We start from the raw sequence: 144,179 nt of genomic DNA, 5'->3' as shown, positions 1-144,179 counted from the left end.
TGGGAAAAAGGGAACACTTTTCCTGTAGGTCCAGCCTATAAGATGTTGTGTGGTTTTGTTCAGAAAAAGGCGGGAAATGGATATCATGCCTTCCAACAGGCAAGATCCCACTACCTCTTCCTGGAAGAGGACCCTGTGTGGATATGCACATGTTCCTTCAAGGAACAGGCAGAGCTTAAGGACAGTCCTCTCTGAAATTGCCAGGCCAGGCTACATGGCACAGAGCAGAGCCCTGGGGCCATAACAAAGTAAGGCCATACCAGTGTTCCAATACGGAAACAAAGGGGATGGAGAGCAAAAACTAAAACAACTCTGCAAGGAACATGTGTGGCTGGAAAGAACAAGTGGAAAAAGTTGAGCAGGGAGAAGTAGCAGGATTGGTAAGAGGGAGCCTTACCAGGTGGTGAAGAGCTGAGCCCTGTTGAGGACACAGTTGAGGAGGGAGAAGAAGCAGGAGATGGCAGCATGCTGGTTTTGGCTGTGGTGGGCACAGAGGACTCTGTGACAGGAGACTCCTTTGCAGCACTGGTTGTTGGGGAAGAGGGCTTGGGCCTCAGGGTTGTAGGTGTAGGCCTGGGGCTGGTGCTTGGAGCTGCTGTGGAGGAGACTGTGGAAGTGGTGGCAGTGGACGGCAGCCGGGTGCTGAGTGGGCTGCTGGGGGCAGGTGGAGAGCTGGGATGTGGAGAGGCTGTTTCCAGAGGGACTTCTGTGGAGACAGAGGTCTTGGAGGTGCTGCTGATGGAGGTGGTGGCCGTGGTCTTGGGTGTGGTCACATGTGGCACAATGTGTGGCACAGTTGAGTGTTCATGGGTAAAGGCTGCCAGGAGGGAAGCACAGGTCAGTTGAGGATGAAGACAAAAAGAGTAGGAAATGGAGGTAGGCAGAGGATTCAGATTGGAGACAGAATCTAAAATTGAATGCCTATGCTGCAGTGAGTATTTCCAGGAAAAAAGGAGCCCTGGTATTGTGTGTCTTCTCTACACGCCACTGTCTAATTCCTGTCCTAAAAAGGGAGGAAATGGATGCAGTAGCTTCCAACAGGCAAGATCCAGCTACCTCAACCCTGTGTGGATATGAAGGTCTCATAAGGACAGTATCCTTTAGTACAGGCAGGCTCCATGGGAAAGATCAGTGCCCCAGAGATATAAGAATGTAAGACCATACCAGTGTTCCAAACGAAAAAGAAGGGGGAATGGAGAGTAAATTTGAAGAAAATGTTCAAGTGGCCTGCATTGCTGGAAATGAAAAAGGAGAAAAGGGAGAGAAGGCAGAAGCAGCAGGACAGGTAAGAGGGAGCCTTACCAGGCGGTGAAGAGCTGAGCCCTGTTGAAGACACAGTTGAGGAGGGAGAAGAAGCAGGAGATGGCAGCATGCTGGTTTTGGCTGTGGTGGGCGCAGAGGACTCTGTGACAGGAGACTCCTTTGCAGCACTGGTTGTTGGGGAAGAGGGCTTGGGCCTCAGGGTTGTAGGTGTAGGCCTGGGGCTGGTGCTTGGAGCTGCTGTGGAGGAGACTGTGGAAGTGGTGGCAGTGGACGGCAGCCGGGTGCTGAGTGGGCTGCTGGGGGCAGGTGGAGAGCTGAGATGTGGAGAGGCTGTTTCCAGAGGGACTTCTGTGGAGACAGAGGTCTTGGAGGTGCTGCTGATGGAGGTGGTGGCTGTGGTCCTCTCTGTGGTCACAGGTGTCACAGCGTGTGGCATGGTCAACATTTTATGGGTGAAGGCTGTCAGGAAGAAAGCAGAGATCAGTTGAGTCGAGGACAAGAAAAAAAGAAATGTGTATGGTCAGAGGTTTAGATTGGGGATATAAACAAAAATGGCAATGCTGTGCTGCACTTAGTATTCCTGGGAAAAAGGGAACACTTTTCCTGTAGGTCCAGCCTATAAGATGTTGTGTGGTTTTGTTCAGAAAAAGGCGGGAAATGGATATCATGCCTTCCAACAGGCAAGATCCCACTACCTCTTCCTGGAAGAGGACCCTGTGTGGATATGCACATGTTCCTTCAAGGAACAGGCAGAGCTTAAGGACAGTCCTCTCTGAAATTGCCAGGCCAGGCTACATGGCACAGAGCAGAGCCCTGGGGCCATAACAAAGTAAGGCCATACCAGTGTTCCAATACGGAAACAAAGGGGATGGAGAGCAAAAACTAAAACAACTCTGCAAGGAACATGTGTGGCTGGAAAGAACAAGTGGAAAAAGTTGAGCAGGGAGAAGTAGCAGGATTGGTAAGAGGGAGCCTTACCAGGTGGTGAAGAGCTGAGCCCTGTTGAGGACACAGTTGAGGAGGGAGAAGAAGCAGGAGATGGCAGCATGCTGGTTTTGGCTGTGGTGGGCACAGAGGACTCTGTGACAGGAGACTCCTTTGCAGCACTGGTTGTTGGGGAAGAGGGCTTGGGCCTCAGGGTTGTAGGTGTAGGCCTGGGGCTGGTGCTTGGAGCTGCTGTGGAGGAGACTGTGGAAGTGGTGGCAGTGGACGGCAGCCGGGTGCTGAGTGGGCTGCTGGGGGCAGGTGGAGAGCTGGGATGTGGAGAGGCTGTTTCCAGAGGGACTTCTGTGGAGACAGAGGTCTTGGAGGTGCTGCTGATGGAGGTGGTGGCCGTGGTCTTGGGTGTGGTCACATGTGGCACAATGTGTGGCACAGTTGAGTGTTCATGGGTAAAGGCTGCCAGGAGGGAAGCACAGGTCAGTTGAGGATGAAGACAAAAAGAGTAGGAAATGGAGGTAGGCAGAGGATTCAGATTGGAGACAGAATCTAAAATTGAATGCCTATGCTGCAGTGAGTATTTCCAGGAAAAAAGGAGCCCTGGTATTGTGTGTCTTCTCTACACGCCACTGTCTAATTCCTGTCCTAAAAAGGGAGGAAATGGATGCAGTAGCTTCCAACAGGCAAGATCCAGCTACCTCAACCCTGTGTGGATATGAAGGTCTCATAAGGACAGTATCCTTTAGTACAGGCAGGCTCCATGGGAAAGATCAGTGCCCCAGAGATATAAGAATGTAAGACCATACCAGTGTTCCAAACGAAAAAGAAGGGGGAATGGAGAGTAAATTTGAAGAAAATGTTCAAGTGGCCTGCATTGCTGGAAATGAAAAAGGAGAAAAGGGAGAGAAGGCAGAAGCAGCAGGACAGGTAAGAGGGAGCCTTACCAGGCGGTGAAGAGCTGAGCCCTGTTGAAGACACAGTTGAGGAGGGAGAAGAAGCAGGAGATGGCAGCATGCTGGTTTTGGCTGTGGTGGGCGCAGAGGACTCTGTGACATGAGACTCCTTTGCAGCACTGGTTGTTGGGGAAGAGGGCTTGGGCCTCAGGGTTGTAGGTGTAGGCCTGGGGCTGGTGCTTGGAGCTGCTGTGGAGGAGACTGTGGAAGTGGTGGCAGTGGACGGCAGCCGGGTGCTGAGTGGGCTGCTGGGGGCAGGTGGAGAGCTGGGATGTGGAGAGGCTGTTTCCAGAGGGACTTCTGTGGAGACAGAGGTCTTGGAGGTGCTGCTGATGGAGGTGGTGGCTGTGGTCCTCTCTGTGGTCACAGGTGTCACAGCGTGTGGCATGGTCAACATTTTATGGGTGAAGGCTGTCAGGAAGAAAGCAGAGATCAGTTGAGTCGAGGACAAGAAAAAAAGAAATGTGTATGGTCAGAGGTTTAGATTGGGGATATAAACAAAAATGGCAATGCTGTGCTGCACTGAGTATTCCTGGGAAAAAGGGAACACTTTTCCTGTAGGTCCAGCCTATAAGATGTTGTGTGGTTTTGTTCAGAAAAAGGCGGGAAATGGGTATCATGCCTTCCAACAGGCAAGATCCCACTACATCTTCCTGGAAGAGGACCCTGTGTGGATATGCACATGTTCCTTCAAGGAACAGGCAGAGCTTAAGGACAGTCCTCTCTGAGATTGCCAGGCCAGGCTACATGGCACAGAGCAGAGCCCTGGGGCCATAACAAAGTAAGGCCATACCAGTGTTCCAATGCGGAAACAAAGGGGATGGAGAGCAAAAACTAAAACAACTCTGCAAGGAACATGTGTGGCTGGAAAGAACAAGTGGAAAAAGTTGAGCAGGGAGAAGTAGCAGGATTGGTAAGAGGGAGCCTTACCAGGTGGTGAAGAGCTGAGCCCTGTTGAGGACACAGTTGAGGAGGGAGAAGAAGCAGGAGATGGCAGCATGCTGGTTTTGGCTGTGGTGGGCACAGAGGACTCTGTGACAGGAGACTCCTTTGCAGCACTGGTTGTTGGGGAAGAGGGCTTGGGCCTCAGGGTTGTAGGTGTAGGCCTGGGGCTGGTGCTTGGAGCTGCTGTGGAGGAGACTGTGGAAGTGGTGGCAGTGGACGGCAGCCGGGTGCTGAGTGGGCTGCTGGGGGCAGGTGGAGAGCTGGGATGTGGAGAGGCTGTTTCCAGAGGGACTTCTGTGGAGACAGAGGTCTTGGAGGTGCTGCTGATGGAGGTGGTGGCCGTGGTCTTGGGTGTGGTCACATGTGGCACAATGTGTGGCACAGTTGAGTGTTCATGGGTGAAGGCTGCCAGGAGGGAAGCACAGGTCAGTTTCATGTTGCTGGCTTATGGGAAGTTGGGTGTTGGTGGCTCTTCTGTTTTTGAGGTCTTGTGCTCAGTTATAGGCTAGGATGGGAGACCTAGTTCCTACTACATCTGGTTGGTTTTGAGTTTTCTGTTTTTCATTTAATAAAGGTGTCCATTATCCTAAATATGTTCCATCCTTTCCTGCTTCTCTTTTGGAAGCGCTTGCTGTTGACCATTTTGAAGACAGACCTCTAGCAAATTATCTCATCTCCTTCTTCCCAGAACAGTTGAGTGGGGAAGAGGTAGCACTTGTTTACTGGTAGTTTAAACTTGGCTTAGTTCAGACTCCTGTGGGAGCGACCCAAGGGAGGCCCATGGCTCTTGAAAGGATATGGATGCATTGGCCACGGATGACTTATCTCTTTCATGACCAGAGCACTCACCTGTTACTACTTTAGTAGTTGGTGTCTTAGCTCTGGTTGGCTCCCTTGCTACAAAGAAAGGGATGAGAGAAAAGAATGATTGAGTCTTGGGAAGGATTCTAGGCAAAGCCTGTTTTGGCATCTCCCTAAAGGAGGATCACTAAGCCAACTGTGGCACATGAGTTGAAAGATCTTTAGCCTGGACTTGAGTGTACACTTTCTTGCCCACCCTCCACTGGTGACTTTTGTACTCAGGGTCAGCATTTGTCCATGAGGTCATATTTGTTGAAATGCACTTTTCATGGGTGTGCCAGGGCTTAGGCATCCTTTGGCTGGAGATAATGCCTTGGGTTATGCCTCTCACTCAAAACTGTCCTGAGCTGTAAACTGGAGATGTGTTTCCAGTTTCCCTGCTTGTTGTTCACCCCTGCCCCAGTGTGCATTCTCAGGGCAGCACAGTAAGAAGAGGGAGGTATTTCAGCCTGTGTCTGGTAGCTGTAGAGCAGGAGCTCATGGATGCCTGAACCCTCATAGAGGCCTATGCTCCAGAGCCAAAGCCCTGAAATCACAGGGAGGAGGATACAATCAGGGTCATGTGCGGGTCAAGCCTGCTGGACTTGCTGGTGTCCCATGGCAATAGCAGGGAGAACTGAGAATGAACCAAAACGGAGGCCTTTGTGGGACGTGCTGCTTAGGAGAGAAGGGTGGGAGCTGGAAGAAGCAGGTAGAACAGCAGGAAAGGCAGGAGGGAGCCTTACCAGGATATGATGTTTTGAGCTGGGTTGAGGAGAGGGAAGAAGCAGATGAAGTGGAGGTGACAGACAAAGAGCTGGAGCTTGGAAATGTCCTTGTCAGCGGGACTTCTGGGCTGGTGGCAGGGCCAGTCTCTCCTGGGACAGAGGTGCTCCTGGTGGATGGGGCAGGGGTGGTCTGTGTCTGTGTGACGAGGTGCTGCACAGGCTGTGTCAACGTTGGTCTTATGTGGGTGACAACTACAGAGAGAAAAGCACAAGTTGATTGAGGGTGGGTCTGAAGGGTGCCTCTGACAATTTGACACTCCCTGCCTTTTTCTGAAGCTCCTGAGGAAAGAAGAGCCTTGTTTCCCTTCCCAGGCATTCCAAACTGGGCAAGACCATCATCTGTAAAAGCTAGGGTAAGTGAAGCAGAGTCTTAGGCCGAGGGCATCTCTCTAGTCCCTTTTACTCACCTTCTGGGTAGTGCAGAGTGGTTGCTTCAGTTCCTTCACTCTCTGTGATGAAAGAATGAATATTAGTAATGGTTTGGATCTGGTGAGGTTCCTAGAGGAAGCTGTAATTGCTTGCACAAGAAGACATAGATGTATGCACCCCAAAAGTACTTTGTGAGAGACCTGGATTTGGGAAAGAGTGTACAGCTGCCCTCCCACTACAGTAGACTTTGCACCACACAATGTCCCAGCCTGTCAGTTGCTAATGTAGTAATTCATATTGCCATAGAGCCTCATAGGAGACCAACCTTGTTTGTATATTGAGTGTCAGACATTCAAAAAGGTTAGTATTTTTTGGGGGGGTATTTCTTACAATGGGTAGGGGGAATACATAGTCTGGTCTGTGAGGTTTCAAGAATTTGCTTTGAAGCATAGAGAGATTTTGTCTAAATTCGGGTGAAGTGTTGGAAGAGAAATGTTAGCTTTAACAACATCTTTGGATATCAGATGCTTGCTTTGCAATGTTAAGACCACTAGTACTAAGAATTGGGTTGTTTTTTTTCATAAGGGGTATATTGACATATGTCTTGTGAGTGATGGCTTCACCTGACAGATATAAGAAAGTGCTATTTACCTGCTGTTGTTAGTTTAGGCTGGCTGAAAGTTGTGCTGTGAGTTGTGGTTTGAGTAGACATTGAGGACATTGCTGTTTCCTTTTTGGTGGTGGTCTTGAAGGGAGGTGAGGTGACCCCTACTCGTTCTGTCTCTGTTGAAGCAGCAGTTGACGAGGCAGAAGGTGATGAGGGAACAGACTTTGGTGCAGTGGCTATGGTTCTTTTCATTGAGGTAGTTATGGAAGGGGTAGTGATGGTTGTAGTCATGTTTGGTGTGGTAAAAATTGATGTTGTATGTTCTTTTGGAGTAAAGGTAAAAATATAATGTAAGTAACCAATTAATAGAAAAACTAAAACCAGATAACTTATAAATAAGTTATTCATATTTTAGATATTTTTATTTTTTTTCAATATTTTCAGTATGACTGTTGTATTCATGTTCTCATAAGCTTACCAAATATTTATATACTTATATTTGTTTTCTATTGTCTCATGTCTGTCTTTGTTCTGATTTTGCGTATTTTCCTGTATTAGATTTAATGTAATTTTTATAAGTAGTTAGCTTTGTTGTCACTTTGGCTAAAGCCTGTATGGGCTTTGTCCTTTGGCTTTTGTTATGTTCTAAATCAGCCACACCTGCAGCTTTCTGCAATTTATACTGAAAAGCTAAATAACATCATACTACAGACTCTCTTTGCCTCAGTGCACAAATCATCTGTCACAATGTCAGTTTTCACGTGTTTGACTCCTTTGGGACCTATTTTTACCTCTGCTTTCCGTGACAATCATGGTCCAAGATGGTTTATTAGTTGAAGTGCACGTTGGTATGAGGCTAAACAAGGCTCCACAAGCCACAGAATCAGAGAGTAATTTATTCTGGCAGAGTCATTGTCCAGAGAACAGGACTTTAGAAGCCTAGACAAAGCTGCTGTACTGATACCTGTGTGATTCTGCTTTGGGGCTTGCTTAATTATTCAGTCAATAGATTGGGTGCTCCTTGAACTCCATAAATGAACCAGTGGAAAAGAGGCTGAAGCTGAGCTAATAAACCCAACTGGAGATGGGCTTGCTCAGTGCTTGTAGAACTTCTAATTGTGTTTCTCAGATGAGTCACTTTTTAGTTGCATTTTTAACTTAATGCCTACATCCTTTATATTTTCATGCACTTTCAATCTACACTTCTGAGCATGTCTTGTTTACAAACTCCCTTCTGGAAGCCTGCTTTGCCTGCTTCATGATTTGGAGTCTAATGCTTGGATGTTGTATGAATTTGAAATGCATTCCTAGGAATGGTATCTCAACAATGTACAGCAAGTTTAGCGTAATTTATTTTAGACAATAACACCAAAAAACCTACCAGTTGTTGACTTTATCGTGACAAGAGGTTGTGAGGGTGAAGTTCTTGGAACTGTAATTTTTGCAGTTATTGTTGGATTTGTAGTCTCAGGTGATACAGCTGTTGCAGAAGTACTAGGTACTGTTGGTAAGGTGCTTGTGGTAGAGCTCCTTGTTACTTTAGGCTGCACTGTTGTTACTAAGAGAAAAAAAATCAAAACAAAAAGATAAGAAATAGTCCTCAATAATCTATTGATAACGTATCTATAGAAATGGAATTTTTCTGAAGTGAAACCAGGGTTTTTATAGCTATTAGCAGTAGCTAATAAAACCCATTAAAACTATTAAAACCCATTACCTTTTAGATTAAACCTTGAAGAGCTGGTATCCATTGCTTCCTTTGCTATTATGTGCAGTGAATACATTAGACAGATATTCTTGGAGATATTTTATACCTTTTTCTTCACTTTAAAGTGAATTTGGCATAAATACTTGTTCAAATCAGCAGAGATAGAACAATATTCCAATCTTATATCAAATAATATTCATAATTTCATTATTCACACAACCCACAGTTCAAAGTTTTCTAATACCATCTGTCTTCAGGGAAATTAATGGAATTTCTAACAAATTTAAGATCATCATGTGTAGATTCCTTTCCTGTATCAGGCTACAGGGATTTTGAATAGTCAGTCACACACTTCCATCAAGACTTTTTTCAATTGTTGAAGTGTTATATGGCCAATCCGTAGTAAGAGAGGACATGAATTGTTGTGAGATCCTTTTCATCATAGAATGACTCAGGTTGGCACAAACCATTAAAGATAATCTAATCCACTCCCTCTGCAATGAGTGGGGATATCTTCAAGTAGATCAGGCTACTCAAAGGCCTCTCCAGCCTGAGCTGAATGCTTCCAGGTAAAGGGATTCAACAGTTTCTCCAGACAACATCTTCCAGTGCTTTGCCAGCCTCATCATAATCAATTTCTTCCTTGTATCTAGTCTGAATATATTCTCTTCTGATTTAAAACCATTACCCCTTGTTCCATCACAACAGGCCCTACTTAAAAAGTCTGTCCCCATCTTTCTTATAAGCCCCATCTGAGTATTGAAAAGCCACGAAGATGTCTCCATGGAGCCTTCTCCTCCCCAGGCTGAACAACCCCAGATCTCAGAATTTTCTCACAGGAGAGTTGTTCCATCCCTCTAGTCATTTTTGTGGCCCTCCTCTGTCTTTCTTGAATTAAAGACTGCAGAGCTGGATAAAGCATTCCAAGCAGGCTCTCATCAGAGCAGAGGAGCACAGTGCCCTCCCTTGACCTGCTGGCCACACAGCTTTTGATGCAGCCCAGGATATTATGGTACCAGGGTATTTTTCATCATTTCACCTCATGCATGTGCAACTGATAATGCTGCTATATCACACAGAAAAGGGCATTACTGATTTCATAAATATATCAGGACATAATATCAGTGTGTAAGTTACACAGTTGGTCAACTGTGTAAACTAACCTGGTGAAGGTGAAGATGGTTCCGGTGTGGTGGTAACATTTACTTGTCCTGTTACATAAAGGCAAAACAGGTTAAATTTGTGAACAGGAGCATATTAAAATATCCCAGATAAGGCAGATCTCATTGGATTGGATTCCAAGAATTGGGCTAATTAATGAGGTATTCCTGAAATTATTTAATGTTACATATTTCAAATATGTAATACTTGAAAAATATAATAAAAAATTCAGTAGTCAAATTCACATCAAAGGACTTAAGTACAAATAAATCAATACATCTCATTATTATAATGAACATCAATAAGTTTTTCCCATTTTTATTATGACTTTTATGGCTAAGGGCCCCTCAGTTTTCAGGGATAGTGGACCATGGTTTTGTATATAACAGAGATCACTAGCTGAGATCCTGGTTACACAAGACAGAATTTTGTAATAAGCACTTTGTTCTTAAGGATTTTTTTACATCTGCATGAAAATTCAACCTGTCAAGCTAGAGTCTATCCAAAACATTATTCAATAAGATAAGGTTTCATGGAAATAAGACATATGGTAATAAATCTCAAGTTAATTAAAAAAAAAATCTCTAAAAAGATATGTACTGAGTCCAGTAGCTAAATCTACTCTTCTGCTACATGTTCCCTTTTCCTGTGAAATGTGTTGAATACCTCTGAGACTCACAGCTCTGCTGAGCCTATGCCTGACACAGACTAGAACACCAATATTTTATTTTACAAGCAGTATAGTAATGGGTTTATTTTGAAAGGAAGTTATGTTTAGATGAATACTCATTTATGGAGAGATACTAGAAAAATATCTTCTGTGAGTCTGTGCAAATGTTATAGTATGGCGTTCAAGTTACTGTGGAAAAAGAAATACTGCTTACCACATGGCATGCACCTTTCCTCTTCATGGTCAAAGTATTCATCATGAGAGCAGTTGTAACAGCCTGAAGAAAGGGGAAGAGAAGTCTGTTTTACATTTCTCATTTACACTATTTATAATTGAATATATTACACTTATGTTATTAAAAATAGTATAAATTGCAACATCATCTATTCAGGTAAGTATTTACAATGTTATCCTCTAAAGGAGGTTTTTTCTATGTAGGAATTTGTTTGATTTCCTCAGGTATGTCCATTTGTTTAATAAAAGTATTAATTGCTCTCTCCACATGTTTTCTTTCCTAAGTACAGTTCACTCTTTTGATTTGGTGCAAGTCAGAATTTCTCTTCCAGACAGGCTGAGCTTGATATAAAGCTAAAAATATAGCACATCTACTGAGTTCATTACGTATTCTGCTAGTAAGAAAAAGATCATCAAAATGTCTTCAAAAATAACATCAATTAGATTACAATTATTTAACTGTGGTATGACTGATTTAAAAAAAAACAACAAAACAACACCAAAAACAATTATGTTACTGTTTCCTGGTTTACAGTAGTAGAGGTTATTACCTTCAATATTGACATATTTGTAGTTTTGATTTGGACAGTTACAAGGCCTGTAGTGCCAGGTGCATTTGTCATCGTTGTAGCCATAGGAAAAAGCATCATCAATGCCTGTTCTTTTATGAGAATTGTAATACTCACAATAGACAGCTGAAAAAAGGACAAGCAAGAGAAAAGTCAGTTTGGTGGTTTTTTTTTAATTAATGGCATATTTTCAAAGTACTAGGAGGAAGACAAAATTAATTAACAGTTGGAATAAAAAAAAAACTTCACTGAAGTGATTAGATTCTGATGTAAATATATATGTTAACCCACAGAAGTCAGTTTCTTTTTTGCAAGTACAGTATGCAGGCATTTCCCCAACTATTCATACACAATATATTGAAATGTGGAAAGAAAATGATCAAAAATGAACACTAACATTGATTTATAGCATGTTCTTCCTCTTTTTTCCTCTATATGTGTTTTGTAACAGCTTAATGTCATTTTCCTGTTTTACACTGTTCCAGCCAACACAGCTGTCTTCATTCCCTTGACATCCACACAGAAGGTGATTTCATCATAGCTCAAATGAAACATTTTTTTACAATTTTATGGTTTCTCTGCTGGCAAACTCACAGTACACTATACAGTGATAGCAGAAGAAACAATCTGCTTTCTGTGACCACATTATTTTCTCTCTCATTACTCCATGGTAAAAAGAGTTAAAATATTTTTGTTAATTTAGCAGAAAAGTATAGATTTCAAAACCTAGCTGACTGAGGTCAACTCTGCCCACAGAGAAATTGCTAACTTTGACGTGGTTATTAATAAGTTTCCTATGTTGCCAAATACTGACAATAAAAATCTCTTAAACCTCTTAATCTCTTAAACTCTTAAGGAGAGCTTAAGGAAACTCACGACAGAAGTCGGGGGTCCTCCAGTCAATGCAGATGCCTTTTTCCAAGCATGCCATGGCATAGACTGCGATGGCATCACACATGCACTGACAGTCCCCTCCAATGTCACACCCACAGGAGTCTCGGACACAGGCCTCATAGTAGGGCATCCGATTCACCTGTGTGGCAAAAGGACAGGATTCATTTTCCAAGGTTATTTTCTGCTTATTATACTCTATGTATGTGCATAGCCCCTTCAGCAATATCCACATTTCTCAATGGTTTTTGCCACCTGAAAATGCATTGATCAATATCAAGCATCATGAACAGACTGATAAATTCCTGATTCTTAAGTCTTCATTTTTTTCTCACTCATGTAGTTTTAATTAATCAGTTAATACCATACTTAGCTTTTATGTTCACAAAAGGGCTGGCAAAGTGCAAATTAAAAAAAAAAAAAGAAAATTAACATAAATGTGAGCCATAAAAAATTTTTAAATGTATTTTATTGAAACGTTTTGCCAAACAGAAAATCACCAGTTGGAGCGTGAGCATTTGGAAGAATACAGATTACTCCTATAAATAAAAAAACCCCAGCAAATACATTCTTACCTTATTGTGACAGGCAGAAAAAACGTGGCTGTTGATGATGGAACATGTCTTTTCTGCCCATGCTTTACGATAAGGGTTCTTGCTACAGGGGTCCACTACAAAGTACACATCCCCACAGAGAGGATTCTCTTTCCAAGAGTTGACAAATTCCAGCTCGTTTGATGCCACGTACTTGCTTCGAGTTTCAAAGTCATCCTTCATGTTGCCATTATAGTTTCCACACAAACCACAGATCGTTTCCTAGATTCAATGAAAGCACCAATATCAGTTCAGCAAGTTAAATTCTCACCTTCCCTTTTGATTACTGACAGCTTCCTGTGCTTTAGGAGTGAATGTCATCTACAAATACTCTCTCATACTTGTGCATGGGCTTCTCCTCTAAACTGTAAACTGTCATTATTTAGAGATCAAATTTAAAAGTGCAGTTGCATAAATCACAAGCACTTAGCTCAAAAATTTCCTGAATGCAGTACAGAAATCCCTTAAAGTTAGCCTCTTGTGAAGATCTCTGCTGTTCTGGAGATAATGATAAAAATGAATTGCTAGTAGCATTTCTGGAAAACCTTTGCCATCACAGAGAATCAAGGCAACTGTAATCAAATGTTCAGTTAATCTGAATGGAGGGACATTTTAAGGAAATTATTCTGCAATACCTGTGTTTCTCTGGAGATCTTGATGAAGAAGTTCATGTGCTTATTCCAAATAAGGGTCATGTTGTATTTTCCTGGGATAATGATATCAAACATCAGGTGAAGTGCATTCTTTTTCACTTTGTACTGCACACCAGGATTTTCCCCAGAAATAGCGAAGGTTTCATCTCTCAGTATGATTGTCAGATTCTGGAAGAAAAAGTTAGAACTTATCAAGTTTCAGTGTTTTCCATGCCGAAGTTCTAATACTACAGTGATACTGCAGCTGGAAAACAGTATTTTTTCATTGAGCAATTCACCATGGAGTAAACTTCAAAATTTCCTAGCTTCTACACAGACTAGATTCTCGGAGAATGAAACACAACATGAGAATTAAAACAAAGCAAAACAAAACAAAAAACTATGGCATTTCCTATTAAAACCAAGGTTTTTTTAAACTCTAGGTTTAGCACATAATTTCATTTACAAGACCTTTCTGCATAAAGGTTCCAAAAAAAACCTGGTCTTAAAATCTATTTAGCTGGATAATGGCAGAAAGAAGAGCTTACCCCAAGGTAAATGCTGATGGATCTGGAGCATGTAACTCCTGATTTCCCACAGATGACATTCTCAGTAACAATTTTGAAAGAGGAAATGGGTCTGTTAACACTGCAGCCATCCTAAAAAAACCCAAAACAAACCACAGGAAGCAGAAAGGCTCAACAGACTGTGCCTGAAGTCTTCCAACTTAAAACACAAAAGTATTAGAAAATACAGGATGCTTAAAACATCATGAGTAATTCTGTTTTTGGAGAGGATGACCTCTGCTCTTCTGGTCAAACTAATGTCTCTAAACGATTTATTTGTCTGGTACACAATACAGTGACTATCTAAATATATTATTTTAAAAAATCTAAAATTGGTTATAATTGCATGAAAATTATGGGGTTTTTTACTTGTAAAATATTTTCATTCTAAATATTAAAATAAACATAATCTATAAAAACTCAGTAAGTGGTTATAAAGATTCAAAGTGCTATATTGTTTATTGATGAATCCTAGCATATTTTTATTAGAATCTTAAATCCAGTTATTTCTTGATGCTGAAATGCTGTTGAAATAACCAGGAGGAAGCAGGTTACCATAGCTAATATGTATTCACAGTTGCCATCAAACACAAAACGCTGTCCATCAAAGGTGGTGATGTGGCCTTCTCCATACAGATTACAGGTGGAGGAACACCTTGTCTTCTGAACGCATTTCCATTTGCCTTTTGTGCAAGTGCTGGGAGTGAGAAGAGAAAGAAACCACATTCAGATTTCAAAGAAAGAACTACCATCTTCACCTGCTTATTTTTATATACATCCACTTTTATCGACAGCATGTTCAATTAATTGACTTATGTACACTGAGACCAAATTACATTTAATATAAAAAACATTATTAAAATTTATGGACTGCCTAGAAAATGAATCAATAATAAAGAAGAAAACTTAAATAATTTTTGTGCTTTTTTATGAAATAAACGGTATATAAAACCCATTTATTTTTGCTCTTAATGAGATTGGGAGTCACTGCTCTGTGTAGTTTAGGGGGTGTTTTTTGTTTTTAGTAAGAGATTATTAACTAGAAAGGGAATAAAATACTTTGAGAATACTGCTAAAGAGATCAAAATATTTTTGAGGGTGGTTACTTTTACCTGCATAAAAGAAGAAAGATTTTGCCATAATCTTTATTTAAGCAGAGTTGTTGATAATACCTGACTTTATATCATTTACAATCACATATCATTTACAGGCCCTACTGGATGCCTTTATTCCTGAACATACATAAGGCAGAAATTACTCCTGAAGCTGGTACAATGGCTCTTATCCATGCATATATTACCAAATGCTAAGCTTCTCTCTCTCTTAATCCCTGTACTCTGTCATGGTATTTTTTCCTTACAGCTGTTGCCATTTCCTACTCTCCAGTCAGCTAAACACTTATTTTTATGTGGCTGTACACTTCAGTGAAACAGAGGATCTGCAATAAAAACCCTGTGACTCTTACCAGATCTCACATTCAGTCTGGATTTGTTCACCTCTTTCATAAGCAAGGCCACCATATTCACATGGACATTCCTCAGCTGGCACACACTTGCCATCGAGATTTTCAAAGAGGCCATCAGCACAGACACAGCCTGATTCACACTTTGTGGGTATCTGGGAAAGACCAACAGATTACAAAAAAAAAAAAAGAAAATAATGTAAGATGCATTTAATCCTGGATGTGAACGGTGTTAGGATTGAACCTGTGCTAAGTTCTGTTTGGGTTTGATTTTAGTTTGTGATGTTCCTTGTATTAACATGCTGTCAGCTGAACTAGTTTCACTGAAGCTGTAACATGTACTTGAGGTCTGAGATACTAAACATACCTGAACGCTCTGGAAGATTTATCTTCCATCACTACCACTCTTTCAGAAACAGTACAACAGAAAATTCTTCATCTCAAGGAAGCTTATTACAATTCTTCCAATTAGTCTGTTTCCTTAATACAAGAAAACCCTTATCAGGACAGCCCAGATCTTCACCTAGCCCAGGTGTCCTGCATTCTGTGATCAACAGCAGCAGAGAGTTGATAAAAAATAGATCAGGAAGCATAAATCTCATTATTTCCATTGGCATGGAGTCACAGCTTATGGAGTACCTGAGCCAGAGATTATAGTCATGTAGATAAAAATCCTTAATGGATTTTTATTCTAATAGAATTTAATTAATTAATGCAATTAATTTCTTTAATCACTTCTTAAATATATGTACAATTTTTGTGTCCACAGCCTGATATTTAACTGCATCATGTCAGATAAAACAATTTTTTTTTATTTCATTAGAAGCAATGTAGTTTAGTTCTAAGTAACAACTAGAACATTCTACCTCTCTGGAAAGGATAAATATCACAGAGCTGTGAAACTCACACAGTCAATTCCAGTAGCCAGCATCTGACAGGTAGGGGCACATGCAGCTCCATACTTGTTTTCTAAATTGTCAGAACATGATATGTATTTCTTAGGAGCTTTGCAGTTTTCTAGGAAAAAGGAAGAAAAATGAACATTGAGGAGAAATTAACATAGAAGAGAACAGTGAAGTAGTAATTTTACAACATAAAGGACAAAAAATGTTTCTAAGTAAACAATATCAGACGCATACCTGCAGGATTTTGAGGTTTGCCTGTGCAACTTAGCTTCCCATTAACACAGTAGCTAGGGAGAAAAAGAAAAATCAATGAAAATCTCTTCTAAGAAAGAAATTTTGATTTTTTGCAAAATTGTTTTATTAAAAGTGTTTCACTCATGTTACTACCTCCTTCCCATCCTTTGAAGTGGAATATGAGTCTCTTCACTTTTTGTATTATACATTACCATCAGTTTGGAAAGTGAATAGTAGCTTATTATTATCACTATTATCACTAGTAGGCAACTGTCACTATGAGGATGGTCTATCAAGTCGTTCCAGAAGTTTGTATATAGCTAAGTGATATTGACAAGATCTCCTAATAAGAATAATCAGATCTCAGCTATTATTTTCTATTTTTTCTCAGTAATATTTTGAAGCTGAAGGTAAGTCAAATGCTTTCAGCTGAGTTAAGAATACTTTTAGTTTAGAAAAGGGCAAAAAAGATGTCTTGAAAAATAAATTTATGCTATTAAAAATAAAGGAGACTGTACTGGTTTGGGCTGGAATGGAGTTAATTTTCTTTGTAGCAGCTCAGTAGTGCTATGTTTTGGATTTGTGACCAAAACATTGTAGATAACACAGTGTTGTTTTAGCTGGTGCTGAGCAGTGTCCCAGCATTCTTGCTCCTCAGGTTGCCCTGCCAGGGAGGAGGCTGAGGAAAAAAATTATTTTAATTCTAAGTGAAAGCTGGGAGGAGACACAGCCAGGACAGCTGACCCATTGACCAGAGAAAGGTTCCATACTATACCAAACCAAGCTCAGCAATAAAAGCTCAGGTAAAGAAGGAAGAAGGAGGGATGTTCAGAGTTTCAGCACTCATTTTCCCAAGCAATCATTATGCATGGCAAATTCATGCTTTCCTGGAAATTTCTGAACGGCTGTCTGCTGACAGGAAGTTCTGAATAAATTCCTTACTTAGCTTTGATTGTTCATGCTGCTTTGCTTATTAAAGAAACTATTTGCTTATTATTAATAAAGAAATTTAGTAAACTGTCTATATCTCTACCTATAAGGTTTCTTGTTGATGTCCTTCTGATTCTCTTCCACATCCTGCTGGAATAAGTGGCTGTGTGGTGCTTATCTGCTTACTGTCAAGTTGACCCTTGACAGAGACATGAAGACCCCTCACGTCCGTTTTCAGTTTGTTCACCTTTAAACTTGACACACTTACCAGGTAATCCCACCAGTCATTGTTGACTGGTCAGGCAGAATGTACTTTCTGTCCTCTAAGTAGCAGGGACAATGAGATTTACGAACACACTCATTCTTGTGGTTCAGGTACATTCCTTTAGGACACTGGCAGCCCTCAATAGGAATATCAGCTGGATGGCATTCCAGGGCTCGGTTGGAGAGTGAGAGGCATGTCCTGTCACATGCTTGAGTGTTGTAGCTGAATGTTTGATTTCCAGTGCAAGTAATGGCTATAAAACAAGACAAGAGTGTATGTTAAACTTCACTTACTGATCGTGTTCCTTGTGAAAGATAATGTTCTTTTGCTTAGGATGTACTGCTTATTTTGTGTCAGCAGCTTCAATGTTTAATGCTTCCTGCTGCTTCTCTTCCTGTGGATGTGGAGCTCTAGCAAAACATGTTGCAGACCAAGACTTAACAGCCAACTATGCAGCTTTTCAGAAGTTCCATGCAGGCAAAATACCTTACAGCTATTTTGTAAATCTTGGCATTTAACAATGCAAAAGGAAACTTAGCAGAAATATCAATGTATTTTTGAGTAAAACTGATACCTGCGCCTATATCTGAGTTGCAAAATAATAAAATAAAATCTGTAGTCAGTTTTCCCTAGCTCTTTCTCATTTTAAAGGATAGCTTTATTTTTCTGTCTATTCTATATCTCATTTATCAAGTCCTGGAAGCATCCGCATGCTCACCTTAAAGCATATGAATAATCCTTTTCATATAGTCATGAAGTAACAACCCTCTTCAGACTGACAATAGAAGGGTATCCAACAGTTGGATATTTATTATCCACTTTCAGCTCTTCTTTCTGCTCCCTATTTCCTCATTACTCATGTGATGGCAGACTACTAAGAGTTGGTTCAGTTACTTACTGCAATTGTCCATACTGCTTCTCCAGTTCTCAAGGATTAAACCCATGGAACTGCATGCTCGTGCATATGATCCCAGAGCGGAACAAATATAAGGAAAGGTCTCTTCATAATTACAGGCTTGGTAGACACATCTCTGAAACCAAACACATAGAGAGTACTTTGTTACTGGGGACCAGATATTTGGAAGTGCTAAACCCTGGAGGTATTTGAAAGACTTGTAGACATGACATTTAGGAACGTGGCATAGTGGTGGACTTGGTGTTGTTATATTTATGGTTGGACTCAATGATCTCAAAAATCTTTTCCAACCAATATGATTCTATGCTGAATTACAGAATTAATTCACACAAGACACGTATTATTGCATAAATAAAACGGATGGAAAATATCTGAGTAACTGCATTGCTGATGTAAATAAAATATACTTATTATCCTAAAAAATGCCTTTGTTTATTAGCTGCTTCTCATTTTTAATATTAAAACTGTTTTGTGTACATTGGCAAATATATTGAGCTCAATTATGCACAGGGTAAAATCAATACTTTGAACAGTTAAAGTTGTTGTCATGGACAGCAGCAGCATGAGCAAAAATATTTTCTGATTCACAGGGATGAGACTGGTGCCTGTGACCAAACAGACTTTGAGTGTGTTGGAGAGAATTTTCAAAACCACACCTGTTCCTAGGCTTCTCTGCATTGCTGATTCAATGTGTGGGATACGTATGAGTCCCATCTGGTATATATTTGAATTCCCTCTGTACAACATCTATCATAAATATTACCTTGTAATAAGGAATAGGGTTCACCACAGCATGGCATTTCTCAAACACTGTACCCTTCTTGGTCAGAATAGAGCAATGAGTCTCAGCAGATATTTCTAATGAAAGTAAACAACATTAAAACGGAAAAGTTAGGGGGAAAAAATTGGAAAGGAAATGTTAAAAATATTTGGTATTTTAGGTGAACTTTTGGCAATGATGCACTGAACAATAGGACAACTTCTTAGCTTTCAGACTCTATTCTTGTACAAGCAGCTCAGTAGAGCTATTTTTACTTTTTCACCTTTTTTTAAGACCAATAGCAACAGAACTTGGGAAGACAAAACTTGGATTTCAGTCTCAGTACTGCTGAACAAGCCTAAGACAACCATGGACATTGCAGTTTCACTAGACAGATCAAACCCCTCTCATTCATCATCTCAATCCCAGATCTCTAGAACAGGATCTGATGAGCTTTCACTTGATATGTATTCTAGAAAGCAGAAATGCTTGTTGGTAACATAATTTGTGATGTTCAATTCTCTCAGTCTCTGTTTCTGTCCAGCTCTCTCGTTTCCCTGGTAGGGGCTTATGGAAGCACTGGACAAAGCCAGCTGGAGAGATCAGTTACCACAGCATCATCTACTTACTGTTCAGTTGGCTCAAAGCGCAAGGGTCCGTCTCTCTCTCTAAGGCAGGATGGCAATTTCCTGCCCTCCAGGAATCTACAAACAGGGAGGCTGTCCCTTCAGTGATATCCATGCTAGTCATGAAGTCATCTGTAGTGTCTCCATTGTAATTGCCACACAAACCTGACAACATCAGAAATGCAAGGGATGGCGGAAGTTAAAGAACAGAACGGAAATTAAATGGCCTATGCTTCATTCTACAGTAAGAAAACTAAGTCAAAAGCTCTGCACACAGTGTCAATGAATACTCAGGTCAAGTAGCCAGAGAATCTTGATTATGTACACATTCAGTCACTGAGCCTCTGCCTCCTCAAGTTAACAATGTCAGCCTCTAATCAGTGACAAAATCATAGAGAAGTTCTTGGGTTTTTTTAGAAAATAAAGGTGGTTTTAAATAATGTAAAAGAGAAAGACCATGGAACACTTTTGAAGTTGCATGTTTTCTTATGTATATTAAATGCATAATGACAAAATATGCATTTAGGCTTTTGTAAGCCAAAATTTTTTTGTAAAAGCCAAAGCCTCTCTGAAATTCCCCATAATCAGAATGCAAAATATGCTTGTGTGGCTAATGTTGCTGTGCAACAAACATCTCCATCTGGTGATTACCAGCTGAGAAGCTTTTAGACTCTTAAGCTTGTTGTGTTTACAGTGGTTGTGCACTTCATTCAAAGAACTGTGTGCTCCAAGATGCAGAAATCACACAGACTTATTTGTTGCTCCTTCATTGTGTAGTAAAGCACATATTGAGAAAGGCACACATAAAATACAAAACAGCATCATATTATGTATGAAAAATGTGACACCTCTAGTTTCTTTGATTAATTTTAAAGTTATTAGCAAAAAAACAATTCAGTTTTCCAATGCATTTTTTTTCTTTGAATCTAGAGAAGAAAACTGATTTCTTAAATGATTAATACTAAGTCTTCAAAATTATACTCCCTACATTTTCTCCTTTGCAAGGGGTGTTATTTAATTACCTAGCGTTCTGCCTTTGAATTGTGATCCAACTTTCACGTAGGCCTGGAATACAGGTGATGTCTGAACTGCAAGTTCCAGCCCAAAGTTTGTATGCATCTGAATGTACATGGAGGACTGTCTGAAAACGGTGATGTCTCCTGAAGGAACAAGCACATTTAAAAATAGAGATGCTGGTGATACTGCAAGGTAACGATTTTATCACATATCTAAATGTTCTAGCACTCTGTCTACAACTCTTCTCCCACACACAACTCTCCACAGAGGAACAGATGCAGAAGGAAAGACTTTAACCTTCCTCTAAAACCTCTGGTATTAGCAACTGAAAGATTGAGAAAGATGTTGGGTTGTGTAATGTATAAAAACAGACATTAAATTTAATTTGGATATAACTTACATTCCCCATCTTTTTTTTTTACCTGATCTGTAAGGTAGCCTCTTAAGTTCATCATCATCAGTAAGGAGATCATTCTGAGAAATCACAATTTTGTCCTGTAAGAAGAGGACATGGAACCAGAAGTAACTATCTTTACAGATGGTATTTATATGGTAAGTTAAGCAACTACATTGTTAATGATCTATGTAAAAGAAAAAAAAACCCAAACAAGCATTTTCTCACATTATAACATGCTGCTTTTAGTTTTCAACCTTCCTGAATTGATGTAGCAACTGAGATCTTTGCTGTGTATACATGAGCAGAAACATATCTTCAGTATCTATCCTCCATAATTTTTAAGTACAAGCTAATAACAATGACTTTGAGCACTTATGTTGCTAATCTAGTGAGGAAATTCTGGATGGAACCTGTGGAGGGAATACCTACCTTTGCAGATTGGTAAATTATAGCACTAAGTGATGTCTCAGAATGAGAATAACCAGTCTTTTCATAAACAGCCATTAGGGTTCCATTGTGTGGCAGGCTGGAACTCTAGAGGGAAAGAGAAAAGAGAAGTAAAAAGAGAAGCCTCTATCAGTATAACAATGATTTGTAGAATAAATGTGTATCTTATTAAGTCCTCAGCTTGTGTTCCAATAGGAAACCAAAGACAGACTAAAACATAACCATTTGATATTCTCTGTTTCTAGACTGCAGGAAATTACCTTCATAAGAATGTAAGTGCAAACCCCATGGAATCGATATGGCCTCGAATCAAATGTGGTAACAAAGGAGCCTCCTTCCAGGGAACACCTTCCAGGACAGGGCAAGTCTTGGCAGTTCCACTGACCCATCACACATTTACTACAGAAAACAAGAAATTCTGTGTAAGGTTATTCTTTTCTTCACACTCTAAAAACTCAGCTACTTCCTAGTAATGAAATATGTAGTTTTAATCACTTTTCTCCTTATGTTTTCTATGCTTTGATTTTCTCTGTCTACATTTATCAGTTGAGGTTGCTCATCTTAATTCAAAGTTGCTGAACTCATGTGTGGATTGCCAGTAAACTTTCCTGAATCATGAAAAGCTCTGCCCTTTGAAAGGTTAGGCAAAACTTTCCAATTGTCTGGTGAAGGCACTTTTCATTCTCTCATGGAACTACCTGTTGCTACTCACCAGGTCCTACACGCTGCTTTCATTGTCTCACCAGGAGCATATGTTTTCCCATTCAGTGTACATGGACACTGGCTAATGTGAACACATGTCCGATTCTTTGAGATGTCATCAAGAACAGTTCCTGCCAAAGAAGATAAACAAAACAATTTTCCCCATCCTCACCACTACCGTTATTATGGCTTGAATGTTTTCTGGAATTAGCCTGATAATGCTATTCTTGCACAGGCAGTGCCCATATTCGGAGATGTAGCATGCAGGAAATTTTCTCCTAATTAAAATGAAACTGAATATTCGCAAGTGACAACAGCTTTTGGCTACTTTGTCATATGAAAGCATAGTCAATTGTTCTATTTTGAAATGCAAATGATAGTAATAATCACAGTTTCCATAATTTTCCGTAATTGAATTATTTTAAAGGGAAATTATAAAATTCACATAATATTGCAGATATCTTCTGAGGTGTGCTGCCTTTTCCTTGCCTGATCACTGTATATTTAAGTAAAGAACTTTAAGCAGATGGCATTATCATTATCCCATTACAAACCATGGCCTTGTGAGGAAAATGTATTCATAGCTCTGTTCTTGCAAAGAGTGACCAGACATCTTTAAGACTACAGTTACTTTATGTTACCTGAGAAAGAGCAGTTCTAGCAGCACAATGCCCTGAAATGCACAGCTAGTTCATTATTAAGCAGTCCATTCCACTTGACTGGATATGTGCAAAAAAACATTTGTGTGATCCATTAAGAATATGATGAAACGATACCTTCTGGACAAAAGCAGCCATAGGTACAGTGACTGGAACAGCTGTACTCTGGGTTGGAACAGGTTTTAATACACGGAGAACCACATTCCTCATAGATTTGGTTCGCAGAACATTTTCCCACAGCTGCAACAAACAGTGGGAGTGCTAAGATTTTTAAAGTGTAAACATAGAAGAGTATTTCATCTACTACCTAGCAAGGAAAAGACCTGATTTCTGACACCAACATTCTTTTATCCTGCCTCAATACTCATTTCATCATCTGAGTATTCTTTGCTACCATCATATATTTACTCCGGCTTTTTTTTTTCATTTTTTTTGCCCAAAAACTTGGAAACATTTTTTTCAGAAGCCTGCAGAATGGCAAACAGGCCAAACTGCAGCCTAATGAAGTATCACAAATCAGATTTTCTGTAGTATTTCAAGGTTTTACTTCCAATCAGTAATTGTAAATAAGAAGGCTGGGCATCTGAGAAAGGATTCTAAACTAAAATTCATCTTTGAATAAAAGGAGCTATGGCAATTATTAGCAAAAAGGTTCAAAGACTTCAGGGGCTATTTAAAAGTGCTCTCTCTTCACTGACTAATTTTCCAAGTACAGTAATAAGAAAACTGCTTAGAGCAAGCAGCCTTCTGTAGGAAGTTTGAGAAGCTAAACAGTTTTCACTTGGTCAGTGTTAATCTGTTTTATTGCCACTGATCTAGATGTAGGAGCTGTGTTTTGAGCTTCCTTCTTCTTTGAGGTTTCCCTGCTCTCCTTTTTACAGCGTTATCAAAGACCACTGTTCTTTGTAGAAAATAATTTGTTTGATTAAAAACAGTAGAGACTTTTTCTTGAATATTCCAGTTATTTATCTTTATCCCTCTATTTAAAAGACAGAAAAGTTAAGCACAGTCTCCGATGAATAAAACATTTGAACTTACAGCAGAAATTTTCAGTTCTCCAGTTGAACACCATTTGGTGGGACATAGCACATTGCCTGGAATACTCTGACAGTGTAGAGCAAGTGCAATTGTTTTGTCCTGGCTCACTGCAGTCCTGCATATTGAGCTGGCAACGAATGACAAACCTATCCTTGGGCACACTGCAGGTTGGTGACACCAAATTAAGTAGCTGAGAGCAGATCACGGCCTAAGTAAAAAGAGGAAGAAAATTGTTCCTGGTGGTGTTTCCTTCATATGAAAACCAAAATGGAATAACACTGCCAGTTATGATTTTCTTGTTGGTTTGTTTGCATTTCCCCCTAGAGTTTAATTATGTGTATTTGTATTTAAAATGCATGAGAAATTCACGCACATTCCCATAAAAGGAAATATAAATCCATCGTTCAATAGAAAGAACCCGATATATTAAAATAATTCCACTTCTCATTATGTTGAAAATTAAGTCACTTTCTGTGCCATCAATCCCCCTAAAAATGGCTGAGGACATTACACACAGGAAATGTATTGTCTCATGGCAATTCAGTTCCACGAAAAACATCCCAGAAGTGAAGATCACAAAATTCCTTCCTCTTTGAGAACACACTTGGTGCATTTCTGCTGCCTGCATGTTTGTGTTGCCTATCATGCTGCCTACTGCGGTGTAAGGTCTCAAAAGTTCTCAGGCACACAGTTCACAGGATTTAATTTAGAACTCTGAGTGTTAGCAGTTGATGGTGGCTCTCCCAGTTATCTGGCAATACGTTTTAGGCATTGTGAATATCTTCAAATCTGTACAGGTTATAGTGTCAGGTCTCTAGCTGTTAGATGAGAAGTTCTTAAAGCTTCACTGGTTTCCATGCATTTCCTGTGATGACCTGCATGGAATTCCAGAAAGCTGTGAGCTAAATGCTGATCAATTTTTACGAGTGATTTAAATGTAGCCTTTAAAATGCCTGTGGGCTTTTATTCAAATGTATTTTAATGCAAAGCACTCCTTTTCTTTCTCATATCATGCTATACAGATGTTTTCCGTATCTGTTTTCATGGAAGTAATTTTTATGAAACCACTGCCTCTCTGTTGTTGATTTCTAGCTGTCATGCTCCCCCTGCTAAGAATAATGCTGCAGAGAAGCCAAGATGATCTTACATATTTTTTGTGAGGAACGGTGGAAATTGGTATCTCCTCGGACAGGCAGATCTCTGATGGATCATCCATTTTTTGTAATGCAGCAAATTTATATGTATCCAGCAATTTACCTGGAAATTGAAGGGTTATAATTTATCAGGGAAAAGACTGCATTGATTTGTTTACTTGTTGCTGTGATGTAGCAAAACTCTGATTTTACTCTTTGACTGTTAAATGCCCTACTAGTTAATCTTCCCAATGATAACAACTGCCTCTTGTGGAAGTTAGGAGAGTGTGATCCTTACCACCTGTTTCTAAAAGATAAGAGTCCTTATCACTTGTGTGAGGAACCCATTATATTATGCTCATAGCAGATAACAGAGTGTAGCATAATCATATGAGGTATGTTGGTGCCCCATGGGACTGCTTTACTCACTTCTGAAACACAGCAATGCTATCACAGTATTTAATTTTCACCTTGACTCATTTTAACTCATTCTCCTTCTGTCTGAAATGTCCCTGTCTCTTACCTTCACGCACAAATTCATTCAATTCATAACCATCGTAGTTCCCACACATTCCACATGTTTTCCCCATGTACTTTTTTTCAGCCAAAACCTAAAATAAAATAGAACAAAAGATTTAAAAGGATCACCCTAAGTTAAATTATCTATACAGATATACCTTTATCAAACAAATACAGTTCAAGCACCCAATTAAAAGTGATTCTCATTAATTTCAGTGACTTTTTTGGAGGAGGAATTTTGTAAGCAGTGAAGTCTTTTCCCAATAGGCAAATAGTGATTTTTTTAAATTAGTGTTTAATAAAAAGAATAAAATTTGAAGACATAGGGAATTGAGTGGGGATAACATTCTAAGGAGCCAGGAAAAAAAGAAAATAATGCTGAAGTCTTGCTAATATATTTGTTGACAGAGCATGAGTTTCAGGTTTATCCTCTTAAGAAACTTAAGGTTACAGGAAGAAAATCTATTTTCAGAAGAAGGTTATTCAATTCTCTATTTTCTAGAGACTAAAATGGTAGTATTACCACTGGCTACAAACAATGAATTACTATGAAAATCTTAGATCAGAGAAATAAAACCATATTATTTGTATGGTCAGATTAAACCATCACAGTAGCATTGTCTCTTATATATGTGATAGTAATGCTGATAAATCTCCCAGACAATTTACTGCATCTCCTTGTTTTAGGAAACTTAATCAATTTAGAATTCAGCATCTTTTGTGGCAATAATACCGTAGGTCACACTGAGAAAATGTACTGGGGATTTTGAGAAGAAAACCTCAAGATTCAGAAAAAGGAAAGAAAAAAGAAACTGGTAGAAGCATTCAGTGTTTGAAACCAAAAGATACCCCAGGGAAGCCAAATAAAAAAGACTAAACTTTATGGCATAAAATATTAAGTTCTACACAACTTTAAACAACATCTCTTAAACAAAACATTGCAGCTGCTGGAATACCCTGAGGAAAGATTAAAATGTGTGAAAGCATCCACAAATCTCAGCACTGGTGGCTTTAGCTAACTACCAATGCTGCAAGTGAAAGTAACATGCAAAGTTGTTTATTTCAAGAGGAATGGATAAAACAGGAAAAGAATGAGTAAATACACACAAAAGCATCCATTAAGTTCAGAGTGTTCTTGCCATTCCAGTAAATCAGTGAGAATTTTCTTCTCTACTCTACTGAGAACATTTTACTAACCATGAGGTAGTCATCATTGTTCCACATGACCACCAGTTCCATCTCCATGAGCTTGGCTACCAGGCGGATGTTACGTCCATAAGGTGATATTTGGATTCCATTGCTGGTGTAAGGCAACTGAATGACACTGAAATAAGGTGAGAAGAGAAACCAACCTCATAGCAAGATTATGCAAGTATTATTTATTTATTTTGGACATGATACACACACAGTCTGAGTACTTGCAGCAACATGAAACAGAATTGTTTTCCTTTTTAACTGTGACATTTCAAAACACATGAAAGTATCTATTGATTTAAGATCAATATAAATCAATATATCAAAATAGTTTCATAGAAGAATCACCAGAAAATGGGTTGCATAGTGATTCTACTACTGACAGTGTTTGCACAGGACTTGGCATCTTCACTTGGTTTGGTTTTATTAGAGCATAGTTGTATGTTTCAAGAATTTGTAACCGTGAAGTTGGTGTGGTGGAACTAAAGTTGATTATCCTGAGGAGATTCTACGGCATTTTAATATAAGACTTATGACCAAAAACTGACAAGATCAGAGAAACCCCTAAAGAGAATGTTGCAGAGTGTGAGTGCTTGATGGGAAGCAATGGCAGTAGAGTCCAGTTAGGTGTATTAACTTTAGTAATTCGTTAATTCATTTTTGACACAAAGCAGTCTTTAGTGCAGCTGCTATACAGCTCCCTGCCTTCTCCAAACACTTCGCGCCCATTCATGACAGAATCTTACCCAACACTCCCGACAGAAATGCTGCCTTTCTCCACAATGACGACAGAAGGTCCAAGCTCAATAATGATCCTTGCAATTTTTTTGTCCAGCCCACGACGGAACTGAATGTTGAAGTCTGGGCTGGTCTCATCACATACAGTTGCAAAGATGTAGTTGCAAGTCCCAGTGAAGTCATACTGGTATTTATCAAAGGTTGAAAAATGCCCTCCTCCCCAGGTAGAACAGGAATCTTTGCTCAAAACTATAAAAGACAAAGAAACATGGATTTAGCATATTTGCTCATTCTGATTAGCTTTTCAAATAAAAATAAAAGGACAAGTTATTAAGTTTCTATTCAGATTAATCCTGTAAACAACATTCTAGCCCTCTATTTTTTTTCTTTTGTAATCTCAAAATTTTATCTCCAGTCAGGAAGTCAATCAGTATTAGGAGTGAGAGCAATATTCTCATTTACTATAAGCAGAGGAGAATTCCCTAACTTCCCAGCTTGGGAAAAACTCTTCCAACTCCTATGAATAATATAAAGATTTACCTTCTAATTTAATTCTGCTAGATCTGTTTACAAAGGTGACAGATAAACTACTGGACAGAGCTTTAACATCTCAGGCACAGCATTTACCAAGCTATGGCATTACTGTACCATGATTAACTGCACAGTCAAATCACCAGATATCAAAAGACAGTTTTCAAAGCCCAACTTGTAATTCCACACTCCTTTGGCTGCGTGTTTGTGTGACAAAGTTCTAGCCAGTTTTAGAAGTATATGAAATGTTTTAATCAGTTTTCATTTTTAAGCAGTAGTGTGAAATGTTCATCTGAATAGACATATTTTCAGATGTGGAAATGAGTTAAAATAAAAGAGATACAACTCCAGCATTTGCCGTTTGATAGTTCAGCTCCTAGTTAAAGCATTTGAACAGTCCCTCTGAAGCTGATAATTTTATTGAAGTATCTAAAATCATGTCCTAAGTTCTGTATTTCCAGACTTAGATTGCTACTTTCATTTTGTAATTATTTTTGCTTATGGTAGTATCATATGAAACACAGGTATCTTAGAATGTATCTTAGAGTTACAAAATATCAGATAAGTTTATCAAAGTCTCCATGCAATTTACATTTATTGTTTTAAAGCCACAACATCTCTTTTAACTCTAAAGGAGAGATCAAATAACTACAGAATGCTACTGGTTTTATCCAGGTCACGTAGAAAATACTTTTTCCGATGAGTGGTTACCTGTTGGCAAAAAGTACTCCTCTTCCACACTTCTGTTCTGTCCTGAAGGTCTGACTGGAAAATAGGAATTGGCTCATTGTTATCATTGATCCTTCATGCCCATATTTTAATACACTGTGCCTGAGTGATACTGACCACCAAACCCCAGAGTGTACCAAAGAATGATTACCTGGGGCTGCACAATGGTCAGAGTGCAAGAGGTGCCCATTTCAATAAATACAGGAGCATGGTCACTGTATTTGTTTTTATTTAAATCTTATCAAAGAAAAATATCAAATGGGAATGTCAATAACTCAAGGAAGGTTAAATCCAGATTATATGTTTGTCTTTTTAGTTCAGTGTTTACTAAATAATATCTAGGGATTTTCTTTTAATTAATCTCCTGTTGTAAGAACAGATGGCAGACAGAGATGAGTTCCTGAATATTTGGGAATTTTTTGTCTGATCAGAAGTCTTTCAATGACTTTTACATTAAGGATGAACTTCATGTAGCTTTTCCATGCACTGAATGAGTTCCATTCATACTGAATGAGAATTCTCCTAATTCAAGCCACTCTCAGTTTCTTCTGACTAAAGAAATGCTTATTATAATAAATTTTCATTATATAAAATTCTTTTTGTTTTACACCTCCACATTTTCCCCAAATTGGATAAAAAATTTCGTTCAACCACTGATATGCAACAAGCTTTGGAGTACAGAGAATTACTTTCTAATGGTATGCAGAAATAAAGTATGATAGTGTAAAACATTAAAATTATGAATTACTAGGAAGATTGTCTGTAATTATAACAGGATAGAGAAAAAAGATGAAATATTAGGACTGATATCTCTACTTATTTTAGAAAGGATCTTGTGAAAATTTTGTGTTTTCAGAAGGGCTATAGCCTTCTGTATCCCGTAGCAGAGGGACATCATGTCCTGTAAAATATGTCATGAATAAATGACATTTATTCATTCTTGCCATGGACATGAAACACTAAATGACTATTGAATGAACTTCAAATTTAGAAGTCAATGCCTCAGATTTCTTCAGAAAAGGACAAGTGAAAAATTGTGTTGGTTCTGCCCAAGGTTTGATGTAGTTCTGTATTTTATTTCCAACAGTGACCATTAACAGCCTGCCCAAGGGAAGACTACCATCAGGTCAGGCATATATACTTCCACAGATACTCTCTCAGCCTCCAATTATTTTCAGTTCAGAGAATTTTGTGAGGCTATTGAGATTTTTCTGCTTATCCCTCCCTTGTGCTCTGACTTCCAAGTCCTTGTCCACCATCATTTTGAATAGAACCAGAATTTCTCTGTAGCAGAAAATTCCACAATAACTAAAGTCAAAATTTGCCATTAAATTTTAATTATGAATTAACATTTTAAGGATACCTGCCTTTCTAACCATACTTCTGATAGCTAATATTTTAAATATTTTAAAGCTGTAATATGCTAATTTTTAAATTTTTTTTTGTTCTTGCATTGCACATTGTTTTACACAAGTAAGACAGTAATACCTTACTATTTGTATTCCTCAGATTCAGAAGGACTAGCACAAATTTACAGTAAGTAGGTGGCTGGTGTTAATTTTGCATATAGATTTGGATGGATGCACACAAACCATCCTTTGGAGTTAAGGGAAAACTTCTGGTAAGCTACCAGAAGTGTGACACCTGGCACAGCTGAACACTGAAGCAGAGATCTGCCCTACTGTGGCCGCTGGCTACAAAGGTAAGGAAAAAATGTTCCACACTATGAGTGTCCATTTGCATATAAGTTTGTTTTAACATGAAATCTTTAAAATCATTGTTACAAACCTAATGTACACGGAGAATGAGCTTTATTTAGTTTCTTGATTTTGAAGTATCGAAAGAATCCATATCCTAAATTTTTAGATAGCACTAGGCAGTAATATGTAGGAACGAAAATCAAACATGTGGCTGCTAAATGCAAAAAGCAAGCAGGGAACATAGAGCCTGTGTGAAACTAAGTCACTCAGGCTTCTCACTCTGGCCTGAGAAAGCATAAGAAAGAATCCACAGTCCTTGGTAAAGGACAACAATCTTGGCAGGTGTTGTTTAGGATCCTTGTCCTAAACAGTCAAGGGGTGGTGTTCCAATTGATCAATGATAGTGATGAGTAAGTTTAATGACCTATGAGAGTTTTACCTCTCAGACCTGTCTATAAATGAAGATCAAGGATAATAATAAACTTAGCTCTCTTGTACAACACACGAGAGCGTCTGTGCTGTACTTCTCGCCATTCCTAATATAGTGTGACACAAACATACCACAAAAATTACCCCAATAGCATATTTCTAAATATGGAAGGCTATTAAATTGCTCACAGTTTCTATCCTTAGGCATCAAAACCTCAGCATGGCACACTAAAGCGCTCTCCATTTAGATTAAATCTTACAACAGCAAGACAACATATTTTAAAAACTTTTTACATGCAAAGTCTTAATTTGGAATTTCTAAAATTTAATGCTTCAAAACATATGCTTCTTGAAACGAAGATTTATTTTTATTATGTGGTTTGTACAGTGCCTTCTGCAATATGGACTTGATGCTGAATAGAGTTGTCACTCACACTTGAATGCAAACACTAAAAACTAGGTCAGACACTTACTTCTTTGCAGAGATTCTTTCTGTTTTTGGAGAAAAATGGGGGACCAATAATTTCCTTCAAAAGCTGTAAAAGGAAAAAGACAACACAATGAAGTTATCCTCTGAGTGAAAGGAAGTTAAATATTTGTATATTTATTTATTTTTAAGCATACTGCAAGTCAAAACGGGGTCAGCACATACAAACTGTGCTCTGTCACACAAATCTGAATGGAAATTATCATGGAAAATCACATAATTCCTATTACGTAATTAAGCAATAAAAAATTCTTCTATACTGGTTAAATGTTATCAAAATTTACCATAAATCCTATGCGATATGAGAGCTCTTATACCTCATACTAAAATCCCATGTTTCTGTTAAAAAAAGTGGGATAAATCTTTCCTCATGTTTTTGAGTTGTTGTTTCACCATCTGGGTAGAAGCAGTGGAAGGAATAGACAAAAGTGTGAACATATGCGGAAAGTATTGTCCTGTGTGCTCTTCACAAGAACCATGGGATCTGGAGCTGAAGAGCGGGAAATCCCCAGACATAGCTGTTGCTCTTGCTGCTCACATTAAGGCAGAATGATGCAAACTGTCACCTGCCCCCTTCCACACACCTCTTCACAAAGCATGGTTTGGTTAGGAGAAGCCAAGCAATGTTTAGCAAATGCTGAGTACAGTATGGTTCTTTTTCTATGTCAAACAAAGACCTGCTGTATGAGCACAACTGCTCCACACTGTCACACATACCCAAAGGCTCTTTCACCCAGCACTTTCCTCCAGCACTGCTGGAGTGAGTTCTCAAAGTCAATAGCTGTGTGGTAAAAACCAAAACAAGATGCAGGGATGAAGACCTGAAGTGCTTCAGAGACGTGCTACTCATTTTTAAATTTTCTCATGTCTGATACTTCTCAGATAGCAGGAGCAAGTATCTTGTAGAATCCATGTAATTCTCTATTACACGTTTAGGATCTTTTGCAACATAGAAAATGTTGTGGCAGAAGGTTTCTTTCATCAAATAAGCCAGGGCAAATCCACATGCATATCTATATATACACTACAGCTCTGCAGGGTGCTGCTGCTTTGGATACTGCAGTGAATGGAAGCCTCTAGGGAGCTCACCAGCTGTAGCAGACTCTCGGCCAATTCCACACTGTGCTGCTGAAGGTAAGGTAATATTTGCCATGTGCTACCTCAAGGGCTGCAGGAAAACAGGTGAGGCTCTGCCTTTTATGTAAGGCACAAGAGGGAATTTTGGAACTGAGTGTTTGAACACATCCTTTTGCTTTGGATCTCAGATCCAGACATCTCCAACATTCCCATCAGTCTATACCTCAATTCTTCTATGAAACGATACTTGCTGAATAAACTAAGTTTTTAAGAGCTAAAATACTACACTGGTAGAACTGTATACAATGAATATTTAAGCATAAAGGAAATAAATGAAGGATGTAAGTTCAATGACAAAACTGCTCCCATCCTAAATATTCTAATAGCTTAAAATGGCATTTATTTCAACCATTTCCAAGTTGTCCGACACACTCATCACAAAATCATTATAGATCCTACTCATGCTGCCTTGCTCTCTAGAACTGGTCAGCACTGGCCAATAATTGTTTGAAATTTTGCCAATGTTTTAGAGAACCTACACAGTTGGCCGGCAACTCAGCAGGCATTTCCAAAATCCATCATGCTCCTTCCAAGTTCCTAGTGAACCGTGCAACACAATAAGAACACCACAAAAAGGAACAGTCAGTTTGTGGCTTTCAAGCTAACACTCTTCATGCCTAGAACTGCTGCTGCCTTTTTTGAATGCCTGGATTTTGATACCTGCATTTGTTCAATACATTATTGTTAGTTTTACAGTTTTCCAATCATTACAGCTTAATCCTAAACTTGAAACACTACATGAATGGGATTCAGGCGTGTGTAACAGCTGCCTTCCAAGGATATTAGATTTGCAGGAATTCAATATATGCCTAAAACATTACTTCAAGTCAGATCTATCTAGAGAGCCTGATGTAAAGCAAAATGTCTAATAATGAATGGACAAATATTTTAGATGAGAACAAACAAATCAGTTTACAAAGCTTGTTCATTAGCTTTTCAAACTCAAACATCTAAGCATAGCAAAAAAATTTCAGCACATACTTCAGGTTTGGTATTTAGATTAAATTTGAGCATAATAATCATCCTGGATGATATGGAGGTGTACAAGAATTAGATTGAAAATAACTAAGGATATGAAATCCACTTCAACTTTTGCCCAAAGAACAGCTAATAGAACAAATACAGAGTCATTTGTTATCTGCCAATCAGTCTGTATCCCATCAGATTATACAATTATTCTATTTTATGAATTACAGTACAGTAATTCTCAGCATTTACATTATTTTTCTCACACTTAGCTCTGCAGAGAATAGTTACATTTTCCTGGCAACATTATCAAGCATTCAGAAGCACACAGAATGGCAGATTGTACAGATGTATCCAGTGCTATGGATGTGCAGAAGTTGTATTTTGCAATCATTTAAGAATTTTTCATTAAACAGGCTGTCTTAGTGTTAAATTAGATTTCTAAAGTACTGAAATCTTCCTTACTGACATTTTACTATAACTGCAAGCATTCTGCCTTCCTTTGAGAAATGACATGAAACACTTATTTTGAATTGTCTCAGTAGAGCTTTAGCCAGAGTTTCACTTCTCTTGGATAAAAGAAGATTTAACTTCCAATTCCCACTCTATGCCAGCAGGCCAACTTGAGAATTATATCTGTTGAAGTGCAGTTTCTGTGTAATCAGCCTGTCTAGTTCATGGCAGCAATACAAGCCAGTCAGGGAACACAACTTACTATGAAGAAATAAATAACTTTGTTCCTATACTGTGGTTACTATGAAACATCCCTATGGGAAAATAAACTTTTATGTTGTAATGGCTTCAATCAAAGTATTTCACATCAGATAAACAAATGAAAACAAAACATTGAAATGAAATCTTTGTACTTCCAACTTGCAGAAATAATTTAAAATCTCTGTTTTGTAAAGGGCTCAGTTTTTCTTTTCTAATTTGAGACAAACAGGAATGTTGAAATGTCAGATGTTCTGGAAAGGACAAGAACTTTAAAACAAATGATAGAAGCCCAAAATTAAATGTAACACTGAGGGTATTGTAGAGCTGTAGCTGTAATATGAGTTATCAGTTACACATGTTCATGACGATTTCTCTTCAGTATGAAATTATTAACTCCCTTGCCTCTTGCAAACATAGATATGTGCATAAATCAAAGTGACTTCCTAGTTACATACTTCATTAGAAAAAGTATGATTGTACACAAACCTCTTTAAAGAATCCATGCAGGGTTGACTACTGAAATAGCTAAAGGGGTGAAGCCTCAATTTGATCAATGAAACAGCTCTTCTTATTAAGTAAATGCTAGAACTAACAGTTTAAATCAGGCTTTAAGCTTCTGCAGATTTTTTTTTACTCAAGCTAATGCATATTTACTGATTTTTCTAAAGTTACTACTTTACATCAGACTTCACATCAAATAATCAAATATATGCCCTTATAATCAATATTTACAATTCCAGCTAGAGACAGACTTAAGGTACAGAATCTGGATGCAAATCCATGAAGAAGAGAATTAAGTCCTGTCTTTGACTCATTCTAAGGAAACAACACTTGGATCTAGTCCAAAACAATAAGCACCCTGCATGTTGTCCAATTTAAGAACGTAGAGATCAACATCCAAAAAATTGTCTGATTTCAAATCTTTCCTTGACAGAATGAATTCTGTTTTCAGCCTCCAACCTTGTGAGGCATTCCAAAGACCTGAAATATTGACACATCCCAAAGGAGAAAACTGCTCTGTAAGAATTTTCTAGACCCCGCTTCTACAGTTTTTATCTTTACATTCAACTTAGTCCTTTGTAGAAGAAGTTCTGGTTTGTGATTGCCAAGTTTGCACATAAAGCTTATGGCTGTGTGTCTACAGCAATTTTCTATTTGATTGCAAGTATTTATATCAATATATCTATTATGTAAAATAGGAAGTCATGTAGGTTAAGATTTTGCTCTTGCAGGCAGCAAAACTTGGGGTTAGGACGCACATTCAGGTACTTGACTTAATATTGGTTACAATGGTGCTAATTCGGTGAATGGAGTTACACCTGATTTATAACAATACAGCTGAGGTTAGAAATTGGCTCTGAGAGTCTACTAAAGGGTTGAGTTGCCTATATCTTATTTATTTTCATGCTACAGTTTAAGTCAGTGATTTAAGAGCAAATAAACGTCCCATGCGATTTGAACTATATGGTTCACTAAATGTAGTAAACACAATACAGAAGAAATAAATTTAACTTTGTTTAACCTAAAGCAAGTGAAGTATGCTTTTTAGCAGCTTGAAGTATTTTCTGGAAATTCCAACTGTAATAAATGGTAATTAAAGAGAAGATACAGAAGAGATTAAAAAAAAACCCAACATCTTACGCAATGCCAAACCATGGCAAAAAAGGCTTATTCTCAAAAAAATCCAATGATAACAGCACTGAAGGAAACATAAGTAAGGCAGCTGAGTAGCTACAGAGCCAGTGAACTTACCTATCAAATATTTTTTTAGAAATTACACATTCATCTGGTATACTGGTGGGTTGGATCAAAAAACTAAGACAGACTTCTTAGGAAGACTGAAGGATTGTACTGAATAATATATGGAGAAATACATTAAGAGTCATGAAAAATATTTAGACTAGAACCATTTGCCTGTTTTCCAGCACAGGACTCTTTCTATGACATTGTTTTTCAAAAAGGAAATGCCATCACATAGCTCATAGTTAATGCTTTTTGCAGCTTACATAACAAGAAAAATTTTTTTGTTTATCACTCTACACAGAAGATATACAATATATATCTGCAATGATATCGCTAGGGCACTGGATCACGAACATCTGAAAGATGAAGGCATTAGGCAACTTGGAAACACAACAAAAGTCCATTAAAAATATTCCCTGTTCCTAGGGAACGAGTTTTAGGGAAGGATCAAACAAATCATTAACCAACTTTCTGAAATAGTTAAGAACGAATTATTTGATTTCAGTCATAAATTTATTAAATAACCTGATGTGTTTTAAGATGAAGAAAAGAGAATACGTGTAAACTGAATTCTTCAGGTTGTGGGAATGAAGAACAAAACCTGAACCTCATGTGGTGTGGTACAACAACTTTCCTTCAAGCCATGTACCAAGAGGAGCCCAGGCACCTTGGACTTACCAGCAGAGTGCAGGAAACTGCAGAAGATGAGCAGTACCAGTGTTGGGAGCATGATGCATGCCCAGCTTGGGCAGTGATCTCAGTGCTCCCCGCCGTTCCAAGCAGGCAGTGCCAATGCTGCCACTTTCTAGGCTGCCCTCTTCAAGCTTGGATGCTTTATATATAGAATTGCAATGCCCTCCCTCATTCCCACAGCTTGCAAAAACTGCAACAGCAGAGTACCCGCCAAACAGGATCTCCTCTTTATCAAGTTCAACACACTTAAAAGCTACTTAGAAAAAGAAGAAAAAAGAAAATACAAACCTCCTCTAATTCATTATCATTCTTACAAGGTTTTTATAATAGCTTCTATTTGTAACAGCTCAAACTGTTTTACCTGCCTTCATTGAACAAATTTTGTATTATACCCAAAAGCAAAAAGACAAATAATACACAAATTATGATCACTAGGTGATAAGGAAAGGAATAATATTGGACCAGCACACAAAGTGGAAGAATGAAGTGCAGGAGTTTTGGAACTGCTGAAAAGACTGTGTGAATAAAAGATGGTAAGACATGAATGAACAGAGATACAGATCTCAGATTTTTGTATTAACTTTTCTTTCATTAACTTCCATTCACGCTCCTGGATGATTGTGTTCATCTCTCCCTTGTGTGATTTTTTAAGCAAACCGATAAACTTTGCCTGGGTAAAGAGGTCTGTCCATGGCACAGCTGATTTCTGGACTATGCAAGGGAGCTAAGTAAGCCTTTGCCCCCCACCTTAGCACTGCCAAGGGCAGAGGGCACATTGTTCCAAAATGGTGCAGACTGTTGCACTGTGGTACTTTGGAAACTTCCACAAGTTAATCTCCACCTTTCTGCAAACATCACAGAGCAATTCCACTTCTGTTACACTTGAATCTCTCCACATTAGAAGTGAAATGTTGAATGTACTGGATGCGTTCAAACCATCACTGCCACCACTGATTTGACAGTGAAAAAGGAAGTTTCTTGATCCAGTCATTTTTCATTTGCAGAATAATTGCTTGTGGAAAAAATAGTCTCGATATAAGAAAACTTTCCCTATAAAATATGAAATGCGTGGGTCATCTCTGTAGCTGTTGGACACAATGCAGAAGTGTGGGTTCACAGCACACACCAGTTGAGTTGTCAGGAAAAGACATTTTTATTCTTTGAATTTTTCAGTTTTTATAAAGTTTTACGCTACAGGGTTAACATGATTGGGTAAGGGAACACCACCTCTTGTCTCATTGGTGGGACAAGAGAAAAACATGCTATCTACAGTTATGTGGAACTGTTTTGAGAAAGCAAGATGATTTACAAATGTTGCCTTTGAGTGCAAGATCTCCCAAGAAACTTTCCCTCGGGAACAGATCAGCCACTGATAGCTTGCAATTCCTTCAGGCTCTGAGAAAATCAGGTCCACATATCTCTCCATATTTATTTCTTCAGCCTTTCATGTTTTCACCCATGCAATACTGAGGTGAGCCTCTGAAGAAAGTGGGAATAGATGGGGCCTTTTTCTTGGCAATCTGCCTGCACAAGAGGTGCCTCCTCTGCCATCCCCACCAACATCACAACAACCAGATCACAAGCCATGCCCACAGCTGCCAACACTGTGCATGCCCTGGTGCTTCCCTGTGCTTCCAGCATCCAGGGGAAGCACGTTAAGAGTCAGAGAAGGGAAGGTCAGTCCAGGTGAGCGAAACAGAAGGGAAATTTTCAGTTATCTCTTCTGAGTGGTGGTAAGAAGCCCAGAAGAGACAATGACTTAACATAATTTCAGCCCTAGCTCAACGTGGTTGTAATCAAAATGAGAACATTAAATTTTAATTGACATGTAGATCTGCCTTTTTGGTTTTCAGCGTTGGTTTTTTTTTTTCCCCTTAATACTCCCCATTCCCCTCCTCAGCAACAGAAGGTGGATGAAGTATATGGCTGTTGATAATGGAATTGCAACCCTAAATTAAAAAAAATCTGTTGAAAATTTTCTGCATCTGCCTTATAAAAGCCTTAAAGTAAATTAACAAAATCACATGTCACTTCTGAAAATCATGATCAAAGTGAAAAAATTCTAACAGACTGATACTATGACAAACATAAAATTAAGATTTCACAACTGTACATATCACATTATTTCAGACAAATCAGCTCTAAGTTCTTATTAATGAAATCCAAAACTGAATTTCATTTTTCCACTTCTAAGAAGTATCTTCTCTATGAAGATAAGGGACTACAGTGCTCCCTAGCAACTCAAACCTGATTAACTGATAGTGTCAGACAGAAATTTGCCTTTCTCTGACAGAAGAGACAAAAAAATTTCATCGCTGTTGTCAAATAGACTTTTTTTTGGTAATATATTTTCATAATCTTTCTGTCAGGCAGTAATAAATTAAAACAGCTGACATCAATAAGCATTTCATGACTTCCTCATTTGAAGAGCTGGGCACTTGAGAGTATCACTTTTACTATCAAAGGTGGCAGACTGAGACATGATGGAATTAAGATCACTGGTAGCAGTTAATTTTCCTCTTCCATTACCATGGTTTCAAGATTTTCTCTGTAGCCTTTATGTCTACTGAAACCTTTTATATCTTTACTATATGAAGCTTACAAAATTCTCAAGGAATGCACATACTGACAAAAGTACTACAAATATTTACTCAAAAATATTGTTGCTTTCACTTCCCTGTATTTGTAGCAACATTCTTAGCTGAATCCATTCTGTCTGAGAAGTGAGGATAAAGATATTACCTTCAGCTTCCCTGGAAGGAATTTCAGTTAATCAGTCTAAATACTTATGGTTCAGCAAGTTATTATTTTATGGAGACATCCAATGATGACATGAACACAGTTAATCAAAAGCATCCATCTCCAACTGCATTTAAGTCATGACTCCAGACCAAGAAAAAAGCATTTGCTTGAGGACTATAAGAAGTGACTGAGATCACAGTACACAGATAATTATTTTACGTGGAGGAGCTTTTTGAAAAACTGTGTGCCCAGCTGTAGTGAGAGAATGATGCCTCTAATTAATGTGGGGTTTTTTCCCATTTAATAATTATAATTGGTTGAGTAAACAACATCATTTGTCAGAAACTTCTGTTGTACAGGAGAGCAGAGATTGTTGTGACCATATTTAGTATCCAGTAGCAGTTTCTCCGTATTGAAATATAGTTTGGTTTCCAGCACCATGTAGACTTCTGAAAGATTTTTGAAATGTCAAAGGAATTTATGTAAGTCAGATATTATGCAAATTGAGTAAGTTATAACACTTTAAGTAATAGACTATCTTGTCTATAGCTTAATTACTTTAGGAATTTTTAGATATTACAGAATTAGAATTTTTAGAATTACAGAATATTTTGATGCTTTTATGCAGATTGCTAAGAAAACAGTCCACTTCCTGTAATATACTCATTGCATATTATTTTAGCAGCCTTGCATATTTCTTGGATAAATAGGTACATGTCTTTATAAGGAGTCAGACCAAAATATAGTATTTGATTATCCCTAGTCCCTGTGGATGTACAAGTAATTTCCAGCTTTGGAAGCTTGTGCCTGTAAGTTTCCATTGCTCTTCATGGAATGCAAAGACACAGGCTACAGCTTGATAGCAATCTGACACAACAGCTGAGCTGGAGGGTTTTGTCTTTGAGCTCTGAAATTTGATTTCCTGTCTCATTCAAATTTTGAATAATTGAAAAATACTTTTTTTTAATATGACAGTATTAAAATCATCTGTACTTTAACTTCCAAACTATTTTAGATGCCTGGCCTTCAAGTAATTGTTTTAAAATATTAATGAGTGAATCATTTATGTATAATGAACATAACATTTATTGTCTCATAAATGCTGTATCAGAATTACATAAAATAAGGCTCTTGAAATCAACTGGGTTATCTTTTATCCTTTATGACTGAGACATTCAGTATGACTGGCAGGGCAGCCCTGGGTTCTATCTACAATCCAATGAGCTGTAAAATTTCAGTAGGAAAGTTTGACAATCCAGGGGGTTTTTTTGGTATAGACTGTCTCAAGGTAACACTTTTCTTTTAGTGGTGCTTCACCTTACACAAGGTAATTCCATTACCATTCCACTTTTTAAAAATAAACCAAAAGCACAACGTAACTGGCATTAATGTGCTAAGAGGAAAACAAGCTCCCATTTTTCCTTCCTGTTTCTCATCCTTGTCTTTCAGGTAATGCAGCCAGGGAGCAGAGGTTCACACACAGCGCAGCTTCCCTGGGCTAAGCTTATGGCACCCACCAGGGGCTCCTGTCTAGTTGTGTGAGTAGCTGGCAGGCACCACACGGCCAGCTGGTTGTCCCTGCTGCCAAGATGCTTTCCAAAAAAACTGGCAGTAAAACAGATACATATTCTGAGAATGTTCCAATTGTGGTAAATAAGAAATTTTTGGCTGAGAAGTATTCACAAAAAAGTAATGACCAGCTTATCCCTCATCCTCATCCATGTCCCAGCTTTAGAACTTCCTGGTATTTAATGCTGTGTGCCCTTTCCAGCTGCCTTTCTTTGTGCATTTTGAACACCTAAACTCCTTCCTCAAACAGTACCTAAAAGAAACCCAGACACTAAATAATACCAGACACTAAATAATACCAGACACTAAATAATCCACCTTATGGTTCTAGTAGAAATCCATGCTATCTGCTTTCCTTTTGGTCACCAGAGTCAAGAAAACTTTTCTTCATACCTTTGAAGTAGATGAGATACCTCACACACAACCAGAAAAAATTGCTACTGAATAGACTCTTAGGGCTGCCATTTAGTTGGAACCATCTCTGCTGTCCTTGGGTAGCTGCCTACAGATATTTAAATGCAAATTAATTTCATTTAACGTTGTAAATTATGTTTGGTTGCAATATGCAGACACATGGTGACCATAGGTATCAAGGAGTATTTAATTTCTTGTTTTAACAGTGTGTATAGATGAAAGTGAACACAATAACAGGACTCTTTCACTGTTCCAAAAGTAGCACTCTAATACTGTTCCAAAAGTACTTTTGAACTTAAAAGGCTGTAGAGTCAAGTTTTTCCCATATACCTGTTAGAAAAAAAATTTAGAAAAGAATTTAAAACACATGCCTCTGAAAGTGCTAAAGACTTCATTGATTGGTACTTAACTTTTAATTATAATTTGTTGGGAACAATGGCCTGAGGCTTCCTCGTGTTGGCTTCATGCCTCTGGCACTCACTATGATGAATATCTCAGATACGGTAGCTGTGGGGACCTGGGTTAGTGCAGTTCACTCTTTATGTCCTGCCAACTCTAGAAGCTGACAAAGCCACCACTCCCACAGTTCCCAGAAGTGTATCCACTACCCAGAGGACAGGGACAAAATATTTGAAGTGCTTCTGGAATAAAACCATTCTGAGGAAAAAAATAAACCACACAAAACAAAGCAAGGCCTGCCAGTATAATACTGTGTTCCCCTTCCTGCACAGGAACACTGGGAAGATAAACTCTGCTTGCTCTCAGCTCCCACATTCTTCTTCTGCTTCTGAATCCTGTTGATGCTGGACTCAAACTGGCTTGCATTCTGGAGTGGTCTGGACTGCACACTTTGTTCTATAGGAATCCTAAATTCTGCTCATTTTAGCTACAGTGCTGACAGGAAAGAACAGAATAACAGGATTGTGGAAAGGAAACACAGAAGGTCTGTCACCTCTATTCATGTCTGTCTCCCTTTGACTAAAATTTTTAACTAAATTTTTAACTAAAATTTATCTCAAACACTATGATCATGATAAAAATTCTATGCAGATTCTCTTAACACCAAACTTACATTCTAGTGATTAAAGAATCTGCAGAGAAAGACTGATTCCCTCATTTTCATTTGCTTCTAGTAGAGGGAAAAAAATTCATGATGACCTCATATAAAGTCTAGAGACAGATTAGACTTTATGCTAAACTAAATCCAGACTTGGAGTGCTCCTTTTTTTTTCCCAAATAGAAAATGTTGAAACCATTTTGCTTTTTTATTTTACTTTTTAAATTCCTAACCTATATTTTTCTTCAGAGTTACATTAACATGGAGAACATTTATATGATGGGCAAAAATTTGTGAAAGCGCTGGTCAGGGGTGGGTTGTTTTTTTTTTGGCCTTTAGGCTTTAATAACTAATCAGTATTCCTTTTCTAAGGGAAATTCAGGGAGTATCCTGAATTATACATCAGCTGTTCTCCTGGGCAGCATGCACTTTGACTCCATACTATACAGAAAATGAATGGAAAGCATTACACATGAAAGCAGCTGTGGCTTAAACATTTCTAGCTTGGTTAGAAATCAGTTCAGTAAGTTATTTGAAACATCCTAAGTTTTCTTAATTGCTGTACTCAAAAATGCCACACAACTGAGCTAAATCTGTAGTTTGTAATTAATATTCAAACCGGACTTGGAAAAAATAAAATTATTTGCTTCTAGTTATATCACAGCTCTGTTAATTTAATAATCAGATAGATTTTGTTACCAGATACAGCATGAAGAGCAAATACATTGCATGAACCAGGAATTCATTAAGTACAAGCTTTGACCTCTATTGGTAAGGAAGTAAAATAGAACCTGTATTTACACAAATATTGAGAGCTGGGAACAGGAAGTCAGCAGCAATCCATGTTTAACTTGTACTTTAATGTGTGTGCATTTTAGAACAGATAGTCTCCAACTGATGCTAATATAACATATCTGCTAAGATAATAAAGTCAAACATAAACTTTTGTTTACCCTTTACCTGATATATTCTGATTTTTTTTAAAAAAAAATAAAGTGGAACTTGAGCTATTATTTTGTCATATTTCTCTATCCTCCACACATTTCCATAAAGAATTTTATTTAATTGTGTTTCACTAAACTCATCTGAAAAGTTAGAGCTTATGATATTTACATATGCTCTCACCAATTACTACGACCCCTCATGATGTGGTGGAGTGGTGCCTATATAAATGCGCAGGAAATGTCATGTATTCCTTGCCCTCACTGATAAGCATATGTTTCTGGTTACTCTGGGGTTTGGCAGCCTCCGGATTTTTCAGTAAGAAGCAGACATCAAAATGTGAGATGTTTCATACAGAATCAGAAAAGAATGGGAGAACCTTCATTGTGTTGTCACTTCTCCTGCAAGAACTGCAAATACAGGTGCAAAGAAGTTTAATTACTACAGCATCATTGACTTCTGCTAAGACTGATGTAAAAAAGTGGGTTTCCCACACACCTTTACTTTGAAAATTGAGTTTCATATTGAATTCCTGATAATTGCTACTGTATCACACTTATGATCTTGCTTTCTTCCAGTAATGCACTGCAAAACAAGACTACACATCTACCAGGTATTGATTCAATTTCTCATTCTTCCCCAAGGTGAGAAAGATGCAGCAGTGGGGCTCTTGTTTAAAGAGCTGGTGTTTAATGAACACCATTAAATGTACCAGGAAAGCTGAGGTGAATGCTGGCACACAATGCGTGACAAGCAGCGAGCACTAGAGCAGTCCTCTCTTGCTCTCAGGTAAGCTCATTGAGGTATAATGTCAGCTTATCAAAAAGGCTGCCAATTTGGTAGAAGAGCATTGCTGGGGATTACAGCCTATTGCCAGAGCTTTCTGAATACTGAATTCAGATAAAAGAATCTGCTGAAAGGCTGGTTCTGGATTTGAAACTGTATCGGAAGGCAGCACAGGTAACAAAGGATATGTGATATACTTGTAATGGACTGATGAGAAACTGCTCTGCAGCATTTTTCACTGGCTATCATTTACCATATAATGAAAACTTCATGTTCAGTTTATTATCCTCCATTTCTGTCAAGCAATGAAAAGACTTAGCAGTTTGTTGGAAAGATATTTAGCAGCCTTATATACAATGGGAGACAACAGAAAGAACTGTTTGTAGCCACTCATGGCTATCTGAGAATACCCATTTATTACAGCCTATACTGACAGGCAGGTTTTCTGCAGAGGGCTGCAAGGTACAAAGTGTTATACTCAGCAAAAGTACATTAATAACTGTGAAAACATTTCTGCTGGTTTTGTCAGTGCTAATTGCCTCTTCCTCTATCTTGTTCTGTTTGCAATGATGATGAACACAGGTGAGAGAGGAAAAATGGTGTTTTCCAGCAGTTTTTGTAACAGCTAAACCCGACTGACCTTTCTCCTCACAACTGAGAGCAGTGGGGTGGCTGCTGCTGGGAGATGGAGGTTTTCTACTCTTCTACAGCAGCATGTTGGCAACTCGAAGATAAACTAAGAAACTCAGTTAACGCCACCTGCATCATGGGTGTTCTGGTTATGGCTGGGATACAGCTAGTTGCACCCTTTGTAGCTGGTACAGTGCTGTGTTTTAGAGTTAGTACGAGAACAATGAACCAGTGTTTTGGATGTTGCTAAGTAGTGCTTACCCTCAGTCAAGGATTTCTCAGTTTCTCACACTCTACCAGTGAGGAGGTACACAAGAAGCTGCAAGGAACACAGCTGGGACAGCTGACCTGAACTGGCCAAAGGGATGTTCCACACCACAGAACAGCATATAAACTGAAGTGAGTTATATGGATGGGTACAGTTGCTGTTTGAGGACAGGGTGGGCATTGGATAGTGAGCAATTGTATTGTGCGTCACTTGTTTGGTTGGGTTTTTCTGGAGTTTTATTATTAATTATTAATGTAATATCAGTATTAATTTTTATAATTAGCATTATTATATTGTTTCATTTATTAAACTGCTGTTACCTCAATACATGAGTTTGCATGGTTTTTTCCTTTCCTTGACTCTCCTACTCATCCCATGGCAGAGCAGAGGCAGGGGGAAGTGAGTGAGCAGCTTTGTGGTACTAGCAGCTGGGAATAAACCCTGACAATGGATTCTTACTTGGAAAGTAAGTTTACTTGTTTGGAGCAAACAAGATAATCATGACCATTCTCCTGATAACTTGGGTTGAGGGCATTAATAACTTACATGATCATTCTTCCACAATTGGTTTCCTAACAATGAGTCAAATAAGGGATCCACTGGACTACTGAAGGCACACTTACTGTGATAAACCTGTCCCTACATATAAGTTTTTTCCAGAGTTACAGATAAAAGCAGCAAAATGCTTCAGACACTGTCTGTACTGCTACACTGTACTACTATCACTAAGGCTATAATTTTCAATATTTTTTTAACTAGATATGAAAATAATATTGTGTGGTGTTCAAGATTTAGCACTTTAATAGTGCCTACTTGCTAAATTAAATCCTGAAGTATCAGCAGAAAGTAGTTAAATTCTCATCAGCAAGCACCAAACTCAACAGATATCTCAACAATGACATAAGCATGATTCACCACATCAGGGTATTGTTGAGCATTTGAGGCTTTGAAATATTTACAACAATGTTCTTTAATGGAGTCAAATATAAGAATACACAAATGGAAATTGACTCTGGGTTTTTGATTGCTTATTTTTAGTGAAGACGCAATATCTTTTCATGTTGCCTTTCCACCTATTTGGCCCATTTTGAAGCATCTGGATTTAGGTAGGTCTTGCTATTGGTTCTGCTAAAAGAAATGTCCATTCATGGCTACTGGCATGGAGGGAAGGTTAAGAAATCTCGTCATTACTAAAGCATGTCTTGTTAAGTACTCTCGTCATTACTAAGTATGTACTGCTAAGTATCAGCATCAAAAATATTTAGAAAGAAAATGGATTTTAAAAGAAACATAATGGTTTTCCCAGCTGTCTTCTGCAGACCTGGGAGGCATCAAGGTAACTCTTTCTGGATCTGACAGCAGTGATGGTCCACATGAAGACCAGTAATATATCATGAGACTTGTGACTAAAGAGCACTACTGAGTGTTATATCTCACTGATTCAGGGGAATTTTTGTCTGATTCCCCACACAGATGGTAGTGTTCTCATTCTATCTAATGTAGCTATACAAAAACAGAAGAACAGCATAAGACTTTGTGGAAATTACAAAGAGCCCTATTAACAAGGCAGTTATGAAGCATCTGTGACTTGTAATCTTACATATGACACCACACTTTGTTGATAACCTTACTTTAGGATCATCTAAGAAAAAAACTCCTGAGCAACTTTAAGATTTGAGCTATATGACATTCACCTGAGAGCAGATCAGGTAAACTTAATTCTTAGTGCCCTAGAGTCAAAATACAAACATTAGGTGTGTTTTAAAGTTTTGAGCTTGCTTTGCTCTTTTCCTAAGCCTTATCTCACAGCAGAAAATAAGTAATTATAATAATTCTAAACCTCCCATGCTATTGAACATTATAATGAACATTGATAATTCATTACCCATGAATTACATGAAAATCTATTATGACTATACTGGCACATTCAGCCAGACTCAGGTCTTGAGGATGTCTCTCAAGGTTCCAACAGCAATACAGGTTTATGTAGGCATGAAAGGGATGCCTGATTAAGGAACCATCTGGTGAGTTCAGACTATTTTAACCCATTAACTGAAAATGAAATGCCTTTAGGGCATGCTCTCCTGAAAGAGAATAGCTGATCGCTTCAGCTGTGCAAAATGCAGCAGACCCAGCTACCACACAAAACAGACCTGCTAGCCAGAAGTTGTGTCCATCAACTCAGAACTACTGCAAACACCCAGAAAGTGGTAAACTACAGAATTAGTTCTCAAGATGCAGTGACTCACATTATTTTTCAGTATTTCCCTGGAAAATTATCCAAACACCATACTCAAGTCTATTCTAGACAATTCATAGCCTCCTTTTAGCAGAAAAAAGCCCCAGCTTCCTGGTAGCACGGTCTTACTTGAAAACGACTTACGCGAATTTAGTGTCATTGCGAACATCAGCTGTAACATTCCCCGTCCGACAGCAATTGTTTGTGACTCAGGATTGTTAAGGCAGCTTTCCTGTCCAGCCATCCAGGAGCCACTCCGGGAGGATCACACTCCCATCACCTGAGCTGGGACCGAGGCCCCTCACTGCAGGGGCTCCGCTGACCCCATGGGCTCCCTGCACACCCCACACTCACGCAGCCTGACAAGGTTTCCTTGCCGGCTCCTCCCTGGGTTTCCCACAGTAGAGTTTCAGACGTCTGGATGCGTGCAAGAATTTAATCGCGGCACAGCAACACAACTACCAGCTCGAGCTGGTGCCCGCCAAAAGATTTCCCGAGCTCTTGCCCTCACAGTCTGCACAGACAGTCTGAGGTCTTCCAGCAGAACCATCAGCACCTGCCCTGTCTCTGAGTGTCCCCGCCTGGGCCACACGTCCCCGGGCCCTGTGTTGGGCAAAGGCTCGGCACTCCACAGCCCCCAGCTCCCGCCACACAGAGCTCAGCCCTCACCGCAGCTGCTCACCGGGCTGCCTGAGGCCTGCTGGGCAATTGGAGCGCTTTCACCTCCCGGCCTCAGCATTTAACCAAAACCAGCTGCACCTCAGCCTTCAACACTGCGCTGGGGCAAGTGGAGCCCGACTCTGTGAAGGATTTAAAGCGACCTTCTCAATAAAAGTGATTTTTCCTGAAAAACGGACTGGAAAAATTACCATTTTAAACAATAAGACGTAGAATGGTTTTGATTTAGAAACAAAAGGGAAAGAATGGGAGAAGATTAAACACAAACACACATACAGCGCAGCTTTTTAACTCTGGGCACATCTCCCCTTCAGCAAACCCGCATGGCCTGAGCCACCCTGGGCACAGCCCCATGTGCCTTCTCAGGACTCTGACCTCATTAATCCTACAGGCTCCCTCACTTTCCATGCAGCTCAGCTCAAACCCTCTTCCTACCGACTTCCAAAACCTTCCCTTCCCTTCCCTGCAGATGCCCAGCGGCTTGCCAGGAAGTGCCCTCATGCAAGAGGCAGCCGATGAAGAAGGAGGCAGTTTTCTCCTTTACTACTGCTCTTTTTTGAGGCAAAATACTGTCAAATACACGTAAAATTGCAGGCAATTTGACAGACTGTGTACTGAGTCTTGTACTTCGAAAACACTGAGCAGGGAGGTGGGCTGATGTGGTTTGCCAGGTAGTGGATCCCTCAGACACCTCTTTTGGAGTCAATGATCTCCTGTCAACCACAGTGCCTGTGCTCAGTCTGTCAGAGCCCCCTGGACCCGTCATTCTCGGGGGGCACTTACTGAAAGTGGTTCAAAAAATGCGTGGTGGGACTGGGTACACCCAGGTTGTGTCTGCAGTAAGGTGGGAATGGCAGGTACTGATCAATGCCATATTTTTTTTCTTAATACTGAAATACAGGTGTCTATCAGTGATGCTGGCCTGTGTAGACCTAATGGAGTTTGTTTCAAACCTGGGTCTGTTTTCTGTCTCAGCACTAATAAAACACAAAGGTCATTTAGGTACATGTAGTGTATTAAATGGAACTCAGCTAGGGTGTTGATTTGGTCTGTTTTGATTATTGAAACTTTGGTCTTCATGTTCTTCACTTTTTTGGATGTAATTTATTCAAAATTATATATGCTCTGCTTTAAAATCCAGTTACCAGTGAGGTATCAAAACCATAATATTTTTGATGCAATTTAAATATAACATGCTAAGAGGATCAGTTAATGAGTTCTAGGCCATAAGCAGGAAATTAAATAAAAGGATTTTTTTAAAAAAACCTTTTCTTTTAAAAAATAGGAGAAAATATGCTTGTTTGTTTTTTAATTTTCTTCACTATAATTGTTTAAAATCTAAGAGAGTCAGTGGGGACTTTGGTATCTCTGAAAACCAGGATTCTGAGTAGGTCAGTAATCTCCAGAACAATAATTTTTATATCAAGAAATCCAGTAAAATTTAAAATGTTTACTCTTAACTGATTTTCCAGGACTTTAAGTACGCAATCAACAGATAGAGTATGTTTACATATTGGTAGCAGTCAGTGAGTCACTATTTAGTATTTACATTCACTGATGATGTTGATACCAGATTGTGATATCTCTGGAAGTTCCATATGGGCTTTTTTTTTTCACTGTTGGTCTAACAGACAAGCTTATTTCATCTTGTACCTATGATATCTAAAGGATATTTCTATAGATTTTATTTGAAGGACAAAATTGAATTGTCTGAAGCAAAGCATATGTGGGGAAAATGGTTGCATGACATCTTTTGACAGTATTTCTTTGTAGCAAATGCTGAAATTATTGGAGAGTTTTTCAGAGCAAAGTGTCCCCTACCTGAAATAAGAACTTGTGGCAGGTTGACCTTATCTGGATGTCAGGTGCTCTATCACTCCCCTCCTCAACTGGATAAGGGAGAGAAAATATAGCTAAAGGCTCATGGGTTGAGATAAGGATGGGGGGAGATCAATCACCAGTTGCTGTCACACGCAAAACAGACTTGAGTTGGATCTGTTACTGAAAATTTACCCGCTGGAAAATCAGTGCTGGATACTCTTGACTGAACTTCCTTGTCGTTCATGTCCCTTAAAATGTATTCCAGGACTGGGTGCTCCGTCACCTTCCCAGGTACTGAGATGAGGCTGACCAGCCTCTAGTTTCCTGTGACCTTCCCTTGAAGGAAGTACCAGGATCTCACCTTCTCTATCATTTGTTCCAAATAACTTGAACCACTTACTTGCAAAGACATCTTGCTGACAGTTACCAAATCCTAAAAATCTCTTTCTGTGGCTTAGCAGACTATTTTCATTTGTTAAGTATTGCTTAAAATACCAGCATCTCCAAAATTAAAAAAATGTCTGGAATTATTTGGAGCTGCTCTGAATTGTTTGCATGCATCCTGTCAATTATCTCTGTATTCTCCAGTAAGTATAACAAAAGCAGTTCCTTAAATAGAATCATTACTTAGTTAGTAATCATTAGTTATTCAAAGAGCCAAAGCTAATTGCTTTGTATTCTAGTGATCTTTCCTTCCTGCTGTCTGAGGACATGACTTCTGGCCAAGATCCCAGCAATCCTCCCCCAGATGTCTCCTCTCCTCATTGCTTTCCTGTGCCAGGTCCTCCCTTAGATGTGGACCATGCTCTCTGCCACTGCCTGCTCCGTAATCTGTAGGCAGAAAGACTGGAATCGCTGGGAGGCAATGAGGAGAAATGCTGATTTCTCTAGTCCAGGTCAGAGAATCTTTCAAGGCACTCTGAAATGGTAAACAGCATTCTGTAGAAGGCTCAGACCTAAAGGTATCCTACAGACCCTAGGTAGATTTCATGACTGAAATCATGGGATGCAGTGGCTGTTGTTTCTCTTTTTAAGGTGAGCTTTTCCTGCAAGGCCTAAAATGCAATCACTAATTTGCAAGATCTGGCTCCTCTGCCTTTTCCTGAGTTGCAGAGCAAGATGACTTTTGCTTTAGGGTAGGGAGCTGTTGTTCAGTCTCTACTATTCCCAACTTCTGTTATTAATGCCTACTGCCACTGGTACTGATCCTTTATACTTCCTAAACAGGGTGTGGTAGACAGTGTTCTGCCAGGCAGGAAGAAAGTTATTTGTGCCTATCCAAAGATGAGGATACTGTGAGAGACAGAGATAGCATTGGGACAGGATCTGCCTTTACTGATTGTTTGGCTGACAAGGGTTTATAGCACAATCTGTGTCTCTCAGGGTACCCTTAACAGCCATTCACCAGCACAAACTGACACATCCTCTGTACCAGTCTGTGCTACAGAAAATTAGATACGGGTTTATGGTTGTTTCATTCACTTTCAGAATCTGTCAGTCTGACTAGCTGCTTTATCAATGCCAAAGACAAACCTCAATCAAGAAGCCAACTTCTTGGAGTGCTCTGCTTCTGTCTCCTACTGCATGTGTCTTTTCAGTCTCAGCTGTGTAGGCCTTTGTACAAGCTGAGTAGGTACCACAGAATTGCAGCCATTTCTCCTGAGAACAACTTTGTGCTCCTGGAAGGTAATTGCTGCGTCTTCCTCTGTGTTAACAACTTTGAGGAAGTGCTGGCCATGTTGAGCTTTGGTGCCTTTGAAGATATGGAGGATGGCAGCCATTCTAAACAGCAACATGTAGGAATCTTTATTGTGTTTCTTTGGGGCTGGTTTATAACAAAAGGTTGGCATCATTAGAGCAGTAAGCAATTTATAAACCCTGGAGTGTATGAAGGCAAGGGTGGAAAGAATCTGATTTGGTGTGCACTGACCCCTCTGAAAAGCATCTCCTCTGAGGAATATGTAATACTGTGCACTTTCTTCACCTCTGTGAAAGGAAACTCCTAAAACTGTAGGTATAGGAAGTCTGATATGACAAACAAGGAGATAATTTAGATAGAATATCTTTGCATTAAGCATAGCAAATTCATAAATTATAAAAGGGCAAGATGTATTTATACGCTTCTGATCTATTTGCTGCTAGATAAATAGGTAATTAAAATGTGACTAGTGACTCTTCAGATTCACTTTAGCTTGTGTTTTTGGGGGTCTCCATTTCTGCTTCAGCGGCTTGCACAGGACTCCCTTCCCAAGCAGCCTATGATAGGGATATCACTCCATGTTGTGGTATTTCATATGAAAATGCTGCCTTTAGAAATTCGAAGTGGAAATGTGTGCATGATCTCCCTAATACCGAATCAGAGAAGTCTATTTGAACAGAAGTTAAAAGATTTGGTAAATGGTATAATAGCATATAATAGATAAGTGGTGTAGGAGCAAAACTGACTTTTGTCTGTCCATGGGCAAAAGTCTCTGGGCTTCCCTCAGTGTGTGACCGGAAATCCGCTATATCATACAGAGAATCCGTGTGCCTTGGCAGTTCTGCAGTTTAAACTTGATTGCCCACCCAGAACTCCCCATTGTAATACTCAGGGAGACTTGGCTGCTTCTGCATTCACTCCAATGTCCCTTAATTGATTAATATTGCTTCATTTATAAAGTTCCACCGGCAAGAGGTGACATTTGTATGGTTGCATTTGGATGGTGTCTGATATATTGCTGAGTACAGAATGGCTGTCAGATTTGACAGCACAGTAACAGCACTGCCCATATTTTATATGCAATTGTGCAAAGTGATTTGAGCATTTCTGAGTTTGAAAGCCGAAAAATTCTTCTTTGATCTGCACACAAATTAATTATTTAGAAAAAAAGGTTCACAGGTTTTCCCTTTTGGCTTTACGTAGAACAGGAAAAAAATTGGACCTGACATACATAGGCAAAATCTACTGCTCTATAGGAATTGTTCCCTGGATTTCCACAGGTGCCACACAGTAACATTTATCTATTTGTAAAAATACATCTATTCATATTTATATTTGTTGACGTAAGACCTGCACAAACATGACTGGTACAGTCCTGATAAGTAGTAAGCGAGAAGTTTTGTGTGTGCTATTGGCAGGAGCAGGTGTGTCTAGTGATAGGTACTTGGATTTTTCTGAATGCCTGCTTGTACATGAGTAAGGAAATTATTTGTAGAAATCTCAGCATGAGATTGCATCTTGTAATTTAAAAGCATCCACTGTTTATCACGTGGAAAAGGAAATAAATAGCTGTGAGGGAGAGCAAATAAATTATTTTTTCTTTTTGCTTTAATTATTTTTAAGGAAAGCAAATACACAATTTTAGTGAAAGGCTGTATTTCCCTTTTTTTTTTTTTGTAAGTTTTTTTTTTATATTTAGTGTGATCTTTAATTATGATTTTACCAAAAGCCATCTTAATATTCTCATATTTCTTTATCTGGCATTTTTAAAAGAAAACTTAAGAGCAATGAGTAAAATCGTGGTTTACATCCAAATTCAAGTTTTGAAGTCACTCTCTCTTTGCTGTTGTACTTTTGGACCCAGACACAACTTTCAAAGGAGGATGCAGCTTCTCAAGTCTGAGGCAGCCTGGAGTACCTGGGTCTGGGGCACTTTGTCTTCTGGCCTGCCCAGAGCCGTGGAATCATTGGTAAACTGTGCCTCCAAATGAAACAGCTGTGGGAGGAGGTCCACAAGCTGTGAAGAATCTGAAAGGATGAGGAAGCCATCAAATGGCAATTCTCTGAGACCCCAGTACAGCCAGGGCAAGGGCAACCTGAGAAGTATCAAGCATGTCTGAAGGGTAGTGAAGCAGTGATGAAGTCTTTGGGGATGGATATTGAGAGACCACCAGCTTTTTCACCATTCTTCACAGCAGTAAAAGTGAGCGCTGTTTATTTCTATCTTTAGCACACTTATATAGGGTTTTACAGGGTCCATGGGCTAAGCAAGCTACCATTGGCTAATGCACACAGGTTTACATTTTTTCTCCTGTACACAAGGATATTGTTTTGCTTTACTCTCTCTTCTGCAGGAAGGTTTCAAGGACTTTAGCCTTTAATATCATGACTTATTTCAAAGACTGGTTTGTGCAGACAGGCCTTTACTAATATATAAAATAGAGCAACAGATGGAGGTGGTGTTAAGCTTGGTTCTGTCACTGAAGGAAGAGTCTGAGGAAGACTCGGATCCCTCAGGTTGTTTCCTGTTCTGAGGAATCAGCATTCCTGGGTGCTGCTCTGGAAGGCCTGGACACTGATGAACGCAGTCTGGGGAACAAGCACAGGTTAAAAATCTTAGAGTAATCACAGAGCTGTCACCTCACTGGCATCGTGAAAGCGTGGTGGGATATGTCACATGGTTGGAGTGCACCAGAGGAGGGACCACCAAGACAAAATCCAGCTGTTGATGCACACAATTTTGTCTAACAAATCCAATACCTTCTCAAACTAAATATAATCCAGTGTGATTTCCCACTGCTGTAAAAGGAGAACTAAGGTTATAGCAAAGATGAGACAATGGTGGTCATAAAGGAGGAGTAGGAAGTATAAGAAACAAAAGATCCAAATTTGCCAAAGGTAAGAGAGAGACCTTACTTAAAAAAACTTTTTCCTCTGTTCACATCTTGGATTATTTCTATTTTTGAAATGTTTAGCAAACATCTTTAAAATGCTGTAGTGAATGAGACAAGTAACTTTAAAAAATAATGAAAATCTTCCAACCATACAGAAAAAAACCCAGTAAATAACAAGCCAAAATTATATGACACCACAAATACAACATGCTGAGGCTAGAATGCCAATAAACAATAAGAAAATACTTCAGAATATAAGTATAAAATGTGTACTTTGATATCTGCTAAATGCTAAAAAGATACACAAGAGTGGGATGCCTATTTCACTACCAACATCTGATTGAATTTGAAATAAGTATCTTTATATATTTTTATAATAAAATAATTGTGTTATATTTATTGAGGACCTGCCTGTTCTTAAATTAAGGGGTTGTTACATGACTGCATGAAGCTTGTCAGCTAGAAATACTGCTTGGGTTTTTTTTTAAATATGCTTGTAGTCTTATGGGTGAGTAATTTCTATTTGACCTTTCAAGAGCTTAAGAACAACACTAGATATCTGGAGCTGATATTGAGACAGGGTTTTAACCTCTTCCTCATGTGTTTATTTCTATTGCTTTAACATATACTAAACATTCAGTAATCTTGGAATCCAATGTGATATGATTCTTTAATTTTCCATCACCAGCCAGGCCATCTAGCCCACAAAGTCTGATTTAATGTACAGGAAAAAAAATAAAAAGGAAAATAAAAGAACTGGATTTGTTTTCATAGTGATAAAGTTTTATGGACAAACTCTTAATGTGTGTAGAGTTTGAGTGAGCACACTCTATATGGCACACTTTTGTGGAAAAAGGGAAGGGGCTCTCCCCTGCTGAGCAGGGATCAGGTCGAGTACAGCATATCAACAAATAACCTGCTCATTTATCAGAGCTGGGAATGCAGGGGAAGGCATTCACAGCAGAGAACTCCCAAACTCAGGTTAGTGAGCAGTCTTACTGCACCTAGAGGACAGATCACATATGGGTGTTAACACTTTTCTCAATCTATTGCATGTGCATAGAATAAATGAGGGACGTTTAGTTTGAATCTTGCAAGATACTTTGCATTTTTAGCATGTTTTGAGAAGGTTGTTTACAGCATCTGGAAAATGCAGACTGTAGATTTCTGCCAGCTAAAACTGTACTATTGCCTATTGACTGGAAACCATTTTGATGCTAACTTCAGCTCAGCTAAAAAAGATTTTAACTCCAAGTAATAGAAGTAACAATATTCTGCAATGCCTGTTTGTTGCTTAATAGAGTCAGTAATCCACATCATATCTTATTCTCTATGTGATGGAAATTAAGGAATAATTAAAAGAATGCAAGAACAGACAGAAAAGATAATTTTCTCCAGTCACTATAACTACCCCAATAGATGAGAAGAATGACTATTCATAGTGTCAAGAAATACCAGGCAATCTGTTCTGGGCATGGAATAACTCTGTTGTTTTTTTTTGCTGATGGGAACATTTGTCATTTGCAATTGCCAGACTGTACATATGTTGGCATTAGATAAATTCTCAGTATGCTTCTTGAATATTTTCTGCCTACCAAATGATTTGTGGCTGAAAACAAATCTAAGGAACTGCTGTCTTCTCTAATAAGCTAATCAGACAGTTCTGTTCCCTCTTCAGTCTGTGGGAGTGCAAACCCATGTCTCTTATGGTTCACTAGGGTGCACTGATCACTATTAAACTACCTCCTAGTCTGTGCAGAAATGCTCCTTTTTACAGCCTTATTGATGCTGTGACACAGTGCAGCAAGATTCATGGAAGGGAAATAAAGCAAATGAGAAGGATCATGGCTCTCCAGCTTCTTGGGATAAGGCATTCATCTGGGAGGTTGAAATATATCTCTGCTGGTCCCTGCAAAAACTCTTGCTCAGTGATTTTATGTTATGCTGTCATTTAAACCCAGAAGTAATTCTGGAATTACCTGTGCTACACTGTCCAACAGTATTATTATGATTTCACATGTACTTGGGTGCAGTTTAAAAAGGAGTAAATTGTCTGTCCTAGTGGACTTAGTGTAGCACCAAACTAGGGAGGTTCATTAGCAGGGCTCAAGGGAGGTTCACAGCTGTAATGCTGTGTTCATTACAGACCTTTGCAAAACCAGAAGTACTAAATGTTTATAGATCTCAATGCTAGTCCTGACCCCAATCACTTGAAAGATGTGTTTACACACTTTTTTTTTGTTACAATGAACTAATCTAAATGGAGACAGTGTTTATTTCTATATGCCTTTTTCCTCCAAATCTGAACCTCAGAAAACTGAAATTTACAGTGAAGGTTACATTTTAAGAAATGGCTTGTGTAGTAAGATCAGTGCAGTTCTGTGTCATGGCAGATTTTACTGGCTGACAAAAAGAAAGGGAAAACTGATTCCATATAATTGTGTGTAATACATTATTTTGTACCGTGTTATTCCAATAGTCCTGGTATCTGTGACTTCCAGCTGTTACATGCCAGGGAAAGCAAAACATGCAAAAGTGTGGTAGAAAACTATCTTTGTGTCATTTTCTTTCCATCTTCATTCAAGATCAGCTGTGTGGCTGCCTTCTGCAGTGACTATCTGAGCCAGTTTTGTGTGCTCACATTGCTTCTAATTTTCTCATGGGATAACTTCATTGGCTGGAAGTAGAGATCCTGCCCTTTGGAATTGTTATTGTGTTGCTGTCATGATTCCAGAGAGCAAACTGTGCTTTCTTCCCTCTGGGAGTAGAAGTTCTTTCCTGTTTTGGAGCAAAATCAGTCTCACCTTTAACCACTATGGTAGCATCACAAGATTTTCACAACGAGGATTATTAGCTTTTAAAGTTTGATGGCTCTTTTTTTTTTTTTTTTTTTTTCCTTGAGATGTATTTGCCTCTCCAGGGAAACAGTTAGTCTATATTTCTGCCTGCTGTTTCAGGTAGAAGGAGAAGTTTAAAGTCTTCCAGTCACCATTATCCTTCCATAAATCTAGGGCAAAAATGCACTGGATTGACTTAAATACTGCAGTTTAAAGAAAACAAATTAGATCATGAATTCTCAGTGAACACCAATGAGGTGTCTCATGACACTAAATCAGTATATGGGGAAATGTCTGCAAAGCTTAATTTTGGATCAGTAATAGGATATATTTGAACCCATTCTGTTATTAGTAATTTCAAAGACCTCTACATAAACCAGCTTTCCCTCCTGGTAGTACCCATGAGTAACTTCCTGAGACAGACTGGTTGCTGGGGATTGCAACAGGCTCCCGGCAGTTCTGTCTGTGGCTGTAAGGACTGAGAACAATGCCAGGAGAGAAAGTTGGTTAATAAGTTACAGTGCCCTCAGGTAGGTTTATTGTGAGTGACCTGGATCATGGTGTGTGCTTTACAATGAAGTAGTTCGCAGTGTCTTGTTTGGAGTGACCACTTTGAAGTGTGTTAGAATATATGCAGTGAAAATCCAATGGGAAACCAGCAGCTCATGGAGAAGAGCACATTAATGCAGAAAAGTAAATAGCAAACTTTCAGAGGTCACAGACTGGTCTATTGCTTTTTTTTTTTTTTTTCCTGTATTCTGGAATTTGGACAGCACAGTTGGCTGACAGAGGATCTAATTAGAGGTCACACAGGGCATGAGACTGGCAACTGTCACCCTCCTGTGGGAACAAGGTTGGGTCTGTATTCTTTGGGCTTGCCCAGGAATAAAGGGAGAAAACATGATAATGAAGAGAGACTGGTATTACTGTTTGCAGGCTTCATGTCCTTTCCCTCTTTCCTTGGTTAATGAATTCATACCAGGGAAAGGTCTTTCTTATTATTTTCCATTTCCTGTGCAATGTCTTTATTTTTTCAGCCCTGCTATATGTTGTCAGTGAATTTTGACAGAATAGTACTGCTTGATGTTTATTCAAATAGTTTAATCTTTGGAACACAGTATAAAGGCTGTCTGCTGCTTGCAAATTCTCACAAGGCTGGGGTGGCAAATGGTGTTTAGTTTTGCTGCAGCAGAAAAAGGAGAAGTGACTCATCCATGATTGCAAAGTTTGTTGGCATTACTGCTTGAGAAAGAGAGCTCTGTACTAAACTGTCTCTAAAAATGGTTCCAAGCAGAGGAATTTCCCTTTTCTTCAGAAAAATGGAGGTATTCGATCAAAGACACTTAGACTAAACTTTTCAAGTCCTCCCACTTCCAACTACCCAGCTTCATCCCCAGATGGCTGGCATAGCCAATCCTCTGCTGTGACAGAGATTTCTGTCTATGATGATGCTTTTGGTATTTGTCTTCTTCCAGTCAGCTTTTTTGTCCATCTTCATTCACTCCGTGTGCTCACTTTCTTCATTATTGACAGAAATGTACAAAGCAAAGTAGGTAGCTGCCAGCAGTCCTGAAGTGCATTAGGTGACACTGCTGCTTCACCTGTGTTCTTGGAGACTGGGTGCCAAGCTGAGGACAACTTCCTTCTTCTTAGTTTTACAGTTTACAAGTATGATTTTAATTTTAGTAATTCAGTGCATTTGCCAACATCAGCTGTTCTTTGAAAATCATGTTCGTAGGCAATGCAATATAAAACAGATTAGCATAAAATAACTGATAAATCGTAGGGTTTAATGTATAAATTACAATACTGTATAAATTACTGTGTTTTACCTGCCCTTTTTCCATCATTCAGCTACCCCAGCTTAACCAATTAAATTTATCCTGCCATCTAGCATCTGTACTTTGCCAATGGCCGTGGGTGTGAGAAGTGAGAGAGCACAATGGAGAAGTCGTGACTGAAAAGCTGCGTGTGGAGCGGTCCCTGTCGCAGAGGGAGCTGGAAGCGGCTGCTGCAGCAGAGCCGGTGCCGCAGTGAGTCAGGGAGCCGAGCACAGCCCTGCCCGGTGAATCACCCTGGGGATGGGCTACGCCTGGAGATCCCTGCACTGAGCGCTGCCGCTGAAGGACTTCGAGTTCCTATTCAGCAGAACTGGAAGCCCCAGCTCCCGTCCCTACCTGCACAGCGGGTCCTCTCCGTTTGCCGAGAGAAATCAGGGTTGGCTGCGGGAGAGCTCGGACTGGGAGTCTGGGAGGGTCTCTGCAGCAGCGAGTCTGAAGAGCTGCAGATCTCCCCTTCTGCTATGCGGAGACAGATGGAACTGATTGCTCAAGCATCTTTGGCCTGGGATGATCTTTAAACATCACAAATAACATGTTTTCTCTCTGAGTAGTAAATCCATGCCCCAGTATAGTGAAAAAAAAAACCGAACAAAAAACAAAACAAAACATAAAATCCTGATAGAGTTCCATCTTCTGGAGCATTATGTTCTTCAGTCAGGCTAATTTACTGCATATGACTGTACATTTTCATATTATTGCCAGGAATGTTTTGTATGGTTGCTTAAATAGCTTCTACACTTCATACCAGGTCTAACTGTGCTTCAGTGGTGGGTAAATAATAACTTTGGAATTCTTGCTGATAGTTACCCTGATATGCCAAAGTGACAGTAGTGGATGTAATACTATTGAACAAATTCTGGACATATGGATAAATGTATGTAAATGGGTCTTGTTGAACACCTCTGCAGGAGTATATGTGCATATACATATACATACACACTTTCAAAGGAAAAAAAAAAGGCAATTAAGAAGCTAATCTAAAAACAAGTATGATTTCCCAGGTATTAGCCTTATTTATTGGCCCCACCCAGTCCCGAGACATGGTAAACAAAAAGCTTCATTGCAGCTGTGTGCATCCAGCTGTGGAAGCACAGTACTTCAGCTGCAATGCATGAATGTGACTTTTTTTTGTACTGTTGAGAAATTATTTCCCTGCTGAAAAACAGAACTCTCTGTTAGTTTGTATCAGATCAAATTAGATCTGATACAAGAATTATTATAAAATGTTTTTCTGAGGAGTGTGACATAAAATCATAGCTCTCCCACATCCTTTTTGTTGGCTTACTAGTTTGCTTTCATTCTCTTTCAGAGAATTTTTAAGGCTGAGACCTTAGCACCTCTTCTCCAAGCATTTGAACAAATTCAGAGCAGTGTTGGTAATCAGTCACTTTAGGATGGCTTTGAGTATTTTCACAGGTTTGGTTCCAGTAATTTCTCTCATCATTCTGTGACAGAGAAAAATTAAACATAAGGTAGTAAAAGGGGTGTTAATCTCCACTGGATTCTGTTCTTGGAAATGGAGGGGACTAAGAAGCAGAAATGTATGTTTGGTATTTAAGCAATGCTGTGGAACTACTCCTGGGTATTGCAGCACTATTGTGAGGCTACATCCCCAGCAAGACATCAGTTATTCACAGTGTTCGGCTTTGTAAAGCTATGTTGTCATTACATATATAGGAAATACAGGATAAAGCATTGAAACTCTAAGGATCTCAGGAAAAAACTTCAGCTGATGGTCTGTAGATGTGGCAGTTGCTGAAAATAAATAAGGCAGTTGAAGCACTGGATTTTAAAATCTGGATGCAAAATCTGTGGAAATACGAGCAGAAAAAAGAAGGAGCCTCTTTTATTTTCAATGAATGCTAACTCGCAGATGATTTGTTTTGCCCTAACCACTGGTTACAAGTTTCTCTGTCATAATGGGGAATCTGTTCCAGTGCCCAACTACCCTCTGGATTTTCCTAATGTCCATCCAATCTGAATGTACTTTGACACAGCTTCATACCATTATGTATTATCAGGAGTTGTAGTTATGTTCAATAGGATTATTCATTAATTTTTTGCATCACTTGCCATCTATTTGCAGAAATAGAAGAATTGTTTACAAATATTGTGATTCAGGGCCTGAGTCCATCTGAACAGGGGTATTTAAAGAAAAAAGGTATTCAATGTAGTTTCTGTATGAAAAAGCATTTTAAATAATTACTCTGTATCTATCAATTTATGTGGGGTCTGAATCAGATGCAGATCTCTTTCTTTACATTCTTTCTGTGAACCTTTTCACAGGCATAAGCTACCAGTAGTGTGCCATTACAGTGAGTTTCAATATTTTCTGTCTCTTTCTCTCAGCCTCCTGGTGTGGTCAGAGGGTTACTTTTATCCGCGGCTGTCCACTGGAACATAAACATGGCACCTTAGGCAAAGCATTCTATTTTTATGCGAAAATAAAAGAGCAAAAATATCTACACAGTGGCCACAGCTTTTGTTGATGACACAGATCTTTTCCCTTGATCCCTTTCCCTAATGAGAAGTAATGTTGCCATCTGCTGGCAGAGGACGAGGACAGGCTGCTTCTGGTGCTTTCTTCATAAAGCTGATGTGCTCCCTTGATGAGTTACAAACGTTTCTTCCCCCCCGTGTTTGATTCATTGATCTTGGCCGTATCTTTACCACACCGATGCAATTATTTCCGTGTGAGGTCCATTATTTATGAAGGTTTGAATCAGAAAACCATCTACATAGAAAGTTTTCCTTTCAAGTATCCATTTGCCTTGTCTTAGTAAAGGAGTTTAATAAAACATTTATGGTGTGATCCTCATTATGATTTAATTATTCGGTGAAACAGTGTTAATGCAATTTTTTTCCTATGAAACAGGGAATAATTTTATGCTTTTTCTGTAAACCAGGAAGTCCTTTTCACTGCCACCTTCATAATAAAAAAAAAATTCAGTTCCTCTAATCTCAGTCAGAGGTCTCAATGGTAGAGCCAACAGCAAGAGACATCTGGTCCCTCAGATCCTGCTCATCTGTCTTTCAATGCAAGGTCATGAATAAATGTCATAAAATACTGTCTAGGAGTGTTGGGACTATGATGCTACTTTGCAAGGATGGGGATACCAGAACAAGATGCAGTGCCAGTTGACATATTCTTCTTTGCTCTAGAAATGTGTAGTCCTTAGATACCCCTGACCTGGGGCATTGGCTAGAAAGGTACAGAAACAACAGTAATGTCTCTGACACTTTTAATGGTCTGATGCCATATCTGGCAGGTTATTTCCAGGACTTCTCTTAGTTTAGCTTGGAAGAGCAATTCATACTCCTCAGTTTGAGGAAAACTTCTTAAGACTGGCTTCACTTTAGTTCACAGGACTCAGTTTTTAAATCTTTTCTCGCAAGCCACTGCCCCTTTGTAAAATAACTTTGCCTTTAACTCATTTCTTGGTTCAGTTTCTAACCTAATTTTGCTTATTTCCCCAGATATTAAGTGTTAACTCTGTGCAACTGCTGGAAATATAGGAAAAGTAAAAAGAAAAAAAATCACAACAGTGCCAAAACTCCAAACAAAAAAAAGCAAAAATCCCCAACCAATCTCCAAACCTCCACCACCAACTGTGGAGGCACCAGAGAGCTGTTTCACCTGAGAACATCTGAAATTCTGTTCACAGATGACTAGCAGATGCTGAGAAACATTAAAAGGAAAATGCATAATACCTATATTCAAAAGAAAAGGATAAATTAGATCAAACAACCTTTTCTCCTTATTTGAAACATATTTTGCTTTAATGCAGTACCCTTTGTTGCTTTTTGTCTTTTGAATACAAAATAATGATACGCTTCTTCCTCTTTCCATTAATCTGCTCATCCTGAGGAGACACATGGAGAAAATTTCCTGGTTTGACCTTGCTTAATTTTGCAGACTTCATGTATGTTGCAGGATGTGGATGTTTAAAAGCCCTGGCCTTCTGAAGGCTATGGGAATGCTTTTTCATGAGTAACCACAGAGGGCCTCTGAAAGGTGTGTGATACTACACCATTCTCTCAGAAAAAGAGAGGAATGTTTCTGATGTTGATCATCTTCACCAACTTCTGGATGAAAAAAGGTGCAATTTGGTTGGAAATGGAGTATTATAAATTTCTTCTCTACTCAAACAAATGCTGTGTCTGATGCCCAGACATCAGTTAAAGTGTTGGATATCAAATGCTATGGAGTAGAGGAAGCTGTAGCTTTTCATTAATGTACAAATGCCATCCATATGATAAGGTGGTAAATGTAAATAGCACGGGTGTCTAGAGAGAAATCATTCTGACTTCCCAGGGTTTTGACAATTAAAGGCCAAATTGTAAATTCTACTTAAGTTCAAGGAAGGATTAGGAAGGAAACATGGCAAGAATTTGCAAAGAACCCTCACTAGTTTAGGCCTACACTGATGGCAGTGTGGACAGATCTTGAGAGATCTCAGATCACAGCTGTTGAGTGATATTGTTTGAATTTAAAGCTTTCCTCCTTCCTTGTCTCCTGGGAGAAGTAAATGGTTGGGGTTGCTGCACATGACAGAGCAGATCTGACATGCTTCTAATGAACAGACTGGTCTTTAGACAGGTGTATACTGCAGAGAAAGTATTTGTCAAACCTCCTGCAGAAGAAAATAGGATTAATGCAGAAAAATTAAAGCTAATCCTCCCTGCCCCACATGGTTGAAACTAGATCAGAATTTCCATTTCTTCTTCATATGCTCAGTTTTGTAACAGCAGGAAGAGAAAGAGGAAAAGGAGATTCCTTGGATGTAGTTGTGGGACAAAGCTGTCTCCCATCATTTCATCCCTAGGCCCTGCAGGAAGGTCTTTGAGGTTGGAGGACCATAATAAAAACATGCATTGTTTTTATTGGAGTTGAAGCAGGAAGCTAAAGCATATATAGTTAATTTTGGGGGGATGGAGGAGTGGGGTAAAGTCAGCAGAAAAGTAAGGAACTGGGAGTTGAGAGGGAAGGGACTGGGAGGTGAGAGAGAGGACCAACAGGAACTTGGATGCCTTGAATTCTAGGGCAGACTTTTCTGTAGCCTAGGTTACTTTCTTTAACCTAATTTTATTTGCTCTTTTATTAAATCATAAATCCCCTCATTTCTCTGTGTTTAGGAGAGTCTTTTGTTCTGTCATGTTAAGTTTGAGTACTTGGGACTTGGGCAAATTAAAGATAGACCAAAAGAGATACTAAAAACACTATCCATGAATGTTCTGTGATTTAGATTTTCAATAGGTCAGCTGAAAATAACCTGTACCTCTGTGAACTGCCACTGCAAAGGAAATCCTTGCATAGCCAATGCTCCTATTTTCTGCTGCAGCCTGAGAAGGCTTAAATATAAACTTGAGAGTGTCCTTACAACCAAAATTGTGGGAATATGATGGTAGAAATCCCTCCATTCCTGCTGAGGCTTAATAACTGTGAGAAAGTCAGCAAGTTTACCAGATTGGAAAGAGGGATCCCAGTTAGCTTGGAAGTGAGAAACCCTGACCACAAGGCTTATATTGTTTATTGTATCGAATACCTTCTGATTATTGTGACTGTGAACCCATCAATGTTGTCATTGGTGAAAATTAATCTGAAATAACTTTCTGAATTTCTATGCAAACTTAGTTTCTATGCAAATAACTTTGAATGCATTTCTTAATCTTATTACATTTCTGTGTTTACCATTAAATTTTCAGATGAAGACAACTATTCCACCTGAGTGGAACTTCAACAGACCCATAGCTGTGGAACAGTAAATTTTATTTTACTCTGGCCCTTTTTCATGGGTATTTAATTGCATTGCATGCAAACACACAGGATTTGAATTCTCTATAGTGCTATCCCAAGCCAGGTTCTACTGAAGAATGATTTGAAATGGTCACAGTTTTGATGTTTTTTGAAAGTGGTGAAAAATAATGGTAGAATCAGTGTATGGCTTGTCAAGAAAATCTGTTGCCAAAAAAGTTACTACCCCAGATGCCAATCACTCTTTTTGTGTAAAATGTGAGACGTTTCAAAATCACTGTGTTTTTGTTATGGAAATTCCTATCACAGCTCCTTACATGGCCTTAGATTGCCAGATTTCTTCGCTTGCTGTATTCATCCTGAATATTTTATAGAATTTCTCAGCTGTCAGTCTTGGCCACAACAGCTAAACTGCATTACCTAGATCCAACCAAAATATATAGCATTCACTCCAATTTGGGTAAGTTTGTTCTGAAAAGATAAGATTTTTGCTCCATTATTTGGAATGTACAAAGTAATTTTTTACACAGTGGTGATAGTTGCCATGAGGTTAACAAATTCACATTTATAATGAAAATGTTACCCCTGTGTGAATACCATTGACTTTAACATCGAATTAAAAAATCTTTGAGTTGAAGAGTATAATTGAAGGAGAGGTTATTCAGTGCTTAGCACAGCAGGTTCATGTGTGGGTAGACTCTTCTATGCTACTTCTACAGAGTGGCACAACTGGATCTTTGAACATTTTTTGAAGGAAAATAAATGTACTCAGGCATTAAAGTGAGATATATTTAAGTGGTCAATGCATTATACTATTGAATATAAGCTAAGCAATACTGTTTGGGCTTTGAAAAAAAAAAAATTCCCCTTCACGTTTTAAAATTCTCTAGTCCTGAATTCAATCCAGATGCTTTAACAGTTGCTTTATTTCAGTTTGATGATTGTAACAAAATACGCTCTGCAGCAGAATAAGTGGCATTTTACTTACAGTCACAGTCAAAATTCATTGACCTGCTCTGCTGCATAAAAACACAGTACATTAGCATGTGTGAGGACTGTCTTTATTTAAGTTACAGGAAGAGGCAGCTTTTCTTAGGAAATGGTTAGTAGAATCCATAGATTCTACTAACATAGAAACATAGTCACAGAGTTTTAAGGCAAGCATTTTTATTTACAAAACCGGAACTTCCTTTCCTTGAACCAGGAACTTGCCATAAGTCAAGTCACAAACATAAAGATGGGTGCAAACTCCACATATAGGTACTCTTGTAATTGTTATTTTTTTTATCAGGTGTGGCAAGCAGCTGTTGTTAATTCGTCAGCTCCTCCTGGAACGTGTATTGTTTGTTCCTTTTGAAAACTGGGCGGAGATTAAATAATGAGTGTCTTTACTGGCTGTTTATCTTGGGCCAGGCCACTCTTTAATGACAGCTGTTCTTTCTCTGTTGTAAAAAGAGTTTTCATTTTCAGAATCTCAGGATTACAGCATCTTCAGCATCTGGAGAATTTAAAAGTACTTCAGTACATTCAGCTTCTGTTCACTATTGTTCCCAAAAACTATTCTGAGTTTTCTGTACCAAAGTGATCCAATTTTAGAGATGCATCCCTCCACAGATCCAGTAAATGAAAACTGAGCATGTCCAGTAAACTGAAATTACGTATCTGTGTTGTGATGAATAAAATATCATTCACTAGAGCTGCATGCTCAAGAAGCTTATTACAATGCAGTTCTAAAAGGCAGAAATCCTTTGTTTAGGATAGAGTTACAGTGTTTGGTGAGATAGTTTTACAAGCAGCAGGCTGTATTTGTGAGATTAAAAGAACACTCAGTGAACAGAGCTGGTAATTATTTTCTAGTTTTTGCTGTTCTGAAAATAAGTGTATGCACTGAAACATGGTGTGATGTATGCTTTTTTTATTTGAAAAATTATTTCAGTACTTAAGGAGTAGAATAAATGTCAACGCTTGAGGGTATAAAGCATTTAATATAACCACATAGTTGATACAACACACTCAATGCCTGTTTGTGCTTCAATGCTCTGTCTCATCTCAGCTTTGCTGATGCAGAATGACCACTGGCATCAATGAAAAAAAATATGAATTATTGATGCATCTGATTATGATTTGAGTCAGATGAATGCCTGCCTATAGATAGTAGAAAAAACACAGTACTTTCAATTGCATACTGCTAAAGCTGTAGTGATTTAACCTCATTACCATTATCTCAGTTGTTTTTCAATTTCTGGTCAACATACAAAAAATAACTAAATACCATTAACAGTTAGGAAAATGAATGGTCTAAAACGTATGGTACTATGCAAATCATGACACCTCTTTCAGTCTTTATGTTTGTCCATCGTATGTATTCATATTTTACCCTTTTCCCCTTCTCGGTATTAGTGTTTTACCCTTCTTCCAATCATTCTTACTTTTGTCTGATCACTAGGAAAGCTGCAGTTATTTGTGAAGGTTTCTTTTCAAACTGGGTGTGTGATGAATTAACTATGACTTTAAGGTGGCATGTAAGAGGAAAATACGAAGATGTAATGGCATGCTTTTATTTATTACCTCTTCAATTCTGCCTCCCACTCAATTATTGCTTTAAAAATTGAGATGAGTACGAAGTGCTAGAAGACAGTTGGTATTAATGGTACCAAACAGGTCAGTCTATATGTCATATATGTTTGGATTTTTTTCTGATAATAATAATTACCCTGTTGTAGTTCATTCATTATCATATTTCCTCTTCCCTTTGATGGGGAATATTAGATTGTCCCTGACAATCTGTTGCACTGCAGGTATTAACAATATATGTTATTCGCTATTGTCAAAATGTGTGTGTTTATTACACCCTAAAGATGGCCACGCATTTAAGAAAGGCAAAACTGTTCATTGTATCACCATGAGTAACTCATGAATAAGGAAAAATTAAGAGCTGTAGATTTTTATTAAGGGAAATTTAACACTTCATATAACCAAAGCCTATAGATTTCAAGAAATGGAATACAAATTTTCGCTGGAGTTCAAAAATAAGAAAAGGTGACTATGCAGGGGAAATACCATTATGTGAGTAACTCACACCTAGATTAAAAAAAATAAAAAGTATACTTCAAAAAGTAACCATGTTTGCAAAAAGCATATTACTTTTTTAAAATTCTTTGTTTCTTTTTTCTCTCTTGATTCTGCTGCTGTGCTTCTTCTGCACTTCTTTTCACTCCTGGATTTCTCAGTCTCCTCTGAGATGAGCTCCTTCTTGGGGAGTCCCACTTATTATAGTTCTCCGGGTCAGGACAAGAACTCCAAAGCCTGTTAGGATCTTGTTTCTCATGTTTATTAGGATGTTATCACAAAACTTGGCAGGTCTTTCCAGACTTTCTGCATGAGTTCAATTCACTGCAGCCTGGCACGTTTTGTTCTGATGGTACAAAAATGGCCTCGAACTACGCAGTTCTTTTATCTTTATACTCATTCTTATCTAATTAACAATAGACATATATTGTTTTTCTTAATGACCAATGAACCATCACCTGTGTGCTGCACTGCGACATTTTCTATCCAATCACCTACTATTACCCAAAAACTTCTAGAAGAAGAACATGAAGAAGAAAGAAAAAGGAAAAGAAACAACATTCTAAATCCTCCATCTTGTCTTCTGCTTTCTTTAAATTATTCTATTTTAAAGTCTAAACTTTTTCACCCAGTGACTCAAGAAAACTCTCTAATCTACACACTCACACTTTTAACTTTTTCTATCTAACTTTAATGGTTGTTTTCATGTATCACCATGAAAGCATGCCCATAAATTTCATGTTATATGAAATTCAGTGTTTTTCTGGATCTCAGAGCTAAGCATCAGAAACAAGTGCACACACTCTGTGTTTTAGACTCCAACAAGCAGAGATGATAAAAGAGCTGTGTGCTTCCACATTCAGATAAGTTACAGAATACCTTTAAATCACATTTGCCTGTATTCTTTGGCAGGGAATACCAATATGTGTATAATTGCTGAAATATAGTTTTATAGTCAATCTTTCTTAATGTGGCTTTTAATTGTCAGAGAGTCTTTTTTTCTAACAGTTTGAAGTAACACTTATGTAAGAAGGATCTAGCAACAGTGTCTATAAAATGATTGTGTACATAAGCAGTCTAGTTTGTAAAAAAGATACATTAAAATAAAGTAGTTTAATAGAGGTGAGAGGACAAGTCTTGTCAAAGAAATGAACCATGTAAAAGAAGGCTACCAAGTACCCATGTCTTACAGAACGTCTCATTGCAAAGGTGGAAGAAACAGGAATAAGTAGTCAAGCCTTCAGAGTGAGAGGATTAGTGTTCAAATTGTGGAGCGAACTGGGACTTTTAATTTACAAGTCCAGTTCCTGGAAGAAAGTGCTGAATATTGATGCAATTTTCCTTTCCTACAAAATACATTGTTTTTCTTTATATCCGAAAGGAAAATTATTTTTTTCTCTACACTGAGTAGTGTCTACAACTGAGCAGAAATCATTGTGCTAACAGAATTCACTGTAGTATCTATAGACTCAAAATCCCATCCTGTTGCACTGTGTTAGGAACGGTGATAGTGACGACACAGACTCTCAGTTTAGTTGCAAAGAGAGAGCCTTTTTATTCTTCCAGATCTTCTTTTATAGACAGTTCCGAGAAGGTCTGAAAAGGTAAAGCAAAAGTGATGAAAATAGGTCATCAAACCAACACATCACCGTCATTGGACAGTTAGGAACAACATCCCTTGACTGTTTCATGCAAGTAAATAACAAGGAGACAGACAATACATGCAAAGGTTGTTTTCCTTCTCTAAGGCCTGTTTGGATTCTTCCTTATGATTTCAATTTCCAGACTGAGAACGTTGTGTATTTGACTTTCCTACAGGCTCAAGCTAGTGCCTGAAGCCTACAAATCTGTTATGTGACCACTGTCAGCTCCCACACCATCCTACTTAAGGGAAAATGTTGGTTACATGTTAAGAGGAGGTCAGTGCACTTTTGAATATTCATGCAACACAGGAAAAGTTGGAAGTGGAGGAAGTAGTCTAGAAAAGGAAAGAAGATATGGCTATGAGAACAGAGTATGTGTCTGCTTAGCAGTATCCATGCACAGTAGTTAAATGTTCAAAAGAGCTATGTCTTTATTTTCTCACAATGTTTTTTCAAAGATGCTGGAATGGACTCTTGAAAACAACCACCTGGGAAATAAAAACACCCCCACCTCAAAAATCTTTTAAGGTCGTTTAAAAATTTTTTTGCTGATCAAATTGAAATGAAAATGATGAAAAAATGATTCTTTCTGGAAAATATCCAGTTGCCTGTGACTTCTCAAGCCACTCAGACAACTGTGGGACAGGACTGCACTCACCTGATAGCAGCCTTCCAGTAGGTAAAGGGGCCTTAGAAGAAGACTGAAGTGGGACTTTTCACAAGGGCATGTAGTAACAGAACAAGGGGGGAATGGCCTTAACCTGAAGAAGAGTAGGTGTAAATTAGATAATAGGAAAGAACATTTTGCTGTGAGGATGGTGAGGCACTGGAACACATTGCTCAGACACATTGTGGACTTCCTATCACTGGAGGTGTTCAAGGCCAGGCTGGATGAGGCACTAAATAACCTTGTCTAGTGAAATGTATTCCTGTCCATGGCAGAGGGGTTAGAAGTACGTGATCTTCCCTTCCAACCCAACCATTCTATGAGTCCACAGTTTGCCCAAACTCGTGTTTGTGTTCAGCACCATGGCCAGGGCAAAAGGTAGGGGATATATAACAAGGACAAGGGGAGTGTATAAATAATTGTAATAACAAGTAACATTTCCGTGAATATGTTGCTGGGTGTGTATTCAGTAGATGATTAGTAGTATATGATTAGCGAGATCTACCAGGCATAGAACTTCTTGATTTCCTCCTTCTCTTGATAGTCAGTCATTAACTCTATGTTTGTTTCTCCTGTAAGTCAGAGCTGACAGTAAGGTAAATTGCACCAAATTTAGAACTCTTAATCAGAAGTGAAAGACAATAACGCCCCAAAGGAACTATGGCCATGTCCCCTTCAATAGTGCCTTACTTAGCTTCCTCTTGAGCACCTCAAGTAAGGAGTTTAAATGTTTATTATAAGGAGCATATTCCAAGTATGAGAAAAACACAGTAAGTGCAAGAAATTCAGAACTGAATCTGAAGATGTAGTTTTGCTTTAGGTAACGAATAAATAATATTAAGGATATGCATGATTATGCTTCTCTTTCTGCCTCTGTATCAAATATAAATATGATCTTTATAACTCATGCCCTTCTCCACCCTGCCCAATCATTTAGTAAACAATGGCATATCCCCCGCAAGAAAACATTTGTACTAAAACTATGTGTGGAATCTTTTGGAAAAGGAGAGAGATTCTTGTTTACAAAACATCTCAATGAGTTTATTTTATCGTCTTCATTCCTTCTCTACTGAATTTCACCCAGTTGCCCTTTCACACCCACATTTTGCAAGCATTGAGCTTGGGTTGCCAAGTTTTACCAGGTTTGGCCAGGATTGTTGATGTGCAAAGCAGAGGACAAGAGACATTGCTGTCAACGCCCATTGCATTTATTGTTTTTCCTTGATTGGTAGTGACAAATTACTTTGTACAGATCTGTATATCCTTTTGTAGTCTTTGGCTGTTAAGAGGTGATCATTTGCTGCAGAATATGGCTTATTTCACTTTTCTGAAATCTTAGATCTGGTTGCTGCTTATTGTCTGTTTTTCCCCATTTAAGTTATATGTCTTTAGTGTGTTTTCTTGGTGAACTAATGGAAAAGGAATGGAATATGTGACATGGTCACTACTTATTTCCATCCTGATCTCAGGATGCAGATCTTCCACTGTCAAGTCATCTGTGCTGTGGTCTTAGCAGAGTGCAGGCCTTTTTTTCCCTGGAGGTAAACAACACAATTCCACTTTATCCTTGGTAGCAGCATCTTGAAAAAAGTGTTCTTAATCATAATTTTGGGCTGTTCTTTCAATCCTAGTTCTGCCACTTCTTCCAATGCTTACACATATACATGTTCTTTTTCATATACATTCACATTCCTACCACCATCATCTAGTTCTGGGGCTAGTTCTAAAAATCACTGATTTTTAATGTGTGACCCATACTCAGTGGCACTTCATATATACATTTAGCAGTGGAAGAAGTGGTGTAGGAAAATACAGACAGCCATAGTCATCCATAATGTCCATAGCTGTTTATATTCAATCAATGAGAGGCATCTGAAGCCATCCAGGGTCCTTATAAGTGGTTAACAGAACTAGAACATTACAGGTGAACATTCTGACCTTTTATAGAAAGAAAATATGTTTCTTGGAATGGAATGACCAGAATAAGAATTGTTTCTATTAGTGCTATGCTTAGCCATGCTGCTTTTTTTTCTCATTCCTAGTCCTTTTAGATCTATTTTGTTTTGTACTATTCACCTATTTGAACCTTTAATATGGTACATGTAAACAGCTACAAGATCACTCCTTATTTTGATTTGATTTGATTTTTTCATGGGCATTTCCCATTTTTTAAGTTAAATATTAATCTGATGTTAATGGCTTTATTACTCTCACAGCTATTTAATTATGTACATTGAAGCATATTAAAATATTTCGTATCTCCACTCCTACATATAGCAGACGAGTCTCCACAGAAATACATTGCAGACCCAGTTCTCTGTGCTTGATACTCAGATTTCCAACATTGCAGTTCTGGTAGTCTCTGCCTTAGTGAAAATCTTATTCTTAGCTAATGTCCATGGACAAGAAAAACAAAACAAAAAAATCTCTCCAAACAACCCCAACCTCTAGCAATTAAAGAAAAATAAACTGTCATTGCTATAAATGTATTGTTGAGAATCTACACAGCAAGTAACTTCTATAAGAATGTTGATAATGTAGCTAAAAATGCCTCCTTGACCCTGCTGTTTTGGTAGGTGAACAATTTACATCCCACAAAGATAAGCCTTTAACTTGTAACAGACAGCTGTTCTGAAGTCGGTGTGTAACATACGGATCAAGGTGTTGGGCCTGTAGGTGCTCCAAGGTCTAATTGTCCTTTCTAACACTGTGTCTCTGTGAGGTATTACAGAGGAGGTTGCAAGCTCAGTCATGGAACTGGGGAGGTGTAGAGAGATCAGGCTCTGTCTCACAGAAATATATTTGTGACTAGCAATGCTCATGATCTTGTGAATCTTTTCATTAGGATTTCCATAGAATCAAGATAAGGGTCCCAGGATACCATACTGGTTTTATCTGGGATAGACAGAATTTTCTTCATAGTGTCTGGTATGAGGCTGTGTTTAGGATCTGTGCTGAAAACAATTGATAACACAGGCATGTTTTAGTTATCCCTGAGCAGGGGTTACACAGAGTCCAGGTCTTTTCTGCTTCTCACCCCATCAATGTGGAGACTAGGGTACACAAGGAGTTGTGAGGGAACACAGCCAGGACAGCTGACCCCATCTGAGCAAAGCAATATTCCAGGCTATATGGCTTCATTCTCAGAAATGTAAAGTTGGGGAAAGAAGAAGAAAGGGAGGGATACATTTAAAGTGTGGGCATTTTGTCTTACCAGGTAACCGTTGCATGTAATGTAGTCCTGCTTTACTGTTGGTTCACAGTATTTTACAGTACTGAACTTTTTTCTTTTTCTTTTTCTTTTGTTAAAATAGCTTTTGGCTTTTTACTATTCTTTTGCAAATTTTACTCATGGTATTTAGTGATTTTTGTATTGACACAGTTTCAGACAGGAAGTAATTTTTGTGAGATGCACTTGACTTCTACATGGGGTAATGATAAATGAGAATATGAATGGTGGCAATGAAAGATACTAAGTGCTTTTTTTCTTTTTTTAAATCCAAATTACACTATTTAGGCAATTCTTTTTCTGATACACAAGTCTTGGATTGAATATAAATATCTGACATGGATTCTGTATAGAGTTAGAAACGGAAGTATTCTATTCTTTTAATTTTAATGATGTATTCTTGACACTATTTTGCTCTCTTCCAGCTAATCAAACTAGAAAGCTTTTTCTAAAGTCTCGTGTAGACTGTGCATGTACTCTCACCTAACTCATGCTCATGACTCAGTAGCATGCAGTAATCTTCTGTTCGCATCAGACTCCTTTTATATTTTTTACATTTACTTTGTGAAATGGGAGTTGCCAGATTGTATGGGAGTTTCTCAGTAATCACGCAAAGAGGATACACCTCCTTAGTCAATTGGAGAATTTATTATGAAGGTAAATGCCAGAAGTTAAGCATCAATCACTTCCAAGTTCATCCAGGTGTGCTTTGTTTGCTGGCGTACTTTAATATTATTTATATAATCGGAATCAAGATAACATGCAGGATTATATATAATTACTGTTTAGCATCATAAAACCAAATTCTGTTAGTTCAAAATTTCTGAGTTATTGCCAGCACTTTTCATGAAAATGTGATCTAGTCATCCCCATATAGGATGACGTAAATTTCTCTTTTCACATGCACTTCCCCCTCAGTTAAAAATTATTCCTTTTGTATTTGTGGTTTATTTTGGCTCAGTTCCACATACTAGCTTACATTGAGAGAGACCTAACAAGTCCAGGGTCATGACATGAAAATGGCATTTTCAGTCAAAGAGGGAGATTTTTCTAGGACAGCTACAAAGTAGCTCCTATTAAAACTTGGATGATCCATATTTGTAATCTGTATTTCCATTTATATTCTGTGTGTTTAACATAGGTTTGTGTATAATAAATACTGTCATTTGTATAAGTAGTAGCAAAATAAAATCTAGTTCAACATCAGTCAGTTCAGGAGTATTTTTTGCTTTGATTCAGATGACTCAATCTGAAGCATGTGATGACTAAACAAAGCAAAAAAAATCCCAGATTTAGGGAATGAAGTGGAAGAGCTGAAAAACAGGCTTTTCTTTGACATATCTGTATCACCATAAATTTCTCATAAAGAAAGGGAAAAGTCCACTTCCAAATGCACGTAACATTAACAGAAAACATTATTTTTTTCAGGTAAAGCCTAGAAGTATGATTTACATTTTATTTTATTTTATTATAATACTCTTCTTCAAGAGCTCATATGCCTGTCTTAGTCATTCAATTTCTGTAATATCCTAAGCTATGTTGAGCACTTTGTAATAAATCTACATTAAAGTCTGACCATTTTTTAATAATTTTTGTTGTTTTAAGCACTTTTCCTGAATGATAGGTGATTTAGAGAAGAGTGCTCCCCTCTTGTCAGAGAGTGCTTGGATTCAATACCTTCAGAATAAATGCCTAATTGCACTGTTAGTTTACTGACAAGCATGTTCAGTCTGGCCTAAAATAACAGAAAAAGATCTTTTATTAATCATATGGCCCTCTGAGAGAGTGAACAGATGTTTCTGTAATAATTTATGTACAGGTGTGTGGTACATGGTAAGATTGGGTAGCAGGGGAGCTGTGTGGGGGCCTCTGTAGGAAGAGACTTGGACAGCCCTGTGCTGGACACAGGCACTGGCCAGCTGGCTCCAGACCTAGCATAACACACAGCTGAACCCATCAGCCACACTGGTGGCTTGGAAATATATTTATTTATGTGTTTTGAAATATATTTAAGAAAGATTGGAAATATATTTAAGAAAGGTTAAAATGCTCTGTAGCAATTAGAGAGAGGAGGGAGAAATGTTCTGTTGAGGAGAGGGAGTGAGAGAGCTGCTGGCTGAGGGTTTGCAGTCAGCCAAGCTGAACCCATCACAGCTGGAAAAATGAAGATTCTTTGTGTCTAATTACAGATTTGCCAAAGTAGAGTGACACTTAATGCAACATTGGTGAAGCACTGTTCTGAACCTGAAACTTTACTCTAGTCTCTGTCTTGGGAAAGTACAGATAAGATTTTATCATTTATCTCATGGACTTGCTTTTGAGTTAACATTCTTATTAAGCTATTTGCCTTCAGCAAACATCTCTTACAGAGTTTTTATTATATTCTTTTCCTCTATAATGTTTCTAACCTACGTAAGCATTGCCAGAAAAATAACTGTTCTTCAGACTGGGCTGAGAAAGGGGATTGTACTCTGTTATCCATGTTCTTTATATTTGTTCACATCAGCAATATTTTGTTGTGTTAAGTTGTTATGTAAAGTCATACTTTCCAGGTCAAGATAAGAATTCAGCTTTATTTTTTTATAATATTTTTCTTTACATAATCTGAGAAGCCTCTTTAAAGGTAGATAGCCTTAAAAAATTTGGGCTTATATCCATTCCAAAGTTTCTATTTCCATGAGCTATATCAGATGTTTGGATTAAATGCAATCACATCTCTCCTTCCTTTTCTCATCAGTGATTCCCTCTAATTTCTGCATTGTACAGTCATGCTCATTCCTACTTACCTGGTCTTTGGAAAAGTGAAAAAAGGTATTCTGTGCAAAACTGAAGTGTTTCAAAATTAGAAGAGAGCCTTAGAGCTCAGGGATTCAGGTATTAATTGATCAGTTATAAGCGACCTACAACAAACATCTGGTCCAGCTGTATTCTCACAGGAAGTTATAGAGCCTTAGAATGGTTTGGGTAGGAAGGGACCTTAGAGATCATTTGCTTGCAATCCCCTTACCATGGGCAGGGACAACTCTCACTAGACCAGATTCCTCAAAGGTTTCCATTTAACCTGGCTTTGAACATGCACAGCGATGGGGCATCCACAGCTTGTCTGGGAACCTGCCCCAGTTTCTCATACCCCTTAAAGTAATGAATTTCTTTCCACTGTCTAATCTAAATCTACCTTCCTTCAGCTTAAAGTCATTCCCTTTTGTCCTATCACTACATGCCCTTCTAAAAAGTCACTCTCCAGCTTTCTTGTGGGTCCCTTTTCAGTATTGGAAGATGCTTTAAGGTCTCTCAGGAGTTTTCTTGCGGCTGCTTTTTTTTTTTTTTTAAGATTTTCCTTTTGCCTGGTGCATATATCTCCTTATTCAGAATGCTGGATGTGTTATACATATTGGGACAGGAGTTTTGTGGAGGTGCATATATCAAAACTCTGAGATATTCTAATGCTCTAGGTAAAAGCTCTTTTGAACATTACTGACAATTTGAAGTTATAATCAGATTTTTTAATTCCAAACATTTTTTATACAGCCCTTACAAAATTTGAATATAAGTAGACCCAGTATATGTAATGGACTGAATAGCATGGACTGTCAGTCTCACTGCTGGCATTTCATAGTGCAGATAATTGACTTCTGAGAAGTGACATTTGAAAAAGCAGCAGCTGAAAAGGAGAATGATGAAGAAATGCCCAAAGTATTTTTAGTTTTGCTTTCCTTTTCTTCCCTTTCGAAAGACACCTTAGAGTAATCTGATTCAAATTTTGAAAGTGCATTGCAAATAAATAGTGCAAAATATAATGAAAGTGTGTAAAGGAAATGTTTTCTCAGGTTGTCTAATTCATCAGCTCACAAAATATTCTTCTATACACATTGTTATAGTCACAATGTTGCTCTGATAAAGTGCTGTATTGACAATATTGTCTTTTTGATGGCTCAAATTTTAGTCATAAAGTGATGTTGTTAGGAAATGTGCATGGCAGCTGGAAGACTTGGATATGAGTCAGACGTATTCTCACATTTGACGCAGTTATTCCCTGTCTTGCAATACAGAAGGCACTATTAACTACGTAACTGCTGACTTACATAACAGAAGAAAGTTAAACTTTACCATAACTGTGGCAAGTTTGCTATTCTTTTGCAGGCACAGCAAATTCTACCAGCAGGATTGTAGAATTTGGTGGTAAGAAAAGGAAGACTAAAGATTCTTAGCAATTTGTACTTCAGATGAGCTCAACTTTTCATAATGTCCTGTGGAGCCATCACCATACCTTTACCATGACTCAGAATATTGTTTATCTAAGCTTTTTGATACTAAATCTTAAACTTATGAAAATCTGTCACTTCAGTAGAGCTGTTGACTGTGAGCCATAAACTAAGCTATTTCATTAAGAATTGGGGAAAAATGTGAAAAGTTTAATCTATCAGCCAGGTGACTAGGTTGGCCATGCTGAAAACTACAAAGAATATACTGTGTTGAGCAGTAATGTCTGAAGTGTCTTTCATAAATTCTTGTTTCGAAAGCTGAAAAATAACTCATAGCAAACATTGACTTGGAGGCAATATTGGTAATGCTGCTGCAGAAAGAGAGAGTGAAAGGTTTGCTCTCCAATTTTTTGAGACAGTGAGTCTGATTTTCCATAAAAAAATAATAAGTAAATGCAAATTTACTTCAGTTCTACCTTCAGTGTTCCATATCTCCTTGATATGTGAGCTCCAATGAGAGAGCACAGGTTTAGGTACTCAAGTTTTGTCTGGAATATTTTCTAGCATCTTAGTGAACTGTATTTTCAGAAAAAATCCTCTCCAGAAGACAGAGGAGGAAAAAAAGCACATTTTGCAAATATTTTTTTCCCCCCACTTTTTCCTACAGAGAAAATAAAAGATTTGGAAAATTCTGATCCCCTGGGGCAAAATTACCAGAGTATGGTATGTGTATTACTAGAGTAAGGTATGTGAAATGTAATTCCCTTGATGCCTTTTCCATGCCATCTCTTCTTGGCTCAGTCCATTTCCCTGTAGTAAATCTCACAGATGCTTGAGCAAAGCAGAACTGCTCTAATATTATTTTAAATTGTCAAATATTTTTCCTTGTGTATTGATGTAGAAGCCTCTGTGCAGAGGCAATTTGAAGACTAAAATTTTCTAGAAGTTGAGTGTTGGTAGGAAAGCTTACTCACTGAAGTTATTTCCTACATCTCTTCCTAATCTTCAGTAATTGTGTGTCACATGTTTATCCCCACTTGTATCTAACTGGACGAAAAGGAAATGTTTTGCAATTTTATTCTCAGAGGATGAGATGCTGACTTCCAAAGAAGGAAGTACTATGAGTGGAAAATAGATGCTATTCTTAAAATTTCTATGCCAAACCACTTAAGGAAGGGCATGTGAGAACGTTATACTGCAGCCAGCATCAGCAATATTGTATTTACACCTTACAATATTGTATTTGTTGGAATGAAAAGTAATGCCCATAACCCAAAGGCTGCTCAAGGTTACAGTGATGAAATTAATTCTGTTTCAGTTTTACATCCATCTAAATGTTGACTCCTTTTCTGATGGTAATTTTGGATTAATCTGTTGGCAGTGTGCATGTCAAAATGAAATTCACCCGCATTACTTTTATGTCATTGCTTTAACAGTTTCATGCACTGTTCAGCCTTCTGCTGCTTGTCTCTGTGGCTTGTTAAGTTTTTGTCAAGATGTGCTGTAGAAGGCTTAAATGCCTCAGTGAAGGAAATACAGTGATTGTGTATGATACATCTCTGAATTCATAATTTGGCTAAATTTTACCACAGCTATTTTAGAATCACTGCGAAGAGAGTTCCAGCAACCCGGTTCAGACAATCTGTGCTTGGAACAAAAGGAGTGATGTGTATACTTTGCAGTTGTATGGTCATGTGTAAGGCTGTGTGTGCTCTGGTGAAATTCTGGTGGGTGGAAGAACAGCAGAACAAAATCCTGTGGCCACTTCTGCAGAATATTACTGATAGAACATTGCTGCTTGATTTGGCAGCCTGTGATCAGCAAGTCAGGACTACAATAACAGATATGGAAAAGATCTCAGTCACCAAGTGTAATTGTACTTTTTGAGGTATTTGTACAGTGGTCATCCTGCGATTGCTGTGGCAAGACCGTAATTAGATTTCCTCTTAGTATGTTAACTAATAGAAACAGACCCCACATTCTTGAAAATTTGTTTATTCTTCCTAAAACAATAAACCAAATCAGGTCTCAGCTGAATTCCATCTCAAAGTTATATAAATTATAATATAGGCCCTTTTCTTCTGCAGTGTGATTCAGAATGAAGATAATCTTCCACGTAGAATCTCATTTTAAAAATCAGTATATTGCAAAATAAATTTACCCTGTAACTAAATGAACGTTAAAGATTAGCTATGTTGATGGAACGATTGAAAATAGTGTCATAAAAGTTTAAGGGAAGGGAAACAATGCATTGACATAACCATGACTCAAAACACATCTTTTATCTCTGCTTCTGCATCTGCTGCTATAACAAACACACTTGTCATGCAACCAGCTTTTCTTTTTTATGCTTTGGAATCTAGCAGTGATTGTTGTAGCACTAGTGTTGGGGCTCCTAAGTCAGACATATAGTGGAAGCTTATGGGAAGCTGTACTGCTACTCATGGGTTTCAGGAATTTAAAGAAAAACACCCCTGTTAATACTCAGCTTCGGAACCTAAATATGAAAATCCTTCTTGTCACTAGTTCTGCTGCCTCTTGCATAGTGACAGCATGCAGAATTATAAGTAATATGTTTGGTAATAAAAGCACCTGAACATCTGAAATTGGAAAGAGGAAGGTGACTTCTGATTAAGATGGCTAGAAGCAGGAATGGCATGAAATTCCACAGAATGGTCAGCTCAGGTATAGATAACTTATATAAGCTTGGGGCAAAAATAATAATGATAAAGTGGAATTAATTTTGCTGCAAAATGGTTGGTTCCTTCAGGTTGTCAAATAATTTATGGTAAATACATTAATGCATACATACAGATGTTATCTGTGTATCACCAGTAAGGTTCTTCTGGATTAAAAGCCTTTAAGGTAACTGAGCAAGAAATAAACCAGGCTCTGATGTCTACCTCAAAGACTGATTATTTCTGAAAGACATATAAAACAGATGGTAGACGGGATCATTACCCTTCTAGCAATAAGGAAACAGAGACAGTATAGTTTAGGACACCTTCTAATGCTAGCAAAAGTACAAATACCTAAGACTTTTGGAGATAAGAATCTGTCTTTATTTCTCTTCAGATCATCACAGTCATGTAAACTCAAGTGTGAATTCTGTTAGAGTGATGTGAGTGCTTAAAGACATGTTGATAGCCCTTATTCCCTGGTGTGGGATGTCACAGCAAGCCACATATATGTCAGAAGAAGGGACAGTGGGAAGTTGTTGGTCACTCTGGGAAGCAAAGACTGCAGAAGGAAAATTGTCCTGCGTAACTTTATAGCTCAAGAAGGAATCATGCATGCTTCCTGTACAGGCAGGACAAAGCTGGAGCAGAATAAATCAGTCTCTAAAATTTAGAGATGCTTAGCTAAAAATAGCTCTTCTCCTACACAGAATATATAAAAATTATAAAAATACTGGCACATTGAACTGAGATATGGTGCAACTTCAGTTGAAGGATGATTACCTTTCCCAGTCCCAACAAATGAATGAGACTGGTTCCATCGATATCGAGAAGTTTCATGGCAAAGAAATCTGAATGGAAAATATGCAAGTTTCCAACTTACATCTGTCAGCATACACATCCATTTTAATCTAAAAAGGGGTCAGGTTTGCTGTGTACATAAGTAATGGAAACCCTTTTTCTTCTGAGGTGATAGTTCTAGCCAAGAGACTACCTAGAAAAACACAGGGAGGAAAAGAAAAGCTCAAAATACAGTCCTTTGGGAATCTCCTAAGTGTTTTTAGAAAACATGTCCAAACTAAGTGTTTTGGTGGCATAAAACCCAGAAAATTCCAAGTTGGGAGATGTCTCTGAGATATCATAACAAGTTAAGTCTGGTAAAGTAACCACTGAGGAATGATCTCTGTAGACTGTGTTTTTTCTTTGTTTTCTATGAATGGTTGGTTCTAACCAACCATTACTATTGTAATTATTACTATTACATATTATTACTATATGTAATTATTGTAATTATTACTATTTCTAATTATTACTGGGTTTATTTTTATTTTCCAAAAAGGAAAATAAAGTTATAAACTTCCACTGTTAGATTCATGAGGGAGAAAAGGACTACTACTTAATTTCAGCCAGGATTATTGAGTGATACACTATGTAAGGGTAAGAGAAGTGCAAATTTGTATTCTCAGATAGAGAAAGGAGAAAATCTAAAACCTTTTGAGATGTATTGAAGAAAAACAGGAAGATGTTCAGATGGAGTCTAGGCTATAGTTGAGATAAAATTATTAAATAAAAAAAAATCAGCTAAAGAATATGCTTTTATGATAAGAGGATGTTTCCAGTTGACTAGAGCAGTCAAAAGGGCTAAGTAAAAACTTTCCGTGATGTTTTGAAAAATATAAAAGTTCTACTTATAATATGTTTAATGAAAGTAAGAAATATTTTAAAGGATGAAGAGGATTACAGATTTCTGTTCACTGCATTGAAAATTTTTTGATGAGGAAATGTAGAGACCGGCCTGGGAGCTTTAAGAAGTAAACCCTGTTAATGCTATGAAGTAGATGTGTTACAAGATGTCTTGAAGGAAGTGTGCTTTACCTCAAAGAGCCTGTGTTTTGTCTTTGTCTTATGAAGAGAGTTGCAGAAAGACCTTCACAAAGGAACTTTTCAGCACAAAATCATGTGCATGTGAAAATCTTCTATTTCTGAAGCAGCATTCTGAACTGGTTCCTGATTCTGTTTTTTACTTTCTTTCTTCTCCCAATGACCCTCCCATCTTTCTCTGCACAAAGCAAAGCTGACCCCATAGCTTTTGTAGGATCTGATGTGTGACAGCAGACTGTAAATGTATCATTTATGTAGAAAGTAAGCCAGAATAAAGAAGAATGTTTAGCAGGATTAGGGACGGTAACATTTTTCCATTTTTCCTTCTTTTTTTTTACTTTTTCTCTAAAGCTAATACTAGTGAGAATCTCTCCAACTTTGATGGAGATTCTGTTGCACCATGATAAGGTTTGAAGGAGCACCTCTTTTACTGTAAAATTTTTGAACTTACTGTGTCACCCAGTCTCAATTATGTTTTGGGTAAAATATGCAATATGAGCAGTATTTTGGTTTAGATGTTCCCAAGAGCTTTTAAAATTAAAGAAATAAAATAAATGCCTGCAAAATAATTTTACGACACATGATGTGCCATTTTATTTGCAAGGGTTACTGTTAATTACTAAGAGCTTCACAAGCATCGCCTAATTTTTTACAGAAATCGTTCTATCTGATGATGAAAAATGAAAAAATTCTTTGGTTTTGAAGCCTCTATTTTAGGATCTCACCTTAAAATATCTTCAAGGGATTTCTTTGTTCATCCACCCCAAAATTCATTGTTTGTTATGGGAGTTGCTGAGGGTTTAACTTGGCGTGAACATTTGAAGGATTTAAAAGCACAGCATCCTGTAGATGAAATAGAGCAATAAAAAATTACATGATTACTGAATCAATATTATACTATTTCCTTATGCTGTATTCCTTCATTTATGGTGAAAAACGATTGTCTGTTTACTTCTTATCTTCTGCAAATATCACATCTGTTTTTTCACCCCTCCTCTTGCCTCCTCCCTTTGAATCTCCTCCCTGTGATAGAATCAATTGCCTCAGTGGGTATTATAAAAAGCCGAGTTTCCAGTGGAGTTCCCATTCACCCTCCTTAGCCACCATGGGGCTAAGAGTGGCCAGCCTCTTCCTCCTCTGGCTGGCTCTTTCCTCTGCTAATGAAATAAAGAAAGGTAAGCTCTAGAGATGGAATGGTAGCAGACTGCCTCCTGGAAAAGAGGGAGAGAGTTAAAATATCGCTGTGGAGCTGGAATGAGGCAGTGCATTTAAATAATATGCTGGAGTTTTAGGACGCCTTAAATTGCTTAAGCTTTCAAATATTGAGGCTGCATTGCGTGGACAAAATTAGTAGATACTACTTTCTTTGCAGAAGTTAGTGCCTGTATCTACTGCATTGATTTCTGGTTTGATATGCTTGGAAAATACTTTCAGAGTTGCTTTTCTTTCCATGCATTGAGTCTTTACTAGGTATGGCAACAACTTGACAGAAAGGAACTGTAGGACTTTGAGAGGTTCATTGTTAAAGCAATGAAGAAATGGATGATTGTGTCTTCTGTTACTTTGGAACAACATAAGTTGGTCTTCAAAAATGTAATGTAATAACATTGGAAAAAGCTAATTTTGTCATTTAGGACATTTTAAATCCTTTTCCAAAAGCTCTAACTTACTGTATTTGCTGTAAAATTTGAAGTAATGGAATGGAGCACTCTTACTGAAAACTGCTTTTTAGAGAAAAAGGTGATGAACTATATCCAGTGATCAGGTTTGGGCTATTGAACTTGGTCTGTTGTGTCTTGAATTTAGCAATGGGAGGATAGCTTTATCTTGGATTTGGTCTTCCAGCTGTGAGCTCCGGGGAGGATCTCTCTGTAGCCTTCCTTCTGGGGAGGGAAACATTCCAGCTTGGCTGGATGTATCTGGTATGATTGATACCATCAAAGTATAGTAACCTAGAGGTGTTCTTAGTAGTTTTGCTTTGTCATGTTAAATGATCCAAGAAAATCTTGTGAAGATGAGAGATATATCAAGATTCCCAAGGAGGATCAGCTTTTATTATTTGCCCCTAACTTACAGTATCTGGAGATTCATCAGATATTTTGTTAATTTGTATTATTTGTTGGTATAGATGACAGGGAAAGGAAAAAATCATCTTCATGTTTTGCTATTACAAAAACTTCTTTTATTTTTCTCCTCCTACTATGGCTATTTTCTGACCTATCTTCTGAAAAATTTCTGTCTTGCAGCAATAGGAATCACTACTGCTTTTAGGAAAATAAATAATTCCCTGAAATCTCCTGTTGTGCACAAGCCCTTTCATAACCTTTAAACTATTTGCCTTCCAGAGTAGGTAGTACTTTCTTGGTTTCCCACCTGTTTCGTTTCTAGAACATGTTGCACCAGGAAAGAAGATGGTTCTTGGGAAAATTTAATATTGATAAAAATAATACTGTGATTCAGAATAAAATCATATGCTTGGCACAGAAACCAAGTTAGTGGTCAGTATTAAGTTTCCTCACCTCATGCAGATAAGTTCCTTCACCTCAGTGAGGATTACAGGATATACCGTGGCCTCAGAATTATTTATTAATATCTTATTCACCTTTAAAGATTTTAATATTTTCTGCTGATCTGGCAGATACTTGATGAGGCTTGAAATCTATGGAATCACTGTGCACATAATTGCAAGTGGTTCCTACTGTAAAATGAAACACCTTTTTTAACACTAGAGCATTTCTTGCACTTCTTTTCATATCTATTTCTTTTTCATCACTTAACAGGAAGGACAAGAAGCCATGGCCACTATGTCTGCAGCACTTGGGGAAACAACCATTTCAAAACTTTTGATGGAGACGTCTACCAATTCCCTGGCATTTGCGAGTACAATTTTGTTTCCGACTGTCGAGAGGCTTACAAGGAATTCTCTGTCCACATCCAGCGTGCTCTCAACAGCAATGGCCATCCTGAGATCCAGTATATTCTGATGAAAATCAAGGATATAATGGTCTACCTCAAACCAAACCTGGTTGTAGTGGAAGGGCGGATGTAAGTTCCTTTACTATAATGTTATTCAGAGAAATGTGCTGGGAAGATAAAAGCAGAATTGATTTTTTATGCAACTGTCTGTGTATCACTGGAGAAACTGCTACAAAGAATTTCCACAGACAGACAAACAAACAAAAAATCTTTTTGAAATTCAGCATTGAAATTGCTTTGGGGAGGGGCTTTAGTTTCAATTGTCATTTCTACACTGGCATAAGGGATTACTTAAATGCAAGTCAGGAATATGGTTGAGTGAATTGTTCTTCCAGTTGTGCAGAAAACAGTGCAGCTTATGAGCCAGATTTTTCACTATCTTAAAATGACATAACTTCATTTATTTAATGGCATCATCTTGAGTTTTACCTTAGCAGATGGTCTAGCAAATCCTTGAAAAGTAAATGCATTTCTCTGTGTTTTTTTCCTTTTATTTTCTGACAGAAGAGTGTAGTTTTTTCTGATCTTCATAAATAATTCTTTAAGATCTGATGGCCATTTCTCAAGGGAGTTTAATAGATATATCACAGGTCAAAATTTACACTAATTTATCTGTGGCAATATGTACTTTTTTCAGACTAAGCAGTGTTATTTTTCTCCTTCTATAACATGATTAAACAAGAAACTTCTCTGACACCATTACTGATGCTGTGTCTTCACCTAGTCTTTCCTATCATTAGCGTATCCTTGTAGTGTGTGCATTTATACTCTGAAGCAACTCGTGAGTTAATTAGTATGTTTTAGCATAATTGAAAAAAAGAGAACTTTTTATTTGTCATTGGAGAACTCAGTTTTGCCCAAAATTCAACTTTTGCTCTAAAGTTCACAAGCCACTGCAATGAAAATATGTTCAAAGATTGAAGGTAACATTCAGTTTTCCAAAAATTATATTAGAAGGCATGAAAAATGAAAGAAAGTTACAAAAAATTAATTCTTCCCTCAAATTGAAAAAGCTCTTAACTGTGTACTCAAGTCTTAAAAAGAACTCCATGAAAAACAAGTTAGAAGTCCTTTTATACTGTTTCTCTTAAACAGAGCCATTTTTGTCTTAGATAAACTTTACTGTCATAAAACAACAGATCCCTGCTGAACAGGTTTTTGCTGCTTGGATTGAATTTATGTTTTTGTAGAACTTAATTTTCCGTATTGATCCTGAAATGATAAACGATCAAATGTCATGTAAAATAGCATTTTGCAGTGCTGAAGTGAAAACTGTGAAGTAGCAAAGTGTATGGATTAGCCTTCAGGTACTTGATCCACTGACTGATTGAATGTCCTACTATTAGAAAAAAAGATAAATATTCCGTGCTGTGATAGTTAAAAGCTGAAAAGATGTCCAAAATTTTATGCTCCCCCTCAAGAAACATAATCTATCAACACTTCATTGTTTATTGATGAACAATGCAGTCAAAAGTAGAAATGATGATCTCTGAGTTTGCACCTAGATGCGTACGTCATTTGGACACGTTAAAAAATGTCTGAGGTAAATAGCTGTAAAAACCCCAGTGACAAAAAATTAGGAGATAAAGCTCTCCCAGTCAAGAGACTAGTTAAGAGATGTGCATACACATGCATGAATCCTGATGGATAGAAATTACATTGATTAATCTGTACAAAATTAACCACTTATTTTGATTGGATTCCAGTTTACATTGGTTCTAACAGTTTACTGCTGTTTGAACAGACTCTAGTCCTCTAGATTTTAAAGGATAAGACTGCCTGCCACAATCCTTTTGTTGCTGAATGAAATTCAGCAGTTTGATTTATTTGTAAGACATGAATTGTTATCACACAAAAATATCTATGCTCAGCCCTCTGCAAACTGTCTTCTGTCACCATTAACAAGCTCAGTCCTGTACACTTAAAACAAAGTAACTAACTACTGAAAGAGCTACTGAATTCCTCTTAACATTCTCCTTTCTTTTCAAAATTTTGTTGGCTGTCCCTGTAACTGCCTGTGCATTCTGAACTCTCTCTTAAGAAGGCAGTTCCTTGCAATGGAACATTGATTCTCTCTGAATTGGCTGAGATATTTTGGTAAAGAAACACTGTAAATTATGTTGTAGCTCCTTTCATTGATGTAAATTATTAGTGAGTGTTTGAATATCCTCTGTTAATACCACAATGATGATGGTTTTTCTTTGACTAATTTAAAGACATCTGACATTTTGGGTTTTTTTGAGTTAAAGAGCCCGAAGTGTTCGGTAGGCTTTTCCTCTGAAATTGCTTTGCTTTATAAATGATTTTTTTCAATGAGTTACTGTCCCAGTTGTCAGAAAGAAAAGACTTTATGTCTCATTAAACAAGGCATCCTGTGCAGTTAGGATGAGGTAGTCAGACTAGTTTCTCTATTCCTTGTGGTATTTGGCTTATTGCAGACATTCATGTCAGCCCTTAGGTTTCCTAACTAATGCAATGTCTGTGATTTTCTTCTAGTGTGAAGACACCTTACTACACCTCTGGTGTCCTCATTGAGAGCAATGAAATTTACACCAAGATTTATGCTAAATTAGGCATGGTTCTGATGTGGAACCAGCAGGATGCCCTGATGGTATGTATGATCAAAGTATTTTTAATTGGTATTTCCTGGGTTTCCTGGGGTATTTCTCTATCTCAGTAGGAAAAAAAAAAAATAGGAGGGGAGAAAAGGAGGAAAAAAAGATAATTCTTTTACGTTTTTCCTTTTTCTTTTCATTATTTAGGTGGAGCTGGACAACAAATTTAATAACCATACCTGTGGTCTCTGTGGGGATTACAATGGAATTCAAATCTACAATGAGTTCATCAATGGAGGTGTGTCATCCCACCATACTGACAGCTGTCACTGAAGATAGGCTGACAAGCCCTGTGCATAGAAACACAGGAGAGCAAACTTCACTTGAGAGGTTTCTGTGATTGCCCCAGACTAAACATTAAGTTCCAGTGCTGCATTCCTGATCTAAATTTATTCTGTTCCAGATTAATCTTTTTGTTCTTTACTAGTCTTCTTTTCCTGTTTCCCTTTTACATTTTTGAGCACAGTTAGACATCATTCGGAGCAGGTACCTGTGTCTGACAAGCATCTTTGATATCATAGTAACTGTTTCCCTTAATCAATAGAGTTTCAGGAATCAGGTGCTCCTTGTCAATTTTTGGAGCTCAGAAAGTTCTCTTTACATTTTTTTCTCATAGATGCAAGCTACAACTCAATTACATATGGGAACATGCAGAAGATCAGCAAACCCAATGCCAAATGTGAAGATCCAGATGAAACTCAGGCTCTTCCAAGCTGTAATGAGCATGTAAGTATTCCTTGTGGTGAACTTTATTTACATGGGCACATGGAGACATCCTTGTGCAGCAGGGAGTTAGTTGCAAGGAGCTGGAAGGACTCTCCCTTCCAGGATAAATGGTTACTTTTTCTTAGCTGTTCAAAAGACAACAGGTTTTTTTTCAAGATAAGAAATGTCCAGAAGCTCAAATGCTTAAAAACCTCTTAAACATTATTCACCTTCCTCCTCAGCGTGATGAGTGTCAGAGGTTGCTGACTTCCCCTGCATTTGCCGATTGTCGGCTACGTCTGAATTTGGAAATGTACATCCAAGCCTGCATGCAGGACAAGTGTGCCTGTAATGGGAAGGAGGACTCCTTCTGCCTCTGCAGCACCATCTCTGAGTATTCCCGCCAGTGTTCACATGCCGGCGGCCGCCCAGGAGAATGGAGGACACAGAACTTTTGCCGTAAGCAGCTACACGAATTTTACAAAGATCCAAATGTTTCATGCATGTAGAACCATGAAATTTAAATTCATTACTTCTTCACAAAACTGTTGGCATGTATTATAAATTTCATACCGGTAGTGCTAAAAATATGATGCTCTCCCTTTTTTTTCCTTCTGTTACTTTTGCTATTAAGAAATATTTTTCGGCACATTCTGCTCCCATTAAAAAAAATTAAGATTTGATGCTGCAGGAGATGGGAATAATTTGATCTATTTGAAAGCAAAAGAAGTAAATATAAAAAACAGTTCAGAACTAGATGAACATGCTTTTCCATGTGGAGTCTGGCTTGAGACACCACTGGCTTGAAGGGAGTAGGGTGTATGATTTGTGGGTTTCAGGAATGATGGACTTAAGTCAAATAACTGAGGGTGTCTTTCTTATTCCTTCAGCCAAGAGCTGTCCCGCTACCATGGTCTATAGAGAAAGCAGCTCACCCTGCATGGATACTTGCTCACACTTGGAGATCAGCAGCCTTTGTGAGGAGCACTACATGGATGGCTGTTTCTGCCCTGAAGGCAAGTGCTATTCTAGCTGTTGCATCTGGGACAAAAGCAAGAGCCCTGGCTAAAGGAGTCGTACTAAAATACTACATGTAGTCAAATAATATCTTAGAAACGAGTAGTGATACTCTGTATTTTCCCCCCTAGAGGAACATAACTGTAAAATTTTCTAAGGAGGTAATAATTGATTAATTAATCAATTATTTTATAGTTCAAACATATGAACACAGTGACAGGTAATAAACCTGCTTTTTAATTCTCATCTAGTGGGGTCTTGATGCTATATAGTAAATCATGCATTTTAAATTGAATAGTTTTCAGACAATGGAGACTATGGACATAATTTGCCCAGAGAGTGGCAATGAGGGATAGCAAGTGAAATTCTCAGGCTTGCCATCAACCTTAACCTTAGGAAAGAAGATTACAGTGATAATCTTCACAGACAAAAAGACTAAAAATCTAAACATATGACATTCTGAGATTGTTCTTATAAGCTTGCAATAACCTTTTTATCTATGTATAGTTATAAATGAACAGACTTGGATTTTCAAAGCTGTATAAAAGTGCTTTCCCTCTGTCTTATTTACAAAAAATAGAGACAGTATTCTTCACAATTTAGATAAACTCAGCCTGTGTGGAAAATTAGAGTTTATCCTCTGTGGAAATTGCTTATTTGAAAAAGAGCTGCAATATTTAATGTTGTGTTTTATAGGAACTGTGTATGATGATATCAGTGAAAAAGGCTGCATCCCTGTTAGCCAGTGCCACTGCAAACATGGTGGAAAGGCGTATGCACCTGGAGAAAGCATTTCCAAAGAATGTGAAGAATGGTAAGGATCCTGGTTGTTTTACATTTGTCTTTGAATGATTGTAAATGGGTTTGCATTTTTCAAATTACCAGTTGGTCATAACAGATGGCCTGAAAACACTCTGAATTTGATGTTTATGTTACATGTCTATAGAACAAAATTTCTGAAAAGTTTTCTTGATTCTATGGCATATGTCAGAGGGAAAATCTCAAGGAAATGGTCAAGGCCACAGTTCTAAAACACCTGGGAATAGCTTGCTGGTTGCCAGATATACAGATACTTTCAGTGATGCCAGCTCCTGTAACAACTACAAGCATTTTTTGTATAATTTGTCTGTTTATAGCACCTGTAATTCAGGCAGATGGACCTGCAAAGATTTACCCTGCCCAGGCACATGCTCAGTGGAAGGAGGTTCCCATATTACCACCTTTGATGGGAAGAAGTACACCTTCCATGGAGACTGCTACTATGTGTTGGCCAAGGTACTGTGTACTGTGGGGCTGTTCTCTTGTAGAATGGAGCACATTCCATAAGGCCACTTCCATAAGGCAAGGAAAGCAGAAATGCTGGAAGTTGTACTAGAAAATTTGGGATTTAGCTGTAATAGCCCTAAGGGGAAGCTGGGGACTTACTGCGATGGTTGATTAACTCAGTGAAATAGAAGACTGCCTATGCTGTCATTATCCAGTGGAGTCCTTTGTATTTAAGAAGTCAAAAGGTGTCAGGATTAGACATTCTTTGCCACTTCTGTAGTACCTATTTCTGAGTCAAAGTCAGGTAGGGAAAAGAAGTAGGCAGCTGTTTCATTCATCCCTAATATATCTGGTGTCCATTCTCCTAGAGAATGAGGAAAATCTTCTAGAGCGAAGATTATAATATGACTGATGAATTTAGTCTTTGTTGTGGAAATCATCTCATGAGATTTTTAATTTGACTAATGGAAACTTCTTTCCCTGTGACTGTAGGATACTGCAAATGAAAGTTATGCTCTCCTGGCAGAGCTGGCTCCCTGTGGTTCCACAGACAAACAGACCTGCTTGAAGAATGTTGTGCTGTTAGTGGATAACAAAAAGAATGTAAGTGCTGTTCTGTGGATTCTGCTAGATATGTTGAAAATTAGCGTATTTCCCTTAATGTGGGTGAATACTTTTTTCTTCTGGAGTCATTACTGTGGAGAGATAAGGAACCTCAGGCAGGCTGACAAACAGCTCAGGTTTCTGCCTTGAGAATTCAAAATAAACCTAAACTTAAGAAAAGATAAGACTCAAAACAACTGACATTTCCCCCTCCTCTTTCCTCTGCTCTGTGCAATATGATTATTCTCACAAAATTCCAGGTGTCTGGAGAGAAGAGTAGCATTCTTCTCTCCCTCATAGTTTTTTTCTTAATTCAGATGTAATTTTATAGACCTAATTGAGTCTTTGTCAAAAGAAAAAGACTGTCTTCGAATGGTGATACAATCCAACCTTCGCAAATATTCACTTTAGTATTCTTTGTTTATGAGAATATATAGACTATCTCTATACATAATTTACATACATATACACATGATTTTCTTCACATATATATGGATTTCCTTGTTCTTGCCAGCATTAATAGAACATAAGAAAACCAAATTAAGATCCAATAATTTTACGTTTCTATATGTACAGAGTAGGAAGTACATCTGAGGAAGTTTAATAAACTGCTTTCCTACCATGTCAGAATCATATTAACCATCACACAGAAGCTGTAGCACATGCTTTAATAAGGAATAAGAACTTGCTACAGATCCTGAAGACCTAATATTTTCTTTTACTTACTGAAACCAAAGTTCCCAATATAAATGAGTGTTTCCTTTCATTATTGCTGTGAATTCTTTAGGCAGATGTAAGAGAAACACTGAATAGCAAGACAATACCTTACATATACCCTCTAGGGCTGCTTCCAGGTTGAATTTTCAGATAGATTTTTCCTTTCAAAAATTTGGAGTTCTAGATGAAGCCTAAATGTGTCAGATGCACTTCCTGTTAATTTTCATTGTATTTGTTCCTTTTCCTCAGTCCCTGAAACCTCATTGATTCTGTTTGCCGTTACACAGGTGGTGGTTTTCAGATCAGATGGCAGCGTGCTCCTGAATGAGATGACAGTGAATGTGCCTCATGTGTCAGGTAAGGGACACAGCCTTGTATGTCAAGTGTCACACACCTGACTTCTCATGTAGGGATGTATTTTTACAGAGGCAAAAGTGGAAGAGAGGTATTTAGCACTTTCCAAACCTGGTTACATGGTGTGGACTTGCCCATTTGGTTCTGATCCCAGAGATCAATCAATATAAGAAATAAACTTGTTAAGTTTGTGAGGACCAGCATCACATCTAGTTGGTCAGTGATTTTTAAAGGAAAATAAATATTAATTTGATCCTGGTATCAGAGATTTCATACTGGGTGATACATGAGAATCTAATAAGAAGTGCTTTGGCTTTTGGCAGCCTGTGTGTCTGTTTACTACAACAGTTCATATTTTGTTTTTCAGCCAGCTTCTCAGTATTCAAGCCATCTTCCAGCTACCTTGTTGTACAAACTTCTTTTGGGCTTCAGATGCAGATCCAGCTGTTTCAAGTCATGCAGCTGTTTGTGACTGTGGATCAATCAGTTAAAGGAAAACTTCAAGGCAAGTATCTATGCAAATGTGAAGCAAAGCTGTGCTGTTTCACAGCTGAATAATCACTCTTTATGAGTGATTACTCATGCTACTTGTTGATTCAAGGGGAGAAAACTGAAAGAAAATTGAATCAAGCAGACTAGAAATGGGTTTTTATTTTTTGATATTGAAATTACCTATCACTCTGGTGCCAGAACATAGATGTTTTTTTAGAATATTCCTTACTTTTGTATTCAGTTTAAATTTTAACTATCAACAAAACCAGTTTTTTTGGTGTATTTTGTGGTTTCAATATCATCAGAAAGCATAAAAAATATGGGTTAGGGTAGTAATCTCTTGAAGCACAGATATAGTATGGAATAAGTAATGCTTATGTGAAATTTTTACCTTGTTCTCAAATAGGTCTTTGTGGAAACTTCAATGGAATGGAAGGTGACGACTTTAGAACAACTAGTGGGCTGATTGAGGCTACAGGATCTGCCTTTGCTAACACATGGAAGGCTCAGTCCACCTGCACAGACCAGGCAGAAAAGCTGGAAGATCCCTGCAGTCTCAGCATTGAAAGTGGTAAGCACATTTAATAAGTCAGATGGTTGGCTTCTGCCAGGATGAGCAGTGCCTGCTATGTGTTACTGCAACAGCTGTGTAAGAGTTGTAGTGGGGCATTGAAGATTTTTTTACAGGACTGTAAAATTAATCATTAATATATGCAAGTAGGTATACATACAAACACTTCATCAAACTAAAGTGAATATTTAAGGGGTAATTGTAAAAGAATCCTTGGGTGGAAGAATGAGAAAAACAATCACTAATTTGTCTTATCTGCGAAGTCAGGTTGTATCTCCTACCATTATCTACCATTAAACATAAGGATTTATGTTTAACTCAGCTTTATGGTCCCCAAATGGAAGAAGCTGTCACAATTCCATGTGTACAAGTTGCAAAAGTATGGTGCAATTTTTGATTTTATGATTGCATGTCTCTGAATCAAGGATTAGAAGTATATGTATGGTGATTGCATGTAGTTTCTCCACTACCCAAAATGCACACAGTTCTCTCATTTGTATTGTTGCACTGCATTTATGTGTCAGCATAAGTAGGATTGGCACAAAGAAGATAAGGAAAGGTGATGAATTTATCTTTTTTTTTTTCAGCAAATTATGCTGAGCATTGGTGCTCTTTGCTGAGAAACCCAAAGGGTCCTTTTGCAAGATGTCACTTAGCCATTGATCCTTCAGAATACTATAAGGTACTGTAATTCTGCGTTCTTTTAGTACTACATTATTTCAGATAGTTAAGTGCAGACATTTATCATTGTTTGAACATTTGAAATATCAGTGGGTAGCTTGTCCATAAGAGATGCTGAAGTTTCTGCATTGACCGATTCAAGCAGCATAGCATCCAAAGTATCTAATATGATGAGAATCCTTATGGGCTGCTGCTGAATAAAAAATGTACATTTTTTTCTTTTGCTTTCTTATGTTTTGTGTTTCATGTACATTTTTATTATCTTGGATATTTGGACTGAAAAGAAGATTCAAGAGTTGCACTTGTGCACAGTCTGAGCCTACCCTTAAACATTAGTTTCTGTAAAGTTGAGGAGAACATTCCAACCAGTATGTGGTTGGAATGTAACACCAAATCATTTTCATGCCAGAATCTCCATGAATTCTTTTTCTCCATGCTCATCTCTGTTGATGAGTAAGTGAGGCTTACCTGAGGAAAAGGAATTCCAAAATCATTGCTTATACTTGGAAGTCAGTGTAAGCTCAAACTTTCTTAACGTCTTCATAGACCTGGTTAATCTTTTGCCTTTATTATTCTAGTTTTTGTGGATCTCTGCATTTCTAATTAGTAACCGAGAACAAATGGTATTAATATCCTTTGAAAAAGGTGCTCTTAGGAGGCTAGCTACTTTTTAAAGATTCAAGAGGCTTGGCTTAGGTTAGAATGAACATCCAAATATTTTCATTGTATATTAAATGAAGCAGCACTTTAACTTTCTGGTCTTTCTCTATTCCTTCCATTGTTCTCTGGTCATGGGAATTAATACAAACAACATCAGGAAAACAGGACATTTTGTAGCAATCAAGTTGCAATTGCCCATTGATTTAATGACTTAAAGACCCTTTTGTTCTTTTTTATCAGAAATGTAAATATGACACCTGCCTCTGTGAAGACAATGAAGAATGTCTGTGTGCTGCTCTGTCCTCTTACTCAAGAGCCTGTGCTTTCAAAGGGATCATACTGGGAGACTGGAGAAAGAGTGTCTGCAGTAAGTAGTGGAACAGTAATCCCTATAGAAATAATTAACCATGAGAAATAAGAGGCTCTCTCTGAATTTGGTTGTCAGCGATCTCACTGTTAAGGGATTTGGAGTATCTTAGAAATGTCTAAGGGACCTAAAAAGGACAATGCTGATAAAGTTTACTAATTCATGTTATATTCTTCAGATGTAATTTGAAAGTTTTATACTTAAAAGTAGAAATCAATATTTTTAACTTTCACCTTCTTTCCCCAGTCTTTCTATTATAATTCCATTTACTAATGGAATCCCAGCCATCAGGGCTTTTACGATGCATTTGTTTATCGCTGTCTTTCTTTCTGATCATGCTTGCTTTTCATCAACAATTCAGTATGTTTGAGACTGGAAGTTTATTGTATTGCGCTCTGTATCTGATTATCAGTATGTGAAATAAGTAAGGGTATGAAAGTAGAAACTATTAGTAGCAGTTAAAATTAAGTCTTCAACTGGTAAAATTAGATTAGTGTTACTTGTAACTTCTGATAATTTTGTACTTTAATAATGTCTAAGGGAATGTTTTTATCACTACATTCAGCACAGCCAAAGAAACCAAAATGGAAATGTCAATGTCAAATTGTCTGTCCTGCATTCTTTATTTATAAGTTTGTTTTTTTTCCCCTCCAGGCAGTGAAGTATCTTCTTGCCCAGGAAATCAAGTCTTCCTTTACAATCTTACAATGTGCCAGCAAACCTGTCGTTCCCTTGCCGATGGTGAAAAGTATTGCTTGCAAGACTTTGCTCCTGTGGATGGCTGTGGCTGCCCACCCAATACGTACTTGGATAAGCATGATAACTGTGTGCCCATCTCCCAGTGCCCGTGTTATTACAAGGGATCATACCTGGAACCTGGTGAATATTTCACAAAAGATGGAGAACGCTGGTATGTTTTATTTTGGCTTCTTGTTTGTGGAGAAAAAGCCCTTTAAAATTGCTTATTAGGTGTAAGGTGCTTAGGTTTTTTTGTACTTTAGTGGGTATTTTTAATGCATTTCACAGCATCTTTTTGCTGAGCAAAGCATTATCCTGTTGCAATGCAATGTATCAATAATTGAGATGTGCAACTTGCTTTGGAGGTGTGAGTACTGGCCTTCACAGATAAATGTTATTCTGAAACTGCAGTGTTAATAAGGCTTTCAAATTTATATAAACAAATCCTTAGACTTAAATTTAAGATCTTGACCTTGCTTTTTTTTTAAATTTCTACTTACTTCACTTTTCTAGTGTTTGCCGAAATGCAAAGATCCAGTGCACTTCAGTGAAAATAAGAATGAGAAGTAAGTGACATTCTATAAACTAAACTAGAATAAAACCCATGACGAACCTCCCAACCCAAACCTACTTCCCTTTTGAATTTTCCATTTACTTGTTTTGTGTGTTTTTTTCTCTTTATGTAAAACAGTAACACATTTTCACTTTATTCTCTCTTCAATGAGCCTACTTTTCTCATAAGAAATCTCATAAACTGAGATTTCTGTCTCAGGAACTAGCACCTTTCACTCACATTACTTTTGCATTGTCTTGATTGATCTAAAACAACAATGTACCTTTCAGGTGGAAAAGAATGTTCTTCCAACAAGACATACTTTGACTGCAATGCATCCTCAAAGTGGACGTCACAAACACCTCTACAACTTAGCTGTCATACTCCTCAAACTGATCATGTAAGTATTCAGCTTTTCTTCATGTCTTGCTTTGTTTATTCTGTATTCTTTACACATGGTGCTACACAGCAAATACAGTTGTAACTAGCCATTTATTTCTCTTTGGTTTAATCTACCCTTCTTTCCTCCCCCATGATATTAATCTGTTGCCATTTTCACAATGATTCCACTTATGGTTTCCCTCTCCTCTTACTTTTTACTGCCTTTAGTAGAGTCATCATTTCCAACTGAAAAAGAATTTGGGTTCTTAGACAATCAAAAAAGAAAAGAAAAACATTAGAAACCTAGAAAAAAACCAACCTTATAAAACTAATCAATATTAGACTGTGTGGTTGTAAACAGAGTTTATTTAAAGAGTGCTTGTGAAGAAGTGGAATTAAGATGCAGTGCTTTGTCATAAGATAACCATTTCTCCTTATATTCCTTAGTTCCAGACAGAGTGTGTCTCAGGCTGTGTGTGTCCTGAAGGTCTATTTGATGATGGCAGAGGGGGCTGTGTTGAGCAAAAAGATTGCCCATGCATTCATAACAATGAGTGGTATTCTTCTGGAGGCAAGATAAAAGTGGACTGCAATACCTGGTGGGTTATAAGTGAATACTCTCTTCTCAAATATATTCTATGCAGTGTATTCATAGTCCTGTCTAGTAGTAGCTGCAAAAGCTGGAAGTATCATCCTTAATTTTGAGGAATACTTATTGCTATCTTTGAAAATACAGATTCTGATGAAAGTATGGGAGTAGGAGTTACCTCTGTTTACAGTAGGCATCTCTTGTTGGGAAAACTCCCTTATTTTTTAAAAATAAGTGCTATCAGATCTAAAGATTGTAGCTCAACAGAGTAAAAATCATGTTATAGGCTTAAAAACAGGCTAAACAATTGAAGTTGAAGCTTGGATATTTTGTACATTATTAATGTTATATCAGTCAGCTGCTTGGTTTGTTCTGCAGTTTTTCAAACTGCACACTCTTGGCAATGTCTGAAAATTCAACTTCTCTGCTCTCTTCTAGCACCTGCCAGAAAGGGGTTTGGGAATGCACTGATGATGTGTGCTATGGGACTTGTATGATATATGGAAGTGGCCATTATAACACTTTCGATGGGAAATTCTATGACTTTGATGGGAGCTGTGAATATGTGGCTACTCAGGTAATTCTCATCAGGAGGGCTGCAAAGGAATTTGATTGCCTTGAAAAATCTACTTTCCTTTTTGATTTTGTCATTCCTTATTGCCTGCCATTGTTGGTCCCAAGGTATTCACACATTCTGCCAGGATAAATTGTGTATTTTCAGTGCAGGCAAGCTGTGTGAATGTGGATTCTTTTTTACTAGGCTGAGACTGTGTTAACTGTTTATATGTATGCATAGAAGTGTACATATATGGTTGTGCATCTGTAAAAATATGTGTGTGTAGGATCTCACATTTGAAGGAGCAGTAACTATTTATACATTGTGAAGATTTAAATTATTTCAGTTTTTATGAGAGTGAACTATGAGAAATATGCTACTTCATTTCTCATGTTCTTTACTTTTTTTAATTTTTTTTTTCTTTTTCAATAGGACTTCTGTGGTGCCAAAAATTCCAGCGGCTCATTCAGTATCATCACAGAGAATGTCCCCTGTGGAACTACAGGAGTCACATGCTCAAAGGCTATCAAAATGTTCCTAGGGGTGAGTGATCATAGTCAGCACAAATCAGTAATCGAGTATTACCAAAAATATAGTGTTCCAAAATCATGCCCCTAAAAGCATCTGTAACAAGCATTAGAGGCCCTATCAAATTATTCTCCATCTTGAAAGTCATCTCAGAGTTTGAGCTACTGGTTTCAGAATAAGTTGCATTGTTACAAGTATCTAATATTTTATCTCGTCATAGAAGTTAGTGTTATAATACTTCTCTCTTTTATCTTTCAGAAAACTGAACTGAAATTGGAGAACAAAGAGTACAAAGAAATTCAGCGAGACGTTGGTGATGATGTGCAGTATTGGAACAGGACAGTCGGCCTGTACCTGGTTATTGAGGCTAGCAACGGTGTGATGCTGATCTGGGACAAGAAGACTACTGTTTTCATCAAGTTGAGCCCTGATTACAAAGTTAGTGCCTTTCTGTCTTTTTCTGAAGTAGTATTATGGATAGACAAGGAAATGTAAATGTGCTTTTATTCTGACTCCATGTCTACATCCATTCCTATATCCTCTGTGCGCTGATGATTAGCCTGTATTATTATCATCACAGCTTGCAGAAGTGTTTCTGGGGTTTCTTACAGTCTATCACAATGCATTGCACAGAACACATCAGATGTTATTCCAATAGAGATAAACATCTTGGGGAATACTCCTGAGTTTGTGAGTATTGATAGCCAATCATCCAGAATAATTTAGGGGATGTGAACTGACTGTACATGTACTTCGAAACCTACATGCAATCTCAGCCCTGTGTTAAAACCAAACTCCCTATACCATGTATGGCCATGGTTCTGGTTCTTGAAATTCAGCATGCTGAATTGGAGAATATTGAGGCATTGTACAAACAGTGACATACTGTTTCTTGAGGGGACTGGTGGACCTTAAATAACACTACCAAGAATTCACCATTGAGGGTAGATTGATACATTTTCTTTCAAGAAAAATGGGTCCCTGTAATTTCTTTTCCATGAATGAAGAAATGGTGCTCATTATGCTAGAAACTTTTAATAAAAACAGCTTTCAGCAGAAATTAATTACCTTAATTAATAGGTGAGTTATGATAAATTGAGAAGAATGGGGAATAAATAATTATTTTCTGTAAGCTGTAAGAGGCTTGGGCACCCTTTAATATTTTAAGTTGAATATGGAAATAGAGATATGGAAATACACTAGATATAATTGATTTCAAGGAGAGAAGACATGGCAGTTGAATAATTTGCTGAGGACAGACAAATAAAGATTTATTTTCAGTACAATGATTTGACAGTAAAGATGAAAGTTGTCCTTTACACAGACAGTCATTTGTCATTTTTCATGTCAATGTTTTGCTCTTATTTTACCAGAGCCTGTTTCTCACTTCCATGGTATATTTAAAAACTCAATTTTCTTTTCCAGGGCAAAGTGTGTGGTCTGTGTGGCAACTTTGATGACAAGGCAAACAATGACTTTACAACAAGGAGTGGACTGCAGGAGACTAATCCTCTGGATTTTGGAAATTCCTGGAAACAATCTCCCATGTGCCCAGATGTCACAGAAGAGATTAAGCCCTGTGATCTGAAACCACACCGGAAGTCCTGGGCAGAGAAAGAATGCAGCATCATCCAGAGTGAAGTCTTCAAAATTTGTCACTCCAAGGTTTGTAGAAGACAGTAGGTGATGGGACAGCACAAGGCATTTCTGATAATGCAGAACCAAAAAGACCATCAGAAATGAATAAAGAGATAGTTAAATAGAGTGATCTTCAATTAAGTCTTCAGTACAGCTATAGGTGTCAGCACATTTCATGTGGCCTCGGTCAAAGTAGTCTGCATCTCTGTGGCAATGGGCCTGTGTCAGTGGTGGTGGTAGCCCCAGCTGTACAAAGCCATATTCATCAGTTTCACTGCTACTCTGCAAGTTAGCTTCAGAAATGTATCCTGAACAGGTCTGTGTGTACTGTAGTAGCACCATCTCTTGCTGAGAGACAGTCAGTATTACAAGTACTGAAGGACTACAATCATCCTATCAGACCTATCTCTGGATGGAAATTCATACTAAACATGAATGGTGGCTGTTGAAGAGGCTACTACTTCTTGTAGTATTCAATCCACAAAACAATCTTCTTAGGCACCACTGACATCACATAATTTCGACAGACAGCTACTGGTACTGTGCCTCTGAATTGCCACAGCAAACATTGTGACAACCCACAGCTTCCAGAGTACAGTGCACAGAGAGCACTTCTCTTTATTTCTCATATCTTTTCTGATGTATGATAATACTAACAACAGTTTGCTCCCAACTCACAGTGGAAAAGTCACAAGCAATTATTAATTTAATTAATTTTCTATATGTTTCCACATGGTTTACTTCAGCAGCAAAAATCCAGTCTAAGTTTCTCCTCTTGCAGACTCAAACAGAAAAAAAGAACCAAAACAAACAAACAAACAAAAAAACACCAAAAAACCCCCAAAAAAACCCAAAAAAAGAGCTTTTTTTAATGTGTCATTGGATAAACTCCAAAAACTGACAGGCACAAAATTATATGCTTCATATTTGCTGTGAATGCAGCCTTTCTGACATTGTTTACCATTTGGTTGGCAAAGGTTGCTGGAAAATAAGACTTTGCTGGCATAATTCAACTTGGTTTTGGGAGCACTAGAATGGAATTCTATTAGGAAATGTGAGCACTGCCAAGGACTCTTACTTTGTTTTTTCAGTCATAGCAACTTATGAAGGAACTATATTATTTTAAGTCTATTATTCACCAGAACATATTGAGCAGCTTCAAGCTTGTAAATGTTTGTGATTTGATGACTCTTAGACACACTCTCATTCCTGGCCAGCTCAATTCCCATATATCAAGAGATCTCAAATGTATTAGTTTGAAAACTAATTTGGAGATGAACTAGGGCATCATTTCTTTCCCTGACAGGTGAACCCACATCCTTTCTATGAAGCTTGTGTTCATGATGCCTGCTCTTGTGACAGTGGTGGAGACTGTGAGTGCTTCTGCTCTGCAGTTGCAGCGTACGCCCAAGAGTGCATCAAGGCTGAGGCCTGTGTTTTCTGGAGAACTCCTGACATCTGCCGTGAGTAACAGATAAACACAACTGTATCTTTCTAGCTGCTGTCAGAAAGCCAGTCAGATAAATCATTAGCACTGCCACTGAAAGGTCATGCTTTCATGGCTGCTTGGTGACATATTTTCTCAGCATATCAGGGAACAAACAGGGCTAGTAAATTTGTGTATTTCAACTCTCTTGTTCAGCCTGGCTTCTCTTCTCTTCTCTTCTCTTCTCTTCTCTTCTCTTCTCTTCTCTTCTCTTCTCTTCTCTTCTCTTCTCTTCTCTTCTCTTCTCTTCTCTTCTCTTCTCTTCTCTTCTCTTCTCTTCTCTTCTCTTCTCTTCTCTTCTCTTCTCTTCTCTTCTCTTCTCTTCTCTTCTCTTCTCTTCTCTTCTCTTCTCTTCTCTTCTCTTCTCTTCTCTTCTCTTCTCTTCTCTTCTCTTCTCTTCTCTTCTCTTCTCTTCTCTTCTCTTCTCTTCTCTTCTCTTCTCTTCTCTTCTCTTCTCTTCTCTTCTCTTCTCTTCTCTTCCTCTATCTCTCTCTTCTCTCAGCTCTTAAAATTATTCAGAATTTGATTTTAGCAAAAAGTATATAGCACTTCCATGCTTTAGCACTGAACCTAATCGGTGTTATGTATATTAAGCAGTGTCTATTAGTGGTGCTAGTACTCATATCAGTACACCATAAATTAATGTGAAATAGTACTCAAATTAATATTATCCCAAAAGTGCTCTAATCAAAATTTTGAGATTTTAAGTAGCAGAAATAAATACTTTTTTAATTTAAAATTTCATTCAGATTCAGAATTTGGACTAGTTGGAGCTTTTAAGTGCAAGAAGCCAGTGAAACAAAAATGATAAGTTTCATTCAGGTCTGATATATAAGATAGTAAAAGTGCCTTCCTCTGTCTCTAGTCATCTAAGCTAAATTTACGTTTGATCATATCATCATCATGGCTCATATGCTTCCTCTTGGACTTCCAACCTGTGTGAAATAGCAATATGGAATGATTTTGCATAAAATGGAAGAATATTTAGGAGTTTGCTAGTAGCTATGGAAGAAAAATACTCTTAGAAATATACCTTCTATTTTAAACTAATTTTTTAAAAATATTTTTCTTTACGATTTGAAACATTTTTACCCAGTGGCTTGAATATTTAAAATTTAAATCTTGGGTACCATTGTTTTGAAGTATCCTAAGTTCAAGCAGAGTAAATCTGCTTAAGGCCAGGTCTTTTACCTCAAGAGAAATTTGGCCAGCTTAACTTGTAGATTGATGTAGCTTGTACCTTTAAAGGCCTGCTCAGAACTGCATTCTGGAAACCTTGATTTTAATCAGCTTCTCTCTTTTCTCATCAGCAATATTCTGTGACTACTACAATCCTCGCAATGAGTGTGACTGGCACTATGAGCCTTGTGGCAGTAATATCACAACCTGCAGAATGATCAATAATGTCAGCACCAACTTTACAGTACCACTGCTGGAAGGTAATAAATTCCTGGAGTTTGCCTCCAGTCTTACATAAATGTTTCCTATAATGTAATTTATTATTTATTACCATCAATGGGTGATCGTTACATTGCTGTCAGACACAAAACTAAGTCTGTGCTTGGATAATATCCTGGAACATGCAATATTATTACATCATGGTTATTTTGAATCCCATGCAAAAGTATTTCAAAAGCAGGAAAATATTTGATATGGCAAAGAAGCGAATCACTGAGAGTTGGGCATTTTTACCCTGATCATTTTTTTTATGTACCAGATCATATTGTCTTTACTAGATTAGTGTGCAACATCCACTTACCTTTACACTGGAAAATATCTTTCATAGCAGACACATGGATGCTGCTATATATTGGATTCTTAATGGAGATTCTGTTTCCTTTGTAGATGAGATATTAGTAGGTGACAGTCCTTGTGGTTGATAATGAAACAGGAATTTCACATTAAAAGGACTGCAATGATCCCAGAATGGGAAAGTGTACAAGTGTACAAGTGTACAAGTTCACAAGCATACTTGTGCACTGTAGTTACTGTAGTAACTACATTATGTAAACATAAGTACTGTCTCTATATGGTAAAGCTGGAGAAAAAAGCTGTATTTTTAGCCATAAAGTCTTTTTGGTCTGGACTGGAAGCACTCCAGTTTAGGGATTGGTAAGAAATGCCTTGAGTTTGACTTTGCTTTGAACTGCTATTAAAAAAATTAAAAGGAAAAAATCAAACAAACCAAAACTCAAGAGAAACAAAACCAAACAAAACAAAATGCCACCAAAAAACTCTACTAAAAAATCAACAAAAATCCTTAATCAAAATATTTTTTAAAACCCAACAAACCTCTGTGTTTTAAAATAAATTGTCTTATATTATTAGAAAGATTTGGGAAGTGTCAGAAGGCAGATTAATATATGTAGCAAATTATCTTTCTGAATTATTTTTGTTGTTTAATTTCAATAGAAATAAAGAGCACACCTATTTTTGTTAGGACATCTTAAGTCCAGTCTGGCAGTATAAAATGACTTTTAAGTATCAGTTAATTACATGGTTCTTCAGTTTAAAGGCTATTTAGAATTCCAGTACAGTATAAAGAGGACTTCATGTCATTAATAATTTGACTTAATAAGAGGTTATTTGGAGGAAGGAGATACAATAATAATAACAGAATAATATTTTTAAGTGTATTTACATGAAAAATGGAATAAAAATTGACACACAATTAATCCATTGCAGTGAAGTTTGGATCACTGCCCAAGGGTAAGGAAAAACACAGGTAAATTATCAGTTTGAGGCAGAGATACTTGGCGTATTCAAGGCATATAAACAAGGTCTAATGTTCCAAGAAATGTTGTGATGAACCTGTTTGTTAGTGAATCTGCTTCCATATTCCTTAGAAGATTATTATTGATATAGTGATCTATACAAAAATTGGGGTGTATTTTTGTCTTAAAATTATTAGCTGCCCATAGAAGTGAGTTTAAATTAGGGGTTTCTCCAAGGTACTGTACTAAGAAAAAGAAACTTCACTAGTTTTCATAAAAACCTCTTACTTAATCCTCCTCACCTCAGTATTATCAATGAGAACTGTTGAAGTCTTTTGAAAAGACTAATTGTCCATGGTTTGTTTTGAATGGGGAGTTTTACTTTGATTTGAATGAGAAGTTTTACTTTCTTCTATTTCTTTCACTATGGTTCATTCAGTGAGAATAATTTACTTTCAGAAGATAACATATTACTGAGTTAACTTTTTGTACTTTTTTGTACTTTTTCTTCATCCTGTATTCTGTTCTACCTATCATCAATAGGTTGCTACCCCAGATGCCCTAAGGACAAGCCTATTTATAATGAAGAGACAAAGGAATGTGTGACTGAAGACCAATGTGGATGTTACCTCGAGGATGGAACCCATATACAACCTGGGCAAGAAGTACCCACAGAAGAAAACTGTACAATATGGTATATAAAAATTACTTGCAGTAATTCAGGAAATAATTTGTGTATGCTGAGTCCCTCATTTACTTTATTTGGCCTCAAAGAAGTAGAGATGCAACTTCAGCTGAAGAGCTGGTATATTCTTGCATTTCATAATTTTCCATACCCATAATAATCCAGATTTCAGGTTGGTAGTCTTAGTATAAGAAGTGTATTAGCAAATTCACTAATTACATCTGCCAACTGTCATAAATTATATCATGAAACCTGGGTGAACTTCTAAAAGAACCTTTCAATTCTTGGGACTCTTTGGGAAGAGAGGTACTCTGCCTTGCATTCTCACTTAAAACTGGGACTTCAAAATCACTGTAATCTGAAATACTCCTGCCCAGAATGAGATAAATTGAGTCACAATTGTTTGCTTAGTGTTAGCAATGACAGCACTTACTCTAGCTCAACATGGTCACCAGAGAATGATCTGATCTAGCTGTAAGTTCACTCTGTAAAACAGTTGTTATTGCAACCTGCAACTGTACTGAAAGTGGTGACTTAGTTTGAAAGAAAAATGGTAGGCAATACTAAAAAAGATACCCAGAAAAATATCCAGTAGTGTGAATGAAGATCAAGTGACAAATACCAATGTTTCTCTGCTCCTGATTCTGCTAAGAGGTGTCATAAAACATAAGCAACATTTTAATTTTTGAAAATTTTTCTTTTAGTGTCTGTGTCCCATCAGGATCCATACAGTGTAAACCACTCCCAGGTAAATAGCATTTGGGTTTTTCTGGAACAGAAGGAAAAAACAAAAAAAAACATATAGAACTACTCTGCCTGGCTCTACAAAAGACTTAGTATTGATTTAGAATAATTTTTTTCAGTCCTAGTGAAAGTTGTGACTAAAGAAAATTTGGCAGCAGTTTCATTGAAGCTTGCTGTTAATACTTCTGGTTCAACCTTTATCTCATGTCCCTTCAGTCTTTCTCCCTATGTCCCATACCCAAACTAATGTATTTCACTATAAGTTTGCACTTCCTGAACATGTAGTTATTAATATAAAATTGTCAGATAGTAAATTGAAATTATTATTTCTCTCAGAACATTTTAAAACCACCTTTCTAAGTCTGTACCACCAGGCATTTTATTCAGGACTTGATTAAACATGTTCTAATGTTGCTTTAAATGTAAAGATAAATTAGCACAATATAGTAGATCTAAGCTCCAGGTAGAGCTCTGAAACACATGCATTATTCATGTAAATGCTCTCTTGTCCATAAGTATTTTGCCTCTGCCTCTTACGTGGTAGTAGAAAAATTGCACAGTAAAGCTCTTTCTTTCAGGGTGTCCTTGTGTCATCAATGGAACAAGTTACGAAGTGGGTACTGTTGTGGGACAAGTACAGGATGGTGACATATGTATAATATACATCTGTGCAGAAAATGGTTCGCTAGTTCCTGGTGAAGTCTATCCTTGTCCAACATCTTCGCCTACAACCATTTCAACCTCCTTCCCTTCCAGTACTCTTACCACCACTACCACAGGTAAATCATCAATACAGATGTGATCTAAAAATTGTTTTCTTTAAGGAAAATATTTTAAATATAGAAAGTACAATTATATGGGATTATAATTGACACAGAGCAATATTTATGGATTTTTTTATCATACCACACTAAGAAAGAATTTTAGCCTTTTAAGTTGATTCATTTCTCATGAAAGAAATTGTAAGTATAAATGTACAGGGTGCCTTCCTATTTCTGAAAAGGACATGTTCACATATGAATATCCTAATGGGATAGTAGAAATAATGTTAGGGTGTCAGCAAAAAAAAAAAAAATACTATTATATTTATTTTGAAATGATAGAGTAATCTCTTTTTGTTCTATTTCAGTTTCCACTACAAGCCATCCAGTAACTACAAGTAAGTTATAAATGCAAAACAAGGTTGTTAAAAATGTCAAAGGAATATTTAAAGGAAGAGTAAATGAAAGACAATCAATACAGAAAAATATTCATTTTAAACAAAAATTAATTTTTTTTTATAATTTCAAAAGTGCCATTAGTATAGAGAGAAGAAAGATCTTTAAAGGCTTCAGCTTCGTAATTTTATTTTGATGTAAAACATCTAATTTAAAGACCTGATAATACAGAACTGATTTTAGAACTCCTTTCTTTGGAAAGATGACAAATTGCAATGCAGTCCTCTAGTTCTTAACAGAAGAAAACAAAAAAGGAATCTTTTCAGGATGTTCTCTGTAAAGTCTGAAATTTCTGTCTTTTGCTGCAGCTCCTTGCTTTGGACTAATCTGTGATTGGACTGAGTGGTTTGATGTTAGTAAACCTGAAGAAGGTGGTGGTGACTATGAAACATATGATGAAATAAGAAAACATGGATACAAGATATGTACAGCTCCTGAAGAAATTGAATGCAGGGCTAAGGATAAACCTGATGTGAGCTTAGATGATCTTGGTCAGAAAGTAGAGTGTAATGTTAAATATGGGCTTTTCTGCAAAAATGATGAGCAAGATGTAACTATGTGGCCACTTTGCTATAATTATGAAATCAGAGTAAACTGTTGTGAGTGGCAAGAAATTCCTTGTGGGTCTACAATTACACCTACTATATCACAAGCTTCAACCACCACCAAGACAACAATACCCACAACCACGACTTCAACAGAGATTATCACCCCGCCTATACACATCCATTCCACAACAAGTGAGTATACACCATCAGTCCTCACTCTAGTAATTTCAACATCTACACCTAAAAAATTTACTTTGCCTTTGAAGAAATAAAGGGATATTGGCTACTAAAGGCAGGTCACAATCACAGAGAATGTTGATCTGCAAGGAAGTCTTACTTAGGAGGGTTTGAACTCTTAAGTCCCTGCCGGAGAAAATATGCCAGAAGTCCCTGGTGTGGAGAGAAGAGTAGGCCATGCTTCAAGCTTTTGTTGATAGAGGAATTTTCTGGGCGGGGCTGTGCAGGCATCCTTCTTCAGGTTCACATTTCCTTTTTGATTTTGTGAGAAGCACTTTCCAGCACCATGCCTAATCACTTCACTAGGGAGAGACAGCCCTTGACACTCTATATGCATGGACGTCAAGGATTCTGCTTTCTGGGGCGGGAAAGGGGGCTGACCCTAGAGACCTTTGCAATGCCTTCTGGAACCCTTGACTTACAGAGAGCCAGAATTCTGAGTTCCTATTCATGCTCGACTAAGACAGGTGCTGAACTGATGGAAACTCTTGATTTTCCTGCTGTTGGACCTTGTCCTTCAGCTGGCCAGAATCTAGTCACTGGACCCATGCATGGTGGGCAATTGGAGTGGGGCTTTTTAGTCTGTGACACTCTCATTCTAGGAACAACTGGGCAGACTTTCTTCCCTTTCTCCTCCTCCTTTGGCATGTCAGTGCAAGTCATCGCCAATGGTTCTAGATCTTAGAAGCAAGGATTTCACTGGGAGGCATTTGGAACAGTTTTGCACTGAAGAATTCCACTTGTTGCGAGCTGTAGCCTTTTGCTGACGACATCTGCTAGAACTCTGGGAGGCCCTTCAGCAGGCTAACATTTCACATTAAATTAACATTGCTCCTACTCGTCTCTTCCCTGTTAGTAGGTCTCTCTGGTTTGGTGAGAAGCACTTTCCAGACTATCCCCAGTAGCTTCACTAGGCAAAGAGGGCTGTGACCTGGCAAGTGCATGACTTTTAAGGATTCTGCTTTCTGGGGCCAGAAAGGAAGGGCTGGTCCTAGGGATCTTTGCAATGCAAAGGATGGGCTGACCTCTCTAGCTCTGTGGCAACTGCCTCATGCACAGCTCCTGTTCTGTTCACATGGCATCCCACTCATGCATTTGTGCCTTTGTCTGTTTTCTCTCTCCCTGCTGTTTCTAACAGGCACACCGAGCACAGCATCCCCTACACCGGAATTGCCAACCACTTCCACGCTGCCAGAGACTCCCAGCACCACCACAACCACCACCCCTACAACCACCACCACCACCACGACCACTACCACCAGCAGATCACCGACACCAACAACACCTGTTACACCCACAACTATCTGTACGTTCCAAAAGCAAATAATTCCCTCCAAAAGCCCTGTGTCTCCCACTGGAGTGCCAACAAATAATTCTCTGGCTCTGTTGTCATTTCTGGCCTAGCTGCAGGAGTAGGAACGGTCCATGAGCACCTCTGTTTGTGGCTCTGGATGGCATCAGAGATGGCTGTAAATTCTGGGCCTTTTGACAGACACAAGCTCTGGGTAGCTGGATTCTACCAGCGTTCCTGTTGGTGCTTGTCTCCAGCTATTCATGAGCTGCTGGGAAGCAGCTGAGGCTTTGTCAGCTGCTTTGTGTGTTGTGTGCCTGCTTTCCCTGTGGTTGGGTGCCTTCCCAATGGTTGGTTTCTCCATGAGATATTGAGATGGTGTGCATGGCCCAAGAAGCTGGGAGAGTGGCAGGACTATTTATTTAGCCCTGCTCTGCCTCCTGTGTGGGTCTTATGTATGAGTGGCTTTTGTACACAAGATTTCCTACAGAGCAATGTGACCCCGCTGTGGGGGGCACACACCAAACTCATCAGCGCCTGTGTCTTGATTTGGGACTGGAGTGGGTTGTAGGGCCAAGAAAGAGAGGCCTGGCCATAACACTGAGCTTTCTTCTGGCCTGTGTTGGCTGAGTGCAGTAGCAGCCTGAGGGGCACCACTGAGTGCAGGGGATGCCCAGAGCACCAGCGGTGTGTGAGCTGGTGCCCTGCATTGTTGTCTCTGTCCTGTCTGTTTCTAATTGTTTTTCTTCTTGTCACCTCGCAGCCTGTGAGTGCATGTGGTCTGACTGGATTGATGTGACTTACCCAGACGGTTCCAACAAGGACAGTGGTGACTACGAAACCTTTGAGAACATTTGGAAGAACAACCCCTCCTGGGAGTGTGCCAAAGTTGAGAATATTTCATGCCGAGCAGAGAAATTCCCTAACACGCCCATTGCAGATTTAGGGCAGAAAGTGGAATGTGATGTTGACGTAGGGCTCATCTGTAACAATAAAGATCAGCAGATAGGAGGTGTAATACCGATGCCAGTCTGTCTCAACTACGAGATCAGTGTCTGCTGCACCCCGAACAGACCAGAGTGTCTTTCACCTCCAAGCACCACGAGCACCACAACTTCCACAGCTTCAACCACAACGAGCAGTGTGTCCCCTCCAATATCAACAACCACTCCAACGACAACAACAGAGAAGACTCCCACCACTACCACCCCTACCACCACCCCAACAACCACCACCACTACCACCAGCACCACCACTACGCTGCCTCCCAGCACCACCCCCAGCCCTCCGAGCACAACCACAACGGTTCCTGTCTCAACAACACCCATGTCAACTACTTCAAGCACATCCACGCCCACACCAACATACACCACCACCACACCAACTCCAGGTACTTTTCTGGACTAGCCTCTGATGTGTTCCTTTGCTATGGGAGAAATGAAGGTGCCTTAGTGCCTCATTTAATTTGTCTCCATGGGATTGCCGACTGGAGGAATTATTGTTCATCCCCTCAAGAGCCCGGTGCTCAAAGCTGTTGTTTTGGCTGGCTGGTTTAGAAGAACAAGTATTTAGGGGTGCTAGGGTAAAGGTCTGTGCTTCCCCGACTGAAAAGGCTCCCAGGAGAATTTTCATGCTGGTGCCCAACTTAGACAGGTGCTGAACTGATGGAAACTCTTGATTTTCCTGCTGTTGGACCTTGTCCTTCAGCTGGCCAGAATCTAGTCACTGGACCCATGCATGGTGGGCAATTGGAGTGGGGCTTTTTAGTCTGTGACACTCTCATTCTAGGAACAACTGGGCAGACTTTCTTCCCTTTCTCCTTCTCCTTTGGCATGTCAGTGCAAGTCATCGCCAATGGTTCTAGATCTTAGAAGCAAGGATTTCACTGGGAGGCATTTGGAACAGTTTTGCACTGAAGAATTCCACTTGTTGCAAGCTGTACCCTTTTGCTGACGACATCTGCTAGAACTCTGGGAGGCCCTTCAGCAAGCTAACATTTCACCAGGGGGAAATTTCATGACAGTTAGGCAGGAACTTCCTCTTCACTCTTCCATCTCTGACCATGGATTCACCACCACACAGCTCTTACTCCTGAGATTTGTGAGGTGTTCAGGTAAAGAGGCAGAGATAGAAGGCCCCAGACACATTAAATTAGCATTGCTCCTACTCGTCTCTTCCCTGTTAGTAGGTCTCTCTGGTTTGGTGAGAAGCACTTTCCAGACTATCCCCAGTAGCTTCACTAGGCAAAGAGGGCTGTGACCTGGCAAGTGCATGACTTTTAAGGATTCTGCTTTCTGGGGCCAGAAAGGAAGGGCTGGTCCTAGGGATCTTTGCAATGCAAAGGATGGGCTGACCTCTCTAGCTCTGTGGCAACTGCCTCATGCACAGCTCCTGTTCTGTTCACATGGCATCCCACTCATGCATTTGTGCCTTTGTCTGTTTTCTCTCTCCCTGCTGTTTCTAACAGGCACACCGAGCACAGCATCCCCTACACCGGAATTGCCAACCACTTCCACGCCGCCAGAGACTCCCAGCACCACCACAACCACCACCCCTACAACCACCACCACCACCACCACCACCACCACCACCCCCAGCCCTCCGAGCACAACCACAACGGTTCCTGTCTCAACAACACCCATGTCAACTACTTCAAGCACATCCACGCCCACACCGACATACACCACCACCACACCAACTCCAGGTACTTTTCTGGACTAGCCTCTGATGTGTTCCTTTGCTATGGGAGAAATGAAGGTGCCTTAGTGCCTCATTTAATTTGTCTCCATGGGATTGCCGACTGGAGGAATTATTGTTCATCCCCTCAAGAGCCCGGTGCTCAAAGCTGTTGTTTTGGCTGGCTGGTTTAGAAGAACAAGTATTTAGGGGTGCTAGGGTAAAGGTCTGTGCTTCCCCGACTAAAAAGGCTCCCAGGAGAATTTTCATGCTGGTGCCCAACTTAGACAGGTGCTGAACTGATGGAAACTCTTGATTTTCCTGCTGTTGGACCTTGTCCTTCAGCTGGCCAGAATCTAGTCACTGGACCCATGCATGGTGGGCAATTGGAGTGGGGCTTTTTAGTCTGTGACACTCTCATTCTAGGAACAACTGGGCAGACTTTCTTCCCTTTCTCCTCCTCCTTTGGCATGTCAGTGCAAGTCATCGCCAATGGTTCTAGATCTTAGAAGCAAGGATTTCACTGGGAGGCATTTGGAACAGTTTTGCACTGAAGAATTCCACTTGTTGCGAGCTGTAGCCTTTTGCTGACGACATCTGCTAGAACTCTGGGAGGCCCTTCAGCAGGCTAACATTTCACATTAAATTAGCATTGCTCCTACTCGTCTCTTCCCTGTTAGTAGGTCTCTCTGGTTTGGTGAGAAGCACTTTCCAGACTATCCCCAGTAGCTTCACTAGGCAAAGAGGGCTGTGACCTGGCAAGTGCATGACTTTTAAGGATTCTGCTTTCTGGGGCCAGAAAGGAAGGGCTGGTCCTAGGGATCTTTGCAATGCAAAGGATGGGCTGACCTCTCTAGCTCTGTGGCAACTGCCTCATGCACAGCTCCTGTTCTGTTCACATGGCATCCCACTCATGCATTTGTGCCTTTGTCTGTTTTCTCTCTCCCTGCTGTTTCTAACAGGCACACCGAGCACAGCATCCCCTACAGCGGAATTGCCAACCACTTCCACGCTGCCAGAGACTCCCAGCACCACCACAACCACCACCCCTACAACCACCACCACCACCACGACCACTACCACCACCACCAGCAGATCACCGACACCAACAACACCTGTTACACCCACAACTATCTGTACGTTCCAAAACCAAATAATTCCCTCCAAAAGCCCTGTGTCTCCCACTGGAGTGCCAACAAATAATTCTCTGGCTCTGTTGTCATTTCTGGCCTAGCTGCAGGAGTAGGAACGGTCCATGAGCACCTCTGTTTGTGGCTCTGGATGGCATCAGAGATGGCTGTAAATTCTGGGCCTTTTGACAGACACAAGCTCTGGGTAGCTGGATTCTACCAGCGTTCCTGTTGGTGCTTGTCTCCAGCTATTCATGAGCTGCTGGGAAGCAGCTGAGGCTTTGTCAGCTGCTTTGTGTGTTGTGTGCCTGCTTTCCCTGTGGTTGGGTGCCTTCCCAATGGTTGGTTTCTCCATGAGATATTGAGATGGTGTGCATGGCCCAAGAAGCTGGGAGAGTGGCAGGACTATTTATTTAGCCCTGCTCTGCCTCCTGTGTGGGTCTTATGTATGAGTGGCTTTTGTACACAAGATTTCCTACAGAGCAATGTGACCCCGCTGTGGGGGGCACACACCAAACTCATCAGCGCCTGTGTCTTGATTTGGGACTGGAGTGGGTTGTAGGGCCAAGAAAGAGAGGCCTGGCCATAACACTGAGCTTTCTTCTGGCCTGTGTTGGCTGAGTGCAGTAGCAGCCTGAGGGGCACCACTGAGTGCAGGGGATGCCCAGAGCACCAGCGGTGTGTGAGCTGGTGCCCTGCATTGTTGTCTCTGTCCTGTCTGTTTCTAATTGTTTTTCTTCTTGTCACCTCGCAGCCTGTGAGTGCATGTGGTCTGACTGGATTGATGTGACTTACCCAGACGGTTCCAACAAGGACAGTGGTGACTACGAAACCTTTGAGAACATTTGGAAGAACAACCCCTCCTGGGAGTGTGCCAAAGTTGAGAATATTTCATGCCGAGCAGAGAAATTCCCTAACACGCCCATTGCAGATTTAGGGCAGAAAGTGGAATGTGATGTTGACGTAGGGCTCATCTGTAACAATAAAGATCAGCAGATAGGAGGTGTAATACCGATGCCAGTCTGTCTCAACTACGAGATCAGTGTCTGCTGCACCCCGAACAGACCAGAGTGTCTTTCACCTCCAAGCACCACGAGCACCACAACTTCCACAGCTTCAACCACAACGAGCAGTGTGTCCCCTCCAATATCAACAACCACTCCAACGACAACAACAGAGAAGACTCCCACCACTACCACCCCTACCACCACCCCAACAACCACCACCACTACCACCAGCACCACCACTACGCTGCCTCCCAGCACCACCCCCAGCCCTCCGAGCACAACCACAACGGTTCCTGTCTCAACAACACCCATGTCAACTACTTCAAGCACATCCACGCCCACACCAACATACACCACCACCACACCAACTCCAGGTACTTTTCTGGACTAGCCTCTGATGTGTTCCTTTGCTATGGGAGAAATGAAGGTGCCTTAGTGCCTCATTTAATTTGTCTCCATGGGATTGCCGACTGGAGGAATTATTGTTCATCCCCTCAAGAGCCCGGTGCTCAAAGCTGTTGTTTTGGCTGGCTGGTTTAGAAGAACAAGTATTTAGGGGTGCTAGGGTAAAGGTCTGTGCTTCCCCGACTGAAAAGGCTCCCAGGAGAATTTTCATGCTGGTGCCCAACTTAGACAGGTGCTGAACTGATGGAAACTCTTGATTTTCCTGCTGTTGGACCTTGTCCTTCAGCTGGCCAGAATCTAGTCACTGGACCCATGCATGGTGGGCAATTGGAGTGGGGCTTTTTAGTCTGTGACACTCTCATTCTAGGAACAACTGGGCAGACTTTCTTCCCTTTCTCCTCCTCCTTTGGCATGTCAGTGCAAGTCATCGCCAATGGTTCTAGATCTTAGAAGCAAGGATTTCACTGGGAGGCATTTGGAACAGTTTTGCACTGAAGAATTCCACTTGTTGCAAGCTGTAGCCTTTTGCTGACGACATCTGCTAGAACTCTGGGAGGCCCTTCAGCAGGCTAACATTTCACCAGGGGGAAATTTCATGACAGTTAGGCAGGAACTTCCTCTTCACTCTTCCATCTCTGACCATGGATTCACCACCACACAGCTCTTACTCCTGAGATTTGTGAGGTGTTCAGGTAAAGAGGCAGAGATAGAAGGCCCCAGACACATTAAATTAGCATTGCTCCTACTCGTCTCTTCCCTGTTAGTAGGTCTCTCTGGTTTGGTGAGAAGCACTTTCCAGACTATCCCCAGTAGCTTCACTAGGCAAAGAGGGCTGTGACCTGGCAAGTGCATGACTTTTAAGGATTCTGCTTTCTGGGGCCAGAAAGGAAGGGCTGGTCCTAGGGATCTTTGCAATGCAAAGGATGGGCTGACCTCTCTAGCTCTGTGGCAACTGCCTCATGCACAGCTCCTGTTCTGTTCACATGGCATCCCACTCATGCATTTGTGCCTTTGTCTGTTTTCTCTCTCCCTGCTGTTTCTAACAGGCACACCGAGCACAGCATCCCCTACACCGGAATTGCCAACCACTTCCACGCCGCCAGAGACTCCCAGCACCACCACAACCACCACCCCTACAACCACCACCACCACCACCACCACCACCACCACCACCACCACCCCCAGCCCTCCGAGCACAACCACAACGGTTCCTGTCTCAACAACACCCATGTCAACTACTTCAAGCACATCCACGCCCACACCAACATACACCACCACCACACCAACTCCAGGTACTTTTCTGGACTAGCCTCTGATGTGTTCCTTTGCTATGGGAGAAATGAAGGTGCCTTAGTGCCTCATTTAATTTGTCTCCATGGGATTGCCGACTGGAGGAATTATTCTTCATCCCCTCAAGAGCCCGGTGCTCAAAGCTGTTGTTTTGGCTGTCTGGTTTAGAAGAACAAGTATTTTGGGGTGCTAGGGTAAAGGTCTGTGCTTCCCCGACTGAAAAGGCTCCCAGGAGAATTTTCATGCTGGTGCCCAACTTAGACAGGTGCTGAACTGATGGAAACTCTTGATTTTCCTGCTGTTGGACCTTGTCCTTCAGCTGGCCAGAATCTAGTCACTGGACCCATGCATGGTGGGCAATTGGAGTGGGGCTTTTTAGTCTGTGACACTCTCATTCTAGGAACAACTGGGCAGACTTTCTTCCCTTTCTCCTCCTCCTTTGGCATGTCAGTGCAAGTCATCGCCAATGGTTCTAGATCTTAGAAGCAAGGATTTCACTGGGAGGCATTTGGAACAGTTTTGCACTGAAGAATTCCACTTGTTGCGAGCTGTAGCCTTTTGCTGACGACATCTGCTAGAACTCTGGGAGGCCCTTCAGCAGGCTAACATTTCACCAGGGGGAAATTTCATGACAGTTAGGCAGGAACTTCCTCTTCACTCTTCCATCTCTGACCATGGATTCACCACCACACAGCTCTTACTCCTGAGATTTGTGAGGTTTTCAGGTAAAGAGGCAGAGATAGAAGGCCCCAGACACATTAAATTAGCATTGCTCCTACTCGTCTCTTCCCTGTTAGTAGGTCTCTCTGGTTTGGTGAGAAGCACTTTCCAGACTATCCCCAGTAGCTTCACTAGGCAAAGAGGGCTGTGACCTGGCAAGTGCATGACTTTTAAGGATTCTGCTTTCTGGGGCCAGAAAGGAAGGGCTGGTCCTAGGGATCTTTGCAATGCAAAGGATGGGCTGACCTCTCTAGCTCTGTGGCAACTGCCTCATGCACAGCTCCTGTTCTGTTCACATGGCATCCCACTCATGCATTTGTGCCTTTGTCTGTTTTCTCTCTCCCTGCTGTTTCTAACAGGCACACCGAGCACAGCATCCCCTACACCGGAATTGCCAACCACTTCCACGCTGCCAGAGACTCCCAGCACCACCACAACCACCACCCCTACAACCACCACCACCACCACCACCACCACCACCAGCAGATCACCGACACCAACAACACCTGTTACACCCACAACTATCTGTACGTTCCAAAAGCAAATAATTCCCTCCAAAAGCCCTGTGTCTCCCACTGGAGTGCCAACAAATAATTCTCTGGCTCTGTTGTCATTTCTGGCCTAGCTGCAGGAGTAGGAACGGTCCATGAGCACCTCTGTTTGTGGCTCTGGATGGCATCAGAGATGGCTGTAAATTCTGGGCCTTTTGACAGACACAAGCTCTGGGTAGCTGGATTCTACCAGCGTTCCTGTTGGTGCTTGTCTCCAGCTATTCATGAGCTGCTGGGAAGCAGCTGAGGCTTTGTCAGCTGCTTTGTGTGTTGTGTGCCTGCTTTCCCTGTGGTTGGGTGCCTTCCCAATGGTTGGTTTCTCCATGAGATATTGAGATGGTGTGCATGGCCCAAGAAGCTGGGAGAGTGGCAGGACTATTTATTTAGCCCTGCTCTGCCTCCTGTGTGGGTCTTATGTATGAGTGGCTTTTGTACACAAGATTTCCTACAGAGCAATGTGACCCCGCTGTGGGGGGCACACACCAAACTCATCAGCGCCTGTGTCTTGATTTGGGACTGGAGTGGGTTGTAGGGCCAAGAAAGAGAGGCCTGGCCATAACACTGAGCTTTCTTCTGGCCTGTGTTGGCTGAGTGCAGTAGCAGCCTGAGGGGCACCACTGAGTGCAGGGGATGCCCAGAGCACCAGCGGTGTGTGAGCTGGTGCCCTGCATTGTTGTCTCTGTCCTGTCTGTTTCTAATTGTTTTTCTTCTTGTCACCTCGCAGCCTGTGAGTGCATGTGGTCTGACTGGATTGATGTGACTTACCCAGACGGTTCCAACAAGGACAGTGGTGACTACGAAACCTTTGAGAACATTTGGAACAACAACCCCTCCTGGGAGTGTGCCAAAGTTGAGAATATTTCATGCCGAGCAGAGAAATTCCCTAACACGCCCATTGCAGATTTAGGGCAGAAAGTAGAATGTGATGTTGACGTAGGGCTCATCTGTAACAATAAAGATCAGCAGATAGGAGGTATAGTACCAATGCCAGTCTGTCTCAACTACGAGATCAGTGTCTGCTGCACCCCGAACAGACCAGAGTGTCTTTCACCTCCAAGCACCACGAGCACCACAACTTCCACAGCTTCAACCACAACGAGCAGTGTGTCCCCTCCAATATCAACAACCACTCCAACGACAACAACAGAGAAGACTCCCACCACTACCACCCCTACCACCACCCCAACAACCACCACCACTACCACCAGCACCACCACTACGCTGCCTCCCAGCACCACCCCCAGCCCTCCGAGCACAACCACAACGGTTCCTGTCTCAACAACACCCATGTCAACTACTTCAAGCACATCCACGCCCACACCAACATACACCACCACCACACCAACTCCAGGTACTTTTCTGGACTAGCCTCTGATGTGTTCCTTTGCTATGGGAGAAATGAAGGTGCCTTAGTGCCTCATTTAATTTGTCTCCATGGGATTGCCGACTGGAGGAATTATTGTTCATCCCCTCAAGAGCCCGGTGCTCAAAGCTGTTGTTTTGGCTGGCTGGTTTAGAAGAACAAGTATTTAGGGGTGCTAGGGTAAAGGTCTGTGCTTCCCCGACTGAAAAGGCTCCCAGGAGAATTTTCATGCTGGTGCCCAACTTAGACAGGTGCTGAACTGATGGAAACTCTTGATTTTCCTGCTGTTGGACCTTGTCCTTCAGCTGGCCAGAATCTAGTCACTGGACCCATGCATGGTGGGCAATTGGAGTGGGGCTTTTTAGTCTGTGACACTCTCATTCTAGGAACAACTGGGCAGACTTTCTTCCCTTTCTCCTCCTCCTTTGGCATGTCAGTGCAAGTCATCGCCAATGGTTCTAGATCTTAGAAGCAAGGATTTCACTGGGAGGCATTTGGAACAGTTTTGCACTGAAGAATTCCACTTGTTGCGAGCTGTAGCCTTTTGCTGACGACATCTGCTAGAACTCTGGGAGGCCCTTCAGCAGGCTAACATTTCACCAGGGGGAAATTTCATGACAGTTAGGCAGGAACTTCCTCTTCACTCTTCCATCTCTGACCATGGATTCACCACCACACAGCTCTTACTCCTGAGATTTGTGAGGTGTTCAGGTAAAGAGGCAGAGATAGAAGGCCCCAGACACATTAAATTAGCATTGCTCCTACTCGTCTCTTCCCTGTTAGTAGGTCTCTCTGGTTTGGTGAGAAGCACTTTCCAGACTATCCCCAGTAGCTTCACTAGGCAAAGAGGGCTGTGACCTGGCAAGTGCATGACTTTTAAGGATTCTGCTTTCTGGGGCCAGAAAGGAAGGGCTGGTCCTAGGGATCTTTGCAATGCAAAGGATGGGCTGACCTCTCTAGCTCTGTGGCAACTGCCTCATGCACAGCTCCTGTTCTGTTCACATGGCATCCCACTCATGCATTTGTGCCTTTGTCTGTTTTCTCTCTCCCTGCTGTTTCTAACAGGCACACCGAGCACAGCATCCCCTACACCGGAATTGCCAACCACTTCCACGCCGCCAGAGACTCCCAGCACCACCACAACCACCACCCCTACAACCACCACCACCACCACCACCACCACCCCCAGCCCTCCGAGCACAACCACAACGGTTCCTGTCTCAACAACACCCATGTCAACTACTTCAAGCACATCCACGCCCACACCGACATACACCACCACCACACCAACTCCAGGTACTTTTCTGGACTAGCCTCTGATGTGTTCCTTTGCTATGGGAGAAATGAAGGTGCCTTAGTGCCTCATTTAATTTGTCTCCATGGGATTGCCGACTGGAGGAATTATTCTTCATCCCCTCAAGAGCCCGGTGCTCAAAGCTGTTGTTTTGGCTGGCTGGTTTAGAAGAACAAGTATTTAGGGGTGCTAGGGTAAAGGTCTGTGCTTCCCCGACTGAAAAGGCTCCCAGGAGAATTTTCATGCTGGTGCCCAACTTAGACAGGTGCTGAACTGATGGAAACTCTTGATTTTCCTGCTGTTGGACCTTGTCCTTCAGCTGGCCAGAATCTAGTCACTGGACCCATGCATGGTGGGCAATTGGAGTGGGGCTTTTTAGTCTGTGACACTCTCATTCTAGGAACAACTGGGCAGACTTTCTTCCCTTTCTCCTCCTCCTTTGGCATGTCAGTGCAAGTCATCGCCAATGGTTCTAGATCTTAGAAGCAAGGATTTCACTGGGAGGCATTTGGAACAGTTTTGCACTGAAGAATTCCACTTGTTGCGAGCTGTAGCCTTTTGCTGACGACATCTGCTAGAACTCTGGGAGGCCCTTCAGCAGGCTAACATTTCACCAGGGGGAAATTTCATGACAGTTAGGCAGGAACTTCCTCTTCACTCTTCCATCTCTGACCATGGATTCACCACCACACAGCTCTTACTCCTGAGATTTGTGAGGTTTTCAGGTAAAGAGGCAGAGATAGAAGGCCCCAGACACATTAAATTAGCATTGCTCCTACTCGTCTCTTCCCTGTTAGTAGGTCTCTCTGGTTTGGTGAGAAGCACTTTCCAGACTATCCCCAGTAGCTTCACTAGGCAAGGAGGGCTGTGACCTGGCAAATGCATGACTTTTAAGGATTCTGCTTTCTGGGGCCAGAAAGGAAGGGCTGGTCCTAGGGATCTTTGCAATGCAAAGGATGGGCTGACCTCTCTAGCTCTGTGGCAACTGCCTCATGCACAGCTCCTGTTCTGTTCACATGGCATCCCACTCATGCATTTGTGCCTTTGTCTGTTTTCTCTCTCCCTGCTGTTTCTAACAGGCACACCGAGCACAGCATCCCCTACACCGGAATTGCCAACCACTTCCACGCCGCCAGAGACTCCCAGCACCACCACAACCACCACCCCTACAACCACCACCACCACCACGACCACTACCACCACCACCAGCAGATCACCAACACCAACAACACCTGTTACACCCACAACTATCTGTACGTTCCAAAACCAAATAATTCCCTCCAAAAGCCCTGTGTCTCCCACTGGAGTGCCAACAAATAATTCTCTGGCTCTGTTGTCATTTCTGGCCTAGCTGCAGGAGTAGGAACGGTCCATGAGCACCTCTGTTTGTGGCTCTGGATGGCATCAGAGATGGCTGTAAATTCTGGGCCTTTTGACAGACACAAGCTCTGGGTAGCTGGATTCTACCAGCGTTCCTGTTGGTGTTTGTCTCCAGCTATTCATGAGCTGCTGGGAAGCAGCTGAGGCTTTGTCAGCTGCTTTGTGTGTTGTGTGCCTGCTTTCCCTGTGGTTGGGTGCCTTCCCAATGGTTGGTTTCTCCATGAGATATTGAGATGGTGTGCATGGCCCAAGAAGCTGGGAGAGTGGCAGGACTATTTATTTAGCCCTGCTCTGCCTCCTGTGTGGGTCTTATGTATGAGTGGCTTTTGTACACAAGATTTCCTACAGAGCAATGTGACCCCGCTGTGGGGGGCACACACCAAACTCATCAGCGCCTGTGTCTTGATTTGGGACTGGAGTGGGTTGTAGGGCCAAGAAAGAGAGGCCTGGCCATAACACTGAGCTTTCTTCTGGCCTGTGTTGGCTGAGTGCAGTAGCAGCCTGAGGGGCACCACTGAGTGCAGGGGATGCCCAGAGCACCAGCGGTGTGTGAGCTGGTGCCCTGCATTGTTGTCTCTGTCCTGTCTGTTTCTAATTGTTTTTCTTCTTGTCACCTCGCAGCCTGTGAGTGCATGTGGTCTGACTGGATTGATGTGACTTACCCAGACGGTTCCAACAAGGACAGTGGTGACTACGAAACCTTTGAGAACATTTGGAACAACAACCCCTCCTGGGAGTGTGCCAAAGTTGAGAATATTTCATGCCGAGCAGAGAAATTCCCTAACACGCCCATTGCAGATTTAGGGCAGAAAGTAGAATGTGATGTTGACGTAGGGCTCATCTGTAACAATAAAGATCAGCAGATAGGAGGTATAGTACCGATGCCAGTCTGTCTCAACTACGAGATCAGTGTCTGCTGCACCCCGAACAGACCAGAGTGTCTTTCACCTCCAAGCACCACGAGCACCACAACTTCCACAGCTTCAACCACAACGAGCAGTGTGTCCCCTCCAATATCAACAACCACTCCAACGACAACAACAGAGAAGACTCCCACCACTACCACCCCTACCACCACCCCAACAACCACCACCACCACCACCACGCTGCCCCCCAGCACCACTGCCAGCAGCAGCAGCAGCACCTCACAGACAGCAATAATGGTTCCTGTCTCAACAACACCCATGTCAACTACTTCAAGCACATCTTCGCCCACACCAACATACACCACCACCACCACACCAACTCCAGGTATTTCTCTGATCTGTGCTCTCATGTGTTGCCTTGCTGTGGGAAATTGAAGGTCTCTGAGCACCTCCATTTGTGCCTCTCTATGGGATCTGAGCTTGTGCTGATTGCAGTGTATCCCCTGAAATGGCTTTTACCCAATGGGCTAGTTGTTCCAGAAGGAGCAAGGATACAGGGGACTATGTTCTCCTCTCCTGTGGTGACATTGCTCATCTTACTACTGTGCATACATCCTTCTCTGACCAGACATTCCCATCTCAGCTCTTGCTTTATGAGTTAGTGTGGTGTTCAGGTAAAAAGGCAGAGATGGGAAACCTCAAAACTCATCTATCTCAGTAGATTAAAAGCCTTACTCCTCATCCTGTCTTCCCTGTTGATAGATCAATCTGGTTTGGTGAGAAGCACCTTCCAGTACTATCCCCATTATCTTCACTAGGCAAGGAGATCTGTGACCCTGTGTGTGCATGGCTTTTAAGGATTCTGCTTTCTGGGGCCAGAAAGGAAGGGCTGGTGCTAGGAACCTTTGCTGTGCTAGGGGTGGGCTGATCTATGTCTGTGTCAGCTGCCTGATGTGCAGCTTCTGTTGAATTCACGTTGGGTCCCGCTGATACCTGTTTGCCTTTGTTTTCTCTGTCCCTGCTCTTTCTAACAGGCACACCGAGGACAGTACCCACTCCATCAGAATTGCCAAGCACTCCCTCTTCACCAGAGACTCCCGCCACCACCACCACCACCAGCACTTCTCCAACCACAACCACAACTGTTACTGGATCACCAACACCCACCTCAACTACTTCTAGCACATCCTCTGCCACACCAACATATACCACCTCCATACCAACTCCAGGTACTTCCAAGTTTTGTAGTCTCATGTTATTCGCCTTTGGAAGTACTGAGGGTCTGTGAACATCTTTTTTGTTTCTGTATGGCATCAAGAATGGCTTAATTTCTGGACAGCCCCTGAAGCAGCCTTTTCCCATAGCTGGCTCTTCAGCTTGGTTTTAGAAGACCCAAAGACTTAGTAGCTTTTGCTACTGTTGGACTTTGTGTTTCAACTGGCCAGAGTGCCGTCACTGGACACATTGAGTGTAATGGAGTGGGGCTTGACTTTGTGACTCTTGCATTTCAAACTATCTTTAGGCACAGATGTGTAGACTTTCTTCCTTCTCTCCTGCTCCTTTGCTATGTCTTCCATGCTTTTGGAAACAGTTTCACTCTGCAGACTGTGACTTTCTGTGAACAGTGGTCTTTGCCTGACGAGGTTCACTAATACTCTGGGAATTCCTGGTATCAGAAAACCACATGCCAATCAGCCAGGAACATATTTCTGTGCTTGCTTTCTTCCCTGATCATAGCTTCCCTTCTCAGCTCTTACCCCAGGATTTATTGAGGTGTTCTAGCTAATGAGGCAGAGATAGAAAGCTCCAGCATGATCAAAAGCATTGCTCCTTCTTATCTCTTACCTATTGGTAGGTCTTTTTGATTTTGTGAGAAGCACCTTCCAGCACTATCCCCAGTCTCTTTATTAGGAAAGGAGGGCCATGACCTTCTGCATACCAAATTTCAAGGAGTTTGCTTTCTGGGGCCAGAAAGGAAGTGCTTGTGGTAGGGATCTTTGCTGTGCTAGGGGTGGCCTGACCTCTCTAGGCCTGTGGCAGCTGCCTCATGTGCAGCTTCTCTTCAGTTCCTATTGAGTCCCACTTATGCCTTTGTGTCTTTGTTTTCTGTGTCCTTGCTGTTTCTAACAGGCACACCTCCATCCACACTGAGCACACCAAAATCAACAACCACTCCCTTGCCGCCGGACACTCGCACCACCACCACCAGCCCTCCGAGCACAACAACAACTACTGTTACTGCATCAACAACAACCGTCTCAACTCCTGAAAGTATGTTCCCAATGCTAGTAATTCACATAAAATCTACTCTGCCTCTAACCACAAAACCAACAAAAAATTCTCTGATTCTTTCATCATTTTTGGTCTTTCCATGGGAGTAATGAAAGTCTGTGAGTACATCCATTTGTACTCTCCCTCCTCTCCTAATAAAGAGACTGGCTCTGTGTGGGCTCAAGGATGTGTGTAACTTTTGGGCATTCCAGGAAATGAGTTGTGCCCAAAATTCATTTGGGCTATTTCAAAAGTGGTGAAGATTCAGGGGTCCTGGAAAGCAGGTCTTGTCTTTCTTGATGCAACAGTGTTCTGAAGAGGTATTTCATCTTGCTATGCAGCTAAGACAGATACTGATCTGATGGAAGCATCTAAGACAGATGTTGAACTGATGGAAAATGTTACTTTTTCAGCTGTTGGACCATGTCCTTCAGCTGGGCAGAATATAGCCATAGAACCCATGATGTGCAGTTGGACAATGACTTTGCTTTTGGCACTGACATTTCAGGCACTGTTTTAGGCACAGCTGTTTACAGTTTTTTCCCTCTCTCCTCCTTCTTGGCTGTATCTGTGCTAATGCTTGTCAGTGGTTATAGATGTAGGAAGGAAGGATTCACCTGCCATGCTTTTGGATACATACTACCTCTTATGGTGAACTGTGGTCTTTGGCTTACGAGATCCACTAGTATTCTGTCATGTCCTTTATAAGGATGATATTGGAAAAATCACATGACGGTCAGGCAGAAACATGTTCTGGTGCATGATCCATTCCTGGACTACAGATTCCTCTCAGCTCTTACTCCATGAATTTAGTGGTGTGTTTAATTAATAAGGCAGAGATAGAAAGCCCCAGCCAGATCCAAAGCATTACTCCTCCTCATCTCTTCCATACTGGTAGGTCTCTCTAACTTTATGAAAAGCACCTTCCAGCACCATCTCCAATCTCATCACTAGGAAAGGAGGCCCATGACCCTCTCTGTACATAGATGTCAGATGTCCCTTTCTGCGCTGAGAATGGGAAGGCTGGTGCCAGGGACCATTGCTGTTCTAAGCTGACCTCTCTAGCTCTGTGCCACCTGCCTCATGCACAGCTGCTGTTCAGTTCACATTGAGTCCCACTCATGCATTTGTGCCTTTGTCTGTTTTCTCTGTCCCTACTGTTTCAAGCAGTCCCATCTTCATCCACACCAAGCACACCGAAATCGACAACCACTCTTAGCACCACCAGCCCTCTGAGCACAACCACAACTGTTACTGGATCACCAACACCCATGTCAACTACTTCAAGCACATCCTCACCAACACCAACATACACCACCACCACACCAACTCCAGGTAATTCTCTGGCCTGTGCTGTTTTTTGTTACCTTCCCGTGGCTGCTCTCAAAGTACTTGAGCATCTCAAATTGTGCCTCTCAGTGGGATCAGGGATGGGTGTAACTGCAGAGCATCCCTGGAGCAGTCTTTACTTAAAACTTGCCTTTCAACTGGCTGTTTAAGAAGGAACAAGGTTTTGGGATTCTGTAGAAAAGGTCTTGGCTTCTCTGACAGAATACCTTACAAGGAGAAATTTCATGCTGCTGCCTAGCTTACAGAGATCTCGAACTGATGGGAAATCTTGCCTTTTTTGCTGCTTGACCTCATCCCTCAGCTGGCCAGAACATATGCACTGGACATATGTGCAATTGTGGCGTGGCTTTGGTTTTTTTTTTGTACTGGCATTTTAGGCACTGATTTGACATAACTGTGTAGATCTTCCTCTGTCTTTCCTGTTCCTTTGCCCTGTCAGTGCTAATGCTTGTCAGCTGTTATAGATGTAGAAGGATGAATATACTTTAGGGAATAGTTTCACTCTGCAGACTGTGACTTTCTGTGAACTGTGGTCTTTGGCTGACATGTGCCTAAGTGCATGGATTTCAAATATTGTGCTTTTTGTGGCCAGAAAGGAAGGGCTGGTGCCACGTAGGCTGACCTCTCTAGCTCTGTACTGGCTGCTTCATGTGCAGCTTCTGTTCAGTTCCTATTGAGTCCCACTGATGCCTTTGTGCCTTTGTCTGTTTTCTCCATCCCTGCTGTTTCTAACAGGCACACCTCCATCCACACTGAGCACATCAAAATCAACAACCACTCCCTTGCCGCCGGACACTCGCACCACCACTACCAGCCCTCCGAGCACAACCACCACTGTTCCTGGATACCCATCTACCATCTCAACTCCTGAAATTATTATTACCAAAACTCCGACGACTCCACCCACAGAAGCAATAAGTAATTCCCAGGATTTCATGTCCTTTGCTGGTTTTAGAAAGCAGGGTTATTTGGGAGCTTAAAATGTGTTTTAGTTTCTGTACTCTGCACTAATGTAGTTGATTATATTTCAAAAACATTCCAGCTAACCTTTCAGCAGCAATGTCATATCCCCTACTGTCCCAGTTCATCTGCCTCTTTTAACGGAGATGAAGTATGTGAAGTAGCTTGCCTGTCCTCACCCAAACATGAATTTATTTTTGTTGAAGGACTGTCCTTGTGGGCTGCCTGAGCAGAACCAGTGTCTATTAATTCCTCTAGCATTATTACTGCACTCTCATTAGGTACACAGTGCTTCCCTCTCTACCATATGTCACTTCTGCTAAAAAAACACATATAGATGGCTCTGAGGCTGGCCTGTGAGAATCATGAACACTTTTTAATATACTAATAAAAAACTATTTTAAAGGAGTCTCCATTAGCAACCATAATGAAAACTGTCCATGTGAAAAAGCAGGAAAGTGTATTTGGGGTTCGTAGCATCCCAAAATAGCTTGTGTGTGAGTAGTCTTAAAGGCCTGGGCATTAGAAATGAAACACAGGCTGCTCCAGCAACTGCTCATTTTCTGTAGAATCAAATGACTCTGAGCATAATCAATGGTGGTATGAACGTGCCACGTGAAGCAGCATAGGGAATAATGGTCTTTCCATACAATATAATATGACAGCAATACAGTATTAATCAGAGTTCATTGATCTACTTAGTGGATTTCCCTGGATCTAGGACTGCTGAACTCTTCTCTGCAATATAAAGTTTTAACACTGCAGAAGATGTTCCCTCTGACACTGATTGTTAAAGTGTTTATATCGATGTGTCCTATGCAAGATGTAGAAGATTTTGTTAATAATCCCTCAGTGATGCAAAAACCACTAATAAACGATTTCTGCTTTATTTCTATCTAAAGACCCTATGCTTAGGCTTGTTGAGCTACATATGCTTAGCAGAAAATGAGATGACATTAGGAAGAAAATGCAATTTCCCTACTTAAAATACTGTATTCTCTCTGTCTTAAAGAGACACCAGAGATACCGACAGAGACAAGCACTCCAGTTACTCCTTCAGCTACCCCACTGCCAACAACAAGAACGACAGAAATAAGTACGTCTACTGCAAGCACCACTAGTCAACAGTCAACATCACCGGTGTCAACAAGCCCAGTGACAGCTACCACCTCTGAAGTCACTGAAACAGGATCAACCACCAAGACAACCACTTCAGGCCCCACACCCTCAAGGTCCACCAGCACTACACCAGTAACAGAAACATCTGTCTATGAGACCACTACCACCAGGACCCCAAGCCCTCCAACAGGATCATCTCCCACCACTTCCAGCCCTGGCACCACCACAACCTCGGGACCAAGCAGCCCTACAGGAACACTACCAATATCAACAACTCCATTCACTCGAACAGGATCAACCGCCAAGACTACCACTTCAGGCCCCACACCGTCAGTGTCCACTCCCTCCACCACCACAGTAGGAACAGAAACAAGTACCCCAGGGACAACCTCTGCAACTGTTACTACTCCAACAACATCAACCCGCCCTGTGTCGACCACCACCTCCGGTACTACTCCAACAGAAAGCTTTACCACCACTTCAGGAACCACCTCTAGTACTTTTACCACAGTCAATGCAACCACCACCTCCACCACCCTTCCCCCTGGCTCAACTACTACATCTGGGCCTACTGCTACATCAACTGCAGTCACCACTACAGGAAGTTCTACACACAGTGTAACTCCTCCAGTTAATGGCTCGAGTACAACTACAGGTCTAATACCAACAACTAAAAAAACTTGTACTATTTTCCCTAATGAATCTTATGAGGTGAGTAGATTCCATGCTTTCATTGTGCTGTGGATGGAGAGTAGACACATAGCTTTAATGTTAGTAACCTAGAGTAGGCATTAATCTGGATAGGAAAGGTAGCATCAGTCTGTTCTGTTTGTTTAGTTTTCTTGGACATCAGCAAGACTTCTAATGATATTTGATTTATAGTTTATATATTGCTATTAGCTCTTGGAGGATAATTTTTAGAAAGCTTTCTGCAAGGAGCTAGATCACAGTTCTGTGTTTGTTGTAGGATAGCTCTGATGAAGAGGAAACCAAGAGCTAAATGGTGCTAAGCTATCTTTTCTATTTCTGCTTTTGAATAAGTCCAGAGTGGGTAAAAGTTGCTTGTTTGTGTGTTTACATAGCCCAACAAAAATCCACAGGGCTGAATTTGTCTGAGTTTGGAATGAATCATACTTGTTCACAGACTGGTTTCAGGAGAGGACTGTGAAACAGATCACTGCATTCAAATGCTTGTGAAATTTGACTCAGACTTCTTTTTTTTCTTTTTTTTTAATCCGCCGCCTCTGACACAGACAAGTTAGTGTCTTGTGCATTTCTAAAGCCTCCTCAAAGTTTAGATGCCTACCAACTTGCTCAGTAGATCTGCAGGAATAAAAAATTATACATGGATGAAAAACTGGTAGAAGAAAAAAAAACCTCATGCAATCACAATGCATGCACATAATCACCTTGGTCATTTTTCTCTGAACTATTTGCGTTCACTGTAGCTTTAGCTATTAATCTGTTCTAGGCATTCAAGTGAATTAAATATATTAGCCATTCATATTGATCAGTGTCTTTCACTGTTCTGTAGAGAGGGTGTTAAGGTGATGAGATTAGATGAAACATCTCACTTCTTAGATAGCTGAAACTAGAAAAGGTGATTCCCATTTTGGTTTACTGACTTGACTTTTGTAAGTGAAAATGCTTTTCACTTAGCAGCTCTCAGTTGTTTTATCTTGCAGACCAAGATAGTGCTGACTGATGCACTTCCATCCTATTTTCAGATTCCTGGTGGGGGAAATCTTATCAATAGACATATGGCTTTTTAGAAAACTGAAGAAGATATTCAGGCATAACTATTGTCAGTCTATCTGCTTCCTAAGGTTTGTCTCCATCTCCCCCCTCCCCCTCTCTTTTCAAACACAGCAAGGTGAGTCATGGTGGCTCTGTAACTGCACTAAGGCAATATGTATAGAAGACAACATTGTCCAGGTGATTCCAGTAATCTGCAATCCACCTCCAAAACCAACGTGTGCCAATGGACTGTCTCCTGTGCCAGTCATTGATGAGGATGGATGCTGTTGGCACTGGGAGTGTGATTGTAAGTATATTTTTGTTGAATATTTAATCTCCTGAGGAAACAATACTATTGTCAAGACCAACAATATTTATCAGGGACCACGTATCGTGCAAGGCTGTGATTCTGGTGTTGGGTAGAGTGCTCTGTTGATTCTTTTTAGCTAATTGAGGCATTTGCTTAAGTTGCCATTATTACTACGTAACTGTTGTGATAGTAGAGTAAATTGATCTCCCAAAGCAGGATTTAAATGTCTAAATGCAGACATCAATAGGCTAGATGCCTATATATATATATATATATATATATATGTTACTTGTTCAGACTATTGGTAAAGATATATCTATGTTACAGTTAATCCTATTCTCAGCTGTATGTCATTAATGTCAGATGAACTGTGCATTGAAAGTGCCTGTTTTTTATGATGACTTCTAGCTAATGAGCTCATGCATTGACATGTACACTTTATTAAAATTAAAACATCCAAAGTTCACAGAGGTGTTTCCCACATCTACAGATTTTGCTTGTAGTATGATATGATTTTGTATGTTGCCATAAGAGCCTAACTTAGCTGTATGTTTTTTTAGGCTACTGCACTGGCTGGGGAGATCCACATTACATGACTTTTGATGGATTGTACTACAGCTATCAAGGGAATTGTACATATGTCCTTGTGGAAGAGATCAATAAAAAAGTCGACAACTTTGGTGTCTACATTGATAACTATCATTGTGATGTACGGGATGTAGTGTCCTGTCCTCGAACGCTCATCGTGAGACACGAGACTCAGGAAGTGAGGCTAACAACAGCACAACCAAATACTCTACAAGTAGAGGTACTAAAGAATGATAACATTGATTTCTTGATTCGGATATTAATACTGCATCAACAGGATAATGATATTAACAAGGTCTGGGGAAAAAAGATTCTTCTGTGTTTTAGATTCAGTAACAGTTTAGATTATAAAACTGGAGTGCTTCAAAGGACTTCAAAGGACCACTTCACAGCATTTTTTTACTCTGAATGTGGGGAGAAAAATTCTACAACTTCTTGTCTTTTTAATCTCAAATCTTTGCAGGTGTCTCCTAAATACACAAGTGTGCACAAATTGCTAAGAGTTAAGGATATAAAATAATTTATAATTAGCATTAATCTAACAAAGGAAAACAATGTGGAATGGGGTGCGATAATGTAAGGTAGACATAACAATAAAGTGCTGACCTGAAGCATTTTTTTAAAAGTACCATTAGTAGCTTTGACTTGTGTCACTTTTTTAATTTTTCAGAATAGGGCAGCTATATGTTTATTCCATTGAAAAATGTGATATCAGAGTTTTTAGGCTTCAAAATTAGTGAGAAGTGTTTGGGGCTTTTTGTAGCTTTTTACCGTTTGGTTTATTTTTGTACATTACTGTGTGAGAATATTGCAAGTTGGGTTGCAACATATTGTTGAAAATTTACAATATTTAGACCTCTTTTTTTCTCTAAAGCAAAGAAATCTCCAATTGCTGAGTGCAAGTAGTAGTGTTAGTTTCACAGGTATACCATGGCTAGGGTGTTTGAATAAGTAATACAGTTTTAGTCTTATTTCTGTTATTTAATTTTCCTATAAGCATGTGCCCTTTATGCCAAGAAACCTAAAACTTCATACCATATGAATTTAGGAGAATTTTATATTCCACTTTCAGGAGGACTCCTTGATGCCATAGTCACTATAGTAAGTCTGTTGAGTGTTAGGATTTAGCTGGTTTAAACCTTGAATTTATAGCCTCATTTGTCGGAGGTTGATGGGCTTTTTGTGGCTCAGAGAAGAAAAGTTTGACTTTCCAGTAAGAAAAGGAACACAGGAACATTTGTTACAAATTAAAAGGATATTATTTACCTTTACATTCTCTCTGCAAAACAAAGGAACAGTCAATTGTTTTAAAAAATCAAACTAAATTTATGCTTCTTTTCTGTTTTCCTTTATTTATTAGGTGACAGTAAACAACCAGCTTGTGGCTTTGCCTTATAAGAAGTTTGGTGTAAGCATCTATGAATCAGGCATAAATCGTGTTGTGGAAATTCCTGAGCTGAAAATGAATGTGACCTACAATGGCTTGTCCTTTTCTATCAGAATGCCCTACAGCCTGTTTGGCAACAACACCCAGGGCCAGTGTGGTAAGGCTTACTCTTCCAATTTTTGCACTCTCAGGAAACCACAATGACAGCCCTGCTGCAAAGATGAATAGAATTTCCTAACAAATCTGTGAGTGAATTATTTTTCCCCTTACCACCCTTAGGTACTTGCAATAACAACACGGCAGATGACTGCATGCTGCCAAATGGAAACATTGCAGCAAACTGTGAAACCATGGCAGATCACTGGCAAGTTGTTGATCCATCCAAACCACAGTGCTCTCCAGGCCTAGTTCCTACAGGTTCACCTAGCACAACACCAATACAGCCTTGCAAAGAATCTTCCATCTGTGAGCTTCTTTTGGGAAGGTAACATTCCTCTTGCTTTTACAAGCCTTTGGTCTTTGATTCAAATGGAACTTTTAGGATTAATTTACCAATGGAAAGTGTTTCTAACTATTGCTCCATTTCTTGTATCTTTATGGTTTGCTTCTACTCCTTTCACTTTTTCTGGCTTTTATTTTTTGCTTACAGTTTCTTTCAGCCCTCTGGCTGCCGCATTAACCTTTGTTGATGTTCCCACATTCTTCTACACTCTCTATCCTCCCTTGTCCCATGTTCTTTCCATTTTACTTAGTAAAAAACAGAGTCCAACTGAAAATAAAGATCTTAATTTTTAGAACACCATGTCAGAACTGAAAATGAAAAAAAAAATCAAAATCACTTTAAAGAGATAACACATGGTTGCACCCAATAATATACAGCTCCTGGACTCCAAACATTGCTGTCTAAGTGTTTTGTAGATGAGGGAAGACTATTTATATATTGGAATGTTACTATCTGGATAAGTGCTCTTAGCACAAATCTCTCATCAATAGTCTGCATCCACATCTCCTTAATCTCCCACATCCACTGTTGCCACATCATAACATGTTAAGCACATTGAAACATGTATGGATCATTCACTAACTAATAATGATAAATATTTCTGTTTCTAGTGTGTTCGAGCCATGCCATGCATTTGTCCAACCTGAAAAGTACTACGCAGCCTGTGTTTTTGATAGCTGTGTACTTCCCAACCTAGACCTGGAATGCTCAAGTCTGCAGATCTACGCTGCCACCTGTGCCGATCAAGGCATGTGCATTGACTGGAGAAAACACACCAATGGTGTATGCTGTAAGTATGTGGTTATTCATCTAGAATTATTAAGGAAGATTATGTGGAACTGTTTCAGCAGTAATGTTATCTGCTTTCTGAGTAATGAAGGCACCAATAAATCACAGCAGCTGCTCTCTTTAATTAATTTTGCAGGTAACATTTTTAACAATGGAAATGATGAATGAGCCTGCAAAAATATACATGTATTGGCTGTGCCAGAAACATCTGTATCAGTACATACTTTTTTGTATGCAGGCAGTTCTATGCTTGGCAGGCATCAGCAGATCACTCTCTATTTTGTGACATGTACATGAGTTTTAATCTGTAGTAAGAGCTCAAAGGGAAGGAAGACATTCCCCTTTGAGAACTTGTGCAAAAGAGACTGAAATTATGGGAAAAAATTGTAATCAAGACGTATCACCTTAGTGTAAAGTACAGCACTATATCTCTGTCACTAAATTGCACAAAATTATTCCTTTTAGAGTCATGAGTCTATCTGGGATTTTTTTCCTTTTTGCTTCTCAAGATTGTCATGGATACATAGGAAAATGAGTAAACAGTGTTTAAGCTCTTGGCAAAAGGTCACGTGGCTTTTATATGATATTGTTACTGAGCTGTTCCTCCTTTTTGTTCTTCCATTCCAGCTCACGAATGTCCGCCAGGTAAAGAATACAGAGCATGTGGTCCTATTAAAGAGATGACCTGCAAATCAAGGTAAAAAATTCCTTTGCAGTTAGTTATAGCTTGTACAACTATTCAGTCATATCTAATGCACAGGTGAAAAATCAACCTCCTCTCACATCTTAAAATGACTGTCAAATTTATTAGCACTGTTCTGTTGACCCTAAATCTGGGTGCCTGAACTGTTTCTGTTGTTTGACTATATCAAACACAAGACATCGACAACCTCCAATCAAAAATGTGCAGATTATTTGCTACTGTATTTTCAGTGAAAGGTTATTTGGTATAATCCTCCTGTATGTGCCTACAATATTAATGGTGTTCCTCTGTCCATTTTGTCTCACAGAGGACAGAACAACACATCAACTAAAGAAGTGGAAGGCTGTTTCTGTCCTAATGGAACCATGCTGTATGACTCTGGTGTGGATGTCTGTGTGAAAACCTGTGGTAAGTTTTACTGCTTCACTTGGATGCATGTTTGTTTCCTCTTCATTTTCTTACATGTATGCAACATAGTTTTGACTGTATGCAGTGCTCATACAATGTATAGTAGAGATGCCTCCTGTTATATATTCCACTGGTAATGGAAATTTATTTTGGTATTTTCCAGGCTGTGTCGGGGTGGATATGATACCAAGAGAGGTAGGATGCTGTATGTTTTTGGATATCAAGTAGAAGTTTGGGTGGGGAGAGGAGAGTGATCTCCACTGATACAATCTTGTTTTATCATTTCCAAACTTTGTATTCCTGATTTTACTTCTGTTCCTTTTAATTGGTTACTATGCAATCATTCATTTTATTGTTTTTCAATGGCAGTTTGGAGAAGAGTTTACAGTGGACTGTCAGGACTGTATTTGCCTGGAAGGTGAACATGGCATTGTGTGTAAGCCTCACATATGTGAACAAAAGAAGGTCACCTGTGATGGAGAAGGCTTCTATGAGGTCACTGAAGTCAATCCTAAAGACTCCTGCTGCCCTCTTTCCACTTGCAGTGAGTTTATACTTTTGTTTCTAGTTTTTCTATACCTCTTGGAAATAGAAAGGAAAAACGACTGAGCTACCTTAGTACCAGAGATCTATAGCAGGGAGTCACAAAATAGTATCTTTTCTCATGCTTTTTAAAATCAACTTGCCCAGTGCTAGGGAAAATACGTTTTTATATTGCAGTGATTCAGTACAACTGAATTTACAGTTATGAGACTCAACATACCTCAAGCTATAGTTCTTGTCTTCAGGGCCACATTTTATTTAAGCAAAATGCAAAGAGATTATGGAATTCTCCATGGATTTTCATTTTCCAGCAGTTGCCTAAAATCCTGGAGAGAGTAGGAGTTCTCTACTTCTTTGCATAGAATGGTGATACTTTATCAACACAGGATAATTGCATAGTAGAAAAAAAAAAATCATAAACTAATACAGCACCCAATATCCAGTGCCTGGATTTATGAGGAAAAACATGTTCCCTATCTGCAATTTGTTTCTCTGAAGAGAATCTGGACTGTTTCCTAGCAATGGAAAGTTCATCCTAAGAGCTTTGATAAGTGCTTATTTCTAATAGCTGTGATTTAGTGTACTTTCTGGCTTATTCTTTTTTTTTTTTGCTGTTGTTTTTTCTCCTCAGAATGCAATACAAGCTTGTGCACAGCTAAAGCCCCCAAGTGCTCACTGGGATTCGAAGTTCATTCTTACATTCCCAGTGGTCAGTGCTGTCCTGTATATCAATGTGGTAAGTCCCTTGGAAACATATTATAATGAATAGCCTCACAGTTTTATTTATTACATAATTTAGCATTAGCCTTAATGAGACTGTCTGCAATAGCCTGCTGAAAAAGGTTTTAAACACAATCAGATTCTACAAATGCACTACTACTAAAATTGGCTATTAGTGCTATAGCTAAAGGAAATTAGATATAGCTCAAATGACTCGAGTTCAATTTCCTGCTTATAAATACAAGTAATAACAGCTATAGAATTAACTGGGATGATTCTCTCAGCTTAATCTAGCAAAAAGTGTCTAGAAGCATCCCCAGCAGAAGACAGATTTACAGTTCTTGGTAACTGAAACAAGGACATTCTTGGCTATGAACTGGACCGTGTATTTTGCGACAAATCTTTGTCCCTTCTTGCACATGCAGTATTAGTTTTTATACTTTATACATATCCTATCTCATACCAGAATTGGGGAATAATCATATGAATTGTCATTCATTGTGGAAGAAATTATGTTGGTTAGAGTGGGTTGAAGACATTTTTTATTCTTTTTTCCTATCTAAACATCTAACTCCTTGCTTATTAACAGTTCCCAAGGGGGTTTGCGTACACGAGAATGCTGAGTTTTTGGTAAGTTCCTGTTTCAACGGTCTTCTAAAAATGCTTAAAAAACACTTAGTGTACTTGATCAGAAGTGCTATGGAAAAGTTTAACCAGTACAACAAATATTTTAGAATTTTTCAAATTTCTGTCAGAAGTTTATCAATTTCACACAGCCTAAACCTCTTCTGAAAAGTTTCCTGTGTAGGAATGAAATTGAAGAGCTACATGTATGTCAGTATCATAGAGGAATTTAGGCTAACTGTGCTGGAATTTAAAAAAGTCAGTCCACATTTACTGTCAGCACATTATTGCAGTTAAAATTAAAAGACATATAAATAAGTATTATTCTAACCAAACCTAGATTTCTAATAAATTCTCTTGGGTTTAGTAATTGTACCTGTTCTTTTAATATCAGAGTTTGTCATTGCTATACAGGACATCAGTGATGACACACATTAAATTATATTCAGTCTTAAAATGTTGCCTTCATAAATGTCTAGCCAAATAGCTATCCAGTTGTCTTTACAGTTTTTTTCCTTTTCCATTGCTTCATTTACAGATGTCTGTTAAACATGTAATATCTCAGTAATATGTGATTTTTTTCCTTAAATATGTAGCCCAACTCCTCAGTCTTTGTTGACAAGTGTCAGAATTGTTTCTGCACAAATGATGTTAACGTCAGCACGCAACTGAATATCATCTCCTGTGAACGTGTCCCCTGCAACACATACTGTCAACCAGTAAGTGGCAAAGTTAAAGAAACAAAAGACCCCAAAATTCCCATATGTATGAACATCTGTTTGATCAATGAGTGGTATTAAGCAAAGGACAGTTGAAACCCAGAGACCAATTCCAGCATGGATATCAACAGTTCTTTGAGCAATCTACTGCCTGAGATTCACTGTGTAACTGTCAGCATTCCGTTCACACCGGCAGAATTAGCTGGGAAATTTCTGTAGACCACTATGTGGAGTGATATTTAATCATTATGCATATTTATTCTAGTGCTTTAATTTATTCCATTTATAACCAGCTTCTATTACTTGTCTTCAGTTTGTTGGAACACAAAAAAGGCACAAATCCAGAGTGCACTTCAAAGTGTAATCAATTAATGGATTAGTATGTTTTCATTTATTTCTCAAAAATTCATCTATCATAGTGTTCTTGGTTTTAATTAATTTAGTTAATTAATTAATTTTAATTTTTAGGGATATGAAATTAAACCAGTGAAAGGTGAATGCTGTGGAAAATGTGTGCAGACCAAGTGTATTATACACACATCAGACAATTCTGAACTCATCTTGAGTGTAAGTATACTCTATGTATTCTCTTTCTCCACCAAATATGTAAAGTTCCCAGTTCCAGAAAGGGAACATCTCCTTGCCAGAAACAAGGCTTTAGTTTGCACCTGAAAGTTCAAAATCTCATCCAACGCAAAACCTAGCTACAATTTTTTGACCTGAGGGTAGATCTCATGAAATAAAATTATCTGTAAGGCCATTCCTGGAATGAGAAATCCAATACAATTGGAAGGGTTTTTCTTCCAGTGTCTGGAAGCTTGGGCTTTTCTATGTTATATGATTTCTGTATGCTGAAAAACACTATTAAAGCCTGCGTATGAAATAATTCTATTGCCCTAGTAGGATGAAGGCTTAGGGTTTTTCTTAATTAACATAAAACAGTCTAGCTTTTTGAAGGCAAAATCTATTGGCATGGATGATTTTGTTAAGGTACTCTATGTACTTTAGAGACATTTTTCTTTCTCAAGGAAAATATCATAAACTGAAATTCTCTCCAAGTATGGCATATTGCAATACATGTCATGATCTGTATCTCAAATAGCTTTTAACCTAAAAATAATTGACTAGGAAACAAGAAGAAAGTCATTATGAGAGGGCAAGAAAATTTCTGTCTGAGCTCCCTTCAGCTTTCCTTATTACATTATGCATTTCACTTGCAGCCTGGAGACTTTAAAAATGATCCTCACAACAACTGCACCATTTATAGCTGTGTAGATGTCCACAACCAGCTTATTGCTTCCACATCTGAGATTACCTGTCCAGCATTCAATGAGGACAGCTGCAAACCTGTAAGTAAAAATGGAAAATTTACCCTCTATTCCATACATAGATTACTTCAGTTTAGTTCAGCCATCTAGCTAACAACAAAAGTAAAATCTAGCTCTGATGGCCTTTTGTCATAATTTCTCAGTCCTAAGGGCAAAAGTTCCAGATGCATCTATGCACAGCCCTTTAGAGTGTATAAAATAAGATACCTGGGTGAGAATTCAAGGTTTATAACTGGTAGCTCTCTTTCAGTAGCCAAAATACTGGTCAATACTGAGATGCTGAATCTTTGCTGACTGCTTTGTTTGGAGCTCTGTTTCAGCAAGAACCGGGTTTCCTTGGATGTCACAGAAACACAAGCTATTCAGTCAGTAGACTGCCAGTAACACCTGCATAGTACCTATTCAAATACAGAGGACTCTGAGAAACCATTTGTTGGAATTGCTTCTGAGGAAAAATTGCATGATGTTAACTGTAGACTTCCTTCAAAAAATTGGTTTTATTTTCACAGTCCTTTGTAAACTGATAGATTTCAAGTTGGGCAGAGGATGATGTCTTTCCTTATTTAGACCAATGTCACAGTTTTCACTGGTTATTTCCAGCCATTGATGAATTGCTCTCCTCAGTTTTTTGCCTTAATGCCTATTTAATATAGAAAAATTATATAATATAATTTTTTTCTGTTTCTTTTTTCTTTCAGGGAACTATTTCATTCTTACCTAACGGTTGTTGCAGAACCTGTAAGTATGCCAGTGTATCTGAATCAATAATACAGAGAATGAATTGTCCTCTTAAATCAGCCCATTTTCCAGATAAATTTGTATTTAAATAGATACTTTTATATTTGTCATTCCAAGCCTTCACTGTCCAATCTCTCTGGAGAAGTTTAAGCTGCAGCAGAAAGACCACTGAAGGCAATTGAGTACACTAGTGAAGCCCAGGGAATGCTGGGGTGCGAGGGATTTCTGTATCTGTTTCCCTGAAAGCATTTCCTGCTCTCTGCCTGTAGGTGCCCCTCTGGACAGCCGCACACCGTGCTCTGTGCGCCACAGACAAGACTTCATTGTCTACCGTGGCTGCCGCTCCGTGGACAGAGTCGACTTGACTGAATGTGAAGGAACATGTGGAACTTTCTCGCTGTAAGTAAACTCAGCAGACAATGAGATTTAAGTCCTGGTAACACTGAGCTTGTTTATCTAAAAGGAACAATAAATAGTAGACTACACAATGGTAGAAGACCTGGAACTATCTGCTTACTGATTCAAGGACATAAAATAATGGAATCTGTGACTGACCGGTTGATTTGTCATAATACAAAGCAGGAAAGTGTATTAAATTGTCTTTGGATTCAGACAGCTCTGATAAGACCTATTCATCCACTAAGAACTGGCTTTGTGTCAGACTACCTAGGCTAGAAATTGTCACAAAAGAACATGGTTTATTTCCTGTAATGAGAATGAGCCCAGAGAGCAGCCAGACTTGACAACTGGAAGTGGAAAAGCTGCTTTTCAATAGTTAACTCCTAAACTAAAATACATATACATCTTTTAAGGGAAGATTCAAATATGCATAATTTTTTTACAGAGAAGAAATGAGAAAATGAATGCTTTAGGTGAGGTGTTAGTAGAGTAACCTGACTGTACATTTTTCTCTGAAATGAGAGAATATATTGAAAAGTGTCTATAAGGAAGTGGTTAGTAGGGCACCTGGTAGTGAGCTACTAAAACACTGGAAAAACAGTGTTTAACTCTCCAAAGAAACTGTCACTTACTTCCTATCACTAAGTCTGCCACAATGTACCTTACATGAAACTGATCTTTAGTATCACATGGAACTCTGAGAAGCCAGGCAGTTTATTAGTATTTTGAAATTCCTGATCATCTCAGGATTGCTGTGATTGCTTCCAAATACAAGAAAAAGAAGGATGTTGTCACAATTTATAGCCTGATATTGACAGATTCTTCAGGTTAGGAATGGTGCTTAGGAAGCTGATGAACACAAGGCTGCAAAAAATACTTTGCTGTGAGACAGGAACAGAAAAAGCCACTGCTTCCCCTTCATGTTAACACTGCCCTGATTGGGTTATGCATTTGATAATCAGTGTTCTGTCAGAGAGCTTAACACTTCCATTAGCCACAACTGCAGCTCTTCTCACAAGAGTTCTGTACCTGATTTCACTCTCTCCTGTACATTGACTTCTGGCACAGAGTAACGTTGCTGTTTTGCCTGTTAACAGATACTCTGCTGAGGCCAATTCTATGGACCACAGCTGCTCCTGCTGCAGAGAAACACAGACCACTGAGAAGCACGTGGTTCTGAGATGCCCCGGTGGGCACTCAATGTCACACAAGTACGTCTACGTGGAGAGCTGCAGCTGTCAGGACACTGAATGCAGCAGGCCAAAGTCTAATGAGCTGCAGAACAATGAAGAAAATGACAAGGCAAGCGCTCTGAACCGGATCAAGAGAGCCATCAGCTTAACATCAAAATGAAGGCAGAAAACCCCTGGCATCATTAACTAAAAGGACTGTGAACCATTCTTACCTTCCTTGACTACTTTTGAACTTTACTTTTCCCAGTAACTGCCTCCTGTTTGTTCTCTAATTAATTTGACAGTGCTCTATTTATTTGTGCACAAAATAAGAACACAAATTTGTATTCTTACAAGTGCACAGCCTCTTGGGTCCTTTTCAAATCTGCTTATTTTTCTGTGAATGATTAAAAGCACATCTCAAAAAGCATGGCTTTTGTAGTTATTCTTGTACACTCTTGATGAGTTTGAGTTTGAAGAGAGAGGTTATTTTTCAAGTTATAGGAAGTCAACTGATTTCCTAAATTTTTGGGGTATCTACTCCTGGCTCCTTAAAAGCTGATCAGATGATGCTGTTCAAAAGACCCAGTCTATAAGGTGAGAGAGATGATGCTCTCTGCCAGAACAAAGGCAAAGATGAATAATGATCATGAAATTTCATGAATATTCAGATGACTCAGAGAAGCTTCTAGTTCAGCACCAGAACTTATTTTAGCAGGCCTCTGTATGTTAGAACTGTCTCAGTTCATCTCAATTATGTATTTTCACTAAAAAGGTAGCCCCTCAGCTATGTGAAGTTCACTCACAGTGCTTTCTAGTTACTACCGTAGTAAGAGCTCTCCAAATTCCAACATTTTCAAAATAGATGCCCATCACTAAGCTAGTAATCCTAGGCCTTCTCTGTGGAAAATGGAAAGCAATAGCCATTTTAGATATTCATGTGTTTCACAACAAAGGACATATCTAATGGACTACCTGTTTATCTTCTTGTAAGGGGAGCTGAAGCAGGTAACTTCAGAAATGTTCATTTCTCTTGAATCATCTTAGAATACAATTAGGGTAAACCACACCTGTTGTAGTGAAAAAAAAAAAAGTGCTTTTGGTTTATTTTGTCTTCATTAATGAAATCTTTATTGGCAATAGCCAGCCTCAATACTGGCATCTTTGCTACCTAGAGGATTGGGCGCACCATTTTTTGCTACTAGTAATCTATCAAATATGCTGCAGCTTAAAAGGCAGATAAGATTTCTGCCTTTTTATAAGACTGATCAGGATGTGCAGAAATTGAAACTCCACATTTTTTTCAGCATTACAACACTATGACTGGAAAGCAGATTTCTCTGGAGTTGGAGTGGTAGTTGATCTAACAAGAAGGAAGTTTTGTCAGTTTACAGAGCAAGCTGCAGAATTAACGAAGCCCAGTTTCTGCTTTAGTACAGGTTTCTACGGATTTCTATCTCTATATTGAATGTAAGATGTGACTGAGAGTTTTCTCCCAGGGTACTTACAAAGTCACTCTCCTCTGTGGATTCTTTGTTATCTGACAATTTCTGTGCTGACACTAGAACCATATATTTCCTTGAGTTTTTTGCAAAAACTGCTTTTCTCAAAATCTGTTGACATTTAGCCGACTTTGAGATTTTCACTTTTGTAGTTAAATTTGGCTGAAGTCAGCAAATAAATTCCAGAGACAGATACAAGGTGTGATCAAATCTGTCTTGTTTCCTATGAAAAAGAGATAAAATATGAACAGTCAGTAGTGGCGTTTTGCTGCACACTGTATTTACTCTGAAATATAAAATCTTCCTTGCTTCATTTATTTTTCATTTGGTCTGTAGTTTGCACAGGCTCTTTCTGTCCCTTCTAGTGATCAGCAAACTACTTCCTAATGAGGAATTCTAAAGATCCTGGGTAAAAGTCAGTAAGGCTGCAGATTCTGGCTTCACCACTGCAGGGCAGTCTATGGCTGAGAATGTAAAGTCACTTCATACCAAAAAAGCAAGCTGCCTCAAAAGGGAGTTTCTATTTCACCATTCAGAGGGATTTATCTCTGAGAAAATGAATGGCTGATCTCTCCCCACAGATATTTATATGCTCTTAGTAAGCACTGGAAAAAAGATTATTCTGACAGGAATTTACATGCAAGGTGTTTGCCACAGTGCTCTGGCTTATGGCAACCTTCTCGGTTTTAGTGCTGGGTCAGTGCTGCCCATAACCAGGTTCACAAGCACACACTGTCAGAGAATTCTTACAAGTGCTTGGCAGTTCCTGGTCAAACCTCCACCCTGTTCTGCACTCTTAGTCACCTTAGGACTTTGTGGTTCAATTTGCGCCTGCATTTCCAGTGGAACTGGATGACAGAGTTGAGCAGATTAAACTTTCTCCAGTGGAGAAATCCACCAATAGTATCTGGGAGAGAAAGAAAGGAAAGAACCCTCAACTGTGTATCCCTACAAACAGTAGTAGTGGCAGTGAGCAACACTTTTGGTCCCCTCCACAGCCCTCTTGGAAGTAAATTGAGATCTGTATAATCTGATCCCAGGAAGCATTTTGTTTCCTAAGCAAGAGCTGTTGGGTTTGCAGGCCACAAGAATAGATTCTTCTGGAAAACTCAGGAAAAAAACAAAGGAAATGTCTCTCATCGCCCTCTCTGAAAGGGTGATGTCAGCCCATTAGGGACTCAGGAGATTGTGGAATTTTCTGATCCCATTGTGTTCCAGGCAGGACCTACCACAGAGGACCCTTTTCTACTTCATAGAAAGCATTAGTGCTGGAAAGGAGTGGGCTTGACTCTCTCTGTCCTCAAAGAATTATTCCATTCTCTAGGAACTGCCTTGTCTTCTGGAGTCTAGCAAAAAGGGAGCAGTAGCAAGAGCCCATGTCTTGTCTCCATGCCGGAGTCCTGTGCCCATCTCCTCCAGACTTTCTATCTATGTTCATTGATGGTGAGGGGTTTCTCTTTGTTTTGTTTCTTTTTCTTCCTCTCCCAGTACTTAGCAGTTTCAGTTTTTGTCTTGAAAAATGGGGAAGTTTTCTTGGGAGGCCAGTAGGACTTCCAGCCACACAGCCTTTGAAGACCTAAAACCCCAAGGTCCCAACTCCTGCTGTCCAAATCCACATGGGTTTCATTCCTACTTGTAGTCTTCTCATTCGAGATAGTTTGAATCTCAAACAATTTCCTTGTAGTTACCTAGAGATGCACTGGACACTCAGTGTTGTTGATAGGACTCTTCAGCAACACAGTGAGAACTTCCATCTGCAGTTAAAAAGGAGTTCACAGAAGATTTGCTGATAAAAAGAGCACAGTTGTTTTATGAAGCGTTACTGGGTAAGTGTTTTGAGAGCACCAGAGACAGAAAGGAAAGTACTTGTTAGCAATATGGAAAAAATCACTGCAGCTATCTGAGGTGAGGCAGACGGGATTCAGAAAGAGGGGAAAAACCACATGCAAAGCAAGAAGAATTCTTCCCAAAATAATACAAGTTAGGGGCTTCTGATCTAATAACTACCTTTTTTTCTGATCTAACTATGTTCTTTAATTGAATTATTTTGTGCTGTGGGAAAGGTAAGATAAAATTTTCAGTGTGTTTACCATTTGAGTATATTTTGCTAAACCACATTTCACTGAACTAAGCACATGCAACTCTGCACATAAGCCCCAGTGAAAGGTCTTTAGCAAAAGGCAAAGCCCTAAGTAAATAATCATGGAGGTACTGTGCTTGTTATGCACTGTTTCACTAGTCTGGAAAAGCAAACTCAGATACTGGGAAAAAACAGAAATAGACTTACAAACTCTGAGATCATAGGAAATAACATTCTTGTAGTTTTAGGTCTGACAAAATATGAAATACTTTTAAATAA

General features: G+C 39.5%; 2 protein-coding genes across 2 annotated transcripts in view; one reads left to right on the top strand and one right to left on the bottom strand.

Annotated features, from left to right (window-relative positions):
* The window catches only part of MUC6 (mucin 6, oligomeric mucus/gel-forming), a 59,208-nt gene extending 11,049 nt beyond the window's left edge, over positions 1–48,159 (bottom strand). The window contains exons 1-39 of the mRNA XM_086895681.1: positions 47,591–48,159; positions 31,533–31,595; positions 28,913–28,966; positions 27,679–27,919; positions 26,936–27,062; positions 25,743–25,830; positions 25,234–25,343; positions 24,087–24,294; positions 23,166–23,288; positions 22,400–22,520; positions 21,948–22,086; positions 21,670–21,774; positions 21,266–21,338; positions 20,849–20,986; positions 19,830–19,991; positions 19,204–19,298; positions 18,423–18,555; positions 17,528–17,777; positions 16,330–16,382; positions 16,098–16,207; positions 15,194–15,345; positions 14,284–14,425; positions 13,711–13,821; positions 13,166–13,351; positions 12,513–12,752; positions 11,923–12,079; positions 11,029–11,172; positions 10,458–10,520; positions 9,576–9,623; positions 8,086–8,262; positions 6,749–7,027; positions 6,136–6,177; positions 5,687–5,920; positions 4,950–4,997; positions 4,086–4,505; positions 3,147–3,566; positions 2,242–2,661; positions 1,303–1,722; positions 398–817 (exon numbers count right to left, since the gene is read on the bottom strand). Of these exons, the coding sequence (XP_086751807.1) occupies positions 398–817; positions 1,303–1,722; positions 2,242–2,661; positions 3,147–3,566; positions 4,086–4,505; positions 4,950–4,997; positions 5,687–5,920; positions 6,136–6,177; positions 6,749–7,027; positions 8,086–8,262; positions 9,576–9,623; positions 10,458–10,520; positions 11,029–11,172; positions 11,923–12,079; positions 12,513–12,752; positions 13,166–13,351; positions 13,711–13,821; positions 14,284–14,425; positions 15,194–15,345; positions 16,098–16,207; positions 16,330–16,382; positions 17,528–17,777; positions 18,423–18,555; positions 19,204–19,298; positions 19,830–19,991; positions 20,849–20,986; positions 21,266–21,338; positions 21,670–21,774; positions 21,948–22,086; positions 22,400–22,520; positions 23,166–23,288; positions 24,087–24,294; positions 25,234–25,343; positions 25,743–25,830; positions 26,936–27,062; positions 27,679–27,919; positions 28,913–28,966; positions 31,533–31,595; positions 47,591–47,690 (6,616 nt within the window). The 5' untranslated portion in view covers positions 47,691–48,159. The remainder of the gene's footprint in view (positions 1–397; positions 818–1,302; positions 1,723–2,241; positions 2,662–3,146; positions 3,567–4,085; positions 4,506–4,949; positions 4,998–5,686; positions 5,921–6,135; positions 6,178–6,748; positions 7,028–8,085; positions 8,263–9,575; positions 9,624–10,457; positions 10,521–11,028; positions 11,173–11,922; positions 12,080–12,512; positions 12,753–13,165; positions 13,352–13,710; positions 13,822–14,283; positions 14,426–15,193; positions 15,346–16,097; positions 16,208–16,329; positions 16,383–17,527; positions 17,778–18,422; positions 18,556–19,203; positions 19,299–19,829; positions 19,992–20,848; positions 20,987–21,265; positions 21,339–21,669; positions 21,775–21,947; positions 22,087–22,399; positions 22,521–23,165; positions 23,289–24,086; positions 24,295–25,233; positions 25,344–25,742; positions 25,831–26,935; positions 27,063–27,678; positions 27,920–28,912; positions 28,967–31,532; positions 31,596–47,590) is intronic.
* A 35,269-nt stretch (positions 48,160–83,428) lies between these two features.
* MUC2 (mucin 2, oligomeric mucus/gel-forming) lies at positions 83,429–140,748 on the top strand. The gene is made up of 63 exons (XM_086895680.1): positions 83,429–83,515; positions 85,121–85,385; positions 87,813–87,927; positions 88,079–88,169; positions 88,548–88,657; positions 88,879–89,095; positions 89,527–89,652; positions 90,350–90,467; positions 90,790–90,928; positions 91,412–91,522; positions 92,527–92,596; positions 92,961–93,098; positions 93,492–93,656; positions 94,244–94,338; positions 95,238–95,364; positions 96,019–96,274; positions 96,616–96,668; positions 96,946–97,055; positions 97,484–97,635; positions 98,064–98,202; positions 98,614–98,724; positions 98,968–99,147; positions 100,135–100,374; positions 101,654–101,810; positions 103,144–103,272; positions 105,091–105,241; positions 105,937–105,980; positions 106,555–106,755; positions 107,106–107,135; positions 107,502–107,933; positions 109,117–109,284; positions 110,033–110,659; positions 111,737–111,973; positions 112,908–113,081; positions 113,830–114,456; positions 115,534–115,779; positions 116,857–117,024; positions 117,773–118,399; positions 119,477–119,707; positions 120,785–120,958; positions 121,707–122,336; positions 122,986–123,180; positions 124,082–124,222; positions 125,390–125,557; positions 126,308–126,490; positions 127,545–128,362; positions 129,521–129,695; positions 130,259–130,506; positions 131,647–131,830; positions 131,953–132,157; positions 132,787–132,965; positions 133,592–133,661; positions 133,975–134,075; positions 134,239–134,270; positions 134,445–134,619; positions 135,250–135,354; positions 135,928–135,968; positions 136,559–136,681; positions 137,150–137,248; positions 137,902–138,030; positions 138,708–138,747; positions 139,017–139,146; positions 140,244–140,748. Exons 1-63 carry the CDS (start codon positions 83,446–83,448, stop codon positions 140,497–140,499), a joined length of 12,048 nt encoding a protein of 4,015 aa, XP_086751806.1. The 5' UTR covers positions 83,429–83,445; the 3' UTR covers positions 140,500–140,748.
* Positions 140,749–144,179: the final 3,431 nt, after the last annotated feature.

Source organism: Cyanistes caeruleus, chromosome 6, assembly GCF_971803275.1.
Source record: "Cyanistes caeruleus chromosome 6, bCyaCae1.hap1.1, whole genome shotgun sequence".
Taxonomy (NCBI): Eukaryota; Metazoa; Chordata; class Aves; order Passeriformes; family Paridae; genus Cyanistes; species Cyanistes caeruleus.
This window is presented reverse-complemented; position numbering and strand designations above follow the sequence as displayed.

Excerpts from the sequence above, each read along its gene's own strand:
- MUC2 (XM_086895680.1), top strand. The coding sequence starts at position 83,446 with ATGGGGCTAAGAGTGGCCAGCCTCTTCCTCCTCTGGCTGGCTCTTTCC. Across the intron at positions 97,636-98,063 it reads AAAGTGGACTGCAATACCTG|CACCTGCCAGAAAGGGGTTT; the intron begins GTGGGTTATAAG and ends GCTCTCTTCTAG. Across the intron at positions 110,660-111,736 it reads CACCACCACACCAACTCCAG|GCACACCGAGCACAGCATCC; the intron begins GTACTTTTCTGG and ends TGTTTCTAACAG.